This window comes from Meles meles, chromosome 3 (assembly GCF_922984935.1).
Source record: "Meles meles chromosome 3, mMelMel3.1 paternal haplotype, whole genome shotgun sequence".
NCBI classification, from domain to species: domain Eukaryota; kingdom Metazoa; phylum Chordata; class Mammalia; order Carnivora; family Mustelidae; genus Meles; species Meles meles.
Genome location: NC_060068.1, coordinates 100,150,519 through 100,265,678, shown reverse-complemented (window position 1 = coordinate 100,265,678; position 115,160 = coordinate 100,150,519). Strand labels below are relative to the sequence as shown.

The 115,160-nt window shown below is 37.8% G+C and overlaps 1 protein-coding gene across 5 annotated transcripts; it reads left to right on the top strand.

Moving 5' to 3' along the window:
* The first annotated feature begins 13,175 nt into the window (after window positions 1–13,175).
* Window positions 13,176–90,738, top strand: RBM27 (RNA binding motif protein 27). Of its 5 annotated transcripts, none has more exons than XM_046000306.1 (21): window positions 13,176–13,406; window positions 27,096–27,214; window positions 28,595–28,719; window positions 37,356–37,447; window positions 38,109–38,302; window positions 39,240–39,500; window positions 41,898–42,191; window positions 43,852–43,986; window positions 53,323–53,487; window positions 55,155–55,304; window positions 58,523–58,667; window positions 59,316–59,469; window positions 62,214–62,510; window positions 63,993–64,133; window positions 70,009–70,128; window positions 71,054–71,128; window positions 71,271–71,435; window positions 72,683–72,787; window positions 72,904–73,095; window positions 86,108–86,218; window positions 87,445–90,738. In XM_046000306.1, exons 1-21 carry the CDS (start codon window positions 13,348–13,350, stop codon window positions 87,526–87,528), a joined length of 3,183 nt encoding a protein of 1,060 aa, XP_045856262.1. In that variant the 5' UTR covers window positions 13,176–13,347; the 3' UTR covers window positions 87,529–90,738. The 5 variants fall into 5 exon arrangements, with proteins under 5 accessions (XP_045856262.1, XP_045856261.1, XP_045856265.1 ...); XM_046000305.1 differs by having other exon boundaries at window positions 39,237–39,500; XM_046000309.1 differs by lacking the exon at window positions 53,323–53,487.
* Window positions 90,739–115,160: the final 24,422 nt, after the last annotated feature.

Sequence of the window (115,160 nt, the reverse complement as noted above, 5' to 3'; positions counted from 1 at the left end):
GAAACGTCAAAGAAAATAAACAGGTATTACGTGATTAAAAACTATGAAAAATCTATCCCCTCTTTAAATGTCCCATCCCCATGGGGCACCTGGGTGGCTCAGTGGGTTAAGACTCTGCCTTCGGCTCAGGTTATGCTCTCAGGGTCCTGGGATCGAGTCTTGCATCGGGCTCTCTGCCCGGCAGGGAGCCTGCTTCCTCCTCTCTCTCTCTCTGCTTGCCTCTCTGCCTACTTGTGATCTCCCGCTGTCAAATAAATAAATAATTAATCTTTTGCCCCATCTCCTATCCCCTAATAATCCATTTCCTATGTAAATGAGTAATATATTTTTTTAAAGGGTCATTTGGATTCCATTCATTCAGCAAAAATGTGTGTAGCTTCTACTATGTACAAGGCACTATGCTAGGGGCTGGAGATGCACTACTTTTTTTAAAGTTTATTAAGTAATCTCGACACCCAGCATGGGGCTTGAACCCACTATCCTGAGATCAGGAGTCGCTTGCTCCTCCAACTGCACCAGCCAGACACCCCTGGGAAGACAACACTTGAACAAGACAGGTGCAGTCACCTTCTTCACAGCAATTGCAGTCTAGCGGAAGTGGCAAACATTGAAGCAAATAGAGAGATGCAGGCCCATGGCAGTGTTTTAAGCAAGGAAGGGACATGGTCCCGTGTATTATAGAGTTCATTCTGAAGAAGGATTGGAAGAAAGCAAAAGTGGAAGAAGGAGGCTTCTCCAATTGTCCAGCTAAAAGGTGAAGACATTTTAGATTATGGTGATGGCAGTCAAAGTAGAGAAAGGTAAACAGATTCAAGATATTTAGAGAATGAAATTTATTACACCTTAGTAATACAGCTTTTTAATTGAGAACTGTCAATTCTTTGCTGTGCCATATGGAATACCCTTTCTAGATAAATGAACTTAGAAAGGTAACATAGTGGATAAGAATTCAGGCTCTGAATCAGACCAGGTTCATCATTTTAGTAGCTGGGTGACCTCAGGTGATTCAATTAACCACTTTGTTAAACAAGGGTCATAAAAATAAGTACCTCATAGGATCGTTATGAGGATTAAAGAAATAATATGTATATAATATGTACACATATAATAATATGTATATAAACCATATATACATATATATGTATACACCTGGCATATAGTAAGAACTTTAAGATGTCAGCTATTTTATTATTATTTTAGGAAAATTGGTCTATACACATTAGTCTGATTAAAAACAGAAAAGCTTACTTGTTCTCTATATTTCTCTTCCCTAACCTGAACTACTTATCACCATAGAGTTGTATGATACACCTTCTCCAACTGTCAGACCAATCTGCTCATTCTTCAAAACTCCATAACAGAACTCGCTTCCTCTTGTTTTGTTTTTTAGATTTTTTTTTTCCAAACTCACCCCACCAGTCACTCTAGTAAATTCAACTGAATCACCACATCTCAATTTAGATCCATAAAACTATAATTACCTATAGCTTGTCTCTGAGTCTCTTTGTCATGCATATTTACCTGACTTCCCTATCTTGAGATTACAGAGTCAGAAGGAATTGTGGGCACTTTTTTTTTTTTTTTTTTTTTTGTGGGCACTTCTTTTAATACTTCTGTTCTACAGGTGTGCAGCATTCAATGAATACGGTTACTTCCCTATCCTATTAGACACTTTTTATTTTTAAAATGATTTTTCAAACCCTTTTTTTTTTTTTTTTGGTTTAAAAATGGTTTTCAAGGGGCACCTGGGTGGCTCAGTGGGTTAAGCCTCTGCCTTCGGCTCAGGTCATGATCTCAGGGTCCTGGGATGGAGCCCCGCATCAGGCTTTCTGCTCGGCAGGGAGCCTGCTTCCCCTCCCTCTCTACCTGCCTCTCTGCCTACTTGTGATCTCACTCTTTCTGTCGAATAAATAAACAAAATCTTTACCAAAAAAAATGGTTTTCAAAAAAAAATCTTTTTTTAACCTCTATACTAGTATTCTATCTTAATTTTTATACTTTCTGAATGGTGAATGGACTTTTTTTTTGTAATGATAAAAGCAGTGAGTATGAAGAGAAGAATGAAGAAACTTCTAGGACTTCTGGGATTAGCTGATCCTGGAGTTGCTCTGTGTGCAGCCTTTGACAGTGAATGGGCAGCAGAGGAAGAGTGTGTGGTGGTTGTGGTCAAAGGCTTTGGAGTAAGATGCCTGGGTCTAAACTAAGGCTCTGTCTCATGCTAGCTCTCTGCTCCTTCAACCCTGGGACTCTGGAACCTCATGTGTAAAATGTGGATAATGATAATACCTACCTCTTGAGCTTGCTGTGAGAATAAAGTGAGCTACACCAAGCAAGCTGATTAGTCCAGTGCCCAGGTCATAGCAAGTGAATGTTCAAGGATTTTAAGCTAAAGAGAAGGAAGGAAGGAAGGAAGGAAGGAAGGAAGGAAGGAAGGAAGGAAGAGAAGTGGAGAATACTGGAAGCCAGTTTGATCAGTGCTGGGTCTGAAAGTTTGTGTCAAACTTTTATGTTGAAATCCCCATGCCCAGTCTGAAGGTATTAAGAGGTAGAGCCTTTGGGAAGTGTTTAGTTTGGGAGGATGGAGCCCTTATGAATAGGATTAGTGCTCTTATAAAAGCGAATCCAGGAGCGCCTGGGTGGCTCTGTTGCTTGAGCATCCGACTCATGGTTTCAGCTCAGGTCATGGTCTCAGGGTCCTGGGATCAAGCCCCACATCAGGCTCCAAGCTCGTCAGGGGATCTGTTTGAGATTTCCTCTCCCTCTTTCTCTGCCCCTCTCTCCACTCTCTGTCTAAAAGAAATAAATAAAATATTAAAAAAAAAAAAAAAGAACCCGAACAAAATAAAACAAACAAAAAGAGAACACACAAGCTCAGCACTCTCTTCCACTTTGTGAGTAAACAAACAAAAATTTAGGACCCAGAAAAGGGCCTTCACCAGACATACTGGCACCCTGATCTCACACCTAGTTTCTGAAACTATGAGAAATAAACTTCTATTGTTTATAAGACACACAGCCTGTGGTATTTTGTTATAGCAGCTCAAAAGGAAATAATAAAGGGAAATTCTACATCTGACTGACATGAGCTAAGAACAAGTAGTCATGTTAATTAGGGAGACTTAGATATTAAGACAAATGTACCCGAATTAGAGAAGTTGCACTTCATAGGTACTAAAATTTTTAGAAACTTCTGTTGCCTAGATTTCTCCTGAAGTGGTGATACCTGTAATTCTCGGGAATTAGCAATCACTCACTCGTGCCATACCACTCCAGACTCAGAAACCACAAGCTTCAGCCTGCCATCTTGTCAACATTCCACAAAGCATTGCCAGCTGTGTCATGGGCTCGAATGGGAAACGTGACACCTGAGTCATCAAAACACTGCTTGTAGTTCCTAATAGCCTACCTATTCAAATTGTCACCGCCATTACCATCACCATTGTGGAGCAGTCCTAGGGGTCCTTAAGGAATGAAAGGAAGGAAGGAGGAAAGGAAGAAAGAAAAGGAGAAGAAAAAGCAAAGGAACAGCTAAATACAAACAATTATTAATTAATGAGACTCCAATTTTGAGGACCACATATATTTATAGATATATTTTTTTTTTTGAAGAGAGCAAGAGAGCACATGAGTGAGTTGGGGGGGGAGGGGCAGATGGAGACAGAAGGAGAGAATCTCAAGCAGACTCTATGCCCAGCAGTAGCCTGATGCAGGGCATCATCTCAGGAATAGGAGATCATGACCCAAGTGGAAATTAAGAGTTGGATGGTTAGCCGACTAAGCCACCCAGGTGCCCATGAAGGACTATATTTTGAAAATTTGTTTTGCACATTTATGACATTTAAGATCCCTCTTTTTACAGTATCAATGAAATGGGACTACTCTGAACTATGTAAATTGGAGGCACAACCATAGGCCTGTTTTTTTGTTTGTTTGTTTTGTTTTTGTTTGTTTTTTTTTGTCAAGCTCTCAACATCTTAGTGGCCAGAAGTCAGGATCTTTTTCTGGATGTTCTTCCACATATCATCTGAGAATGCAGGCTCTAGTGTTAGATTGCCTGGCTTTGAATCATGAACCCCTTCCATCACCTCTATTCCAAACTTGTTGTGTGACCCTGGGCCAATCAATTGACTCCTTTAGGATAGTAACATGGTGATAATAGTACTTATTTGGTAATATTGCTGTAATGTTGTATTAGTCATTTATTAGTATTTACTGAGGATTGTGACACCTGGGTGGCTCAGTTGGTTAAGCGTCTGCCTTCGGCTCAGGTCATGATCCCATGGTCCTAAGATCCAGTCCCACATTGGGTTCTTGCTCAGCAGGGAGCCTGCTTCTTCCTCTGCCTGCTGCTCCCCACACTTGTGCATGCTCTCTCTTTCCGACAAATACATCTTAAAATCTTTAAACAAGGGGCGCCTGGGTGGCTCAGTGGGTTAAAGCCTCTGCCTTCAGCTCAGGTCATGATCCCAGGGTCCTGGGATCCCCTGGGATCGAGCCCCATATTGGGCTCTCTGCTCAGTGGGGAGCCTGCTTCCCTTCCTGCCTCTCTGCCTACTTGTGGTCTCTGTCTGTCAAATAAATAAATAAAATCTTTAAAAATTTTTAAAAATATTTGCTGAGCATTTATTACCTATCAGGTTTGTTTTCAGTGCTAAGGAAAAAGGAGGACAAAATTCTTGACTTAATGAAAATTTATATTCTAGTTAGGATGAGGTAGAGAAAAAAAATAAATGAAAAATTTCAGACTATGAAAAATGCTCTGAGGAAGATAAAACAGAATTATGTGATAGAAAATAACCAGAGGAGGGAAGTGAGGTGTTACTTTAGATGGGATGGTCTGGTTAGGCCTTCCTAAGGTGGTGGATTTGAGCTGACAAGAAAAAGTTAACCATGCAAATACATATGGAAAAGAGTTCCAGGACCAGAAAGGCCCTGAGGTGGGAAGGACCTTGAAACAGTTGAGAAACTAAAGATGCTTTCTCCTCACTCCTCTCTCTCCAAACATCCAAGATCCCCTCTCCTCATATTCAACTGATGATTTCTTCTTAAATCACTGAAAACACAGAAGCTATCAGTAAAGAACGTCCATGAGTTACATTTCCTACCTCCATCAACTGGTGTTCTTTTCTTGACATATTGTGAACAATCAGAGAGCGAATTGAGACCTACCAAACACTTATATACTAAGTTCTGCTCTTTTTTCCTACTAAGAGATTTTATTGTTGCAGTTGCTCACCTCGCCTCTCACATTATCAGATTTTCTTTCTTCATTACATCATACTCATCTGAATCCATACATATCATCCTACCTAATGTAAGCAAGCAGACAAAGAAGTGAAAGAAAAACAGAACAAAATGCAAGCTAACCCTATTTTCTCTATCTCACAATGCCATCTAGTACCACCATTGTTCCACTCCCTTTTACAATAAAACCCTTCAGGAGAACTGTCTTACTATCTCTAATTCCTTTCCTGAACCTGTTCCAGTCAGGTGTTCATTTCCTCCACTCCATAGAACTATCCAGGTCATCAGTGATTTCCACGCTGCCAAATTCAGTGGTCAATTCCTCATCTTCATTTCCCTTGATCCAGGAACTATACATATGACACTGTTGAAAACTCCATCTTTTCTGAGAAAAGATTTCTTTTCTCTCTGTTCTGCTGTCTCATGGCCATGCCTTCTCAGTTGACTTTCTAAATAGGGGAATGCCCTAATGGCCTTTCTAGATATAGTCACTTCCTAGATGATCTTAACCAGGCTTATGGTGTGTTTTTTTTTTAAAGATTTAATTTATTTATTTATCTCTATGACAGATAGAGATCACAAGTAGGCAGAGAGGCAGGCAGAGAGAGAGGAGGAAACAGGCTTCCCGCTGAGCAGAGAGCCTGATGTGGGGCTCAATCCCAGGACCCTGGGATCATGACCTGAGCTGAAGGCAGAGGCTTTAACCCACTGAGCCACCCAGGTACCCCCAGGCTTATGGTTTTAAACAAAATATACATGCTGATGAATCCTCAATCTTTAACACCAGACCCTATCTTTCTTATGAACTCCAGACTCCAGTTGATTCCAACTCCAGACAGATCAAACTGTCTACTTGACATCCCCACTTGGATTTTTATATTTTTTATCAATTATGCCCAACAAGCTACCCCCAAACTTAGTGGCCTCAAACAATAGCCATTTATTATCCCTCACAGTTTCTGTGGGTTAGGTGTGTGGGAGCAACCTGACCAGGTGGGTCTAGCCAGTGGGGTCTTGAGATTACAGTCAAATGTTGGCCAAGGTTGCAGTCATCCAAAGGTTTGACTGGGGCTGGAAGATCTACTTTTTTTTTTTTTTAAGATTTTATTTATTCACTTTGACAGACAGAGAGAGATCACAAGTAGGCAGAGAGGCAGGTAGAGAGAGAGGGAAGAAGTTTCCCCGAGCAGAGATCACGGAGCTCGATCCCAGGATCCTGAAAGTATGACCTGAGCCAAAGGCAGACGCTCAACCCACTGAGCCATCCAGGCACCCCAAGGAAGATCTACTTTTAACATGGCTTACTCACAAGGCTAGAAAGTTAGTTGTGGCTATTGGTAAAGAGGTTTCAGCTCCTCAAATTGTGGGCTTGTTCACAAGGTTGATTGTCATGCAACATGGCAACTTACTTGCCCTAGAACAAGAGATCCACTGTAGAAGCTACAGTGCTTCTTATAAGCTAGACTTGGAAGTCAATGGCTGTTCCTTCTAAAGCATTCTGTTGCTTACAAAGATAAGCCCTGATCCAATATGGGAGAAAATACACATGGGTGTGAATATCAGAAGGTGAGCATCATTGGGGGCCATCTTGGAGGCTGGTTACCACAATGTATAATGTCTAAGAAAATATGTACTGTCTAATTTATGTCCAATACTGCATGTATGACCTACCAACCATTCTTTAAATCTGCTTCCCACTTGTTTTCCCCACCTCAGGCCAGTTACTCAAGTTAAACCCCTTGGTGTCATCCTTGATTCCTCTTTATGTTTTATACCAACAACTAGTCTCTCAGTAAGACTCATTGATTCTACCTTCAAAATATATCCAGAATCCAACTTCTTACCATCTCTTTCACTGCTATTCTAGGCCAAACCACCATCATCCTATGCTTGAATTATTACTTCCTAACTGGTTTCCCTACCTCCACTTTTATTCCTTCCAGCCTGATTACCATAAGGGAGCCATTTCAATCCTATTTTTAAAAATTAAAAACTAGATCGGATAATTTTATTCATCTGCTTAAAACCTTCAGTGTCTTCCAGTCTCACTCAGAGTAAGAACCTGAAGTCCTTACCATGACCAACAGAGTCCTCTGTGGCTTGGCCTCTAATGATTTCTGTAAACTCTTTTACCATTACTTTCCTCCTGGCTCACTCCACTCCAGCCCCAGTGCTCCCCACTTTCCTGAAATGTGCCGAACTAGTACCTGCCTCAAGTCTTTGCTCGTCCCTGGAAAGCTCTTCTCCCAGATATCCATGTGACTAACACCTTTACTGCTTCCTGACCACTGCTCAGAGAGTGCTTTAAAGTTCTGCATCATGCTCTATCTCCAAACTTAATTTTTTTCTTTATAGAATATATCCCAACGTGGAGATGCAACATGGGGGTTAGGGGGTAGGAGAAGAATAAATGAAACAAGATGGGATTGGGAGGGAGACAAACCATAAGCGACTCTTAATTCACAAAATAAACTGAGGGTTGCTGGGCGGAGGGGGGGTTGGGAGAGGGGGAGGGGGTTATGGACATTGGGGAGGGTATGTGCTATGGTGAGTGCTATGAAGTGTGTAAACCTGGCGATTCACAGACCTGTACCCCTGGGGATAAAAATACATTATATGTTTATTAAAAAATAAGAAATAAATAAAAAATTTTAAAAAAAGAATATATCCCACCTGACATATTATATAGCTGTTCATTTGGCATCATTCTCCTCCTGCTAAAATAGATCTCCAAGAGAATACCTATTTTCTTCACTGCTAGAATCCTAGGGACTATAACGGTGCTTTGCATATTATAGGTTTTCAATAAGTGTTTCTTTTTAAGTAGGCTTCAAGCCCAAAGGGGCTTGAACTCACCATCCTGAGATAAGAGTTGCATGATCTATCAACTGAGCTGCTAGGTGTCCCTGGTATTTCTTGAAAGAAAGGCTGGGATGCCTGGCTGTCTCAGCTGGGAAAAGCATATAGCTCTTGATCTTGACGTTGTGAGTTTGAGCCTCATGATTGGTGTAAAGATAACCAAAAAATAAATAAATATACTTAAAAAAAAAAAAAGAAAAGAAAGGCTAAGCGCAGGAACCGAGGGACACCTGGGTGAATCAGTCGGTTAAGTATCTGTCTTTGGCTCAGGTCATGGCCCCAAGATCCTGGGATCAAGCTCCACATTAGGCTCCCTGCTCAGCAGGGAATCTGCTTCTCCCTTTCCCTCTTGCTGCTCCCCCTGCATGTTCTCTCCCTCTCTCATAAATAAATAAAATCTTTAACATAAACAAACAAACAAATAAATAAATGGAGGAACTGAGGGCATATTGGTGGCTCAGTTGATTAAGCCTGGGACTCTTGATTTTGGCTCAGGTCATGACCTCAGGGTCATGAGATCAAGTCCCGTGTAAGGCTCTGCATTAGGCATGGAGCCTGCTTGAAATTTTTTTCTCTCCCTCTCACTCTTCCCTTCCCCACTCAGATAAATAAATAAATAAATAAATGCAGGAACTGGAAGAAACTAACCCATGAAAAGTTACTTGGTAGAGTGCCCAGCACAAAAGTATGAGGTATTATTATTTGATGTTTCCAAGGGGCTTATCTGATTTAAAAAAAAAAAAAAAAGTAAGATTTTATTTATTTATTTGACACAGAAAAAGAGACAGTGAGAGAGGGAACACAGCAGGGGGAGTGGGAAACGGAGAAGCAGACTTCCCACCCAGCGGGGAGCCCAATGTGGGGCTCAATCCCAGGACCTCAGGATCAACACCTGAGCCGAAGGCAGATGCTTAATGAAGAAGCAACCTAGGTGTCCCCCTAAGGGGCCATTTATATTAGCCATTCTTACAGTTACACAGTGGGACAGAACTTTAAAAAAAAACTCTTATAACAGGGGCACCTGGGTAGCTCAGTCGTTAAGTGTCAGCCTTAGGCTCAGGTCATGATCCCAGGGTGCTGGGATCAAGCCCTGCACTGAGCCCTGCATCCGGCTCCCTGCTCAGCAAGAAGCCTGCTACTCCCGGGGCGCCTGGGTGGCTCAGTGGGTTAAAGCCTCTGCCTTCGGCTCAGGTCATGATCCCAGAGTCCTGGGATCGAGCCCCGCATCGGGTTCTCTGCTCAGCAGGGAGCCTGCTTCCTCCTCTCTCTCTCTCTGCCTGCCTCTCTGCCTACTTGAAATCTCTGTCTGTCAAATAAATAAATAAATAATAAAATCTTAAAAAAAAAAAAATTAAAAAAAAAAAAAAAAAGAAGCCTGCTACTCCCTCTCCCACTCCCCCTGCTTCTGTTCCCTCTCTTTCTGTCTCTCTCTGTCAAATACATAAAATCTTAAAAACAAACAAACAAACAGGGACGACTGGGTGGCTCAGTTGGTTAAGTGTCTGCCTTCAGCTGGGACCATGATCCCAGGGTCCTGGAATCTAGTCCTTCATGGGGCTTCTTGCTCAGCAGGGAGCCTGCTTCTCTCTCTGCCTCTGCTGCTGCTCTGCCTGCTTGTGTTCTCTCTCTGATAAATAAATAAAACCTTTAAAAAAGAAAATCAAAAACAAACCAAAACCAAACAAACCCTTATATTTCTCCAAAGAAAACAAATCTATATTTCCATAACGAAGAGAAACGATTCCAATCGTCTCGCTATATATCTGCTAACTCACCTTGCCTTTGCATAGCTAAGATTCAAGTGACTTTTATTTATTTATTTATTTATATAATAAATAAAATAAATAATATAATAAATATAAAATAATAAATAAAATAAATAAAAGTAAGTTCTACACTCAATGTGGGACTTGAACTCATGACCCCAAAATCAGGAGTTTCATGCTCGCCTGACTGAGTCAGCCAGTGCCCCGAAGTGACTCTTCTCTGAGTCAGATGGGCTGCTACTGGTGACCCAGACGCAGCCGAGACTGATATTTTGATGGATGTGTGTTTAATTAGATGATCATCTATACACGCAGAGGCATGAGAGGGTCTGTTTGTAACTATGAAGTTCCTGGTTTGAAATTCTACCAAAGCTTTGTCTAACTGCATTTTGGGAAGACAGATTGGGATTATACATTACACAGAAATTTAAATCTGAAAAATTACTCTTAACCTCTCTTATACACCTGGGAGAGCTCTCAGCCACAGGTTAAAGAAAAGGACAAAAAAAAAAAATTGTGGGCAAATCCACTTTGATTATGGAAAACCTATCCACCTCCAGCAACACTTGTGTGAAATTGCATAGTTAACAGTTCTTCCTGGTTGAGGCCCAGTTACCCTAAAGCTGAGAAAGGGAACTTGGTTTGATAAGGATGGTAGAGATGTATATTCTTCCTATAGTCACTCTCTCTTTCCAATGCTTTATATCAATAACCTCTCTTAGATCAACTGACATCTCTTTCTCTTCTTGTGAAGATAAAACTGAGAGAAAAGCCAATCTTTGTAAAGTATCCATTTTTTTAAATTTTTTTATTTTTTTTTAAAGATTTTATTTATTTATTTGACAGAGAGAAATCACAAGTAGGCAGAGAGGCAGGCAGAGAGAGTGAGAAGGAAGCAGGCTCCCTGCCAAGCAGAGAGCCCGATGCGGGACTCGATCCCAGGATCCCGAGATCATGACCTGAGCCGAAGGCAGCAGCTTAAACCACTGAGCCACCCAGGCGCCCTAAAGTATCCATTTTTAACATCCACCTTAATTAAGGAAAGAATATTTATTTGATATTAGCCTTATTCTTTACTATCCCAAGATCAGTGTCTAATAGATGGTAATGGGCTTAATACATATTTGTTGGATGAATTTTGAATGAACCACATGGTTAATATTTCAGTGTTTGCTTGCAAGATATTTAAGTGAAGGTTATAGGTGTGGACTTTGTGGTCAAACACAAAGAGAGGCTGGGCCTTTCCATTCATTAGTTTCATGATCTCTCTGGAATGCAATTTTCTCATCTGTGAATATTGTTTACTATACAGGGGGCCTGTGGAGGGGACAAGCAACAATACATTGAAATATTTAGCACAGGGCCAGCACAGAGTATGTACTCAGAAACTGTGGCTAGGATTATTATTTACAATGCCTGACTGTTAGGCTCCAGGAATCTGAACTCCCAAAAGGCTGGATCGATATAAATGGATATAACTTTTCAAACTTTTGTGATAAAAGCAATTCCTATTCCATTTCTATCACACTACTATTAAGTTCTTTCCTAGCCTGAGGCCTAATCACATCACTCATATTTCTCTTTTTTTAATTTGTCGTTTTGGGGTAAGACTTCATCTCTGTAGTAGGAAGTAGTGAAGGAAACGTGGATAAGCATAAGGAAGGCGAGGAGGAAAGAGGGAAGCGGCAACCGTTAGATATAAGAAAGCTCTGGGCTTGCTAAGATCTAGATGCAAATTGCTCCACCTGCAAATATGTGTGATTTTGGGTAAACTACTCAGTCTCTGGCCTTTTCCCCTCATTTGCAATGTTAGGGAGAAGGCGTCATGAAGGAAGTTCATTAGATGATTTCTAAGTGCATTTTGCTACTACTCTATGTAAGGGGCCCACAAACTGCAGGCGGCAAGCCAACCCTGGTTGGCCCCTGCTTGTTTACTTGCAAGGTAACGATGGCTTTTGCACTTTTAAATGTTTTTTTTTTTTAATAAAAAAAAATGTTGTGACATTTGAAAATTATCTAGAATTGAAAATCTTATATAAGTTTTATGTGGGTACAGTCTTAATCATTTGCTTACATATTATTACCTACGGCCAGTTTCATGCCAAGCAGGCAGAGCTGGGTGGGTGTCAGAGACCTCCTGGCCCACAAAATCCAAGATATTTACTATTTAGCCCTTTTAAGAAAAATTTGCTTTTTCCTGCTCTATGTATAGATAGCATACCTTTTTATTTTAGGCTGACTCAACTCTCTTCTAGAAGGGGTGTGCTCATCAGGTATTTTTCAAAATGTTATTATTGTAATGCATAATCCCATAAACTGTTCAGCTTTCTAAGAGGAGAAACCATTTTGCTCACCTTTGGAACTCAAGTGCTAGTGCCTTACATTGTGCTGGCATATAGCAGGTGCTCAGTATCTGTTGTTGGATAAGCATTGTAAGACCAGTGCCAAGCTGGGAATTTCAAAACTTCAAAAGGAATTTCTCATTCAGTACAAACTAAGTTGCCTATTTTGGTAATTTCGACTGGAAAAAAATATTTCTAAAAACTTTTTTTCTGGCCAAAATTCTCCCTGCAAAAACAAAACCAAAACCCTACTGAATTTTAGATATCTAGTGAAAAGAGAATTTTAAAAAATATTAGAATCGTTCTTCTTCCTAAATAAACCAGATGTTAAAAAGATTGGTAAAATTGAAATGGCCTCAGCCTTCTGCAACTGTGCGCCACGTTTTACAAATGACGATTATTGGAGTCCAGGGCATGGTTGTCAGAAATATTCTGCGTAACTTAGGCATAGCGGCGAGAAATACAAGCATGTATGCTGAGCAAAATGATTGTGTAAGAAAAAAAAAAGTAAAATTTTGCATTCTGTGCAATGTGTCGAACGTGAACGTATTGCACGTTGTGTTGCAGATTTACTACAGCTGAGTCATTTCGGGACACAAGTGTGTTTCCAGGAAAAAACGAGAGGAAGGAATCAGGCTGAGGGGCTCGCCGGGTTCCCCCAGGCACTCCCAGTAGCAGACACCGGTATTCCGCGGCGGGCGGCGGCGTGGTCAAAAAAGGAGCCGCGGCCCCTTTAAGAGGCACAGCACCTTCTCCAAGATACCATCTTGCACCAGGAGTTCACGTAAGCTCTCCACCTACCTTGCTATATCCCCTCCTCCTTAACTGGGTACGGCCGGCCGGCGGGGCGAGCGAGCCTTTTCATTGGCTTTGCGCGCACGGCCTTCTTACTTCTATTGGTTCTTGCGCCCGCCACTCGGCGCTATCTCCCGCCCACCTGAGCCGTCGGGCTAGGTTGAGTGAGGGCTCTTGGGTTAGTTCCTGTTAGGCCCCGGCCGGGGGAGTAGGTTGAAGTCTCCTAAGATGCCCGGTGGGCTGGGGCACCGGGAGCTGTGAAGAGGACGAGAGGAGGCGGCGAGGGGAGACCCGCGGCAGGCCTGAACAAGAGCGGCGGCCGAGCCCGCCTTCCCTGCACCATGCTCATAGAGGATGTGGATGCCCTCAAGTCCTGGCTGGCCAAGTTACTGGAGCCGATGTGAGTGAGCCAGCCTGGGCCAGGGCCGGCGAACGTGGGCGTTGGGGGCCCGCGGGGGTGTGGGGGGAGGGGAGGCGGCGTGGGGGAGGGCGGAGCGGAGGGGCCGCGGTCGGGAGGTCCCGGCGACGTCTTGTATGTAGTACTATCACCATTGTGGGGGGGGGCGGTGGCGGGGTGGGGGGGAAGCGAGAGCCTGGGGCGTAGAGGCGGTGTGGCTGTGGGACGGGGTGGGGGGGGCGGCAAGGACAGCGAGGGCTTTTTAAATATAAATATTGAGGTGCTGGAAGGAGTAGCAGAAATAGTGAGGGAATTTAAAATTTTGTTGTTTGAGAACTGCGAGAGATCGCAAGGCTCTCGAGGGATTTTTAAACCTGAATATTGGGATCTTGAAGGGTGTAGCAGGATGTCGAGGGCTTTATTAACCGATATTATTATGGGACTAAAAGATCCAGAAGCGGAGTGTGGAGGGCCTTTTAAAAACGTGAGGGCAGAAAGGAGTAGTAGGGACATTGAGGGCTTTATAGCGATTATTGATGAGCTGTAAGGGTTCAAGAATTTTGAAGGATTTGAGAAACACGGGGTAGTTGAAAGGGATATGTGAGCATTGAAGTGTTTTGGGGAATTACTGGAAAGCTGTGAAATATGATAACAAGGATATGAAGGGATTTTAAAATATTATCCAAGAGTTGATAGTGCTAGGAGGACTAATAACTTATAAATACCATTAAGGGTTGGAAAAAATAAGGGTTTTAAATTTTAAGGGTTGAAAGGGCTACCCTGGTATTTAGTATTATTGGAAGAGTATTTGAAAGGGGGATACCTGAAGCATGCAAGCATTTTTAGTTATAGCTTTTGGAGGAATAAAAGGTATAACAGAAAGACTTAACAGTTTTGTAAATATTGTTGAAGGATTGTGAGGGCAACTGAGGATAGTGAGGTGTAGGATATTGTTGAGGTAAAAAGAATGAGAAGGGCTCGTTCTTTAAAAATATTTTGGGTAGTATTAGTTGTAGAAATATTGGGAGGCTTCAAAGGGATAGCAGAGGTACCAGCTTTGTTTGATTGTTTTGTAACCATTGTAAGAGGGTAGGATTGTGGTGTGTTTATTTGGGATACTGGGGTATAGGTAGTGTCTGAGACGTCTCATACAGGGAAGAGAGGGAATGCTGAAGGGAGGATTGGAGAGAGATGATACCTAACTCTCCTTGGAAAGAAGGCATGGAAAGGGAAGGGAAGGGATCATTTCCTGCCCTCTTCTCATTTCTACTACTTAGTTATTCTATCAGAGGTGAGGATTTCTAAAGGAAAACGAAAACTTCTTAAAGGACTGCTAATGGAAAAGGGGTACAAGGGAAGGGATGGGCAGGCATGCTTCATTAGATTAGATTGCTTTAGTGAAAAAAATACAGTTTTTCAGAAGTGGAAATAAGGGATAGTGTGGGAGGCATGGAGGTATGGTGACGTTCAGCTCTTCCATGATAGCTGCTTCCCTGATTATCTATTTCCTGGTGCTTTTGAGAAATCTTGTTAACTAACTTCGTTGTTTGGCTACTTTGATTTCTTGGACGTTAACGTCTAGGAAGAGATTCACCTGTAGTCCAATGTATCAGCCTTGTAAAGGTAGGCTGGTTAAAGGAGACAGCATTAGGGGAGGTTTTTTGTTTTTATTTATTTGTTTGTTTTTTTATTAGGGGAGTTATCTGAAGTGCTGTTTACATTCTGAGGATGAGGAATATGTGAGTAGAGTACAGGTGTTAGTGAAAGTACACTGGGGCTTTTGGGTTTTATATTAGCGATGGTCTACTTGAAAGTTTTGTAGAAGAATATGGGCCTCTTGAGTATTCATCATAATTTTTCTACAGTATACTTTTGGAGCACAGTGATGGAGATGGATTGTGACAAAGGTGGGAAATGAAGGAAATAGATTTAGGGAAATTGACCGTATGTGGAACAGACTTAAAAAAAAGAAAAAGGTCTGTGTTTTAAAAATTCTTAACCTTCATGAAGTTGGGGGAAATTGGAAGGGGAGGCGAACCATGAGAGACTATGGACTCTGAGAAACAACCTGGGGGTTTTGAAGGGGCGCGGGTGGGAGGTTGGGGGAACCAGGTGGTGGGTAATAGGGAGGGCACGTGTTCCATGGAGCACTGGGTGTTGTGCAAAAAACAATGAATACTGTTACGCTGAAAAAAATAAATAAACCATTTAAAAAAAATTCTTAACCTTCATGTTATTTAACATAAACCCGTGTGTGTGTGTGTGTGCGTGTGTGTGTGTGTGTGGGGTGTGGACAATTTTACATACAGGCTCTGGGTTTGTTAGTTGAATATGTGTGTCTTTGATAGAAGGTGACAAGTTTTAACGTTATAGTTAAGTGTCCTTTTTTTGTAAACTCCCTAAAATGTTTTATTCTGGGTAGTGTTTTTTTTTTTTTTTTTTTTTTTTTTTTTTTAAAGATTGTATTTATTTGAGAGAGAGAGCAAGAGTGAGGTGAGGGGCAGAGGGAGAAGCAGACTCTTCACTGAGCTAGGAGCCTGATGAGGGACTTGATCCCGGGACCTCCCAGGACCCTGGGGCCATAGGCAGCCACTAACTGACTGAGCCACCCAGGCACCTCTGGTTTTTTCTTAATATGAAAATTTAGTTTGGGTAGGAACTTATTAAACCTCCCAATAGTGTTTTCTCTTGGGTTTTTTTTTGGCTATTTATACTGATACGTTTATAGATATTCTGTATTTCATGGGTAAAAAGTATTTTTAAAGTGATTATTTGAGGGGCACCTGGGTGGCTCAGTGGGTTAAAGCCTCTGCCTTCAGCTTGGGTCATGATCCCAGGGTTCTGCGATTGAACCCCACATTGGACTCTCTGCTCAGTGGGAAGCCTGCCTCCCCTGCCCCCCCACCCCAGCCAGCCTCTCTGCCTACTTGTGATCTCTGTCTGTCAAATAAATAAGTAAAATCTTAAAAAAAAAAAAATTAAAAGTGATTATTTCAGTTTGGTTTCCCCATTTGTTTTGAGTTACATGTTCAACTGAAAGCACACATCATGCTTTTTTTTTTTTAAATCGTTACTTTTTTAGGGTTAAAAAGACCTAAAAATCACTGTTTAGATTTTAATAATATAGGTAGCTTTCCTAGAAGTACAAAATAAAAGTACTAATTGTTTTAAAAGATTTTATTTATTTATTTGACAGAGAGAGAGAGAGAGATCACAAGTAGGCAGAAAGGCAGGTAGAGAGAGGGAGAAACAGGCTCCCTGCTGAGCAGAGAGCCCGACATGACATGGGGGCTCAATCCCAGGACCCTGAGACCATGACCTGAGCTAAAGGCAAGGCTTAACCCTCTGAGTCATTCAGGTGCCCCAAAAGTACTAATTTTTAGTTCATATAAGTAATGGTTTTGGATGAAAGTGGTAATAGGAATTAGCAAATGCAAAAAAGAAAAGGGGAAAGAAATAGCAAATGCTGATATCATACATGTTTTCATTCTTAGTATGTTGTCATGGGAGATTATTTTTTCTTTAGATATCCCAAAATGTAATAAATGATATGCTAAAATGGGATGTATTTGTAAATTCACTTTTTGCATATTCCAGATTGAAGAAAATTTTCATGGCAGATTGGCATGTTGTTACAACATAGCATTTTGGAGCAGTTTTTAGGTTTTCAGATAATGGAGTTGCAGTGGATATGTTGAATTCATACTATCCCTGGGCATGATCCACTTTTGCTTGTTTTATTTAGCTTAGTTTACAGTTAACTACATTTATAAAAGATTTTTAAGCATGTGGTATCTAGTTACTGGTGAAACAAAGGCATACAGAGGTATTTCTGAACCAACCCATTTTCTATGTAATTATTCCCGATAGACAAATTAGATATATCATCTGCTAGTAGAACTTATCTGTTACTTGTTACTACTTTTGTAGAGGTGGTACCTGTCTATTACTTTTACTAGAGGAAAGGCAGAAGGAGGGTGGCTGGAAGAAATGACTGCTTTAACGAGCCAGAGAAAAACTCTAGTACCATTTTTGTTGGCAGTGCAGTTCAGGGAGAGAAACCATCTTAGTCAAGAAGTTTATATCTCTTTTCTTACTGTTACATGAATGGACGAACTCACAAGTCGTGTTTGATGTCTTTATCTTGCCTCACTTCCAAAATATCCTAGATATCTTAGTCATAGAGACTACGTAGGGATTATGCGCAATTGGGAGATGTCATGGTTTCTATCAGAAAAGACTTCTCATTTTTCAGTATGTGAATCCTTTAAGAGCAATGTCTAAGTAAATCTAGGGGATATATTAATCACTGAAGAAATTAAAAGTTTAGAAAAAATTCAGGCAAGCATTTTTCAATAACAAACATGCATTTCTACCCAAAAACGTTGTCTTTAGTGGGAAATGTTTTAAGTTATTTGTACCAGATATATTAAATATATATAAACATATATAATTCAAGGCTGCTTGTTTGGCTTATTATAAAAATTTGTCTTGGTGTAAGTTTTAAAAAGAGTGATGGTGTTTGTAATACTTTTTGGATACTTGCTCTATTATTAAACATCTTTATGTGAATCAGGGTATTTAGTTTCTAGTTTGTCTCTATGTCTGATTTACTGTGTGACTTTAGAGAAATTCTCCAAATTTTCTCTAAACAGTTAATCATATTAGCCTTCTACCTACCTCAGATATGATATGAATATTAAAGTGTAGGCTATAAAAAGGATCTGTGTACCTTAGAATCATTAAATATAAATGAAACTTTATGGCTTTTGAAATATGAAAATATATTAAACTGTTTTTTTGCAAAAATATTTTACTTATTAATGTTAAGCTCTACTGTCACTTTCATCATAATCTAAGGCACACTGGAGCTAGAGTCTCGTTGCAGGCCCTGTAGGTAGGACTGGGAATTGCTAGGAAAAGCATGGCTATGATGTGCGCTTTCTGTGAATTCAGTGAATTCAAGATCTTTTTTTTAAGTGCACTAGGAGATTGAATATGTTGTCATCTCTGAGTGTATGATGGATAAGGCAGCGATAAGCTTCATATACTGAGATCATTTTATTGGTTCAGTGGTGGTGGAGGGGTTATACTTAGGTTGAACTCTGGAGTTACATGGTGCCATAGATTTGCAATCCTTAGTCACATTAAATTCTGATTAGTAATGTCTAGGGCTACTCAGATGGGGGGGAAAATTGTCACCTAGCAGCTGTGAGACCTGACCTTTCAGATAAATAAACTACAAAGGTGAAATGAGTATTTTGGAGCTATGTTCTTGAGACTGAGTAGTTCTGATAATGTAGTTAGTGGCTTCAAAGAGTTAGTATACCTCTACAGTGCTGTGGGACTTGTTTAAGGAGACGGTTACCTATTTCACAGAAAAGGGCTTATTTTGACCAGAAGACTTCTTGGCAAGTTTTAGTATACTAAGTTAAGGACATATTTGTTCTTATGTCCTTTGGTCTGCCTCCTAAATATGTCTGACTTCATTCTTCCTGGCCCCACTGCTATAGGCTAGAAGCCAGAAGTTGCTTTTATAGCTCTATGTTTCCTATTACTGCCTTGTCTCATCCTCTTACAGGGCTGTTACTTACTTTGTTGTTAATTTTTTTAACCATTCGTTATTTTGCACTGTAATTATTTGTTTTCATGTTCATCTTTTGGCCACTAGACTGCTTGGCAAGGTCTGTCTTGCTCAGAGTAATTTCATTACCAAGCAAGATGCTTGGCCTTTAGTGAATGGTCAGTAAATGTTTAAATGAATCATTATACTTATATGTACATATAGGTTGGTTGACAATTTAAAACATAAGATTTAAAAAAAATGTTTTACTTAATTATTTGACAGAGAGAGAGAGAGAGATTGCACACGCAGAAGAAGGGGGGAGTGGCAGGCAGAGGGAGAGGGAGAAGCAGGCTCCCTGACATGGCCTCAATTCTGGGATTCTGGGATCATGACTTGGGCTGAAGGCAGATGCTTAACTGACTGAGCTACCCAGGTGCCCCTAGATTTTTCTTTTTTAATAGTCTGATTTTTAGGGTATACTTAGGTGGTGACTGCTGCTTTGTGACCCATAGTCCAAATATCAAAATGGTGTTTGCATATGACAGATGTATGTATATATATATTTTTTTACCCAAAATAAATTTAGGGGTAATTTCTTCAGTTCATGAAAGCCTCTAAGGGGAAGATGAAAGCTTTTATTTGAAAAGAAGTAGGAAAAAAAATAAAAAGAAAAGTAAAGTAGAAGTGCCATTATTTCTCTTTTTAATATCTGTTAACAGGTTCTTAGAACTTAATAGTTATTCACATTAACAATTTGAAAATGTCAACTCAGATATTACTTCTTTTTCTTTCTTTCTTTCTTTTTTTTTAAGATTGTGTTTTTAAGTAATGCCAACACCCAACATGGGGCTTGAACTTAAAACCCCAAGATTAAAAACTCAGGGGCGCCTGGGTGGCTCCGTGGGTTAAAGCCTCTGTCTTCGGCTCAGATCATGCTCTCAGGGTCCTGGGATCAAGCCCCGCGTCGGGCTCCCTGCTAGGTGGGGAGCCTGCTTTCGCCTGCCTCTCTGCCTGCTTGTGATCTCTCTCTGTCAAATAAATAAATAAAATCTTAAAAAAAGATAAATAAAAACTCTCAACCTCCACCAGCTGAGCCAGCTGGGTGCTCCCCCTGGATCTTTACTTGTTTTCCAGTGTTGTTTTATTGAAGGAATAATCAATCTGAACATAGATCAGAAGCAGACTTTTTGTTTTTTTATATACTTTTTTTCTTATAAACATGCAGGAAAAAATGATAAAATTACTTGTATTTATTTCTAATTTCTCTTGTGTATATGAACTTCTGTGTGATAGCATCCATATGACAGCTATAATCAGACACAAATGTAGAATTTTTTATCTGTATTTTTCCATTTGACCTTATATCAGAAACGTTTTTTATTCGTGTATTGTTTTTATAACCATCACTTTGGATGCCTAATATTTCATAAACAGTGAGAATGGTTGTGCTGACTTTACTTTTTCTGTTAAAAATAATACTGTTTTCAGGGGTGCCTGGGTGGCTAGTCAGTAAAATGTCATGATCGCAGAGGCCTGTGATTGAGTCCTATTGGGCTCCTTGCTCAGTGGGGAGTCAGCTTCTCCCTCTGCCCCCCCCACTCATGCGCATGCTCTCTCTCTCACTTTCTCTCTCTAAAATAAATAAAATCTTAAAAAATATATTAAGTTCTTTTTACACCACACATATCTACCTATCTATCTATCTATCTAGTGTTAATTAGGTATCAGTATTTTCTGTATTTGACTTTATTTCCTGAGACTAACTTCCCTGAAGCTAACTACACCTACTGGTCAGAGAACATGAACATGGAGGGGGAGGAATTCAAGAGACTCCCCACTGAGTGTGGAGCCCTACTCTGATTGATCCCAGGACCCTGAGATCACCACCTGAGCTGAGTTGGACAGTTAACCAGCTTAGCCATCCAGGCACCCCGAGAATATGAACCCCGCGAATATTTTTTTTTTAAAGATTTTATTTATTTATTTGACAGAGAGAGAGAGAGAGATCACAAGTAGGCAGAGAGAGAGGGGGAAGCAGGCTCCCTGCTAAGCAGAGACAACATCCCCCCCCCCCAATGCGGGACTCCATCCCAGGACCCTGAGATCATGACCTGAGCCGAAGGCAGAGGCTTAACCCATTGAGCCAGAGGCTTAACCCATTGAGCCACCCAGGAGCCCCTGGAGAATATTTTTAATATTCTCTGTTGATATACGTTAAGAGATCAGGTTTTGTTTTTTTCCTCCCAGTGGCTCAATAGCATATTCATTAATTATCTTACTTCTTTTTTAGTATATGTGCTGTGGAAGCCAGCATAATTGTCTCACTTCTAAAACAATTATTACACCAAGGTAGAACTTAAAATTGAGCCCATATTCAGAAACATGTAGATTTTTCTGAAAGTGGAAAAGATTTAAGTAGTGTTGGTTTTTCCTAAAACAAATAGACTTTGATAATTTTTAAGTAGTGTTTCTTGGGTTAGGGCCTAAGGTAAAGAAAGACCTTTGCTCTTTGGTTTTGGGATTGGGTATATGTATGAAATCTGTGAAGCTGATGTGCCAGCATAACAGATGTGTCATATACCTGCAGTGGAGATTTCATTAAGGAGGAAAAAGACAAATTTGAGGTTTTACACATAAAACTTCATTTTACTTTACATTTTTAGGGCAATATTTCTATTAACTTCCCCTGATGAAAATTCATTCTTGTTGATAGTTATTTTTTTTTTTATATTTTTATTTATTTGATAGAGAGAAACCACAACTAGGCAGAGAGGCAGGCAGAGAGAGAGGAGGAAGCAGGCTCCCTGCGGAGCAGAGAGCCCGATGCGGGGCTGGATCCCCGGACCCTGGGATCATGACCTGAGCCGAAGGCAGAGGCTTTAACCCACTGAGCCACCCAGGCACGCCGATAGTTATTTTTTAAATAAAAAATAGATAATTGAAGGATGTTCTTAGAACATTATTATGCAAGATGTGAATTTTAAGGAGTCCTCATATTTCTAATTTCCATTAAACTTACAGAGATTTCTTTTGTTTGTTCTTTTAATTAGAAGGTAACTAGCAGTTGAGCCATAGAATGCGGATTTACAGTAGGAAAGTATATGTGGTATAAAATAGATTTTTAACTCTGTGGAATTGTAGCTGAGTTTTCGTTCCATAGTTGTGCTTTCTGCCTGATCTTGAGTGGATCACTTAATTTGTCTTTACATACTTACAAATTTAGGTATCTATAAAATGAATAGTAACCCCTTGATTGTGCTGTTAAGGCCTTTTAGAGACTATACTAGAATAGTAATTTTACATGGGTATTACTGTGTTTTCTAATCTCTTTTTATAACAGAAGCCCCTTTCTATCTAGAAATGTGTGTATTTAATATAGCCATGGATCCAAAATCTTAAAATCATCTTCATTCCCAAATATTCCTGTCCCTGTGGTTACGTAAAGTAAATTTTCATAAGCTTTGGTTACAAATAAATAGCTAAAGGATTTTAAATATCTGAGGTAAGAGAAGTAAGAAGTAGTCCTGCATTTGTTGTGTAAATTATCAAGGATCTTACTCATGCTCGGATTTTTGCAATTCACTTCTGGAAGTTTGGTTGGGCTATGTTAACATTGGTGCCGTAGCTACTGCAGTATTGTAATTGTCAGTTTTTAAGGATTATATAGTAGGGGGTGATGAAAGAATAAATAAAAACAGTCATAAAGGTACAGAAAATTACTGCATGAAATTTCCCAGTGTATTTAAGTTTCACCATTTGGTGTGATTTATTATTTCAGACAACCAATTTCCTTCATAGTGCACTTTATGGATACAGATTAAGAACTGTTAAATTTAAATGGTCCCATTCCGTTGGCTGTCAACATGCTTTTTGTATTTGGTACAGAATTCTAACTATCAGTTACTAACAATCACTCATATTGCACAAATACTTAATATCTGTGATCACTCTCTTAAGAGTCTAGATTTTTTTTGCTCTTTTACCTTGTAACTATTCCTCTTGAGGCTTAACACATCACATCAAAATGTATTTCTTCAGGAGCAACCTTACTCTGCATTTGTTTTTCAGAGTGTGAAGACTAAATACATGTTTAAGATATCTGGGTTGTTTAACTCCCCTCATTTATCCATTAATCTCAATGTTGTGCCTGCTCGCTAGAAATCTCGTATTACCCAGCTTTCTACCTTTTGGGTCATGAGACTCCACAAAGGTTCTCCTAACAGCAGAAAAAAATAAGATTGTCTCTTTCAACCATTCTTACTTATTTTTATTTTTAAAAATGTTATTCATTTATTAGAGAGAGAGAAAGCTCGCGTGCCTGTGAGCACAAGTTGGGGGAAGGGCAGAGAGAGAGGAAAAAGCAGACTCCCTGCTGATCAGGGAGCCCAATGAGGTGTTCAGTCCCAGGACCCAGGGAGTAAGACCTGAGCCAAAGGCAGCCGCTTAACGGACTGAGCCAACCAGGCGCCCCTCCCATTCTTATTTTTAAAAATCCTTTTCTTTCTCTGTTTAAAATATCTTCCTTATCCAGGACCTGAACTTTCTAAGTAAAGGTAGAAATCTGATAGATTTTTTTTTTTAATCCTCTCCCATTCGAATGTTGATTAGAACTATACTGATCAAATACCTTACTGTTTTCAGGAGTGAGATTAAATCTCTCTACATTTTTCTGTTTTAAGGGGCTTATGGATTAGCCAAGGTGGGGATGGCCTCTGTAACATTTTTGAACATACTATTATTTGTTTTATTCTTTTTTATTTTTTTTAGATTGAGTAATTGACATACAATGTTATATTAGTTTCACGTATACAACATAGTGATTTGATTTATACATTGTGTAGTGGTCACCACAGTAAGTCAAATACAATCTGTCACCATACAAAGTTATTAGAATATTATTGACTATATTCCTCAGGCTATACATTACATCCCCATGTCTTATTATTTTGTAATTGGAAGATTGTGTCTCTTAATCCCCTTCACCTATTTCATCCATTTTCTCTCCCCACCCCCCCTGCACCAACTCCCCTTCCTCTTGCAGCCATCAGTTTGTTTTCTGTATCTGTGAGCATTTCTATTTATTTCTTTTTGTTTTTTAGATTCCACATGTAAGTGAAATTATACGGTATTTGTCTTTCTCTGACTTAGCACACTTAGCATATACCTTATAGGTCCATCCATGTTTTTGCAAATAGCAAGATTTCGTTCTTTTTTGAGGCTGAGTAATAATACATTATATCTATATATACCATGTCATTTTTATCTTCTTTATTCATTTATCTATCAGTGGATTTTTTGGTTGCTTCCTTATCTTGACTCTTATAAATTATGCTTTGATGAACATAAGGGTACATATGTCTTTCTGAATTAGTGTTTTCATTTTCTTCAGATAAATAGAAGTGGAATTACTGGATCATGTCATAGTTCTATTTTTCATTTTTTGAGGAACCTCCATACTGTTCTCCATAGTGCCTCCACCAGTTTACATTCCTATCAAGCAATGCGTGAGGGTTCCCTTTTCTTACATTCTCACCAAGTTGTTATTGCTTTTCTTTTTTTTTTGTTCTTGTTGTTTTGAGATTTTTTTTTCCAATAATCTCTACACCCAACAAGGAGCTTGAACTCAAAATCCCTAGATTAAGAGTCAGATGTTGTACCCACTGAGCCCACTAGGTGCCCCTCTTGTCTTTTTGATCGTAGCTGTTCTGACAAGTGTGAGGTGATATCTCATTGTGGTTTTGATTTGCATTTTCTGGTGGCTAGTGATGTTGATCATAATTTTAAATGCCTGTTGGCCATTTGCATGTCTTTTTTGGAAAAATATGTGTTCAGGTCCTCTGCCAGTTTTCTCTTTTTTTTTCTTCTTTAAAGATTTTTTTCTTTGACTTAAAGTATAGTTGACAGGTTTTGTTTGTTTGTTTGTTTTAGGCCTTCTGCTCATTTTTTGATCAGATTGTTTGTTGTTCTGATATTGATCTGTCTATCCATTTGAGAATTTATCACTTGGGATTACCAAGGTAATCTGTTTGAAAATGGAATTTACATTTTTTACTTAAGAAAAATTCTGGCTAAACTGCATTTTTTTTTTTTAAAGATTTTATTTATTTATTTGGCAGAGAGAGATCACAGGTAGGCAGAGAGGCAGGCAGAGGGAGAGGGGGAAGCAGGCTCCCCTCTGAGCAGAGAAGCTGATGTGAGGCTTGATCCCAGGACCCTGAGATCATGACCTGAGCCAAAGGCAGAGGCTTAACCCACTGAGCCACCCAGGCGCCCCTAAATTGCATGTTTTTTTTTTTAATTTTTATTTTATTTTATTTTTTGAAGATTTTATTTATTTATTTGACAGAGATCACAAGTAGGCAGAGAGGCAGGAAGAGAGAGAGGAAGGGAAGCAGGCTCCCCACTGAGGAGAGAGCCCGATGCGGGGCTTGATCCCGATGCGGGGCTTGATCCCGGGACCCTGAGATCATGACCTGAGCCGAAGGCAGAGGCTTAACCCATTGAGCCATCCAGGCGCCCCTAAATTGCATGTTTTTATTAATGTGTAGTTTCTCATCTTGCACACTTACACTCTCTCCTAGTGCACTTTGATCCTTACCCATAACATTAGCTCTGAGTTTTGTAAGATTGACAGTCACTGAAAGTTGCTCCCTTGGATTTGGTGCATAAATGTGCATTGATGTTCAAAGAATTAGCCTTTCCCACAGCAATATTGGCAATAAAAAAATTCTATTTTGGGGCACCTGGGTGGCTCAGTGGGTTAAGCCTCTGCCTTCAGCTCAGGTCATGATCCCAGAGTTCTGGGATTGAGCCCCACATCGGGCTCTCTGCTCAGCGGGGAGCCTGCTTCCCCCTCTCTCTCTGCCTGCCTCTCTGCCTACTTGTGATCTCTCTCTGTCAACTAAATAAATAAAATCTTAAAAAAAAAAATTCTATTTTATTGAAATATGAACTTTAAAAATATAGACAAAAAGGAAGTAAAGGTGCTGATGCTTGGTTTTCTTTTTATAAAATTTGCTTTATGTACTTAAAAATAAATTTTTCCTATATATATATATGCACACATATATATGTATATATAATATACATATGATATCTAATATATATAAATATATATATTTAGAGCACAAAATTTTCTCTTTCTTACAGGGTAGATAAAATATTAAGTCTGAAAATTGCTACATGTTAGGAATTGACAACTCAGGGAATGTGGGCTGCCCTGGCATAGATGGTTTTGAATGTTGAAAGACAGGTGACTGGGGCATCTGGGTGGTCTGCCTTCTGCTCAGGCATTGATCCCAGAGTCCTGGGATTGATCCCCACGTCGGGCACCTTGCTCAGCGAGGATCCTGCTTCTCCTTCTCCCTCTGCTTCTCCCCTTGCTTGTGCGCCCTCACTCTCATTCGCTCTCAAATAAATAAAATCTTAAAAACAAAACAAAACAAAGCCCAAAAGACAGGTTACTACTGCCTAGGAAAAAAGAAGAAGAGAGACAAGTAGATAGAGGTTGTACTTGCTGCCCTTCTACCACTTCTTTTCTTTCTCTTCTAGGTCCCAGATTTTTTTATTTCTTGCTTGTAGCTGCTAAAGTATTTGTCAGTAATATTTAAGGTGTTAACCTTCTTGTGTTCTTATTTTTTAAAGAGATCCTTAAGATACTGAGATTATCATCGGTGGACTTGATCACTACTTTTAGATGCTGGTGCCTGGGGTTAAAGGGAATGGGGGAAAGGTGTCCCACTTGCCCTGGTTCTTCATCATTGGTCACATGGAACAACAGATAGTTCATGAGGATATCAACAGTGCTTCTAGAGCAGTGTAACTCAGGGGTTGATTGCCACCCTTTCCCTGTTACCATTGAGAGAGCAAATAAATGCAGATTTGGTTCAAAATTCTGGGTATAATTAGAAAATTGAACATAGGAGATACAGTTTTATAAAAATAAGCAGAAAGGGACAGTGTTGCTTGCATTATGTATATGCTCTTTATTACACAAATCACCTTTGTTTGCAATCACTTTATTTTAAAGACCTTTATTTTTCTAAAACAGGGGTGACTTTATTAATGACATCGCTATTTGAAAAAAAAAAAGTTTGAAAATTTTTGTTTTCTCTTTGTCTAACTAGATGTGATGCTGACCCTTCAGCCTTAGCCAACTATGTTGTAGCGCTGGTCAAGAAGGACAAACCTGAGAAAGAATTGAAAGCCTTTTGTGCTGATCAACTTGATGTCTTTTTACAAAAAGGTAATTATTATGTGCCTCCAGCCACATATTTACGATTTTAAATTTAAAACTTTGTATAAAATACTGGAAATTAAAGTTTGGAAGGAAAGAAATCAGTCATCATCCTTTAACATTTGAATATATCTATTCCTATTAATTATTTATCATGTATTTTGGAAGACTTTTTTCCCCCCTTTCCTTTCCTTCTCTGCTTCTTTCCTGTGTTGAAGTAGTTGTAACTCCAATGCTTTTTAGGGGAATGGGTCCTCTGTAGCTTGTAGCAGAGTCTAGTTGATGGTTGACGGTATGACAACTTGTGGATAATGTAGCTTCTAATGCTTACTGCTTATTAGGACACTGAGCTACTTCTTTTTCCCCCCTCTTGGCTGGAGCCTCTTGCTGTCCAGGAAGAGATAGGCATGATCTTCTCTTTGTGCTTTTAACTTCCGATCTTCTTACCAAAGTCCTTTCTATATGTGCAGAACTTCCTGGAGTCCTCCCCTGCTAATTCTCTGACCTCATCTCCTACCACTCCCTTTCACTTGTTCTATCCTAGCCAACTTGTTCTCCTTGCCTTTTTTCTTTTAGCGTGGCAAACATGTTCCCAACTCAGGACTTTTGAACTCATTTTACTCTTGCTTGAAATGGTTTCTTCTCTAATGGTTTCTGGTGTCTTCTCAAATGTGCCTTCTCAGAGTAGTTTCCTTTGAGTGCCCTGTGTACAGTATATTATATCTCATGCCCCTATTTATCCTCTCCTCTTCCCAGTCTGGCTTCATTTTGTTTGTCATTGCACTTGTCACTTCCTGCCATGTTATATGTTTGCGTTTTTATCTGTGTCTCCCCCCCCCACACCCCTCCCCCCCTTTTGTCTTTCCTTTGTTGAGAATGGCTACTTGGAACCTACGGAGCTTGGTACATAGAATGTATTCAATAAATACTGTTGAATATATGAAAGGAATGTAGTTAATGCATACTTACTGGTTGATCTAACAGTTGGTATGAGAAGTTATCCTTTAATTCAAATATCTCCTTAGAAGAGAAAGATAGTTAAGTATGGCTTCTCATTTGAAAAGTTAGAATAACATAGTTTTGGGTGAATTTTAGGGCTTTTTTTTAACACATAAAAAATCCAATACTTTCTCATATATATATATGAATATATATTATAAATATAAGAATATTCATATATATGAATATTTTCTTTTGAAATTATTAATTTGTATTACTTAGTTTATAGTAGTTTCAAAATCCAGAAATGGTATTCTTCATCATAAGGGTTAGATTCATTTTTAGTTCCACCACCAGTATTTGAGATGTTCTGTTTTCCTCACCTTTGCCATAGAGTGTTTTCAAACATTTGGCTTTGTACAACACTTAAATAGTGTTTCTTCTCCTTAGAAACTTCAGGTTTTGTGGATAAACTGTTTGAAAGTCTCTATACTAAGAACTACCTTCCACCTCTGGAACCAGTTAAGCCTGAGCCAAAACCACCAGTCCAAGAAAAAGAAGAAATTAAAGAAGAGGTAATACTAAATATTCTTTGCTTTTGGGGGCTTTTAAGATCCTATTACTAGTATCATTCTTAGTTGGAAGTTGACCTCTTTAAAAGTAATCATCTGTTGATTGAAATTTCTGTGTTTGGCACATGATGCAGATTCTTTATCAGGGCTTCTAAGTTCTTTGGACTTGAAATGTTGGAAGAGTCTCAGATAGCGTGTTTAGTGTTCCAAGAAAAAGTTTAGTAATATGGAGGAATTCAGAGAAATCTTATTCAGGGACTTTAGAAACAGAAAACTTGGTTAAATGTAGAGGTTTGATTAAAGTAAAGTATTGATAAAACCTTAAGAGAAATTATTAAGTAACACATTTCCATATACTAGACAAACCATTTTCTCTTTTTTAACCAGAGAATTTTTTTTAATTAATGTAGTTATAAATATCATTGTTAATGAGTGAAAGAAAAAGAAAAAAATGTTTTTACAATGTTGAAGTACAAAAACATGATTATTTATGGTAATCTAGTTGTTTGAACCAAGGGGAAAATTTTATAGAGTTCATTTGTTATTCTTTTTATATATAGACAAAACAGTGTTGTATAAGAATATGGGCTCTAAAATCAGGTTGCATGAGTTAAAATTGTTGTTCTAAAATAAGGTACTTATTTGCTTCATTTTCAAATTAGGAAAATGATCATTACTATGATCTACTACTAAGTAGTGGTTAAGTACTACTAAGTAGTATTACTAAGTAATACTTACTTCATTGAGGTTTAAATGAGATTTTGTATACTTAACACATCCTAATCAACTCCCTGGTACATAAAAGTTGGTTATTATACAGAAATATTTATTAACTTTTATTTTTATTATGAGTATCTAATAAGCTTTTTATTTAGGAATGATTTTAAGCTTACATAAAAATGACAGGAATCCTGCCTAAAAGTTCAGTGCACTGTCTCTCTGTATTCACCTATTGAAAATTAACCCCATTTGCTCTCTTTATATGTTAACACCCAAAACCATCATGTTCTGAACCTAGCAGTATGTTAGATACATCACGATCTCCTAATATTCTGCATTTCATAAGAATAAGGATGTTCTGTTACTTTTTTTTTTAGTCCCAGTGTGGAGCCCAGCGTGGGGCTGAACTCAATAGTGTAGAAATCAAGATCTGAGCTGAGATCAAGAGTCAGATGCTTAACCAACTGAGCCATCCAGTCATCCTGAGGATGTTCCTTTTGATAGCTATAATATCTTTACTAGTTTCATTAATTTAATAAAGTATCTGCATTTCAGTTTTATCAATTGACGCATCAGTGTCCCCCTTGCCTTTTTTTTTCCTCCCCAAAAACGTTTCCCCTTTTTTATGGCTTTTTTTTTCTCCTCCAGTACAGGATTCAATCTAAGGATCGTGTATTGCATTTAGTTGTCATTTCTGCTCTGTCTTAAAATGCTAGGTTGATTGAATGGATCCATCATTAAAAGAAAACAAAAGAAGTCATTAAATGATTATATTTAAAATCAGTGGAAACCACGGTCACAGTTTTGGTTTTAGCTCATGCCTTGTAATTGTTTCATAAAATCTCATTAAAATAGGAAAGGCTCCTGGTATGTTATTTCAAGTAATGGAAATAAGAGGAAACTTTTCTACCATACTTGATAATGTATAATTTTGGGTCTGTGTGTATATGTTAAATCTTTAAGAAATAGTTAAAATCTTTGTGCCATCTGTCCTTTTCTATAGTTGTTGAAATTCAGTGGACCAGAAGTATCTGTTTGAAGATAGCTGGTTTGAATATAAGACAAAAATTGCATTATTTTGAGTTTTGAAAGGACAGTTTGAAAAAAACACCATTTTGTTATGCCATTTCATTTTGTATCTTTATAGTAAATCCTAATTTGGAAAGTTAGAAGTGGCTATCAGCTTCTGTGCGTAAATATCCCAAATGATACTGTCTGGCATTTCTCTTGTTTTCTAAGATTTTTATACACAACTTAATTGTCATCACTGACATAAATAATAGCTCATATGATAGTGTATAAAGTAGTTTATAGTAATTCTGTTAGATAGTATGGAATGAAAGGGGTTTGAAGTACCATACACCTTTGGCTAATGGGCTGTATTTCTGGTCTGTACTGAGTTGATGCTCAGAACAGCATACAGAGGAAGACCTAGCCATTTTAACTTTATTCCTGGGTCCCCAGTTAACATTGTACCATCAGTAGTTTAACAGATTACTGGTCACATGGGGAACCATGTAATAATTTGGATCATTGCTACAACTCAGTCAGGTGCAGGAAAAACCTTGGTATATATGTGCCATATTTATGAAGCACAGTGTATTTTACCTGTAGTTGGAAGATGACTTGTGAATTTGCTACTCATACAGTTGGCTGTGATTAAACCCTGACCCTAAGTTCATGAACAAGCAAAAGAATCATCCATTATGATAAAAGATCTTAAGTATTATAATTCCTGATTTGCACTATGCCTGATCATCTGAAATGTTAGAAGACAGTTTTTCTTAGATTTGGATTTTTGACTAGAAATATGAGAACCTGTAGCACAGTTTTTCCTTCCTTTGTTTGAAAATATATTTCACTTTAATTTTTAAAAATATTATATTGTAGAGAATTTTCAGCATACATTATAAGGGACAGTTGTATAATGAATTTTTACCCTTTCATCACTTAACTCCAACAACCCATCAGTCCATGGCCAGTCCTGCCCAACCAAATACCTGTTTGGTATACTTTTTTTTTTTTTTTTTTTTAAAGTAGGCTCTACACCCAGCATGGAGGTCAAGACCTGAGCTGAGATCAAGAGTCAGATGCTCAACTGACTGAACCATCCACGCATCCCTTATTTAGTATACTTATATATCAAAAATTGTTCAGTAGAATGGAGGCTCTTAGACTTGTGTAGCTGTGATAGATCAAGATAATGAAGAATTAAAACTTAAATGTGCAATGATTAGCATTCTAATAGAGGATGTGAAGTAGAAAGATTTAAGTCAGGTGGAGAACATAGGAGGAAAAACTTTAAAAATTACTGTGCCTGGTGATACCATGGTTCTATAAAGAAATCTACTTTTCATATTCTTAGAATAGTAAGATTGAAGTAGATGAGAGGTTTTGGTTTATGAAGTGTTAAGTTTATTTATTTTTTAATAATCTCTGTACCCATAATGGGGCTTGAACTAAATGACTCTCAGATCAAGAGTCGCGTATTCTTTCCCATGGAGCCAGCCAGGTGCCCTGAAATCTTCATACAGAGTTTAAGTTCAAGAATATATAGGCATTATAATGCCATATAGATATATGTATATATATACACACACTCACTTTTTAATTTATTTTTATTTTTTAAAGAATTTTATTTATTTATTTAACAGAGGAATATAGTGAGAGAGATCACAAGTAGGATGAGCAGCAGGCAGAGGGAGTGGGAGAAGCAGCCCTCCTTACTGAGCAAGCAGCCTGATGCGGGACTTGATTCCAGGACCCCGGGATCATGACCTGGGCTGAAGGCAGATGCTTAACTGACTGAGCCACCCAGGCAACCCCCAAATAACTTATTTTATTTTTTATTTTTATTTTTTATTTTTTTAAAGATTTTATTTATTTATTTGACAGAGAGATCACAAGTAGACAGAGAGGCAGGCAGAGAGAGAGAGGGAAGCAGGCTCGCTGCTGAGCGGAGAGCCCGATGCGGAACTCGATCCCAGGACCCTGAGATCGTGACCCGAGCCGAAGGCAGCGGCTTAACCCACTGAGCCACCCAGGCGCCCCCCAAATAACTTATTTTAAATTAAGTTAGAAATAATTGTGGAAAAACATATCCTTAGGCACCAGGAAGTTCTAGAAAATCTATAAAATAGAGAAGAATGCAGATTATTATTTTTTAACTTTTAAAATGTATTTGTAAGAAGCCAGAATAATGAAAGAAGTCTCCATGTACCCATCATTCACCTTCAATAATTATAGATCTACGAGCAGTGATCTTTTACTATACTTCAGCAACCTTTGATCCTCTTAAATTATTTTGAGATAAATCCCAAAGATCTAATTTTATCTATACTTAATATGCATATTTCTAAAAGATACTTAAAAAGTGATATTTTAAAAAATTTTATATAAAAGTAATTCTTTAAAATAGCAACAGATACCTAGTTAGTGTTTAAATTTCTGATTGTTCATAAATGTCCATTTTTCCCCATTCGTTTTAGTCAAGATTAAATAACCGGGTTGGTTGATATTTCTTTTTTTAAAAAGATTTTATTTATTTGAGAGGGAAGGTGTGCATGTGCACGTGCGCACACACACATGCATACAAGAGTGAGGAGGAACAGAGAGGCAAAAAGAGGGACAAAGCAGACTCTATGGGGAGTGCAGAGCTTGTGTCAGGCTCTATACCAGGACCTGGGAGCGTGTCCTGAGCCAAAACCAAGAGTTAGATGCTTAACTGCTTAATCGACTGAGCCACTGAGGAGGCCCTGAAATTTCTTTTTTTTTTTTTAAATGTCCTTTTCCTTATTCCCTCTCACTTCCCTCTCTCCAGGGTAACCACTATTCCTTCCTCTAGTACGTACTAGTTTATCCTGGTTTTTTCCATTTTGTGTAAAAGGAATCACACAGTTTTTGCTTTCTTTAGTTTTTTTAAAAGTTTTTGTTTTGGGGGCACCTGGATGGGTCAGTTGGTTAAATGGCTGCCTTTGGCTCAGGTCATGATCCTGGGGTCCTGGCATGGAGCCCCGTATCAGGCTCCTTGCTCAGCAGGGAGTCTGCTTCTCCCTGTCCCTCTGCCTGCCACTGCCTGCTTGTGCTCTCTCTCTGTCTGTCAAATAAAGAAATAAAATATTAAAAAAAAAAAAAGATTTCATTTTAAGATCTCTACACCCATCATGGGCTTGAACTTAAAACCTTGAGATGAGGAGTAGCATGTTTCACCAACTGAGTTGGTCACATACCCCCCATTAGCTTATTATTATGTGAGGTTCATCCATATTTTGCAGGGCCTTTGACTTAATAGCATTATTGAAATACAGCTTCCCTACCATACCATTCTGCTATTTATAGTGTACAAATGTGATGGTTTTTATTGTATTCGGAGTTGTACAGCCATCGATATGATCCATTATAATAATTTTCATCATCCAAACAAGAAATAGTGTACCCATTAATCTATCACCCTCCAACCCTTCTCCTCCAGGCCCCTCCCCCTCTCTTAGGCAACCACTAATCTTTATTTCTTTATGGATTTGCCTGATCTGGGTATTTCATATAAATAGAGTGATACCATTTATAGTCTTGTGACTGGCTTCTTTCTTTCACTTAGCATAATGCTTTCAGAGTTCATTTGGTTGTATCATGTATTCATTTTTTTAATGGCTGAATAATATTCCATTTAATGGGTATATCATATTTTCTTTTCTTTTTCCTTTTAATTTTTTTTATTATGTTAGTCACCATATAGTACATCATTAGTTTTTTTTTTTTTTTTTTTTTTTACATCATTAGTTTTTGATGTAGTGTTCCATGATTCTTTTTTTTTCCCATTTTATTTATTTTTTTCAGCATAACAGTATTCATTGTTTTTGCACAACACCCAGTGCTCCATGCAAAACGTGCCCTCCCTATTACCCACCACCTGTTCCCCCAACCTCCCACCCCTGACCCTTCAAAACCCTCAGGTTGTTTTTCAGAGTCCATAGTCTCTTATGGTTCGCCTCCCCTCCCCAATGTCCATAGCCCCCTCCCCCAATCCCACCTCCCCCCAGCAACCCCCAGTTTGTTTTGTGAGATTAAGAGTCATTTATGGTTTGTCTCCCTCCCAATCCCATCTTGTTTCATTTATTCTTCTCCTATCCCCCTAACCCCCCATGTTGTTTCTCCATGTCCTCATATCAGGGAGATCATATGATAGTTGTCTTTCTCCGATTGACTTATTTCACTAAGCATGATACGCTCTAGTTCCATCCACGTCGTCGCAAATGGCAAGATTTCATTTCTTTTGATGGCTGCATAGTATTCCATTGTGTATATATACCACATCTTCTTTCCCATTCATCTGTTGATGGACATCTAGGTTCTTTCCATAGTTTGGCTATTGTAGACATTGCTGCTATAAACATTCGGGTACACGTGCCCCTTCGGATCACTACGTCTGTATCTTTACGGTAAATACCCAGTAGTGCAATTGCTGGGTCATAGGGTAGTTCTATTTTCAACATTTTGAGGAACCTCCATGCTGTTTTCCAGAGTGGTTGCACCAGCTTGCATTCCTACCAACAGTGGAGGAGGGTTCCCCTTTCTCCGCATCCTCGCCAGCATCTGTCATTTCCTGACTTGTTAATTTTAGCCATTCTGACTGGTGTGAGGTGATATCTCATTGTGGTTTTGATTTGTATTTCCCTGATGCCGAGTGACGTGGAGCACTTTTTCATGTGTCTGTTGGCCATCTGGATGTCTTCTTTGCAGAAATGTCTGTTCATGTCCTCTGCCCATTTCTTGATTGGATTGTTTGTTCTTTGGGTGTTGAGTTTGCTAAGTTCCTTATAGATTTTGGATACTAGCCCTTTATCTGATATGTCGTTTGCAAATATCTTCTCCCATTCTGTCAGTTGTCTTTTGGTTTTGTTAACTGTTTCCTTTGCTGTGCAAAAGCTTTTGATCTTGATGAAATCCCAATAGTTCATTTTTGCCCTTGCTTCCCGTGTTCCATGATTCTTTGTTTGCGTATAACCCAGTGCTCCATGTAATATGTGCAATCCTTAATACCCATTACCTCACATACTCTTTGTTAGGTTGTCAGTTGATGCATATTTGGGCTGATAGGCAAGCGCTTAATACATTTTGCTCTTAGGAATAATGCTGGTGTGAACATTTATGCCCAAGTTTTTAGATGATGATATGTTTTTATTTCTCTTCAATCCTTTAACTTTTTTATTTATTTATTTATTTATTTATTTATTTTTAAAGATTTTTTATTTATTAATTTGACATAGAGAGAGATCACAAGTAGGCAGAGAGGCAGGCAGAGAGAGAGGAGGAAGCAGGATCCCTGCGGAGCAGAGAGCCCAATGCGGGGCTCGATCCCAGGACCCTGAGATCATGACCTGAGCCGAAGGCAGCAGCTTAATCCACTGAGCCACCCAGGCGCCCCTAACTTTTTTTTTTTTAAAGATTTTATTTATTTATTTCAAAGAGAGAAAGAGAGCATGAGTAGGAGGAGGAGCAGAGGGAAAGGGACAAGCAAGAGTCTGTGCTGAGCACAGAGCCCAAGCAGGGCTTGATCCCATGACGCTGAGATCATGACCTGAACTGAAGTCAAGAGTTGGACACTCAACCGACCATCACCCCAGCTTCCTGATCCTTTAACTTTTTAAGAATATTTTTTCTCCATTAGAAGTTAATACACATCCATCAAAAAAATCCTTGCAAAATACAGAAAAGGAAAAAGATTTCCAAGTTGATGTCTTTTAAGTTTCTCTTAATCTTTAAATCCCCCTTTAAACCTACATATGTCTTTCTCTCTGTCTTCTTTTCCTCACCCCCTTTTTCCCCTTAAATTTTATTTTGTTGAAGGAACTTAAGTCGTTTGTGCTGTAGAGTTTTTACTGTCTGTATGTGCAGATTGCATCCCAGAGGAGTAATATATACTCTTTATTTCCTGTAAATAGGTAGAGAGAATGATTTTTAAATATAATCTAAGCAAATGATTCGTGTTTTAGCCAGTGCCATATGGTTGCCATATTGTGGCTATCATTTTAGGTTGCCTGAGATTTACTAAATTGTTATCATCTGTTCCATTCACTGACTCCTATTTGTTAAGTGAGCTTCTCCATTAGGTGAACATTTGTTTAGCTCTTGCAAATGACTTTATTTCACCTTTCTCTAGTAGAGGCTGTTTATTTGTTTTGAGATTAACTTTTTTAAGACAAATAATAAAATCACAGATGATTCCTGGTCAATCTTAACTGTTAAGCTTTAAAAGAAGACAGTATTTCCAGGAATTCCAATACCATTTTTCTGTAAATCTTGTGAAATGTATAATTTTATGGCACTTATTAACTTTACCATTAATTCTTGAAACCTTTCCTGTGAAATAAATCTACAGTTCTGAAATTATGAATATATTTTATAATTAGGGAAACATCATTTTTCTGTATACTACTTAGAGACTTCCTCTTTCTGTGGTTTCATTATAAGGGATGAATTGCTGTTTTCCTTCTGCACTGCTATTCTTACCTTATATTAATATTTAGGGTGTGTGGGTGGCACAGTCAGTTGAGGGTCCAACTCTTGGTTTTGGCTCAGTTGTTATCTCAGGGTCGTGAGATAAAGCCCTGTTTTAGGCTCCATGCTGAGATCTGGAGTCTGCTTGAGATTTCTCTCCTTCCACACCTCCTGCTTGTGTGTTCTCTCTCTCTCAAATAAATAAATCTTAAAAAAAGAGAAATTAACATTTAAAAAATAAGTGTATTACTTTTAAAGTAATTTCAGCATCTTTTTTACTCCTCTCTGTTGCCTTTTTTGTATATAATTTGACTGCAGTATTTCATTGTATTTGTGCCCTATCTTGTACTAGAAAAATTATCAGATGTATTTTATAAATAATAGAAGGACTAATCTTTTTCCTATTGAATGCTTTCATATAGGTATTTCAGGAGCCAGCAGAGGAAGAACGAGATGGTAGAAAAAAGAAGTATCCTAGTCCCCAGAAGACTCGTTCAGAATCTAGTGAGCGAAGGTGTGTGTTTATATTTAATTAGGGAGACACTGATAACTTGCTTTTTAGTTATTACAAGGGCATTAATGGGATTTTTAACATATGTACAGATGCCTCTCTCTAAACTGATTTAAAAAAGGTGGTTATCTTCCCTCCATTCTGTGTTTTTTGTCTTTGTCATACTTTCTCTTCCTTTTATAAACAGTCATCATTATGTGCTTTCCCCAAGAGCACAGGGGTGGGAGTAGTCTCCTTAGAGGATATTAATGAAATGTTCCATTTGGTTAGGGGTGCTCACTATTAAAATCATCCATAGTATTTTATACTACAAATAGTTCAGTGTATATGTTGATTCATCAGCCTATGATTAAAAAATTAGTCTTTTGTTTAGGAAAACTTTGGTTCTGCCTTTCTTCTTTTCTAGTTTTAAATTTCTGCTTTTCCCCTACTCTTCCCCATACTTTGGTTTCACCTCTTTGTCATTTCTCCCCACCCAGTGTAATTGAGGGAATGTTTTTCTTTTTATATAATGGATCAGAGGAATTATGTTGTGGTTTTACAGCTTTCTGAAAAAGCTCAGACACTATGACTTTTAATGAATCGAGGGTATTTTGTACTCCTGATTTGTTGGTGTACTTGGTTTCTATAGTATACATATGGCGTTTATATCTGTGTATTATAGGACACGTGAGAAAAAAAGAGAAGATGGCAAGTGGAGAGACTATGACCGGTACTATGAGCGGAATGAACTGTACCGTGAGAAATACGACTGGAGAAGAGCCAGGAGTAAGAGTCGGAGTAAGAGCCGGGGCCTGAGTCGAAGTCGAAGCCGAAGTAGAGGGCGCAGCAAAGACCGAGATCCAAATAGGAATGTTGGTGAGTAGATGAGGCTTCCTCCTAAAATCTCTGTATTCCTTATCTTGCTCTGTCTTGAGGATACCAGATCGCCCCTTAAAAGCATACCTTTAACATGTTTGAGCAATGCAAAATCTAGAATTGTCTCAAAAAACCTAATGCTGGGACGCCTGGGCGGCTCAGTTGGTTGGGCGGCTGCCTTCGGCTCAGGTCATGATCCTAGCGTCCTGGGATCGAGTCCCAAATCGGGCTCCTTGCTTGGCAGGGAGCCTGCTTCGCCCTCTGCCTCTGCCTGCCACTCTGTCTGCCTGTGCTCTCTCTCTCTGTCTGACTAATAAATAAATAAATAAATCTTAAAAAAAAAACCTAATGCTAATTTTGTTATAAAGACAGGGATTTTGTCAGGATGGAGTCAAAGGAGTTGCACTAAAATGCTGTTTGTAAGGATTTCATAGTACATATCTGGACTTAAAGTCATTTTGTGTAATTGAAACTAATGTCTTTTAATCAACAAAGCTATCACTGGAGGAAAAGGACTACCCGTTCCTTCCCTCACCCCCTCACTAAAAATAATTGTTTTGCTTTAAGGTGGTCTGGAGTTTATAAAATTAAAAAGGAAACAGATAAGTAGATAACTGAGATCCCAACCACTGATCTCTTGGGATATCCATTTGGAAGTCAGTTCTTAAATACCTTCCTTATTAAATATCAGGCTTTTTTCATTATGTATTGATGTCGATGTTAATAAAAGATGATTTTATACAAGTTACTGGTCAAGATATGTCATGTTGTTGATGTTCCTTCTTTTAGGATATATTAATAATGAAAACACTTGAGTTATGGACAACTTAGTGAGTTTATTGCAATATTCTCTTCCCTGTTCTGTGAGAAAACAAACATCGTTAAGAACATAAGTGTCTAATCTTGTTTCTTTGTTTTTATTTTATCTCTGAAGCAGAGCACAGGGAAAGATCAAAGTTTAAGAGTGAAAGGAATGACTTGGAGAGTTCCTATGTGCCTGTGTCTGCACCACCTCCGAGCTCTTCTGAGCAGTATTCCTCTGGGGCACAGTCTATTCCCAGCACTGTTACTGTGATCGCACCTGCACACCACTCTGAAAACACAACGGAGAGTTGGTCTAATTACTATAACAATCATAGCTCTTCCAATTCTTTTGGTCGAAACCCACCACCAAAGAGGCGATGCAGAGATTATGATGGTAAAAATTCTCTTTTATATTGTACCCAGAAGTACTAGTAAAGCAAATGTTGCTAATATTGCTAGTGTATGCAGAACTTAATCATGGCAAAAAGTCTCTTTTCTCTTATACCCAAAAGTACTAGTAAAGCAAATGTTAGTATTGCATACCTTTTCATTATAGTCCAGATTTTGTTAAAAGGGATGAGTGAGAAAGAAAACCTCCTTTGGCTTATGCTTATTTACTTTCTTGATTTAATAGTTTGGCTGTGCTTAAGAGAATGTTCAAATTTGACCCATTCGTTTGTTTCTTGTTGTTCTTATTTAAACACTGTGAGTATACCACAAAATTTGGTAGACATTAGGAATTGTAATTATGTTTTTATAGTGCTTGGTGCTAGGAATTTGTTAAGCATTATATAACCTACTTAAAATTTTGATTTGCTGACTCTCCAGTTGAATGAATCTATGTGTTTATGTGTGTTTTAATTTTTTATTATGGAAATATTTAAATATTAGCAAAAGTTGACAAAGTAATGTAATTAACCCTAATGTATCCGTGATCTCACATCAATAGTTAGGAGATCATGGGCAATTTTGTTTTCATCTGTACTTCTCTCCTTGTTCTTCCAGATCCTTATCATATGAAGTAAATTGCAGACATTGTAACATTTTTTCTGTAAATATAGAATATATATTTTTACATTTTATTTAGTTTAAGTAGGAAATACAATCAGATCATAACTCAGGCATGATCTCATTCTCACCCTGGTCTCCTAGCTACTGAGTTCTCATTCCCAAGGCCAGTTTAATGTTACTAATTTCTTGTGTAGCTTTCCAAACATAGTCTTATATTTATGTACATAAACAGATACGTATAGTCTCCCCTGTTTTCTCTTCTACATAAACCGTAGTATACTCTTCACATTCTTCTGCATGTTTTTTTCACTTAGTGGTATTTTATGGCAGTTATCCTTTATTAATACATTAGGGCTTCCTTCATATCTTTTTTAGATTTCTTAATTTTGTGAATGTAGGAAAATATGTTTAACTTAATTCATTATTAGTGTGCTTTTGCGATGTTTCTAATATTTTGTTGTTATAAACAGTGCTGCCATGAATAGCCTAGTAAATAATTCCCACTTGAATGTTTTTTTTAAAAATTTTATCTTTAAGTAAACTCTGTACCCAATGTGGGGTTTAAACTTTAAACCTTGAGAGTTGGTGGTGCCTGTTGCACCAAGAGAGCAAGTCAGGTGCCCCTTCTTATGTGAATATTTTATTTATTTATTTTTTTTAAGGGGGAAGGGGCAGAAGGAGATGGTTGTGGAGCTAACCTGGGGCTCAGTCTCATAACCCTGAGATCATGACTGGAGCCGAAATCAAGGGTCGGATGCTTGGGGCGCCTGAGTGGTGCCATTGGTTAAGTGCCCAACCCTTGGTTTCGACTCGGGTCATGGTCTCAGGGTTGTGGGATCTAACCCTGCTCAGGCTTCATGTCAGTGTAGAGTCGGCTTGGGATTCTCTCTCCCTGTCCTCCCTCTTCCCCTTTCACCTGGTCGTGCTCTCTCTCAAATAAATAAATCCTAAAAAAAAAAAAAAAGGTCAGATGCTTAAACCATAGGGCCACCCAGCTGACCCCCAACTTAAATATTTTAAACTAACATTTCAAATTATAGATACAGCAGGAATGTAGAATTTAGAATAATACCATGAAAATAGATCGTTGAAATTAGATTGTCCAGTTAAATCCCTTACACAAATATCCTGCCTTTCCTAAAATGAATCTAAATTTTTTTTTTTTTAATTTCCTTTAAATAATCTCTACAAGGATTGCAGGGCTTGAACTCATGACCCCAAGATCAGGAGTCATATGTTCTACCAACTGAGCCAGCCAGGCACCTTCAATCTGAATTTTTATTTTTATTTATTTATTTATTTATTTAAGTTTTTGGTTTTTTAAAAAATTTGACAGAGTGATCACAAGTAGGCAGAGAGGCAGGCAGAGAGAGAGGCGGAAGCAGGCTCCCCGCCAAGCAGAGAGCCTGATATAGGGCTTGATCCCAGGACCCTGAGATCATGACCTGAGTGGAAGGCAGAGGCTTAATCTACTGAACCACCCAGGCTCCCCAGAATCTGAATTTTTATTATGAAAACATAATGGCAAATAGGTTTATAGTGGCTAGTAACCTGTTTTAGACCCTGTTACTTGCTACCTCAACAAAGCATGGTCTCATAGAAAGTAGAGAGTATATCCATCTGGCCTTACCTCAGGGATATGTGATGATTAACAATAACACTAAGAAGGCTTCTAAATTCCTTGGAGAAAAATTACCTTGTAAATCAGATTGGTAGGCTTTTCAGGGCCTTGTTTTCTGAGTTCTAAGATCATAATAAGATTCTTCTTATATTCTTTCAGAAAGAGGATTTTGTGTACTTGGTGACCTTTGTCAGTTTGATCATGGAAATGATCCCCTCGTTGTTGATGAAGTTGCTCTGCCAAGCATGATTCCTTTCCCTCCACCTCCTCCTGGGCTTCCTCCTCCACCACCTCCTGGAATGTTAATGCCTCCCATGCCAGGCCCAGGCCCAGGTCCAGGCCCAGGCCCTGGCCCAGGCCCAGGTCCAGGTCCAGGTCCTGGCCACAGTATGAGACTTCCTGTCCCCCAGGGACATGGCCAGCCTCCACCTTCTGTTGTGCTTCCCATACCAAGTAAGTACATGTTCATTAAATATTTTGTCCTTAGCAAAGAATTGTATTTAGAAGAACCTACCTCTTCACTAACTTGACACTAGATTTAAAGTTTTTGAAAGATTAATAATAGAATTTCGAATATATTTCCTGTAATTAAAATGTTATTCTTTATTCTATCCATTGTTTTATTACATGGTTTATAGTACCTTGAAAAAATCTTGGTTGACAGAATCTTGTTGGTTGATAACATCCTAAGAAATCCAGTTGTTTTGAAGATGTCAGAAAGAAGAACAGGAAATTTCCCAGTCTTTAAAGAATATCTCTTTCTGGGTGTCTGGGTGGTTCACTTCGGTTAAGCCTCTGACTCTTGATTTTGGCTCAGATCATGATCTCAGGGTCATGAAATAGAGCCCTGCAGTGGGCTCCACACTCAGCAGGGAATCTGCTTGAAATTCTCTTTGCCCATCCCCCAACTCATGCTCCTCCTCACCCTCTCTCTCGCGTGTTCAAATAAATAGATCTTATGACGGTATATGTGGTATACATACTATTATTCTATATCTGTGTATATTTGAAAATTTCTAAGATAAAAGACTATCAAAGTTACTTTAATTTCTAAATTTTTTTTTAAGATTTTATTTATTTATTTGTCAGAGAGAGAGAGGGAGAGAGAGCAAGCACAGGCAGACAGAATGGCAGGCAGAGGCAGAGGGAGAAGCAGGCTCCCTGCCCAACAAGGAGCCCGAAGTGGGACTTGATCCCAGGACGCTGGGATCATGACCTGAGCCGAAGGCAGCCGCCCAACCAACTGAGCCACCCAGGCGTCCCATAATTTCTAGAAGAACTTATAAAAAGATGTGAAGTGTGGGAATATTTCTGTTTAAAAATGAAATCCAAGAGTGTCGTTTTCCCCCAACATTTTGCTATGAAAAATTTCAAGCTAACTGAAAAGTTGAAATGACGGTACATTGAACACCCATATACTCACCATCTAGGTTCTATGATTAATATTTTACTATATTTCTCTTATCACATTATCTTTTTATCTCTCCCATTATTATTTTTTATTCATTTCTTAGTATGTTGCAGACATCAGTACATTTAAACATGTTCCTAATGTAGAACTTAAGAGTTCTGTAGAACTCTGCTCTTATTCTAGGAGTGTCTGGGTGGCACAGTCTTAAGTGTCTGACTCTTGGTTTTGGGTCAGGTCATGATCTCAGGGTGCTGGGATGGAGCTCTGCATTAGGCTCCTTGCTCAGCGGGAAGTCTGAGGATTCTCCCTTCCCCGCTGAAGTTTTCTTTCTCTTTCAAATAAATCAACAAATCATTTTTTTTTAAAAAAGGAGCTTACCATTATCCCAGAAAGATTGTTCAAGTTCCTTGTCAGTCATTTTTCATCCATTCTCCCCAGAGGTAACCATCCTGCTTTTTTTTCCACCCTAGAATTGTTGTATCTGTTCTAGAACTAAAATGTCCTCTTAATTATGCAACTTACTGTGCTGAAGCCTGCCTATATCAAATTCCTTAATTCTGTTCTGTGCCAAAGTAGGTACTTCAATTATGACTATTCCAAATTAGTTTTAGTATTGTGAGTATTTTTTTATTAGTTAGGAAATATTCATGCTCTACCTTTTTCTTCTTCTTCTTCTTCTTCTTTTTTTTTTTAAATTCTTAGGACCACCCATAACACAGTCAAGCTTGATAAACAACCGTGACCAGCCTGGGACAAGTGCAGTGCCCAATCTTGCACCAGTGGGAGCAAGACTACCTCCTCCTTTACCCCAGAACCTCCTTTATACAGTATCAGAACGTAAGTAAACATTGCTTGTCTTAAAATTGTTGGGGTATAGAAAAGCTAAGTTTCAATGTCATACTTTTAAAAAATACAGTTTTTCTTCTTATGGACTATGGACTATGCCATATAAAAATTACATTTATATTCAAATTTATATTCACAAGGCAGTTTACTTTGTGATTATGCTATATGGCTGTATTTTAATTCGTGTACCAGCGGAAGGAAAGAGTAAGGCCTTCTGCTGTAGAGGAAGCAGCAACATTTAGTATCTTCTGAAGGACATGTATTTTGAAGCTTTAATCTCTTCTAAATGAAATTTATTTTGGAGCTTGTGTTAAAAAATTGAACTCTGAATTTCCAAAACATAAGGCTTATCTTCTAAGAGTATACAAAAGGTTGGATAAAATATGCTGAATAATTATTTAACTTGTATGCTGGAGTGACAATTGAGAGCATCACTTAAACTGTAATATTTAGTGGCTATGCTATTTATAACATTTATTTTTAACTATAATAATTTGTTCTTAAATCTTGGTTCTCTGATTTCTTAGGTATCTTTGTCATTATTTTTAGTTTATTTAAAGCTTTTTAAAATATTCCTTTCTCTAAAAACATAAAAACAAGATGATTGGTTGTTAAAAGTGTTAGTTTGTGAGTTTTTTTTTTTTAAGATTTTATTCCATTTATTTGAGAAAAGAGTGAGAGAGAGAACATGAGAAGAAGGAGGGTCTGAGGGAGAAGTAGACTCCGTGTTGAGCGGGGAGCCTGATGTGGGGCTTGATCCCGGGACTCTGGGATCATGACCTGAGTTGAAGGCAGACATTTAACCGACTGAGTCACTCGGGTGCTGCAAGATTTTTTTTTTTTTTTTTTTTTTTAAACAGAGCTATGTAGTTTTATGAATAAATTCATCTTTTGTGCAGTGTATTATCATAAACATTTCTTCATCTTTATAATGTCATGGTAAGGCAATTCAGCACTATAATGAAGCCCAGGGTTAAATCCTGTTCCATTACTTACTTTCATTGTCATCTTAGACAAGTTACTTAACTTCATAGAGTATCAGTTTTCTCTTCTGTAAAATAGGAATAATAATAACATTACTCACCTAAGAAGCGTGTTTGAGGAATAAATGCTTTAATACATCTATCTAGAATAGAACCTGGCATCTAGTAAGCTAAAGATAAAGGTTAGTTTTTATAATACTATGGTTACTGTTGTCTCCTTAAATTGCAACTTTGCTGAAATCAAACATAATTATCTTCTCTTTGTCTACCTCCATTATTCCTGTGTGTCTTTATAAGTTGAAATAACACCCATTAATCACTTAGAATTGAAACCTTGACATGATTGACTAATTGCTTTGCTTTATTTATATCTGGTTAATCAAGAAATCCTTTCTCTTTTTCTTTGAAATATCCCTTTCTATTTTTATTATGGCTTCTGCCCTCATCCAGACTTGAATCACCTAACATTTGGGTTATTGCTATAATCTTGTTGACTCCATTATGTTTCATTCCCCATCAGTCACATCATATAATGCTGGGATGCTAATTTTTCTGAGAAAACAAATCAGAACAGTACCTCATGAGAACTCTGCAGTGGCCACAATTTCCCCCTGAATTGCATATATATGTTTTTTATAAGTAGGCTCCACGCTGAGATCAAGAGTCTGAGGCTCAGCCACTGAGCTACCCAGGTACCCCTCCCAGACGATTGTTGAACTCCTCCCTGTAGTTTCTCTTTCTATGGTCTACCCTGCCCTTCTTGGTAATCTCTTTTTTTCACTCTATTCCCACATGTATCTTCTCTGGTTAGGCCAGTTATACCTTGTCTTTGCCCCCCTGTTGTGACTCAACTTTCTTTTTCTGTCTTCATTCTAATAATTTGCTATCTCTCTTCTTTCAAGGCCTAAATCTTCTAAGTACATGGGGAACATTATTGCTCTGTTATAAACTTCTACAGGACTAAAAAGCATTTATTACATATGTGACATATAATTGTACACAGGCCTCCTGTTAGATTTCTTTTCATGTATGTTAATTTTATGTTCAGCTGACCTTTAGAACAGGAATCACATCTTAGCATCTCAGTCTTCTAACTACTGTAGTGTCTTTTTGTAGCATGTGTTTGTTTCACTGCTCTCATTTTTTTCAAAAGGTTTTATTTGTTTATTTGAAAGAGACAAAATTAGAGAGAGAGAGCATGAGATGGGGGAGGGTCCAAGGGAGAAGCAGACTCCCCGCTAAACAGGGAGCCTGATATGGGACTCGATCCTGCAACTCGAGGACCGTGACCTGAACTGAATGAAGGCAGTCGCCCAACCGAGCACCCCTTTTCTCATTTTTTAATTAGAGAAATTTTAAGCAAAAAAATAAAAAAGGATAGTATAATGCATTCCCATATACCTGTTACTCAACTTCAACATTCATTCATCCTATATCATTTATTCTCCCCAATTCATCTCTTAGCATTATTTCTTAATGCCTTTACACTTGTAAGTACAAAAAATGGATTATTTTTCTGAGAGTTTGTTGCAGATGGCACATTTTCTTACTGTTAAATTTAGCATTGTGATTCACAATAAAAATTCTATTTTGTTTTTAAATTTTTTAAAAGTCTGACAATTACCTTTTTTTAATATCGTTAAATTTAACATCGTGACTCTAAAAATTCCGTTTTGATTTTAATTTATAAAAACCTGGCAGTTGCCATCATCTGAGTGACTTAGCTTCATTATTATTAATGGAGCAAATATTTATTGAATGCTTTCTATGTGCCAGGCACTGTGCTACATGCTTGAGATCCAAGATGGAAAAAGGTAAACTCCTTGTTACTTGAACAACATTTTTCTCTTTAAAAAGCAAAAATATTTTGTGATACAGTAGGAAAGTCCTTTTAAACATACTTCTGTTTTAGATGCTCGTAACGTTTTTAAGAAAATTTGCGGGAGCAGTACAGTTAGCAACTTTTATTTGCCACGTTAGGGAATTGTATATGAAAATATCTAAGGTCATTTCAATTTAAAAAATAAATTTTTACATTAAAAGATAAAGGACTGTCCTTTTATATTTGGTTTTATGAAGTATTAATTACATTTTTCCCTCTTTTTGTCTCAGACCAGTAAAAGGTGGTAACATCCTTTCAGCATTCGTGAATTACTGCTTTAGAGGATAGTCTTTTACATTGAATCACTGGTTTAAAGAGACTTATTTGGTTGGCAATTGAATGTTTTGAAAGTTACAGAATTATTTGTATCAGACAATTTAAAACTTCCTACTATGCAAACTACTCTCTTCCTTATTTATTTTAAAGATTTATATATTTTAGAGCAAGAGAGTGCACACATATGAGTGGGAGGAGGGGCAAAGTGGGAGGTAAAGAATCTCAAGCAGACTCCCCACTGAATGTGGAACCTGATATGGGACTTGATCTCAAGATGCATGAAATCAGTAGCTGCGCTGAAATGGAGTCAGATGCTTGACTGACTGCGCCACCCAGGAGCCCCTCTCTTCCTTTTTTAAAACTTAAACTTTTATTCTAAAATTTATAGAGGAATTTGAAAATGTAGGGGATAGTTTCTGATCTCAGTGTAAACAGAACTTTTTTTTTTGGTACAATGTAGTTATTCATAAATTTTTTTGTATCTTTCTGTTCACTTGATTTTAAAAAGTTGTTTTTTTTTTAAGTTCGTTCTTTGCAGATAAATTGAATCTTTCAAGTTGTTCAAGTATACTTTCCTCAATATTATAATCCGTAATTTCTAAAACAATTTAGAACTTGACTTCAAATGAAGTAAAAAACTATGTGTACAATGTATTAGCTCTCAAAGTTTAATAAATTGGGAAAGTTTAAATTGTGGTTATGTTATTATCAAAATTATCTTTAAAATTCATAACAAAATATTTATAAGTGGAATAGAGTGTATCAGATGGTATTTATTTGGAAAAATATGTCAGTATAGACCCGAATATACAGAGAAAAATGAAATCTGGAGTTTTAGAGATAAAAATAATCTGCTCAATGCTAGGTACTGAGAATATACAGATGAATAAGAAATGACTCTTCCAAGAAGCTAAAAATCTAATAGTGGAAAAGAAATGTGTTTTATTAAAAAAATAAAAACACCAAGTACAGTATATTTTGCTGTTATGACTACATGAACAGAGTGGCTCAGAAATACAGGTGACAAAGGAACTAATTCTGTCAAAAATAAAACCACAATTTTGGCTGCAGTTATTACTTGTTTTGGAATGGGACCATTGATTATTAACTGAAGATAAGAAATTATTTCCATCATATAAGTGGGTAGGATAGCAGTGGCTCCTGGTAATGCTATTTAAAAGGTGATGTCAAATGGATATAGTTTAGAAAAAACTCTGAAATTTTGTTGTTTCTTGAATTAAAAATGTCACAGATATTCTGAAAGGATTTAAATAATAGATGTAATTGAAATTGTATGGAAAGAGAGCAGTATCATAACACCTATTAAAATCACCTACTTTGGGGCGCCTGGGTGGCTCAGTGGGTTAAAGCCTCTGCCTTTGGCTCGGGTCATGGTCCCGGGGTCCTGGGATCAAGTCCCACATCTGGCTTTCTGCTCAGTGGGGAGCCTGCTTCCCCCTCTCTCTCTGCCTGCCTCTCTGCCTACTTGTGATCTCTGTCTGTCAAATAAATAAAACAAAAATGTTTAAAAAAAAAATCAGCTATTTCCTCTGAAGTACTTAAAATATTTTACCTAAATTTGAATTAACCAACTTACTGTGTACATTTTTTGTTTTCACAGTACCATTTTCAAGTATATTCCTTTTTTCCCTTAAATTCAACCTGTTTAAGTTTCTTTGAAGAAGACATAGTAGAAATATTTTATGATTGCCAACTAAGCTCACTCTAAGGAGTGTGTGAAAAAGTAATAGTAGAGTATAATATCCTGTATTCTACTTTAGGTTAAAGGTAGTTATTAGTCTTCAAATACATTTCTATAAATTATGTTTCTGACAATGTATTTTCCTGTTACCAACTATGTAAAATTACTGAAACACTATATTCCTACTAAGCTTGGGATTCCTCATTTAATTCTGTGGAACATTTCTCAGTGCAGAATCATGGATTTTGATGTCTAGAAAAGTATATCGATATCTGGTAGAGTCACTGAGTATTGTCTGGGGTTTCTCTCCCCATATGTTTTACTTCGGTTTGTCTTATATTCAGTATCTTACTGCCATATTTCAACATACAGACTTTCATCCAAAATAGTTGTCATTGGGATGCTTTTAATAAATAAGCTTTCATCCTTTCTTTAAGTGACTCTTTACTGACTTCCTACTATGCACCAGGCACCATTTAGGCCCTGGTGCCTAAGGCCTAGGCACCATTTGGGCCCTGGAGCTGTAGATGGTGTGCCAGGTACCTTGGATTCTAATACAGAAGATTACATGATAAATATGGCCAATAATTGGAAGGTGTAGCTTTTTTGTTTTCTAAGTGGGGTTTTAGTTTAAAACTTAAGATTTTTCTCCTGGAAATACTCTTAATGACAAAATCAGGAAATTACAGAGTAGCTAAAATTTCAGTGCGCAAAAGACTGTCATCACCTGACTAGAGTTAACATTAAGAATGTGAAAATTTTGCTCTCAAGCATGTAAGATGTACGAAAAACTTAAGATAGGAGCATGAACTTGGGATGTTTGCAGTTTGAAATTATCTAGTCACTCTCTTTCCCGATCAGAACTAAATTGAATGAATATAAATTGTGACCAGCTCATCTTCACCGATATTGTAACCTAGTTGATTTAAGAAAAACTTATTTTGGGGCGCCTGGGTGGCTCAGTGGTTTAAGCCGCTGCCTTCAGCTCGGGTCATGATCTCAGGGTCCTGGGATCGAGTCCTGCATCGGGCTCTCTGCTTGGCAGGGAGCCTGCTTCCCTCTCACTCTCTCTGCCTGCCTCTCTGCCTACTTGTGATCTCTCTCTGTCAAATAAATAAATAAAATCTTTAAAAAAAAGAAAAGAAAAGAAAAACTTATTTTGGAAAATTTCTAATATACACCAAAGGAAAACAAATACTGCAGGAATCTTCAGGTATTCAGAGGCTTCAACACTCTTTGACATATTATGGTTAATCATGCTTCATCTATAACTCACCCCTGACTTGTTTAGAACCACCCCCAAATATAACATTTCATCAGTAAAACCTTCAGTATGTATCTCTCAAAGATAAGGATTAATCATACACCATCACAGTACTTTATCTCATAGTCCCAAATATTTATATTTACTGTTGTGAAATATCCAATCAGCGTTCATATTTTCAGTTTGTACCATAGGTGTCCTTTCACAGCTGGTTCATTTGAAATTGCATCCAAACAAGTTTATATATTACATTTAGAAGAAACCTTTCTTAAGACTTTAAATCTATAACAATTTCCTTTACCTCTTTTTTGGTTTTTCCTTGACATTTATTTAAGAAACAGATCATTGTCCTGAATAATTTTTTCACATTCTGGGCTTGGCATATTGCATCCCTTCGTGTCATTTAACACATTTCTTCAGTCCTCTATATTTCCTGGAAATGGGGGGCTAAATTTGGAGACTTCAGATTTACGTTAGTTCTTTTTTTTTTTAGTCATGAATATTTTATTGATATACTTCCTACTGCAATATTTTATGATGTACATAATGTGGAGTTTTTTCCTTTGCTGTAAATATTGATCAGTGTGTACAGGTGTTTTCATTCTGATTCATCCACTTTAAAAGTTGCTCATGGTTTCAGCAGCCATTTATGACCACTGCTTAGATATGTTGTTTCATTAGGGGTTAAAAAGTGTGATTCTAATTCTGTAATTTCTTGTACGTTTATTGACTGGCATTCTACAAAGTGAAACTCAGTAGTGTTAACCAATTGGTAACTTGAAATGCAGTTTTTATAGGAAAGACGGGATAAATACTTGTTTCATTTGTCAGTTTTCAGAATAATGACCTGCTTTCCTAGTATCTTCCAAAAGGAATCATTATGAACTCATGGATTTTTTAAATTTAAATTTTAATTTTTTAAAAAGATTTTATTTCTGTGAAAGAGAAAGAGAGAGAGAGAGCATTGACGGGGGCTGGGGTAGTCAGAGGGAGAAGCAGGCTCCCCTCTAAGCAGGGAAATGATGTGGGACTCCATCCTGGGACTCAAGGATCATGACCTGAGCCAAAGGCAGTCGCTTAACCAACTGAGCTACCCAGGAGCCCAAACTAATGGATTTTTTTTTTTTCAAACTCATGGATTTTTAATATATTTAATATGTTTCACCCCATTGCATCCTTTTTGGTGTTCACATTGTTTCATCTTTGACCATGGGAGCCTCTTCATGTTGGCTCCTACAGATTTTTTTTTTTTTAAGATTTTATTTATTTATTTGACAGAGAGAGATCACAAGTAGGCAGAGAGGCAGGCAGAGAGAGAGGGAGAAGCAGTCTCCCTGCTGAGCAGAGAGCCCGATGCGGGGCTTGATCCCAGGACCCTGAGATCATGACCGGAGCTGAAGGCAGTGGCTTAACCAACTGTGCCACCCAGGCGCCCCCAGATTTTTGGTTTTTGACACATCTAGTGTTTGATAGTTGTCTTCCTTCTGGAAGCACAAGGTATATATATATATGATGGTATACCAGGTTCATCTTAATTTTCTGGCCAGACTTAGAATCAGCCTCTTATCTAAGGAAGCTTTTTGTTTTTTTTTGTTTTTTTTTTTTTAAGATTTTTTATTTATTTATTTGACAGAGAGAGAGATCACAATTAGGCAGAGAGGCAGGCAGAGAGAGAGGAGGATGCAGGCTCCCCGCGGAGCAGAGAGCCCGATGCGGGGCTCGATCCCAGGACCCTGAGATCATGACCTGAGCTGAAGGCAGCGGCCCAATCCACTGAGCCACCCAGGCGCCCCAAGCTTTTTGTTTTTAAAATAGTATTTATAGTGTTGTTGAAGAATGTCAGGCTTCATTTGAATAAACAGCCTTCTTCCTGAAATGAAATTCATGTTGTCATACATGTTAAAAGGACATTGTGCATATTAGCCTTTAACTTTTCAGTTCTCATATGGACTGAGAATGCACTTCCCCATTTTTCTCTCTAGTATACTCCTTAATTCTATAAGAAATTCTGCTAATAGGTCATTCTTACAATTGTTTTTAGATTGTTGATCTGTTAGATTGTTTTTGTAACGAAATGATTGAAAGAGACTTTTTAAATGTAAATATTGAAAGAATTGGTGCTAAGTGCAGTTTTGTGATCTGCTATACAGTATGATTTGTTACTTGCCCCTTTGCTTCGTGTGTAGAAGGATGGTAAAATTTAGTACCTCTGTTTCCCTTCTACATTTCCTATGAAGTCAGGGTTGCTTTGTGGCTTGTTCTGTTAAAGTTTATTAAAAATCTTTTGGAAATTTTTAACTTTTAAGGACATTGATTGGGGGTAAAAAAAACTTCTAAATTTGTTTTATTTTATCTTTTGCCACATTGTGAGTGTATGACTCTAAGTATAAAGTACTGAGTAAATATTGTAAATAGGTCTCTTGAGAAGAAAACTGCTCCTTGATACTTCTTTTTAAATCCTGTTGTATCAAATTTGACTTCATTGTGTCAGACATTCTTCCATTAATAAATGTGAGCACTAAATGTCCTTTCTTTCAAAAAGTGATTCCTAATATCTGAGGTAATTTCATATATACACTGCTTGGTCTGTGTATCTGGGGTTTTGACCTTTTTTTCTTTGTACTTGTTACCCATCTGCTAAGGGGTAACAAGTTTTCACTATATTGTTTAGTTTTTTTCTTTTGAATGTTTCTTATTCTCTGTGAGGGTATGTTGTGTGTGTGTGTGTGTGTTTAATTTCTTTATTGATCTTTTTTCTGCTGTCAGATGTGGGAGTATGTTTTGTGTGAACCTGAAATTATGTGAGTTTGAGGAGAAGAGTTTTTGTTTTTATGGGTATGACAGTCTTCCCAACTACATGTTTTGTTGGATATAAGTCTCTACCGTCTCAGGGTTTCAGGGCACCTTTGTTTGATAGTGTGTTTTGGTTGACTGTTTAGTTTTGGGTATGGTTAGCACATAGTTACTCACTTTAGATTACAAAAGATGGAGATTATGCAGTCATACTATCTAATTCTTGCTCTTTCTTTATACCTCAGTGCATCCCAGCCAATTGTATGTCTTTTTCTTGAGTTAGGAAGAATCTCAGTAATACCTTTCTCGACTGCCGTTCCCATGGATGTACTTTCTCTGTTCTTGGCTGAGGTCTCAGGAAGTACAGCATTACCTGAGAAGCTTGTGACTCTCATTCCCAGCTGCCCTCCTATTCTTTCCTCTGTAGGACAGCCCATGTACTCTCGTGAACATGGTGCTGCTGCATCTGAGCGACTTCAGTTGGGGACACCGCCTCCTCTGTTGGCAGCTCGTTTGGTGCCACCTCGAAACCTCATGGGATCCTCCATTGGGTACCATACCTCAGTCTCCAGCCCCACCCCTCTGGTCCCAGGTAAGCTTTGCTACAAATGGCCATCCACCTCTCTGATCTTTTGTACCACAGCTTGCCAGCCTTAGTGGTGACTGGCCTACTGATCTGCTGTCACCAATTCCCATTAAACCTCTTAGGTAGTTTTCTTTCCTGTTCCTTTGCTTCTTTGATTTGTCCCTAGTGGTTGCTAGATGATGAGGCCTCCTATGTGTCTGTTACCTCTGGTGTCCTCTATATTGAGTTTTAGTGCCTCAGGAACAAAAGTCATGCTAGTTCTTTGAACTAATTTCTAATCCAGTAAATAGGAAGAGGCTATCTAGTTTAATATTTTCTAATCAGTTTTACATTTCAAGAAAAACTCAGTTAATTTTTTAAAAAACAAAACAAAAACAAACATCTGATTTCTTGTTGATCAAGGGTGAACATCTTTTTTTCCCCCTCTGCTCCATGTATGGACTGGATGTGTATGTGTATAATGTAGTGATTTCTTGAAAACTCTTTGCTCTACCTACATGTACATGTTGAAGACCTACGTGGAGTGCTTCATGGGTATCTCATGAGGTTTTTAACATATCTCCTTTTGCCTTTTGATCTCCGTTCATAATTGACTTAAGGAGTTTGAACTTTCTAGGAGTTCTATATATTATCGGGAATTAGAGAACAAGGTCATTTGATTATGTAACTTCTTTAAAACTATCTGCATCTGTAGGAAATTTAACTTAGGAGATCTTCTGTCAAGACTACCAAATGGTAACTGAAAACTTTTTTTAATAATAATTTGCCGATCTTCTGCTTTGAATCATAGAAATGATTGGCCATTAATAAGGATCTGAATGTCTCTTACCGTGTAGCTGAAACTTCCTATGAATGCCATAGAGAATTTTTCAACTAAGAAAATTTAAAAAAAGGTGCAGGAACTTCTAAAGAACAGTAGGGAAATCCAGTGTCTTCACTTAATCTTACCTGTTCTTTGATTTTATGTAGGATGAAGAGGATATATACTATTTAGAGATTAACACTGAGAATTTCTTTAACACTAACAAAATATTATTTAGCATTAGAATTGTAAAAATTAAGTATTTAGTTTTAGAGAAAACAAAGGGAACATGATAAAGGTGGCATTGATGTGGTGGTAGGGAGTAGGATCGTGATTACTTTTAGACATACAAAATTCATCTTACTTATTTAGCTGTTTGAAAGAAAGCATTTGAAATGTTCTGTGTATGAAACCAGCTATTGTATTTGCATTTTAAAGTGTAGATAACCAAATTAGCAGATTGTGTTTTTTACCCCTAATTAAAAGAGTACCTAGAAATTGGTGAGACATGATAACTGAGGAAACCCAACCAGTCCTTTATATATGGTGTTTTTATATGTGCATGCTTCTCTTAGAGATGTTCATTGATGTTAGGATTAGGTGATTAATATAAGGATAAAAATGAATAGGTAAATAAATGGAACTCTCTCCATAGTCAAGAATGGATCTCTGTATCTGTGTTTTGGGACAGGAGCATTTTCAATTCTTTCACTTCTAACAGGTATATCTATATACTGTAATTCAGATATGTATGTATAGGTTGATATATTTGCTGAAGAAAAATACCATTTTTTGCAGTTGTTAATTTTATTAATGAGAAATTAACTTCTCTCTGATTTGTTATGTGTTTTGTTGTTTTGTTTTCCCACAGATACGTATGAACCAGATGGTTATAATCCAGAAGCTCCTAGTATTACCAGTTCTGGTAGATCTCAGTACAGACAGTTCTTTTCGAGAACACAGACACAGCGCCCAAACCTGATTGGCCTAACATCTGGAGATATGGATGCAAATCCAAGAGGTGAGACTGCCTCATATTTACTTTGATGCTGTTGTTACACAGGAGTTCAGTATAGCATTCAGACCTTACTAAAGTCCGGAGTTACGTATACATTGTCTTTTTGAAGAGTGGTATATAATCATATCAGATAAATGTGTTTGAATAACTGTATCTCCAAATTTTATTCTTTTTTTTTTTTTTTTTTTTTTTTAGATTTTATTTATTTATTTGACAGATAGAGATCACAAGTAGGGAGAGAGGCAGGCAGAGAGAGAGAGAAAGGAGGAAGCAGGGTCCCTGCCAAGCAGAGAGCCCGATGCGGGACTCGATCCCAGGACCCCGAGATCATGACCTGAGCTGAAGGCAGCAGCTTAAACCACTGAGCCACCCTGGCGCCCCTCCAAATTTTATTCTAAAGCTATAATTAGAATATATTTATTTTAAAATAAAAGTAATACTCACATTTTTTAATTGCTATTTTTGTAGACCTTTAGGCTGTTGTAGCTGTTTACTGGACACCGTGTTAAATATTAGGTAAAGAAAGATGAAATGACATGGTCCCTTGTCCTACTTTGTATCCTGTGAGCTGTGCTTCACACTAATAACTGAGAATCTGAAACACTGCAGTAAAATCATGATTTGGGGCGCCTGGGTGGCTCAGTGGGTTAAGCCGCTGCCTTCGGCTTAGGTCATGATCTCAAGGTCCTGGGATTGAGTCCCACATCGGGCTCTCTGCTCAGCAGGGAGCCTGCTTCCCTCTCTCTCTCTCTGTGCCTGCCACTCTGCCTACTTGTGATCTCTCTCTGTCAAATAAATAAATAAAATCTTAAAAAAAAAAAAAGTTAAAAAAAATTATGATTTGATGTTTTTTAGTATTTATGATTACAACCCTATGTCTGACCTTTGCAAAGAATAGTCGCAAACCTTTAAAGACTAAATGCAAAAAAAATAAAGATAAATGCAAGTATTTACCTTAAATATGGGTTGATGTCCTTTCTCCTTCCCTCAAAAAGGGTAGGCTAGAAAGTTTAATGACATTCCAGTTCTTCTTACTTGTATAGTTTGATTTGTAATATTTAATTTGAATTTGAATGACTGGCCATGGGTCATCCTAACAGTATTTTTTTGATTTAATTATATGGTTATCCATTTTCCTGTTCTTACCTTCTTTCCTATTTTGCTTTTATTGACTTTTCTTTAGTGCATTAATATCAGTGTTACCACTGCAGACTAACGGTTTTGTGTTAGGATGAAGCAAAATGCTTTTATATGTATTAATATCTTTTATTCCTTTCCTATAACTCCTTGAAAAATGGTACTATATTTATTCTCTTTTTATAGATAAAGACACTGAGGGTTAGAGAGGTTAAAGATCTTGCCTGAGGTTACACAGCTATTAATGACTGAACTGGAACTTGAACCCAGGCGTATCTAATGAATAATGTGCTTTTTACCTTCTTGCTATAATGCATAAATTATTACCAGATTACTTGAAATTAGTGGGAAGATCATATCCTCAGAAATTCATGTTTTCCTTTTGCCAGTAGTCTGGTCTTTGTGCGCATTCATGTATAGTAATTCATGGATAATCTCACTCAGATAGAAGTCTTGTGGTTTTTGTCCTGGGTCCTGGGATCAAGCCCTGCATCCAGCTCCCTGGTTGGCAGGAAGCCTGCTTCTTTATCTCCCACTCCCCTTGCTTGTGTTCTCTCTCTCGCTGTGTTTCTCTGTCAAATAAATTAAAAAAAAAAAAATCCAGATATTTTAGTTGTAAATATCGTGAATGAAATATACCAGTTTATACTATTGGCTTTGGATTTTCCTCCCAACTTTTGAGTTTGAGAACTTTTAAACCTATAAAAAATAAAGAAATACAATAAACATCCGAATACCTTCGCTTAGGTTCACCATTTGTTATGTATAGTCACCTTTGGGTGTGAGTGCTTGTTTGTATACATGCACATTCTTCTCTTTCTTCTTCCCTTCTCCCTTCACTTTTTTCCCTTCAACTACTTGAAAGTGTATTGTAGAGATCGAGCACTTTGGAGCCTTTATTTTACATCCAAGAGTAAGGTGTAGTCCTATATAAGCATAGTATCTTTGCTATACTTAAGAAAATCATAATTCCATAGTAATATCCTTTCTGAGTGATTCAACATTTTGTTAAATCGCATAAGAACACAAATAATTTCACTATATTTATGGTGCTAAATCCTTTGATTGCTTGCCTGAGATGATAAATATTAGATCCGTCCTTTATAGTGTAATCATTTGTGGAGTGGGACTTTGGTACCACATATATATCTTGCTTTCAGGGTATCTGAGTGGCTCAGTCAGTTCTGCTGGAATTCAAATTCAGGTCTTTGACTCCAAAGCTTGTATTCTTTCTTCTAAATGATGTGCTTCTAGGTGGCTCAGTCATTAAGTGTCTGCCTTCAGCTCAGGTCATGATCCCAGGGTTCTGGGATCCAGGCCCATATCCAGCTCCCTGCTCACCCAGGTGGCTGGGAGTCTGCTTCTCCCTCTCCTCTGCCCCTCCCCCTTGCTTGTGCTCCATGTGTGCGTGCATGTGCGCATGCACATGCTCTCTCTTTCTCTCAAATAAATTCTTAAAAAATTTTTTCTAAAAAAGAAATCTTGTTCTCTAACAGTCTTTCAGTGGATTTTTTTTTTTTTTGCATTCGTTGAGGATCCTTGCCTGAATCTTTTTATTTTTATTTTTACTTATTTATTTATTTATGTAAAAGATTTTATTTATTTATTTGACAGAGATCACAAGTAGGCAGAGAGACAGGGAGAGGGAGGAGGAAGCAGGCTCCCCCGCTGAGCAGAGAGCCTGATGTGGGGCTCTATCCCAGGACTCTGGGATCATGATGTGAGCCAAAGGCAGAGAGGCTTTAACCCACTGAGCCACCCAGGCGCCCCCCCCCCCCTTTTTAAAAAGATTTTATTTATTTGACAGAGATCACAAGTAGACAGACAGGCGGAAAGAGGAGGACTGAATCAGTTTTTACACTGGAGTTACCAATGACTTTTTAAACTTGGATATTGTATTTTTAACAGAGGAGAAAAAAGGAGGCCATTGATATTTTTTCTTGCTGTTAAGCATTTCTGAAAAGGAAACAGTAGTTGGGTACTATTCACTGTGCTTTTTAAACTTTTAAGCTAAATATTTTAATCATTTGAAATTCCCCCAAATACTGTGCATTGTTAATAATGTTAATTTTTGTTTCCAACAGCTGCTAACATTGTCATCCAGACTGAACCACCAGTTCCTGTTTCAATTAATAGCAACATAACCAGAGTAGTTCTTGAACCAGATAGCCGAAAAAGAGCTATAAGTGGTTTGGAAGGGCCGCTCACAAAGAAACCTTGGCTGGGAAAGTAAGATAATTTGCTACTTAGTAACATCTACTTGGTGTTTTTGTTATTTTTGTGTGCATTAGTACATTTGTAAAACTAAGAGTTGTCATTAATCAATGAGACTATGTGTCTCAAAAGTTAGGGTTCCCAGAGATATCATTAGAACATCTTAAAAATGGAAGAGCTAACAGAATATTAATAATAGATACTAGTAATTTGTATTGGCTACATATAGGTCTTGCCCAGTATTAAGAATTATCGAGACATTGAAGTGAATAGAAAAGACGAAAAACTTAGGTATTTTTGTGGAAGCTGTAAAACACTTCATAAAAGAATGATATTCTTTCCTTGCTTAAACGTTAGACTCCTTGGTAATTGTGATGGATCTTTTTAGCATATAATTTTAAATCTCATTTGGGCCTCTTTTATTTTGTGATCTTTTGCCATTCAGTCTTCTTTCTTTCTCTCTACCTGTTCCGTTCCTGTGTAACAAGGAAGATACGAAAATCATTTAGTAATTTCTGAAGAACATTAAGTAATTTCCCAAGAATATAAGAATGTCTTCCAGATGATGCTTTAATACATATAAACTTGAATTATTTGTTGACCGTTTTCGTGGCTAGGCATAAGGTGGGGGAATTAATCAAGATCTGTTAATACTCTTTTCAGGCAAGGGAATAACAGTCAGAGTAAACCAGGATTCTTGAGAAAGAATCAGTATACAAACACCAAATTAGAAGTCAAGAAAATCCCTCAGGAATTGAACAACATTACCAAGCTCAATGAACACTTCAGCAAATTTGGAACTATTGTAAACATCCAGGTAAATGTGGCTAGGTTGGTGACAGAATTTATGTGGTTTTATGCATTTTTGAAATATTCTTGTCAGTTCACTTTGCTTAAATGAGCCAGTAATTAGTGTGATTATCTCTGCTGAGTGTTTTAAGCTCCACTGTATAGCACTTAACCCGACTTCACAATGAAATTGTTAAGCTGAATTTGTGTTTTTTTAATGCATTTGTTTCTTATCCACAACTTCTTCCTGAAAGACACAGAGGCTAGTTGGTGTATTTTTGTTCATAGTGCTATTCCTAGACAAATGACTTTTTATTTTTTTATTTTTTTAAAAAGATTTTTATTTATTTATTTGATAGAGAGAGATCACAAGTAGTCAGAGAGGCAGGCAGAGAGTGGGGGGTGGGGAAGCAGGCTCCCTGCTGAGCAGAGAGCCCGATTCGGGACTCGATCCCAGGACCCTGGGATCATGACCTGAGCCGAAGGCAGAGGCTTAACACACTGAGCCACCCAGGTGCCTGACAAATGACTTTTTAATCTGCTTTATTAGTATTCTAATTAGGTAGGTGAGATTTTTGTTAATTTCTAAGATTGTAATTTTGTCTATTGAATGACTCTTACGTTGTAGTGAAATACTAATTTGTTAAGGATGGTTCTACTGTTTTAAGAATTTTTGGCAGTGTAACATGTTGTCTAATATCTCTTAAATAGTAGCTTTTGTATTCTGTCTCCAATTTATGAATTTGTGGTTGAGTGTTATGCTGTAATTGAGAGTACTTGAAGGCCTCATTAATTTTGCGTTTCAGTCACCCCTGTTGATTAAATGTTGTCATCAAACCAAAATGTGATTTGTATAATGGAGTTTAAAAAATAGTATTAGGAAATTTGATATTTCAAAGAACTCAAATCTTTTTGAAAGAATTTTTTTTTTTTTTTGGAGATTTTTTAAGCAGTTTTTTGGTCCCTGAATGTAGTACATGTTTAGTTCTGTAGATGATTTGGAAATACGTTAAACAAAAGTGAAAAAAAATCACCTCAATCTTATAACAATTACTAATATTTTAATGAAAAGACATAGTGTTTGTTTATATGGAAGAACACACACATGCACATATACACATGTTGTCTTTTTAAAAATACACACTTTAAGAATACATACCAAATGTCTCTGACTACCTTTTATCTCTTACATGTTTCCTAGATCATGATTGTTCATAGCATTTAGAAAAATAAGATGTAGTTTGGTAAATGAGTCTTGTCTGGTTTCCATTAACACATACCACAGACTATGTGGCTTAAACAATAAAAACTTACTTGGGGGGAAGTCCATAATCAAGATGCTGGCCAATTTGGTTCCTGATGAGATTCTCTTTCTGCTTTGCAGATGGCCACTTTCTTGCTGTGTCCTTGAATTGTGGAAGGGGAGAGAGATCTCTTTCTCTTTCTATAAGGCTTCTAGTACCATCTGATTAGGGCCCCACTATTACGATTTTTAACTTTAATTCCTTCCTCAAAGCCCTATCTCCAAATGTAGTCGTACTGTGGGGGCTTAGGATTTCAACATAAGAATTTAGGAGGTGGATCATAAATCAGTCCCTAGCAATAGTCTGTAATTTATTTACTATTTTTCGTTTTTGGGAATTTCTGTTTTTGTTGCTTTATATAAAAACAGTGCTGTGGTGAGCCTCCTTGTCGCTGAATCTTCATTATTTTTTTATGATGCATTGCTGAATTAAAGGGAATTTTAAGACTTTTTATTTGCGCTGCCAAATTATTCTCCAAAAGGGTTGTGCCAATTGATACTCCTAAATGGACTGTATGAGGCCTCATCAGTACTGTAATATGGATCCATTAAAATTTTTTTAGCCAGTTTTGTAAGTGAAAAATTATACTTGTTTTAATTTGCTTTTCTTAAATAGGTTTCTAATTTGTATAGATCTTTTGCAGTTTGTTGTTGGTTTTTTTTTTTTTTTTTTTTTGGATATGCCTATTGTCTTTGCCCATTTTTTATGAAGGCATTTATAGTACTGCTTTTCTAAGCCACAGCTTGTCATATATATTAAAAATACTTTTTCTGTTCATCATTTAGTTTAGGGCATATTTGGATTTTAAAATTCTATGTGGTAGACTCTACTATTCTTTGTCTTCATGGATTCTACTTTTATAGAAATGCATAGATTTTCCAAACATTCAGATTATACCTATACCCACCTTTTTTTCTTTTGTTTTTATCAGGTTTTTTGTTTATTATTGTAAAATAGTTTCTTTTTCTGGAGTTTATTTGAATGTAAGATATCCAGAAGGGATCTAACAATTTTTCCCCAAGTGGTTAGGTAACATTATTAGGATTATTTGGTGAATAATATTCTTTTATGTATAATCTTGGAAAATGTGCATGTTATCTTTTAGAGGGATGGAGAACTTTATTTAGAAAGCATTCAGAGTGGATTTCAGCAGGGTGTTCTCTACTTTTTTTTTTTTAATATTTTAAAAATTTTTTTGAGACAGAGAGAGAACACAAGCAGGAGGAGAAGCAGAAAGAGAGAGAGAGAGAGAGAGAAGTAGTTTCTCCGCTGAGCAGGAAGCCTGATGTAGGACTTGATCCCTGGACTCTGGGATCATGACCTGAGCTAAAGGCAGATGCTTAACCACCTGAGCCACCCAGGCACCCCTCTTCTCTACTTTTGAATTATTTATCAGTAATTTACTTGAATTTAACTGTTTGTTAATTTCTGTGGGGGTTTTTTATTGATGCTTTTTTTTTTCTTACAGGTTGCTTTTAAGGGAGATCCAGAAGCAGCCCTCATCCAGTATCTTACCAATGAGGAGGCCAGGAAAGCCATTTCCAGCACTGAAGCAGTTCTAAACAACCGATTCATTCGAGTTCTGTGGCATAGAGAAAATAACGAGCAGCCAGCACTACAGTCTCCAACACAGCTACTCCTGCAGCAACAGCAAACACTTAGTCACCTGTCACAGCAGCACCATCATCTGCCACAGCACCTTCATCAGCAGCAGGTGCTGGTGGCCCAGTCTCCTCCCTCAACAGTACATGGGGGTATCCAGAAGGTAATTCTTTGATTCACAGAGAATGACAGTCCCATCCTGATCTAGATCATTGTTTCTCAGTTTGGGTCCTTAGGTCATCTACATTAAAGCCACTCAGTTTTATCTGCAGACAGCAGCATCTCATCTCCTCAGAACTTATTAGACATGCATTTTCTTGGACCTCACCCTGCCTTATTCAGTCAGAATCACTATGGTTGGTGCCTAAGCAAGCTCCAGATGATTTTTAGGAACCGTGAAGTTTGATAAGTGTTCTTCTACTAGTGTTAATTACCTGGGTACAAATTCCTGGGCCTGATCTCCCCAGACTTACAGAGTCAGTCTCCAGGTATGAGGCCCATAAATCTACATGTTTAAAGAAATATGCTTAGTGATTCTTCTCAACACTAAAATGTAGTAACTGTCCACTACCAAACAACTTTGGATCTAGAACTTTTGCTTTGTTTTGTGTTACAATCAGTCATCCTTGTACCCACTCTTCTGTCTTAATTTTTCCATTTAGAAAACTCTTTTATTTTTATTTTTTTGAAAGATTTTATTTATTTATTTGACAGACAGATCACAAGTAGGCAGAGAGGCAGGCAGAGAGAGAGAGAGGAGGAAGCAGGCTCCCTGCTGAGCAGAGAGCCCGATGTGGGACTCGATCCCAGGACCCTGAGATCATGACCTGAGCCGAAGGCAGAGGCTTTAACCCACTGAGCCACCCAGGCGCCCCTAGAAAACTCTTTTAAAAAGCCCTTAAAACTTTCTAGAACTGAAACGTAAGCTCCAAGAAAATGGGGATTTTTGTCTGTTTTACTCCTTCTGTCTTCCATGCCTGAAACAAGGCCTGGCACATATTGTTTGATAGACTTGAATGACTAGATGAAGGAAGGAAAGAACAAACTACTCTGCAGTAGAGCCATTCCAATATTGATGATAATGATAAACCTTTTCCTAGTGTTCTCTTGTTTCAGTTAAATGCATTCAGATTTTTGAAAAGGAATTCTTATCATACATAGTCTTCATTCATCATCCTTTTTATTTGCTCCTAAACCTGGATTTCTTTTGTCTCTCTCCCACTTCATGTTAGAGCTCAAAGGCAAGTGCTTCCCCTGGATGTTGGCCACATGGTGTATTAAAGTGATACTGTCACCTTTGTGATCTATTAGACCCAGTTCTGTTATTGTTAAAAGCTACCATTAGTTAAAACTCCCAAATCCCTGAAAGGGAACATTGAAAAAATCATCAGAAATTTTTATCTGTATGAGCATATATACATATATGCATGCATTTTGGTATGACATTTTTCAGACATCCATAGAAGTATGGATAATGGCAATCATTTCTATATTTACCACTTAAAAAATAAAACCTGTGGGTAATTGAAGCACCCTCCCTTCTCATTTCCTTATTTTCTTCCCCATGGTAATCACTATCCTGAATTTGTATTATTCCTGGGCATTTTAAAAACTTTGACCACATATGTAATTATTTTGTGTGCAGATGATGAGTAAACCACAGACATCGGGCGCCTATGTTCTTAACAAAGTTCCTGTTAAGCATCGTCTTGGACATGCAAGTGGTAACCAGACTGATGCATCACACTTACTGAGTCAGTCAGGTGGTGCTGGAGAGGATTGCCAGGTCTGTATTTCTGTGCTTCTCAGATTATTTAAAGCTGTTTAGTGACAGAGAGAAATTAAGACATTGACTTTCATCCAGATTTGTAATGTCTTGTTTCTTCAGTCAAGGTAAATGTGAGAGCTAACCTGAGTATGGCAGGTAGACTTCTCTAATTTCCGTGATTATGCTAGAAATGGGTAGTTAAATTTTTTTTCCTACTCAAAGTGCAGTAGGAATTTGAGAATTTTAACCACTTATTAATAGGGAGATGTCTTTCTTAGCTCGTTTCTTTTCCTCTTTAAATAAGAACATAATGAAGAAGATTCTGTTGTAATCGGAAGTCAAACTTTGGAATATATTTTAAGAAGTTTCTTTGCTTTAGGAATATATCTGTATGGTGACTTTCCACAATGGTGATTATTTCGAAGAGGGCCTGAAAAATTCTGAAAAAGAACAAAGGCGTACTAGCACTAGCCCTAATAGATGTTAAAAAATATTATGAAGTCTGTATAACCAAGTCAGTAGATACTGGCACATGGATAGACTAAGAGAACAGAATAAAAGACAAAAACAGTATCTTAGGCCAGTGGGGAAAATACGGACTTTTTGATTGATGGTATTTGGGTAACTGGATAGCCATATAGAAAAGATAAAATTAGATCGATTTTTAAGTTACATAATAAGCTAGGATAATTTCCAAGAAGATCTGATATTTAGATGCCGATGGAAATGCCATGAAAGCAAATTTGGTAGTGTCTGGCAAAATTATGTATACATTTATTCTAAATCAGTAATCTTCTTCCTCAGAATGTATGCTTGTTTTGTTCCATTTTACTCTTCTTTTTACCTAGTACATGCTGATGATCACCTCATGGTTCATATGAAGATACTCCTCCTTCCATTGGAAATTTGTTTTGGAACCATGTAAATGGTGAATGCAGTTTTAAAATAAAATGAAAAAATTCATCTCTAAAATTAAAAAGAAAAGACAAATTGACTAATGTTTACATAAAAGGCTTTAAAACACAGTTACTTGACTATATATTCATGTGAGATAAACCCTGAGGACAAAAAGCAATTAAAAAAAATTTATTTATTTGAGAGAGAGAGCGCTTATGCACGAGTGTATATGAGCACATTGGGGGCATGGACAGAGAAAAGGAGAGGGAAACCCAAGCAGACTGTGCACTGAGCTTAGAGCCTGTCCATGACCCTAAGATTACAACTTGAGCTGAAACCAAGAGTTGGAAACTTAACCAACTGTACCACCCAGACCCCCCACAAAAAGCAATTTTAAAAAGTATATTTTTAAAAAGATTTTATTTATTTATTTGACAGACAGATCACAAGTAGGCAGAGAGGCAGGTAAAAAGAGGGGGGAAGCAGGCTCCCCGCTGAGCAGAGAGCCCGATGCGGGGCCTGATCCCAGGACCCTGAGATCATGACCTGAGCTGAAGGCAGAGGCTTTAACCCACTGAGCCACCCAGGTGCCCCTGCAGAGTATTTTTTAACAATCATGTTGTTGGCCATGTTGATATTCTGAAGCTGGTTTGTGAGCATTGTAGGGTAAATCAAATGAATTACATTGTTGTCACTGACAACTGAGATTTTTAATGTGGTTGAAAAGAAGTATATGGTAGATGAGGTTAAGTAAAAACCTGTAGTCCTGCTTTGAACTGAAACTATGGTTGATCCTTGAACAACTTGGATTTGAATTGTGTGTGCCAGGTCCGCCTGAACATGGAACTTTATTATTTACTTACCTATATACTTGTCTATCTGTTTATGGTTTTATTTAAATTATGTTAGTTAACATGTAGTTTATTATTAATTTGGGGGTAGAATTTAGTGATTCATTAGTTGCGTAGAAGATCCAGGGCTCATTACATCAAGTGCCCTTCTTAATGCCCATCACCCTGTTACCCCACCCCTCACCTCCCTCCCCTCCAGCCACCCTCAGTTGTTCTCTGTAGTTAAGAGTCTCTCCCTTGTTTTTTTATTTTATCTTATTTATTTATTTGACAGAGAGAGATCACATGTAGGCAGAGAGGCAGGCAGAGAGAAGGGGAAGCAGACTTCTCGCTGAGCAGAGATCCCTGACATGGGGCTCAATCCCAGGCTCAGTCTGGGATCATGACCTGAGCCAAAGGCAGAGGCTAAACCCACTGAGGCACCCAGATGATTTACCTCCTTCTTCGTTTTTATAATATTTTATTTTCCCTTCACTTCCATTATGTTCACATATGAGTAAAATCATATGGTATTTATCTTTCTCTGACTTATATTTTGCTTAGCATAATACATTCTAGTTCTATCTCATTGTTTCAAATGACAAAATTTCATTCTTTTTTTTTAAGAATTCTTTTCTGCCACACAATTATGTTTTTAAATTTATTCAGATAAGTTTATTTTATTTTATTTGAAGATTTTATTATTTGAGAGAGAGGGAGAACACGAGAAGGGAGGAGAGGAAGATGTAGGCTCCCTGCCGGTTAAGGAGCCCAATGGGTGGCTCAATCCCAGGATCCTGAGATCATGGCCTAAGCCTTTAAATGCTTAGCCAACTGAACCAACCAGGTGTCCCATAAGATTTCATTCTTTTTGATGGCTGTGTATACACACACACAGACACACATGCCCCCCACATCTTTATCTGTTCATCTATTGATGGACGTCTGGGCTCTTTTAAACATAAATTTTTGAAATAATTACAGAAAAGACTGTAAATGTATTTTCTCTTACAATTTTCTAAATGTTTTCTGTAATTTATTATCATAAGAATACAGTATGTAACATACAAAGTGTGTGTTAATTGACTGTTCATGTTATCAAGCCTTCTGGTCAACAGTAGGCTATTAAGTTTTTGGGGGAGTCAGAAGTTAAATATGTGGGTTTTTGGCTGTGGGGTGGGGCGTCAGCACCCCTTAACTCCTGAGTTATTCAAAGATCAACTGTATTGATACAAATTCAGATACTGTTTTATCTTAAAAAACAAGCAATAAAAAACTCTAGAACATTGCTTAATTCCGCTCACTGAAAAGATCTGGAAATAATAATCATTCCAAGGTAATAACCCCCTGCCCCCTCCCAAGCACTCAGAGCCAGGGGTTTTTTAAGAAACGGCTATCCCCAGATCTGGGGCTGACAGTATTCTAGAAGATCCTAGAATATTTTATCCATCCAGAAAATGAAGTTTTGAGAGATTTCTAGAATCCTGTCAAAGAATGAGAAATTGTCACAAAGGCTATAGATCTGCTCACTGATTTAAAGGACATTCATAGGATAGCAGAACGTCTTACCAGAGTATTATAGTAATTCCGTGATGAATACTGATGAGTGGCATGCTTTCTTTAACAATCTGCAAGAAAAAGAGACAGGAAATGAAACAGTTTTAAAGGAGACTTAAAAGAGATATAACCAGTGTCAGTCGATGGACCTTAATGGGAAAAAATGTTTAGAAAATTATAATACAGTCTTAGGATTTGAATATTTAATCATATTAAGGAGTTACTGTCTTTTAAGAGTGATGTTGGTATTGTGGTTATGTTTAAAAAAGAGGTCCTTATTTTTTAATGATACAACTGAAATATTTACAGATAAAACAGTGTGGTGTTTCGGTATGAATGTGGAGTTGGGGATTTAAGTAAAACAGGATTATAATAGTCTCCCCTTACCTGCAGGGGATACTTTCCAAGACCCCAGTGGATGCCTGACACTAGAAAGTACCAAACCCTAATGTTTTTTCTGTATATCTCTACCCATAATAAAGTTTAATATATAAATTAGGCACAGTGAAATGAATAACAATGATAATAAGGTGGAACAATTATCACAGTATACTTTAATAAAAGAGAGGTTGCTCTCAAAATATTGTACTATACTAGTACTTGTTCGTGTGATGGTGTGAGGTGATAAAATGCCTATATGTTGAGGTAAAGTGGGGTGAATGATACAGGCATTGTGATGTAGTGTTAGGCTATTGGTGACCTTCTGATGAGTCAGAGGGTTTCCAGACTACAGTTGACCTCATGTAACTGAAAGCATGGAAAGCCTAACTGTGAATAAGGGGAAACTACTGTATTTTATGTCCTGGTAATTGGTGGTGCTTAGTGAAGGATACATCAAATTGGTAACACAACTCTTTTTGTTTCAAAAATTCCATTATAAAAAGATACCAAAACAAAGACAGTTACAGATTTGGAAGTCAGACAGCCCTGATTGACTTGACCTGCCTCTTACTGGTGTATTAGATAACTCCGGAACATTGGTTTCCTTTTCAATAAATTGAGTTGCTGTGGGGATTGAAAATTTTCATGTTAAAACCTGGTCATGTTTTCAATAAACTGAGTTGCTATGGGAATTGAAAAGTTTCGTGTTAGTAAAGCATGGAAGGGAAGTGTTTAATACATATTACAGTGCTTAATTGGAGGTGTTGCCATTTTTTTTTTTTTTTAAGATTTTATTTATTCACTTGACAGAGAGAGACCACAAGTAGGCAGAGAGGCTGGCAGAGAGAGAGAGGGGGAAGCAGGCTCCCTGCCAAGCAGAGAGCCCGATGCGGGGCTCGATTCCAGGACCCTGAGATCACGGCTTAACCCACTGAGCCACCCAGGCGCCCCGGAGGTGTTGCCATTTTTATTTTAATAAATAATAACATGAATTTCAGCTACGTAGGGTTCCTGCAGTACTTCAGAGACTCTTGTATAGTTAAAGTAGCTCAATTTTGAGGATAGTTGACTATTGTATGATTGAGAGAAGTTTTGTATATGGTTATAAATAGTTAATGATATTATTTACACAGTCTAAGTTTCTGTGAATTTCTCAATATTATATTCTTTGTCCCTTATATCATATATTCAATTAATAATAAATAATACTTAATAACAACAGTTAACTCTTGAGAGAAGTATGAGGGAGAGAAGTTTTGTATATGGTTATGAATATTTAATGATATTTACACAATTGAAGTTTCTGTGAATTTCTTGATATTCTTTGTCCCTTGTATATTTAATTAATAATTAATAATAAGAGGAGCGTATGTTATGAAAGACTTGAACCAGAAAGATTGTACTATACCATGTAGTTCTGTGCCTTAAGGGAAGACTAACTGGACAGTGGTCTGTTCAGAAGGGGAAAGGAATCTAAATACCAAAACTGGCACAGTAGAGATGACCACTACTTTGCTCAGATCTGTGAACTACTTGTCTTATATTTGATTATAAATTCATGTAGCATTTTATTAAATATATTATGTTTACAAAGTACTTTAATCCTGTGTTAGGTGATTTGGAGGAGGGTTTAAGGAAACAGGAGTGATTCTGTGATTAGATGTCTTAATTAGTCTTAACCTAGATGGAGGGAAAACTAGAATGAGGCTAAAGCTATAATTGGTAAAGAAGCTGCAGTCATTCCTATTAGGTTAGAGAGATCTTTATTTGTTTTTATTTAGTTAGTATTCCTCTTTTTTGTGTCGGTTCAGTCATGATTGTGGAGTGGTCTTCTTTTTGTCTTGACCCATCCTGGTCCCAAGAATGGCCTTGTTGGAGGTTGATACTCTGTGAAATTATTTTTGTTTAACAGGACATTAAGGCCTCACTCAGAGTAGTTGGCCAGCTCCTAGATAATAAGGGACTGCAGTTCTTTTTCTCTCAATTAAAAAAATATAAGGAGAAGAGGAATAATGTGATTGCATCCCAAAGCACGTTATTGCTAAAATTAATTTTTGTTTTTATATTTGAGTGACAGTTGAATTTATGTATACATAAAAAACTCATAAGTGAAGTTTTTAAATGTAAAAAAGTTTTAACTCCTAAAAAAAACAAATACATGCAGTCTTTCTAAAAAATTACTTGAAAGCATTTCTAAAATTTAATTTAATTATATTTGTGTTTCATAGATATTTTCAGCTCCAGGCCATCCAAAAATGATTTACAGCTCCTCAAACTTAAAGACACCTTCAAAACTTTGTTCAGGGTCTAAATCTCATGATGTTCAAGAAGTTCTTAAAAAGAAGCAGGTAACAGCCTTGATTCTAATTTCCTTAAAGAGGAAATGACCCGTTGAATTCCTAAGTGATTATGTTAACACATTTGAATAGTTTATGTTGTTATGGAACTACATTAAAATGTTTATTTAGCTGCTTCTGGATGTAGTATACATTTGAAAAAAAGAGACAAAAAAATATTTTGCTGTTGCCTTTCACTGGCTACATGAATCACAAGGAAAGAATTCTTTCCATATAGAAATAAAGAACACTGAGTTGTCCTGTTTTGTTTTTTTCCTCCAAGGTAAAGAAGCAGTTTTATTTCATTATTTCCTGTTTTAATTCCTCTCTTGCTTTGTAAGTTAGAAAATATTTCACATAATGTAAAACATTTATGTAGTTGTTACTCATATGACTCAGTTCTGAGTTGCATTATCTTTTTAGATGTTAAACTTGTATGAGTTTTTCAAATAAAATAGATATTAATATGTATTGTCCCAGTGTAATTGGAGATTTGATTAACAGAGAGGGGTGAGAGGCAATTTTTTCCTGGCAAAGATCCATAGAATTTGCTATGATTTCTGTCCTCTAGCTTCATCTCACATTTTTTAAACTTTAAACTTGGAAAATAAAGATTGGCTTTTTACATTGGCAGATGAAAACAGATTTTGTTTTTCTTCATAAATACATTCACATTTTTCAAGTGAATGTAAATGTCATAGATACAGTCTTCGGCATTTTAAATATTTTTTCAAGTACAGTTTAAATATAAACTCTCATACAGAAAATGTATTTAAAGGTTTCATTTCTGGTTTTAGCTGTTTTTTGATTAGGAGCAAAATTTTTCTTGAACAGCATAGGGATGACCCAGAAGAATTGAGTTGGTCTTTTATCAGATGTATGCAAGTGTTGGCAAATTTTGTTACCCATTACTGATTTTTTTAATCTTTTCGTATAGGAAGCATTGAAGCTACAACAAGACATGAGGAAAAAGAGGCAAGAAGTGCTAGAAAAACAAATAGAATGCCAGAAGGTGAGACGAGCTCATTATTTGCCTGCTGGAATTGATGGATACAATGGATTTTACAGAGATATCCCTCATAGTAAAATTTATAAACATTACTTATATTAAAATTTACTAAGCATAGTTTTACCTTTTTCTGTTTATTTTACAGATGCTAATATCTAAGCTAGAAAAGAACAAAAACATGAAACCAGAAGAGAGAGCAAATATAATGAAGACTTTGAAAGAGCTTGGTGAAAAGATCTCACAGTTGAAAGATGAATTAAAAACATCTTCTGCAGTCTCCACACCATCTAAAGTAAAGACAAAAACAGAGGTATCTATTTGTATTTTCCATTCAGCATAGTACTGTTGAATATCTGTTACATGCTTGGCTCTTTGAAAATACACTGGAAGCCTTAGGTAGCTCATAGTCTAATGGGGAGACAATTAGAGTGACAGTTGTTTTTTTTTTAATGTTTCTGTATATCTGTGTACTCTCTTTAAAAGAGGTGCTAATACCCTCTTTAAACAAAGATGTGTTTTTTAACTGGATTTTTGGCTCCCTTTCCTGAAGATGAAATTGCTAGAGTGATGGCAAGAAAAAAGTGTGTTTTCCTGTTACATGTATTGTTTTTCTAATATTATAGTACAGTGGAACTATCTTTTTTAATATTCAAAAGGTATCATCGGCTTTATATGGGTAAAAATGTGGTATTCTGTTGAAAAGATTAATCAGAAGTTCTAGATCCATGTAAGTCTTATTTTGTTAATTGCCATTTGTTTCCTTACCCTAGGAGAATACTTGCTGTACACAGTGGTTCCATTATACCACGTCCCTGAGTGGAATTTTAGATTTATTTCTGGCCCTTTAGGAACTCGGAATAAAAAATTTATTAGATATATAGAATGCAAATTTTTATGTACAATATTATAATGGATTTGAAGTTGTGGCTCTTTATTACTGGAAGGATATAAAGTATTTCATCAACATTGTTTTGAAAAAAATACAATAAAATATTTTTATTGAAATGTCCCCCAATTATAGAAGGAACAAATACACATTTAAAAAATTAGAGAGTATATGTAGGGGGGGAAGAAATTCTCTCACAGTCACTCCATCTAAAGACAGATAGTTTGTCCCTCCTACCAAAAAGAGAATGGCAATAGTTGTAGGGTTCAAATCTGAAAGCATTATGTAGCTATTATTTATGTTTGTATCATTAATGAGTATTTCCTGTGTAATCTATTTTGCCTGACTGTGGCTCATTTATGACTCTTTACTATTAGAAAATTATTCTCAGCTCCCTCTTCTCAGCTGACTGTTTCCAAGGTCTGAATTTTAGGCCATCTTAAGCAGTAATACTGCTTATTATTTTTTACTGGTATCAGTATACTCTCTGTGTGTGTTTTTGTACAGTTAACCTTCCCTAAAACACTCAGGTTTATTCCATCCTCTTATTCTCATTTTGCCAAAAGAGATGTGTCATCCTGTAAGTATAATATTCTGAATAAGATCTTAGACGTTATCTAACAAATACATTTTTTTCAACAAATACATTTTTACTCTCAATTTTTCCAAAGGCTCAGAAAGAACTATTAGATACTGAACTGGACCTTCACAAGAGGCTATCCTCAGGAGAAGACACAACAGAGTTACGGAAAAAACTCAGTCAGTTACAGGTTGAGGTGAGATTTAAGAGGAGTTACCCACTACGTTTAACACCTCAGATAATACTTTTTTCTTCCTCTGTTTTCCAAGGTTCAGTCTGACAATGTGTATTCTACCTTTTGTTGTTATTCAGGCTGCACGATTAGGTATTTTACCTGTGGGTCGAGGAAAGACCATGTCCTCTCAAGGTCGAGGAAGAGGCAGAGGCCGTGGAGGAAGAGGAAGGGGCTCACTGAATCACATGGTGGTGGACCACCGCCCTAAAGCACTGTCAGTTGGGGGATTCATTGAGGAGGAAAAAGATGAATTACTTCAGCATTTCTCAGTAAGTTTTAAAGTAGACAGATGCTAACTCTCCAAGCACTGTATTCAGCATTTTCTTGCTGCCTTCTGTATAAATGTCAGGTGTTTAATAGATTAGAAAAGCAAGTTGTAAAAAAAAATGGGTATTAGCAAATTCTTATTAATATATTTAAAGGTCAAGAAGCAGCTCATGCTTTGTAATTCCATAATGCTCCACATAAATGTGTTTGTACTGACAGGTTTGTTCCCAAGCAAATATTTGATTTTTTTTTTATGGTTATTACATGGTTTAGCAGGTGTTTATAATCAATAAGTGAAAATAGCCTGGGATGAAGGCAGAATTCAAGGGAGGAATTTATTAGAATAAGAGACATGTATCGCTATATTTTGTATATAGTGGCAAACACTTTTAGATAAACATGTATACAGAGATTTGTTACAGGTGACTGTCTTTACTTTGCTCCTTTAACTGAGTATATTCTCTTTCCACTCATTCATTTAATATACTGACTGCTACTTGTACTAGAACATTTTCATATATGATCTCATTTAATCTTCAATAACTGTATAAAGTGCATGTGAAATTCTATGTGTACAGATGAGAAAATGAAAGTTTAAAACTTAAGAGTAGGGACAGCTGGGTGGCTCAGTTGTTAAGCGTGTGCCTTCAGTTCAGGTCATGATCCTAGGGTTCTAGGATCCAGCCTGGCGTCAGGCTCCCTGCTGAGTGGGAAGCCTGCTTCTCCCACCTCACTCCTCCTGCTTGTGTTCTCTCTGTGTGTGTCTCTCTGTCAAAAAAATAAATAAAATCTTTTTTTAAAAAAATCTGTCTTTAAAAATAAATAAATAAATAAAACTTAAGAGTAAACCAGCCAAGATCATACAGTTAGTAAGTGGTTTTTGCCTGGTAGAACCAAGATAAAAATACACACAGTTGACTTAACATCTGGAATCCCTGTTCCTCAAACAACTTTTTTGAGAGAAAACATTTTCAGTCCTGTTTATTTTTATTTTATTTTTATTTTTTTAAAGAGTGAGCGACTGAGCCTGAGTTGTGGGGAGGGACAGAGGGGAAGAGAGAATCTCAAGCAGACTCTGCACCCAGTTCCCTGCCCCATGAAGGGCTTGATCCCAGGACCCTGAGATCATGACCTGAGCTGAAATCTGTAGAGTTCGACTCTAAGCCGACTGAGGGCTGCCCCCATTTTCAGCCCTATTATGTGTTCAAGATAGTGAAGGAAGTCTTAAACAGCAAGACCTCACACTCTGTTTCTTATTAGTATGATGCCCCTTAATCTCTTCTCACCCTGATGTTTAGAGAATAGTGGGTTGTTAAAGTGTCCAGATTTGAGAGCTATGTTGGCAGCATTCTGTTCATTCCTTTTTTTTTTAATAAGATTTTTATTTATTTATTTGACTGAGAGAGATATCACAAGTAGGCAGAGAGGCAGCTGGTGGTGGTGGGGAAGAGGCTCCCTTGCAGGGAGCCTAATGCGGGGCTCAATCCCAGGACCCTGATATCATGACCTGAGCCTAAGGCAGAGGCTTTAACCCACTAAGCCACCCAGGCTCCCCCATTCTGTTCATTCTTGAGCCAGTTTCTTTCACCAGCCTGACATATATATATATATATATTTTTTTTTTTTTAATTTTTTTTTTTTGGGTAAACTGAGAGACTAGCTTTAAAGTGACTTCTTGAGGAGTAAAATATGGAGAGGAGAGCTACCCATGTGCAGGGTATTCTTGGGGAGCTGGGAGAATGTGATTTTTTCTTTTGATGTTGAGTGTATAAAATTATCTTCTTGCCAAATACATTGGGCACTTAAACCCATTATGAGCTCTGGTGTGGCAGTACTGAAGCAAAGCAGAATTGTTTTAAATTCGAATTTGCAGAGTTCCAGTTACAAAAACATGTTATCTTTGTTAGGTAGGAGGCTGTGTGTTGTATCTTGAGGGTCTCTGGAGACTATGTAGATGTTTAAGGTTTAGCCCAGAACTCATGTTCACATGTATCTCTTTTTTTCTCATAAGTAGGATCATTCTAGAGCATCTGATAACCAATTTTCATGTATACATATATTTGATAAGTCTGAAATGAAGGCATTTGATTTGTGGAAAGGGGCATGTCCCAGCATTTGGGGAAGGAGCAAACAAAGCAGTGCAGATGAGGTAACTTTGAGGAGATATTGCTATCAAATTTATTGGGGTTTTTGCTTTTTTGTTGTTGTTGTTTTTGTTTTGTTTTTTAAAGATTTATTTATTTATTTATTTGGCAGAGAGAGACAGAGAGAGAACACAAGCATGGGGAGAGGGAGAAGCAGGCTTCCTGCTGAGCAAGGAGCCTGATGTGGGCCTCCATCCTAGGACCCTGGGATCATGACCTGAGCCGAAGGCAGCCGTTAACGACTGTGCCACCCTTGCCATCAGTTTTGATGGTGTTTTGTTGTTTGTTTGTTTTAATAGGGCGCTATTAGACAGTCTTGAGTGCTAGAAACATACCCTAGTAATGGATAATTGGGCAGTGTACTATGTTTTCTTTGAAGGAACTACAGAAATTTGTATGCCTAGACAGTATTATAAATAGATTAAGCAAACATATATATGCCTAGATGGTATTGTAAATAGATTTAGTAAACTTCTTTGAGGTATTTTATATCCCACAAAGGCAAAGGTAAAATGGATATTTTCAGTATTCTTTTATTGTCCTTAATGATTGTGAAAGGATCATGGATGAACCATACCTGTATGAAAAGATGGTGGATGGGTTCAGTGAAGCTCTTTTGCAGTATGAGGACCTAATTCTCTAATCCTTCAGTTTATTCTTTTATCCAGTAATCTGCTTCTAAGAATTTATCATAAGGGAATTATGGTTGTATACAAATAAGAGCAATAAGGGTGCTTAGTATAGTACTAAGTGAAAAGGGAACGATCTAAATTCTCAGTGGCATTTTGCTGCTATTGAAAACTTGTTTTTAAAGAATAATGCTACGAGAAAATTCTCAGGATTGACTTTTAGGTTAAAAAAAAGTGGGATGTGGGACGCCTGAGTGGCTCAGTGGGTTAAGCCTCTGCTTTCGGCTCAGGTCTTGATCTCAGGGTCCTGGGATCGAGCTCCGCATCGGGCTCTCTGCTCAGCAGGGAGCCTGCTTCCTCCTCTCTCTGCTTGCCTCTCTGCCTACTTGTGATCTCTGTCAAATAAATAAAATTAAAAAAAAAAAAATGGAATACAAGATTATCCATAAACTTGGAATGAAAGTCCATTAAATTTATATTTCTAGGTTGGCAGAATTCAAGTTGGTTTTTCATTGTTTTCTTTCTGAGGACCTATTTTATTTGCTTTCCAAATGAACATATATTACTTTTTAAATCAGACTTCTTAATATCACATTCATGTTTAGGGTGAAATATTAGTGTTGTTTTCTTAAAAGATTTTATTTATTTATTTGAAGCAGAGAGAGCAAGCACACACAAGTAGGGGCAGAGGGTGAGAAAGAAACAGACTCCCCGCTGAGCAGGGAGCTGTCACAGGGCTTGATCCCAGGACCCTGGGATCATGACCTGAGATGAAGGCAGAGGCTTAACTGACTGAGCCACCCAGTCACCCCAATATTAGTATTTTTTAAAAGATTTTAATTCATTTATTTGAGAGAGAGAGAGAGCGAGCAAACAAGATAGCGACTGAGCGTGAGTCGAGGGGAGTAGCAGAGGGAGAGGGAGAAGCAGACTCCCCACTGAGCAGGGAGCCTGATGCAGGGCTTGATCCTAGGACCCTGGGATCATAAGGCAGGTGCTTAACCGACTGAGCCACCCAGACACCCCATGTTTGTGTTTTTATACGGTTTATTTTAAAACCAAATTAGAGGAGATGTGTTAATGTTGGGCTCTTAGATCCCAGGTGCTTATATTTTTAAAAAAATGTGTAAATTAAAGTATATACATATTTAAAATACATAATCTATTTAATATACAATGAGAACTATATATAACATTAAGCATGTTATATATAAATATTTTAAAGAATTTATGAGAGCGAATGCAGGTGTGCATGTGCATGGAGAAGGACAGAAAGGGAGAGAAGGAGAATCTGAAGCAGATTCCTCACTAGTACGGAGCCCAGCTTGGGGCTTGATCCCATGATGATCCCATGACCAGGAGACTGTGACCTAAGCTGAAACCAGGAGTCAGATGGTTAACCAACTGAGCCACCCAGGTGCCCCACATATAAATATTTTAATAGCATATATCAGAGGTCAGCCGACTTTCTCTGTAAAGGACCAGTTAGTAAATATTTTAGTTTTTTGTGGGCTATATACAGTCTCTCTCAGGTTTTCTTTTGCCTCTTCCTTCATCTGCTCCTTCTCTCTTTTTCTTTTCTTTTTTTAATCAAAATTTTTTTTTTATTTAAGTAATCTCTGCACCCAATATGGGGCTCAAACTCAGGACTCTGAGATCAAGAGTCACATGCTCTTCCACCTGAACCAGCCAGGTGGTGTTCCTTTTCTTTTTAAGATTTTTGTTTTTTTGTTTTTTAAGATTTCATTTATTTATTTGACAGAGAGAGTGAGAGAGCACAAGCAGGGGGAACAGCAGAGGGAGAGGGAGAAGCAGGCTCCCTGTCAAGCAGGGAGCCCAATGCACAGCTGGATCCCAATACCCCGGGATCACAACCTGAGCTGAAGGCAGACGCTTAACCATCTGAGCCACCCAGGCACCCCAGTTTTTTGTTTGTTTTGTTTTGTGTTTTAAGATTTTTATTTATTTATTTGAGAGAGCACACGTAGGGTAGAGGAAGAGGGAGAGAGAGAAGCCGACTCCCCGCTGAGCAGGGTGCCTGATGCTGGGCTCAGTTCCAGGACCCTGAGATCATGACCTGAGCAGAAAGCAGCCACTTAACTTACTGAGCCACCCAGGAACCTCTCTTCTTTTTCACTCTTAATAACTTTTAAAAACATAAAAACCATTCTTAGCTCACAGGCCATCAAACACAAGTTACTGGACCACATTTGGCCTGATGACTATGGTTTACTGAGAGATGGTATATGTTATCATATTTTTATTTATTTATTTAAGATTTTATTTATTTGATAGAGAGAGAGCACAAGTAGGCAGAGCAGCAGGCAGAGAGAGTCGGGTAAGCAGCCTCCCCGCTGAGCAGAGAGCCTGATGCGGGACTCAATCCCAGAACCCCAAGATCATGACCTGAGCCAAAGGCAGAGACTTAACCCACTAAGCCACCCAGGCACCCCCATATTACTTTTTATATTAAGTATTTAAGTTTAAAAATATAAAATAGTATTATGTAGCATATAAAGAGAATTTTATGTATTTTTAAGGTAAATTCAGTGAGTCTGGAAAGAACTTTTAAAAAAAAGTCCTTATTTATGTATCTTTCGTTTGACAGAGATCTGAGGATATTAAAGACCTTTATGAAGAATTCCCTCTAAGTATTTTAGTATTAAACTTTAGATCAGAAGATGAAAATTTTGAATCATAGAGCCTTGCTTGAGGGCACAGACAGGACAAGAGCTAAGGTACATTCCTTTGCCCCTGATTAAAGAGAAGTTTGGCAAGTTTCAACAGAAGAGTTACTTAAACTAAATGTTTGGAATACTTGAACTGCACTTAGGCATTTTCAAGTAGTGTGCATCAGTTAGTTACAAGATTTTTGAACTGTTGTAGTATGTTTTAGCTTGTGTCACTCAGTGATACAGGGTGAAACTTGATTTTTTTTTTCTTTCTGATTGCGAAATAATACATGCATGTCCGGTTGTGTTTGGCTGCAAGTAAAACATGAATAACTTGGGAAATATGAACATTTACATTCTTTCTTTTCAAGAAATCTAGCAGTATGGATACCCTATTTTTTTTTTTTACTATTATTTTTTTTTACTATTATTTCCCCATTGCTACAGCTCATAGCAGAGAAATTACTGCCTCGGTTCTCTTCTAGGATTTTTATCGTTTCATCTAAATCTCAAATTTAGATTTTTAATCCATTTGACTTTATTTTTATGTTTGGTGAAAGAGAATGGTTGAGTTTCATTCTTCTCTAAGACAATGTCTTCTGTGATGTTCATTGAAGAAAACTTGGAAACCATTCAGTTACAGAAAGAAGAAAACACCTAAGTATCTTAGATTCTTTTGATAGGAATGTTTTAGTTTTCTTAAAAGTTACATGTTCATCATTTGAAGAGTTAGGTGAACTGAATAGCTACAGAGTTGTTAAACATTCTCCAATTGTATTCTCGTTTTCTGTTCTTTAAGGATGTCTACTTTTAAATCTTTCAGCTGATTTTCTGGGTATTTTTTCATTTTTAAATAATTGATTTTACTGTTACTTCTTGCTTTTTAAATTGTAAGCATTATATATTGACCTTACTCCTTTGCTTTTCAACTCCCCAGTTTTTTGGCTGTGTTGTATTCTGTCCTATTTTCTCTTTTCTTAGGGATTTATGCCTTTAAAAAAAAAAAAAAAACACTTGAGTATCATTGCATACTATGAATGCAATGCAGTCTTCTGTTTTGTAGCCAGAGAGCATTTTGAGTCTTAAGAAAGTAAGAGGTTTAGAAGTCTGAGTTTCTGTATCCCTCCAAATATTTATGTAATTCATTCAATTTTTTGTATTCTTACTAGCAAGAACTTCTAATTTGCCTGCTCTCCTTCATTCCTGGAACTTCATATAAGACAATGGAATACTTCTGTTGTAGTTATTGTAGACATCTCACATACAGTTAGCTTTTCCCTATAGCCTCTCTAGATAGGGTTTTTACTTTCCTTCTTCCAAGAAGAAGGAAATATTTGAGGGTGTTAATGTATATGAAACTGATACCTTATCATTTGACAAGTAATCCGCTTTTGCGTTTACCAGAATAAAAGTTACCCTTTCTCTGCATTTAACATTCAGAGAAACTTTTCTGAATAGCACTTCAGTTATTGCCCTTCCTCAGACCGTGTAAAAAAACTTTTAGTAATTTTGATCTTTTGTGAACCTACTGATAACTTACTGCCATTTGATAGCTAGTGTGTTTTCTGGTTTTTTTTTTTCACTGTTACAAACGATGTTAATATACATCTTACTGGATTTGGTGATTTTGAGTAGAATAATTTGTTATGCAGGACAGTCCTACACATGTCAACACCTTTAGCACTGTTGTTAAATGGCAGGAAGTGCTCTTCAGTCTGTATGACACCCAAAATGCCCCCACAGTAATGTCACTGTCTCAGGTGAAAACGCTTTTTTGACATTAGTTTGTAGGAGTGATGACTAGATCAAAGGCATGCATATTTAAAATTTTGGGACAGCTTGCCAAATAACCCTGCAGGAATGCTGTACTAATTCATACTTGTGGTGACATTGGATAAGAGTACCTATTTGCTTATATCCTCAATAGCACTTGAGTTTTGTGTTGTCATATTTGCTAGTCAGGTGATTGATGAATAATGACTGACAGAACTGGCATCAGTTTCTGATCTGGGAAAATGGTGGGCTAGATAAATTTCTCTCTGAGTATCTTCTGCCGCTAAGGTTCCAAGTACCCCTGAGTTACCACATACATCTTTTCATTGATGGCATAGAATCGGTTTTCTCATGTTCATGTATATATTGGTGTATATATATATTTTTGAATTACCTTATTTTATTTTGAGGGGCAGCACACATGTACAAAGTGTAAAAGAAATAAAAAGTATGCAGTGAAAAATAAGGTTTCCTTCTATACCCATTCAATTTCACTCCCCATAGGCATTTATTGTTTTCTGTTTCTTACATATCTTCTCAAAATATTCTTTATGTGTGTATGTATTATTTTGTCTCTCTTTAACCCAAATGGTGGTAATGTTACACAGTACTCTGTTGCATGTGCATTTCTCGTTTATTATGTGTTAGCTTGTTAATAGAGATGATGCTATACTAGTGCACGTGGTGTTGCTCTATTCTTTTTAGTGGCTTCTTGGTATTTCATTGCTTCGATGTACCACACTGGATTTCAACAGTCCCGTACTGATGGACAGCTAACTTTTGCCTACTATTTCATTATTTCAAGCCATATTACAAATATGTGTGTGAGATATATGTGGGTATGGAAAAATTATGTATTTTTAATAGATGTGTGACTTTTAGAGGCTGTTTTTAAAGCTGTTAAAGTACTTTTCAACAAAGAAAACGAGTACATGCAAATAGTTAAAAATATGGCTAATCAGAAGTAAAAATCTCCCCTTTTCTTGATCTCTGCCTACTCTTAAAAGGTAGTCCGTACTCTTAGACATCTTTACAGAAAAACGTTATTAATATAAGAATATATACACAAAGTCTCTCGCTTAAAAAAATTTATCAGAGTGGGCTTATATTATAAATATAGAGCTGCACTTCAGGCCTTGCTTTTTCAACATAAATATCTTAGCTGTTTGGTGCTTTCTTAAAATTATAAGGATAATACTCAATTTAAAATACTTACTGAAACAAACTATACCAAGTAGAAATGTATATAGTTCAGTGATTTTTTATCAGAAGGTAAACTTGTGTATACCGACCCCTCAGGTCAAGAAAAAGAATATTCCCAGCCGCTTCCAGTCATTGTTTTCTCTCCTCAATAAAGTGACCATTATCCTCACTTTATGATAATCACCTCCTTGCTTTTGTTACACAGTTGATCCTCATTATTCATGGATTTCATATTTGCACATTAACCTACCTAGCAATGTTATTTGTAAGATCAAAAATTAATATTAAAGGTGCTTTTGTGGTCAGTTCAGACTTTGACGGAGCTGTGAAAAATTTGAGTTACCCAATGCCCATGTTCCCAACTCAGGTCAGTTAAGGTGATATTCTGCCCTTCTTGTTTCAGCTTTCATATTATAAACAGCTGTTCTTTTTGCAGTCTTTTTAGTACCACATTTTCCTCATTTTTGTGCTTTTTACTGGTAGTTTCATTATTTGAAATGCCCCCCACCCCCAAATACAGGTCTCAAGTGCTTTGTTGAAAGTTCAAGAAGGCTGTGATGTGCCTTATGGTGAAGACCCGTGTATTATGTAAGCTTTGTTCAGGCATGAGTGCTTTTAGCCATGAGTTCAGTGGCAGTGAATCAACAGTATATTTTAAATACGGTGTCTTTAAATATAAAACAATTGATTAGTTGAAGAAAATGTTTTGACCAGAGGCTCATAGGAACCTAACCCTCTCTTGGCCCTAGGAGCAGTGATTGAGTATTTGCTAATTCTGTGCTTGCAATGAACTTCATATGACTTAGTGTGAATAATGAGAACCAGCTGTAGTTTTATCACCTAAATGTGCATTCCTAAAGATTATAATATTAGTCTATTTTTAAATTTGTATGAATGGAACCACACAGTCTATATTCTTTCGTGTCTGCTCTTTCCCCTTAAAACATTATGTTTGTAAGATTCATTAATGTTGTCACATGTAACAGTAGTTTCTATTTTTATTGCTGTATAATTTTCAGTTATATAACTATAAAATAGTTTATTCTTCAGTTCTCCTGTGGATAGGTATGTGGGTTATTTTCACTTTATTTTTATGAACACTGTTGATAGGATTCTTCTAGATCATTTGGTGTATATGTGTACAAATTTATGTTGGATATACATGGTAATGTTGAATGAACTACATCAGTTTCATTATGTAGATCCCTGCCAGTAGTGTGTGAAAATTCTTGACTTGGTATTATTAAAATACATCTTTATTCTAATCACTAATCTTGTTTATTGTTGTAAGTTAGATTGTGGGAGTTATATATTCTTAATTACTGACTGCCTGCAAATTAAATTTCTAATTCTTCCTTCAGTAGTTTATACTCAGTACACTTAATGCCCTAAAATTCCTTTTGAAGGACAGAACTGTTACCCTCTTTAGAAGGCAACCCAGTAAATACAGATTAAAAAAGTCTCACTTTCTGTGGTTATAGAAGTAATACATCTTTTTAAAAATTTTTAAATAACAAAGTTTAAGGATCTAATATATAACATGGTGACTGTGGTTGATCACACTGTATTGTATAATTGAAATTTGCTGAGAGAGTAGAACCTAAATATTCTCATCAGGAAAAGGTAAATATGTAAGGTGATGAACGTGTTGTTAATGAACTGCATAGGGAGACTCTTCACTCTTTTTATATGTATATCAGATCATCGTGTTTTACACTTATAAATATCCTTTGGTTCTGTTTTACCTCAGTAATCCTGGAAAGAATTCAGATAATACTGAAGTGAACAAAATAGTGAAAAAATCTCTAATTGGGCTGTGTATGTTAAACGATAAGGGCAAAAGATGTCTATTACACGCATTACCAGATTTTTTTCTCCAAGTTTATTGAGATATAATTGATGTACAACACTGTATTAAAGATATACAACATAATGGTTTGATATATGTACATATAGTGAAATGATTACTGTAAAATAAGTGTAGTTCACATCCATCACGTCACATAGTAAGAATTCTTTTTCCTTGTGATGAGATCTCTCAGCATCCATCTGATTTTTTTAATAAGATGGTATTTTAGTATGTCCCATGAGTTAAAATGTTTGGTACCAAGTTATTAACATGTAGCCCCTACAGGGATAATAGAGTTTTCCCTTAGATCACAGGCTGATTTCTGTGCAGACAGTAATGGGTTATGGATCTGGCTTAATATACATAATATATAACTGGTGTTTTTTTTTTTAATTTTTTAGAAGTTTTTTAAGATTTTATTTTTTTATTTGACAGAATGAGCATAAGCAGGGGGAACAGCAGAGGGAGTGAGAAAAGCAGACTCCCTGCTGAGCAGGGAGCCCACCATGGGGCTTGATCCCAGGACCCCAGAGTCATGACCTGAGCTGAAGGCAGATGCTTAACTGACCTAGCCACCCATGCGCCACCCGCCCCCACCTTTTTAAGATTTTACTTACTTATTTGACAGAGAGAGAGAGACAGAGAACATAACACTTTTAACATGCAGTGATCTGAGTGTTCTGTGAAAACATTTGGCAAATGGTTAATGACATTTATCAACATTTTTTTCTAGGAAAAACTAGAGTGAACCCCTATTTTTAAAAGAACCATTTCTATTACATTTTTCAGGATTAAACCCAGAATTGGGGATGTTCTGCATTGTGGCATCATTGATAGAAAAGCTATAAGAATGACTGAGCTTTCAGTTTAATGATACTTTGGGTCCCTATTCTTTTTATCTCTGTTGCTTTTTCTTTAAAATTTTTGCTTTCTCTTTATGAAGTTTCTTGAGGAGGAAGAAATTGTTTGGGTGGTAGTCCTAAGAAATACATTTGAAACTGAGCAATTTTACCTTGAGTTAGGAAAAGTAGGTGTTTAATTAACGTTTGTTAAATGTATAGAATGGCTGGTACTTGCCATTGTTGTATGACGTTTCAGAGGAGGAAGTGGGAATAGCTTTATCAACTACAGGTGGAGTAGTTGACATCAGTAGGCATTTAAAAAATTATACTTTAAAATGTTCAGTCTAACTATGTAGATTATCAAAGCTAAAGACTATCAATTGTTTTAAGATAGTATTTGTTGAAACAAAATCATGGGAAAGGGAAAAATAAGACAAAATCAGAGGGAGACAAACTATAGGAGACTCTTGCTCATAGGAAACAGGGTTGCTGGAGGGGAGGGGGTTGGGGTAACTGGGTGATGGACATTAAGGAGGGTATATGGTATAATGAACACTGGGTATTACGTAAGGCTGATGAATCACTGACCTCTGCCTCTGAAACCAATAATAAATTATGTGAATTAATTGAATTTAAATTTTAAAAAACATGAGATTAACCAAGTATGTCATTTGCATAGCTGTATACTTTGCTACACACTTGAATAATTTGTATTTTAGGGTGTATATTTTGTTTTTGGGTTTAATGCCTTTTAATATTTATAATTGTGCTAACAATGATTTTTGTGCATTTGGATAGAACACTCACATTTTTTTTATGGACTCCTTAGAGCAATCCTGAAACAGGAAAAAAAATGAAAAAAAAAACCTGAGATACTTTGATATTAAGCAACTTATGGAGGCTCATTTATGTTCAGTTACTTGCCAATTAATGATAGAGCTGGATCGAGACTTTAATCCCAGCATCTTGCTCAATAATCTTTTTTAAAAAAGATTTTATTTATTTATTTTTGAGAGAGAGCACGAGTAGGGGAGAGGGACAGAGGGAGAAGCAGACTCCCCGCTGAGCAGGGAGCCCAGTGCAGGACTCGATCCAAGAACCCTGGGAACATGACCTAAGCTGAAGGCAGACACTTAACCGACTGAGTCACCCAGGTGCCCTTGTTCATTACTGATGTCAGTTAAATCATGAGCAGAAGAAAAAAAGTATTTGTTGTTTTCATCATGACTTTTGTAAGTGGAGTGACAGTATCATCTAAACCAAGACAAATTCTAAAGTTAACATGACATAAATACAAGTCATAGACTATCTGGGCAAAATAGTACATGTGGTTCTTTAATTAAAAGGGACTTCAGGGGGCGCCTGGGTGGCTCAGTGGGTTAAGCCGCTGCCTTCCGCTTGGGTCGTGATCTCAGGGTCCTGGGATCGAGTCCCGCATCAGGCTCTCTGCTCAGCAGGGAGCCTGCTTTCCTCTCTCTCTCTCTCTCTCTCTCTCTCTCTCTGCCTGCCTCTCCATCTACTTGTGGTCTCTCTCTGTCAAATAAATAAAAATAAAATCGTTAAAAAAAAAAAGGGACTTCAGGGTTACTGGAGGGGAGGTGGGTGAAGGGATTGAGTAACTAGATATTGGGCATTATGGAGGGCACGTGATGTAATGAATAATGAACATTGGGTGTTACATGCAACAGATGAATAACAACTCTGCCTCTGAAACTAAAGATAGACTATGTTCACTAATTGAATTTAAATAAAATAAATTTTTAAAAAGGAGAAGGATTTTACTTTTTCTAGCTCTTACTAGATATTGTATAGATCCACTTTAATTTTCCTCCCAATCATTACATTTTTTAAATAGCATACAATTTGAATGCAAACTTACCGTTTTTCTAAAATCTATTTTAGCCTGCAAACCAAGGGTCAAAATTCAAAGACCGTCGGCTACAAATATCATGGCACAAGGCCAAGGTGCCTTCTGTATCCACTGAGACTGAGGAAGAAGAAGTCAAGGAGGAGGTAAATTTAACTACTGAAAATAAACATTCAATTAGATTATTTCTCAATTAGCATTTTTCTTGACATTAAAGTAAATAAAATAAATCTTAAAATAAATATTGTTCTTTTATGCACACTGTAACTTAAGACTAGTCTACAAGTTTACTAAAGAACCAGAACAGTTGCAGGCATAAAAAGTTCTTTGCAGGGGATATTTTCTGGCATAGGAGGGACTTTTTTTGGTTTTTTGGTTTTTTTCCTTTTTTCTTTGAGTTTATTTGGCTTCGTGCTCTAGAAATTTTTATTCTGTTAAGTGAGGACATGGATTACATGAACAAATTTAATTTTAGCTGGTTGTTTTAGCTTTTTGCTTATTCATGTTCCATAAGTAATAGATTTGAGTTTCTTACTTTCCTTTTATGTGCAATTGATTAAACTGAGAGTAAGGAAGTGGAAATAAAAGGGAAGAAATATAAAAACCAGGGACTTAACATAGTAGAACTGTTAAATATAATGAAACTCTTAAAATACATGAAAAATAATTTTGCTTTTTACTCCGTTTTTAATTTCTTTGTTAAAATGGACACTTAGCCAACGTTTCAAGTTACTTGATTTGTTTTAATTTTGGTTTTAAAAGATGCTAGCATTCATGATTGATCAAGAGTCCTCTGGCTGGGTAATTTTAAAAAACAAAGCAGAAACATTTCCCATCTTTAATAAAAAGAAAAGGAAAGAAAAATCTTGGTGTTTTGGGAATGTTTGTAGATATTTCTACCACATGTAAGATTCCAGATTTTTATGTAAGGTTGAGAGTGTTGGTGTCATGGGGAAGTTCATGTGTTCTCCATCACAGATAATTGGATATTAAAGGAAAGGTTTAGGGGCTTGGTCATTTATTTTCCTTCTTTTTAAGTTAATGGAATAAAATTAATTTAAATTTATTTAATTTCATTAAATTAATTTTATTAAAACCATTTCATAGGTATTTCTCTTTTATTTTTCCTACTAAACATTCATGTATTATTTCCCTGATGATATTAGAATGGAAATCTCTTAAAACTAGCAAAATTAACAAGGGAGCGAATATGTATATGTTAAAAAACTGTTTGGGGTGTCTTTGCCCTGAAGGATACTCTCTGACTGCATCACTTGTAACTCTAGCCTGGGTTTTATATACTAGTCTTTTTGTTCTTTGGCCTAATAACTTGCTTGTACTACTAAGCAGATTTTACCCTCTCTTTCTTCAGGAAACAGAGACCTCAGATTTGTTTTTGCATGATGATGATGATGAAGATGAAGATGAATATGAGTCTCGTTCATGGCGAAGATGAAATCTGATGCGAGCTGTATAATTTTTAGGAATATTGTTTAGAAGAACAACTTTTTAAAATTATTTAAAGAAGTCAATGAGCCAAAAATTTTTTTTATTTTTCTTTTCCACACAGTAGGTTTAAGGACAGCAAGTTTGCTATTTAAACACATCTCATAACTGTTCATGATATTAAAGCACCAAAGGCCTAGTGACTTTTACACAGTTGTGAAGATCCACAGGAATGATATGGATAATCTCTAGAGCCTTATTTTCCACACCACCTGTTTTGTTGCTATTGGTGTTGGATTATGATGTAAATGACAGGGTGTTCAGAAATTTTATTTTGGATTATAATCTGCTGATAAAATTTCATTAAATGTCAAAATCGCCTGGAATCTCTTAACTCTCAACTATTATGGATGGGTCGTCAGACAGGAGATATTTGTAATTAAAATACCCTTTTGCTTTCAAGAGTTGTCTTGGAAGAAGAAAAGTAAATTTATTTTAATTTTTTTACTATGGAGGGAGCCCAGTTTGTATTCAATCTAAATTTTCGAGGGGGGTTGTTTATGTGCAGTACAAGTACTATTTTAGTGTAAATCATAACAGACTCTGTATTAAATGCTGTAAGGCAGTGGTAGCTAGCTCCATGGTATTTCCATTCTGTCATCATATTAACTGTCCTGGATTTATGCTACTGATCCTTAGTTTGCTTTGAAATTAGTGAATATTGGTTCAGTTGTTTAAAAATATTCTCAGAATGTAAAAGGCTTTCACCTCTTGCCCCTTTCTTGTCCCCGTTTTCTTTCTCCTGCCTTTATATTAATAGCCCTGACTTACCCACTATTGAGATAAGTGATTCTTCTGGGCCACCCAAAGTCAGTCCCCAATAAAAAGTTTAAACCAGCACCTTGATAAGTAAGTGATGTTTTGATGAGAATAATGGAAGGTTTGCGGGGGTGGGGGTAGAGAGTCACCAGCTTTTCTTTTTTCTTTTTCGAAGCTTCAGTTTAGTTAATAGTTATATGGAAGGGTTAAAAAGTGTCTGAAATTCTTCACCTAAACTTAAACCATGATGATGAGGTGACTGGGGATAGGGTGGGGGTGGGGTGGGATAGGGGGATGGGGATGCTAGTAATAAATGGGAGTCATAACTTGACTTTGATCAGATGACTTTATATTTTCATAATTTTGTAGCTTGTTGCTATCCATGAACATATGCATCCTTCATTAGACAGTTTCCTTCACTGTGTGCATTTTTACTGTACACTGTATAGAGTAGAGTATCTGTTAAGTAAAATATATATGTAAATTTATGTCCTTGTGTTCTGAATGTTAGATGGAAAAGCAGAGGAGCAACACTACACTGTATTGACCCCTGAGAAAATAAAATAATGTACATAGGATGTCACTTTTTCAAGGATATACACATCTATGTTTTTATATATGTGTGGTGTGAAAATTTGAAACTTCCTGTTGGCTTCAGAAAGTTCTTGGTGATTGATTACTATATCAAGGATTTTGTTTCCTGAGGTAAAGGCTTGTTTCTCAAAATAGAAACTGTTCGCTAAGAAACCTAAAACCATCAGGACTCTAGATTTACTTAGCTATAAGAAGTTAAATCCCATGTTGTGATTATCTTTTCTTCTCCACGTATTTTCCTGGAATGATGTCTCAAACCAGGATCATTTTTAAGTTCATGTAATTTTCCCTTCACAATAATAAAGACTTCCCTTTTCTAGGTTATTATATTTCTGATAACACTGAAGCTAAAATAAGCTCATAAAAGCAGGAAAACCTTACAACGGGATACCTAGAATAAGCAATCTTGCTCCTTCCTCCTCCATCATCTCTAATGAAATTTTGATGTCTGTGGCTCAGTTGGTATATATTTTGAAAGATTCATTGTGGTGAATATTTTGAGTCCTGACAGTTTAAACGTGATAGAGGGAACAAAGGATTTATATATTTTTTGTACAAAGTTTTTTCTTAAGCTGTATAATTTTGTAAATAATTTGTTTGGTTTTTTTGTGTACTAAAACTACCAGCGTATAGATTTCAATAAGAATTGTTGTATTTTTGTATTTGGAAACTGAAAATTACAGTAAATTAATGGAGCTGTAAAAGAAAATTTTCAGTAGACTGACAGTTCAGCAGAATGAGATTCCTTTTCATATGATTTTTTTGAACTTCAGAATTGACATCATATGATAATACTCTCAGTATAGAGAGAGTAGAAGATTTGTTTGATTTTTTTTAGTTACTGGGGGACAGGGGATGAAAGAAAAGGGTGTTCAAGTAAAAAATAGACGGACACTGTTTTCAGGAAGATTTGAAGCCCTTTCTATAAAATAGTGTAATTTTCAGTGCACCTTAAAGTAGGACTAAAATAATTTATAAATGTCCTAAGAACTCTAAGACGTGTTTGACTTTCTAAAATGAATTCAAAATATGGGTTGAATATATTATTAGAAAATTTAGTTAAGGTTAACATAAAATAGTTGAATGTATGTATTTTTTTCCTTTAGAATTTTTTTTAACCCCCACCCGCAAATCCTCAAGCCCTAGAATTTCTCTTTAAGTAACTATCACGGCTTGTTTTCCTGGCCTCTTCCCTTAACAAAAATAACATACTCCATCTGAGGCAAATTTTATTCTTTTAAATGAGTATGACATCTAAAAAGCTAATGAGTAGTCAAAGCCACCGGTCTGACTAGGTTAGCCTGGTTTACTAATGGATTGTTGCCCAGGCTTAACAAAGTAACCCTAGGGCATACGGGATTTCCCTCACTTTCTTCGTGTTGTAATATCAGGAAAACATTGTCACGAGCTCAGATGATAAATTGGGAAACAGTCTAGTTAGATAGGTCCGTGGTTATGGATCATTATTTCAAAAAGAAGAAAAAAATCATGTGAAAAGGAATAGTGGTTCCTCTTGATGTATAGTATGCCTGTATTATAGTTTTTACAAAATTGTGAACTTGTGTAATAGTATAATAGGAGATATTGTTGAATTTCTAACTGTTTATACATTTAAATTCATATATGTAATGTTTGTTTTATCGATTACAATCTGAATTTCTAAGAAGCATGTTGACTTTTGCAATAAAGATGCAATATGGAATGGTTCACAATTGGAAAAAAAAAAAGAAAAAAAGAAAAGTATTACAAATTTAAAATAATTCGGAAATTTTATGAACCATTCCAAAAATTCTAACAATCACCAAAAGAGCTGTAATTCTGGCTTGTTCTGGAAAGAAAGAAAATGTGTGTGTATGCTTGTTTGTGTGTGAGAATGAGTGAGCAGTGGATATGTCTGTGTGTTTCATTTTGGGTTCCTGTACATGAGAGAATGCACTCAATATGAATTTGGGTATGGAAGTCCCTGACTGTCAAATATTCCATGAATTCAAGAAGATGTAATGAACAGGGTATTCTTTAAAATGAGTGAGAAGGGTATTGCAGAGGAAGTTGTGAGTAACCTCGGATAGCCATATTTTTTTGGTTGTGGATGGATCCCGGTATCCCAGATACAAAAGCACAAACAGTTTTATGAAAAAAATTATTTGAATGTTATCTTGAGATTTTTCAGTATGCCTCCCAGTCAATCAGAAGGACATTTTCCGTAAGTGGAATAGAGAGAAGGGAGAGAACACAGTGAAGAGATGACTTACACATAGGTCAGCTCTGTGATGAGTATTTGTAAAGAATAACAGGAGAAGGAAGTGATATTACACACTAAGGACTGGATGGTGATAAGAAGAGGAGACATATCACTTGGGCTTATTTTCTCACTTTAAAATTGCTTTTCTCATTATTATAAAATTCCCCTTCAGAAGATTAGGCATTGTCTACGAAGAATTCTTTAGATCTCAACTTTACAGGAAAATACTAAGGAATGGGAACAAATTTCATTTTCATTCATTTCAAATAAATTTTATCTATTTTATAAATTAAGTAAATGGCAAGGTCTGTGTGACCATTTGTTTTGAATAGATGATAATGTAACCAGCATTATGTTTGTAATAAGCATGAGTTTTTGGGTGGTTTGGAAGGGACCAAGCACACTATTAAAACACAGTTGTATCTGTTTAATGGTAGCAAGGCAAATGTTTTGCTACAGTGGAGCTCTCATTGATAGAAATTACTGGTTTTGTGTGACGTTTTTACTGATTCAGATGTTAATTCTTAACAAAGCCAAGGATAAATTTCTAATCCCAATCCCCAGTGTACTACTATCTAGTCTGGATCTAATTAATGTTACTGTTAACACAGGGTGAATGAATATATGTCAGTCAATGTGTGGGATCATTTCAGATGAGAGGATAGCTTTAAACACGTGAACCAACAAAAGTGCCATTGGTAGGGCACTTTTTTTCCAATTTTAGTCTCAAATACCTATGTGAGGAGCTAATAATGTGTCAAAAAAAAAAACAAAACTGCTATTGCTTGTGTTTCCAATCACCATTACGGTACATTACTGCCAAGTGATCTCCTTTCTACAGGAGGATCATCTACCATTTGGCCTCTTAACCTGATTCTGCATTCGACCTTAGGTTAACTAAACCACCCCAGCGTTCTGATAGAGGTGACTTGATACAGTTGAAATTAAGGTCAGACTAGTGTTTGATGATTATTGGCAAGCTTTTTGTATTTGAAAGCTACTCTTTTCTTGGGCTTCTGCAGTTTTGTTTTTTAAAGATTTTGTTTATTTATTTGACAGAGATCACAAGTAGGCAGAGAGGCAGGCAGAGAGGAGGAAGCAGGCTCCCTGCTGACCAGAGCCCGATGCGGGTCTTGATTCCAGGACCCTGGGATCATGACCTGAGCTGAAGGCAGAGACTTTAACCCACTGAGCCATTCAGGCACCCCTTGTTTTGTTTTTGATGGTAGTGGTGATTAAGCATTATAAACATTGCTGTTAATTTTAATTTGTATTTGTTACCTTTTATGAAAGAGGAGCAAGGCCATTAGTATTAGATTAAATACTCTATTATTTTCCATGAACATCAGTCTATGTTTTCTACTTCACTGCATAGAGTTCTACTACTTTGGTATAATAACCATTAGTTCTTAAAATAATAGTCTATTAAGTATAGACTCGATATTTCAAAATTGTTCTTTACTCAATCCTTTGTTGGGGTGTAAAGGTATGAAAAGACTTTCAGTGGCCCTTGCCATGTTTCTGTTGGTTTTGTGAAAACTTCGTAAAAGTGGATGTCTGGTTAACAGTTTTCTAAGGTCCTTGTGATTCCTCCTCTTAGTTTTTGCTCAGCTAATACTGTGAAATATGGATATATATTCTCCCAGTTTTTTTTTTTTTTTGAAGATTTTATTTGACAGGCAGAGATCACAAGTAGGCAGAGAAGCAGGCAGAGAGAGGGGAAGCAGGCTCCCTGCTGAGCAGAGAGCCCGATGTGGGGCTCGATCCCAGGACCCTGAGATCGTGACCTGAGCCAAAGGCAGAGGCTTAACCCACTGAGCCACCCAGGTGCCCCTATTCTCCCAGTTTTAAATGAAATTAGATCCTAAGGGCTAATACAGACCTTGCTCAATTCATTCAGTTTCTTGAGGATGACTTGGCTTCAAGTATGAGTTTTCCCACATGTTTGGTTTATGTTTTGGGATCAAACACTGCCTATATATCTACGGAAGCATCTGTTCTCTATAAACTACTGAGTTCTAGTTTCTGAACAAAAGGGTTATTTATTTACTCTAGGATTGAAGTTTTTAACATTGAGAGCCTGTAGGGGGCGCCAGCAGGCAAACTTTAGTTAGTCTTAGCGCAGTAACTAAATCTTTGACAGCAACTCAGAGTGAAAAACATATTTTGCATTGTGACCTAGCATACACCCACACGAGAAAAAAAGTTTGCCAGTGTACATCCTTACTACGGAGTATGCACCTGGTAATTTTTTATTCTATTAAAAATTCTTGTCAGGATCCACTATTTGGCTTTTAGAACTGCAGTTTGGCGAAGATAGCCTTTTGAATTGCAGGGTGAATTGGAATTTTAAACCACTCTCTCCCTTGCTGTCACATCATCACTACTATTTTGAATATAAAATGATAAAATTTTATGTTCTGTGTTTTGCTTGCAAAAGTAGTCTGGAGCATACTGTTGACCATTGTCTTAAAGGTGGAAGTAATACATATATTGACATCTTTATTGATTAGTGGATGCTCTCGAACATGAAGGTGTTGTATAGTTTTTTTAAAGATTTTTTTAAAAAGATTTTTTAAAAGATTTTATTTATTTTGGGGGCGCCTGGGTGGCTCAGTGGGTTAAGCCTCTGCTTTCAACTCAGGTCATGGTCTCAGGGTCCTGGGATCGAGCCCCACATCTGGCTCTCTGCTCAGCAGGGGAGCCTGCTTTCCCCTTTCTCTCTCTGCCTGCCTCTCTGCCTCCTTTTGATCTCTGTCTGTCAAATAAATAAATACAATCTTTAAAAAAAAAAGATTTTATTTATTTTAGCGCGTGTGCATGTGCGCATGAACAGGACGAGGACGAGTATCTCAAGCAGATTCCTTGCTGATGTGGGGCTCTATCTTACTACCCTGAAATCATGACCTAAGCTGAAACCAAGAGTTGGATGCTTAACCAACTGAGCCACTAAGGCACCCAGGTGCCCCTGTAATTTTCAATTTTTTAAATAGACAAGTGTGAGAGGGTTTAAACCTGTTTGCAGTTTTTAATTTTTGTCATTTGTCTAGGGAATGGAGTGGAATACTGTTACATTGGTGCTACTTTTTACAAAATTCAAGTCACTTTGCAGACATTATTAATAATAAAAAAAGGATCTCCCTGTGAAGTCCATACAACTTGCAACTACTTAGTGACTGTGAATCAATAAAAGCTTTAAATTTTACTTTGCATATGGAGTTTACCTTAGCTATCAACCATTCAAAACAAATTAAGTACATGTCTCTGTGAGAACATTGTACATATTTCCAACATGGTGCCATTGAATTTTATCCTTTCAGATGCATTGCCCTGTAGGTTTCTGTTTGGTATTGATAAACCCCTGCATGAAAAATAACTACCCATTCCATGCTACTTTTCTTAATTTTGGGCAAGTGTGTCATTTGTAGCTTTGTGGGCCTGAGCTTTTTCAGTTTCTAAAATGGAAAGAGAAAGATTGGGAACATGTTGATGAGAATGTTGCCATATCTTCAGAAACCACAGAGAAAAGCCATTAAGCCTGCAAAGTAATGAAATCAGTACTAATCATGCAATATTGTACATTTCAGTATTTCTATTCTCTTGTTTCTCTGTACATCCCTTGTGGGATTCCTTAAGCAAGAAAGCCTGAATTTCCTATAATACCAATGGTACCAAGTAAATGTTTTCAATGAAACTGATTGGTATTTTTAAACTGTTTGCTTCAAAAAAAATAATAACTGGTATGTATTGATTACTTTTTTTTTTATATCTTATTTATGTGACAGAGAGAAATCTCAACTAGGCAGAGAGGCAGGCAGAGAGAGGGGGAAGCAGGCTCCCTGCTGAGCAGAGAGCCCGATGTGGGGCTCGATCCCAGGACCCTGAGATTGTGACCTGAGCCGAAGGCAGAGGCTTTAACCCACTGAGCCACCCAGGTGCCCCTAACTGGTATGTATTGAATGTAGGCTTTGTACCCAATAATGGTTCAGAAGTTGCCTGCATTCTCGCTTGCAGCTATAAGCTTTGAAGAAAGTACTCTAACCTCCTTTCGTTCAGCTTTGAACGCTGAGTTTGGAGAGGTTAAGTGGCTTCCAGCCTATAGTGGTGGGACCAGAATTTCAACACTGGTCTGACTCCAGAGCTCATACTATTAACCTCTTTGCTGCTTCTAATAAAATGGAATATTGCAACTCTGTAGAATGTCACTGGACTTTTTTATCAGTGTCTGTCAAACACTGCCATTCTGGCTCCATCTATCTCATCTGCCTTGGATTGGAACCAAGCTCCCTTGGGGAGCAACAACTGTGTTTTTAGGTAGCATATTGGAAACCATAGAGAATAGTTTATATATGCTAATTTGTGGGGAAACATTTTAAAGCAATTTTCTGTGACCTCCATAACGTGCAGCCAGCCAATTTGATACATTTCACACTAATTTGGCTATATCATAACCTATGTTTATTTTATTTTCAATTTTATCTTAAATATTTTCCCCATGGCAAACTGGATTATGATAATCTTACAGTATTTCCACCTTGCTTCTTTGTATTTTTCAATATTTCTGGTGCCTTCTTCCTTTTAACCTTGGCATTAAAAAAATCATGTTGTACATAAATAAGTTTATATGCTTTAATGTAATGATGTTTTCATATAGTATACTGAATTTTCTAGGCAGAAAGTGCTGAGAATAGCAGTGTTCGCTTATAGTTATGTTTATGCCATAGATTTTTTAAAAAAAATATATTCTCAGTGAATAAAACTGATGTTCATGTCATTGTTCTATTGTTTATAGAGTTCTTTGATTTTTTACATGTTTGGATTTCTTATTTTAGTAAAGTTATTCTAGATCCTTGGGGAATTTATAATTTTAGCTGTTTTGGCAACTATGAAATGTTTATTGACTGCTAATGGTATGGTGGTAATTATCACCTGCAAAAAGAAAAAAAGCAGATGTAAGCACCCTTGGGAGAAAGGGGACTTTCTTTTTTCTCCTTGACAGCCCATGAAATCTAGGCATGTTCTACTAGATTCAACAGAAAAAAAGATTTTTATTCTTGACAAATTTAGTAGCCTTTGGAAATATTTCCACTATAACAACTGTCTCAGGGAAATGGCTGAGACAAAAGACAGTGATAACTACATATTTTTAGGTATTTGTGCCTAAAAATTGGATTCTGCCATTAACAAATATTTCACTGTCATTAAATGCTGAAAAAGCAGGTGTGCTGTTTTTAAAACATTATCAACATGCTTGGTTTTGATTAAAGATGGGCAAGAATTTTATTCACAGAACTTAATTCCTTAGAATTACATTAAAAAAAATTTTTTTTTGGAAAATCCACCAGTGACTTTAAAGCACTTCTCTCCCTGTGATTTATTTAAATCCTAATAAATTATACATTTCTGCACTTTAGCCGCTCATGTGAACATTATTTGGAGTTATCTCAATAGAATGTTGCTATGCAGTCTTCTGAGACCCCAAGTATGTCAAAGAAGTTTCACCTGTTCTTAGTTTTATATTTTTGGTGACTATTCTTGTAAGTCGGATAAAGCTAAAGAGAAGACTTTAAAGATTGAGTGGATTAAAATCTGTCAGAAGTGAGGACTTACTTATGTAGGAACTCTTTTTTATGGCAAGCTTCTGTGCTGAGACCTTCATATTTTGGGGAGTCTATCTGTGACTTGTAGCACCTATCAATTTCTCAGAAATGACCATATCTCGGGAAAAAAAAGAAAAACCCTAACTGGTACATTCTTACATGTTCGGAAGACTTTGAACATTGTGAAAACAGCACATAGCCGATTTTTCGTCTCAGGTGTTGCAGCCCAGGAGGATTGTGTTTTCATGCACTTTGCTGTTTCAGTGGTCATCGCTGGCAGCACTTTTATGCTTCCTAAACTTTGGATGGCAGAACTGGTGTCAGTAGACGGTTTCACTTGTTTTCCTTTCTTTGTGGCCCGAGTGGGTTAGACTCCAAAGAGAATTTGCACACTAAAAATAGGAGAAAAGTACAAGTTTTGATTCTGTTCAACATTTTAATAGGGACTCCTTGAGGACGCTTGACCAGAAACATGACCCATTAGTGTGTGTGGTGTGTGGTGTGTGTTTGTGTGGTGTGTGTGTGTGTGTGCATGTCTCTGTGTGCCATAAATAAGAAATTAAGAAAACATGTTCGGTCAGAGACGGTGAAATATTCTGCACACAGAAGCCCTGTAATAACTGCGTAAGTGACTGGAAGAACCAGGGCGGATAACAATCTATCTCTGCTGTTTATGTGATTCATTTTCATTTAATTTCACCACAGTCCATTTTAATGGCACTAAGAAATTATGGTCAACATGGAAAAAGAACTGTGAAGACTTAACTACTTCCTGAGTGTGTTTTCTATGAATTTATTTTTTTAATTTAGTGTTCGTTTCTTTAAAGCATGGTACCCTTTTGTGTAGTACTTCTTTAAAAAGATTTTCTTTTTAAGTAATCATTACACCCAATATGGCCTCAAATTTAAAAGCTTGAGATCAAGGGGCACATGCTCTCCCGAACTGAGCCAGCCAGGCACGCTGTGTGTAGTGGTTTTTCTGTCAATATTGCCTTTGCAAAGAGAGATGGCAAGCAGGTCAGGACCTGACGACCCACGTGTCTGAGGCTCATCTCCCACAGCTGGGGTGTTCCTCACCCTATAGAGGCCAAGAGAGCTCCAGCCTTTATGAGGGTCACAGTAATCCTGGCTACCATTTCAGTGTTCTTTATGTGACTTACTGGTTTTCAAACGTTCTCATTTAGTCCTTTCAACAAGGCTGGGAGGTGTATTCTGGTTTTTCTCTTTTTTGTTTTTTGGTTTTTTTTTTTTTTTGAAGGTTTTATTTATTTATTTGACAGATGGAGATCACAAGTAGGCAGAAAGGCAAACAGAAAGAGAGGGGGAAGCAGGCTCCTTGCCGAGCAGAGATCCCGATGTGGGGCTCGATCCCAGAACCCTGAGACCATGACCTGAGCCACAGGCACAGGCTTTAACCCACTGAGCCACCCAGGTGCCCCTGGTTTTTCCCTTTTTGTACAAGAGAAAACAGAGTTACAGACGGGCTCCATCACCCATATCTCAAAGCAAAGCCAAGACTGAAAGTCACGTTATATTTGATTTCACAGTAAGGCTTTTAACCATTGCTTGATACTGTGTTCACATCCCAGTTCCTGCTACCTGTGCCAGCTTGGATTAATTAGTCTTAACCGCTCAACTTGCATAAAATGGGCATTTTAATATTAGTACCCATTTAATGTTCACAAGATTGCAATAAGCATTAAATGAGGTAAAACCTCTGAAAGGACTTTGTGAAATGTAAACCACTATTAGCACATCTTCTAAGCTTCATCAAATGGTCTGAATGGAGTCAGATTCAACTCCCATTGAATTTCCTACTTGGGCTATTAAATCTTAGGGAATTACTTACATGTGTTTAACGATGTTGGAGACGGAATATTTCACACCTGAGTCTGCACTTTTATATTTCCATAATATGCCACATTAATCAACTAGATAGAGACAACTGGATTCTAGGTAATGACATTTTCTCATAACTTAGCGGTTGGAAATACACATGACCCATAGCCCTGAGCTGAGTCAAATACTGTATGTTTTGACAGTTGTCCAAGTGACCTCCTGCAGAAGAAAGAAGGGGCTCGCTTTCCTGACCAGGATCCCCCTACCAGTCTCCCCTGAAGAAAATAAGTATTTTTTTTTGTGTACTGACAGTGTATCACAGAGAAGCATAAGTATCACCCCAAAGTCTCAAGCCCTGTAACTTGGGAATTTAGAAGGCATACTTCAGAATCAGTCTCACGGGCTGTTGTGTTATTTGCTACACAGTTTGCTCCAGCCCCAAAAAATCCTTTAGTGTTAATTTCTTAGTTGCATAAAATGAGATTTTTTCCTTGCTGTCACATTTCTGTACAGTGTGTATACCTGTGTGTAAAAAGGTGGTCAATGAGTTACGCTCTACAGGGAGACCAAAGGAAAACAGTTAAAATAGAAAAGTCAGTGAAACTATTTTACATAATGAGAATATTTGGGGGACACAAGAATTAACTATTGTATAGATACATCGTTAGTACACAGTATGTGAAATTATTGCACAAATTTTTCATGGATTTTGTGTTTCTGGGTAAAAGGCAGATAAATATTTAAAAGCAAGCTATCGTTTTACTCATCTCTCCATAAAATTATCTTTCAGATGATACACTCTGAAAAGAGTCATGTTATTATTAAACATTTCTCTTTTTTTTAACTGGTTCTCTTGTTACCATTTAAGCAAATGTATTGATTTATTGAACATTCTGGAAGATAAAAATGTTTTAGACACTCAACTTGAAAATACACTGACACATTTTGTCTGGAAAGGATGGAGTCTTCCCCTTGCTTGCTTCCCCTCCTCACTTCTAACCTACCACACCATTAACCAGGGGGACTTTTTTCTTCTCTGAGGGTTTGTTTATATCTCTATTTTACAATTCCTCAGGACTTCATCTCTCTGTTCATAAAAGGGCAAGATTTTTTCTACTTTTAAACCCATTTCCTAGAGCAAAGTATTTCGTACTAAGGAGAAAGGAGGTTGTGGATCACCAGTGGTCGTGTGTGTAATTCGCTGGGAATCCCTCTCCTTTGTTTTCTGCCTTATTCTTTCTTATTGTTGGAATGATTAACTCAATGTGACTACCCAGATGCCAGAGGGGAAGTTGTGCTTCAAATTTAAAATCAAAACTGCAGGGGCGCCTGGATGGCTCAGTGGTTTAAGCCTCTGCCTTCGGCTCAGGTCATGATCTCAGGGTCCTGGGATCGAGCCCCGCATCGGGCTCTCTGCTCAGTGGGGAGCCTGTTTCTCCCTCTCTCTCTGCCTGCCTCTCTGCCTACTTGTGACCTCTCTCTGTCAAATAAATAAATAAAATATTAAAAAAAAAAATCAAAACTGCAGCAATGGCTACGGTCGCCAAACTGTGGAAAGAACCAAGATGCCCTTCAACGGATGAATGGATAAGGAAGATGTGGTACATATATACAATGGAGTATTATGCCTCCATCAGAAAGGATGAATACCCAACTTTTGTAGCCACATGGACGGGACTGGAAGAGATTATGCTGAGCGAAATAAGTCAAGCAGAGAGAGTCAAGTATCATATGGTTTCACTTATTTGTGGAGCATAACAAATAACATGGAGGACATGGGGAGATGGAGAGGAGAGGGAGTTGAGGGAAACTGGAAGGGGAGATGAACCATGAGAGACTCTGAACAACAACCAGAGGGTTTTGAAGGGGCGGGGGGGGGGGGTGGGAGGTTGAGGAACCAGGTGGTGGGTAATAGGGAGGGCACATACTGCATGGAGCACTGGGTGTGATGCCAAAACAATGAACACTGTTATGCTGTAAATAAACAAATTTTAAAAAAATTGTTGCAAAAACAAACAAACAAACAAAAAAACAGGAGAGCAGGTGTAAAATTTTCGATAATGGCTTTATCCGGACTCGATCTGGAACATTAGGCCAAGGGGCCTTTTCCACTTGGGTCATGAATATTACCTGTGGATTCCGTTCCTACACTACGCTGTAAGCCAAAAGAGTAAACCCTTGCAGGGAAAGAAATGAGCCTGTCTTATAAGAAACAAGGTGCTTTTTTCAAAGGCAGCAAACCTAAGGATTATGTAATCATTCAAACCTTTACAGTGTTACAGTACTTTACACCCCGGGATCCCAGATGACATGAACATTTTGAGTCACTCTCCGCATTGGTAGTGACCCTGAAAATCAATGTGGGCAAATTCTGAAGAACTACTGATCATGTAACATTGGGAACAAATGAGTGTCATCTGCGCATTTGTTTCAGGAGTCTGTTAAATTATATGATAAACACAGAGGAAACAACCTTGCCCTTTCCCTCCATACAACTTGATTTTTGTTTGACCTTACTAGCTAAGATTTTTCTAAGGACTTTCTCCTCCGCCTGAGCATTCAGAAGCTGGCAGCACTGGGAGGAAGAGAAATTCTGGAGTAATGATTTCATTTTCTTCCTTTCTCCCACTAGTCGGTTTAATTGTTATTACAGTGCACTCTGCAGGTATTTTAGTAGTGGGTACTATTCTGGGTGTTGCTTTTTAAAGGTACTAGTATCTATCCTAAAGTAAAAATATCTGAGCCGAAGTTTGTGCCGATCAGCTCAATGGAAGAGTGGTCTGGAAATCGTACTTTTCCAAGCCTTCATAGGCAAATTAAAATTTTTTTTTTTGTTGCAATGTGGCACAAAACATGTAAGAATTATTTGAATTCATCTCTTTCTCCCACCCCCACCTTTTTTCATTTTGTGGTTTGTAAGTGTCTGTGACGCTGCTTCAGATTAATTGCATTCAGCTGTGGGAGCGTTTATGTATTTTTACAGATCACAGAGCGAGTAAGCATGTCCTTCGGCTACAGGAACATGTGGGAAGGGAATCAGAAATGTGACCAGTATGGATCGAAAGACCCAAGTACATTGTCGCCATACACCTGAGGGGCTCTCTGAATTCAGCTGGTCTGTGCGGGAAGGAGCACGGGCTACCTGGCCTGACAGGTCGTGTTGTTTAATCAAACACAGAAGTGGCACAGAAAGCTTTGGCTGCCTGTTGGGTTTGATTTTGTTAGAACAGCCAACGGCGTGCGCACTTTGCCCAGCCCCCGTCCGTTTCCCCCGCACTTGAACAAATGAGCTCATGTGCTCCTTCCAGAGAGCTTGGTTTTAGGTAATAGGCTCTCCTCTCTTTGTGGTATTTCTATTTCAATTTCACCGCCTAATGACTGGTGCAGGGATCATTGATGCTAAGGGAGTATGCCCAGGGGTGGTGGAAAGCAGGGGCGGTGGGACGGATACTAAAGGAATCTATGGTTTTTGTCGTGTTTCATGACTCCTTTCGAATCTCTTGTGGGTCCTTGACTGCAGCCATCCCAGTTGACCGAGCAAAGAGCGGAGAACATTTACAGGCATTAAAAGAGGTTGCCGGTGGAAAGAGGATGGACCCGCACCAGGGACAGGTTCTGGTTGGAGAGGTAAGCCAGGCATTCTGGCTTAGGCAGGAGAACATGCTGTTGTTAGTCTGGTGTAGACCTCCTCGGTCAGTAGTGCACTCTCAGGAGTGAACTGCACTAGCTACTGAAAATAGTCCTCCCCTCCGCCCTCCCTTTCTTTCTGGTAAGTAAAGCATTATTTCGACTGCATGGACTAACGGCCCATCAGTGGCCCTTGCGCATGGCAGACTCCTGCAGAGATGAGACAGGATGCTGGTTTCTGCACTAGCAACATAACTCCCTCTTTCCGCTGTGCAAGAAAAGTGTTAGAGCAGGGGAGTGACGGAGAGAGAGTGTCCGTGTTGTGGAGATAAGCTCACATCCACCCTAATTCCTGACAGGGGGTCTTTCATAAATATTGATACTCTTTAATCACAGCAAACGATGAGAGAAAAACGTGCTGTGACACGCGATGTAGAGAACCCCTGCCTTTGAACAGTAGCTCCCGAATCTGACCGTACAACTAGAACTTTCCTAGCAAGCTTTAAAAAATGCCGGTTACTAGGCCCCAGCAAGGACGATTCTAATTCAGGAGTGCTAGAGAGGGGCTTGTGTAGACACATACCCACACATGTGCACACATCACACACACACCACATGCTCCCTTGTACTTGCACACTCAATATAAATAAATATATATGTAAATATGCATAGATTTTTTTTTTTTAAACTTCCCCAGGCGATTCTGCATGCAGCATGAGAAGTGCTTCCTAGGATCCCCCCACATGTTGATGACACGTGATTTAACAGGCAGGACAGAGATGACCTTCCCAAAAAAGGGTCGTTCCCTGTGACCCTTTGGATACAAGGTCTGAGGGCTACAAGTGCCTTTGAAAAGAACTAATCCTAGGTTTCCAGCATAGATGGGAAGAGGAGCCCTTGAAAAGGCACGGGGTTAGCACGCCAGTCTCCTGTGGCTGCCATTTTGGTCCCCAAGTTGATATCAAGCATCTTGCTCCTCCTCTTAGGATCACGAAGGGAATTCTGTTCTCAAAGGATCGTGCAAAATCATCATGATGGACAGTGTGAATTAGAAGGCAAGGTGGGAAACTGTTGCTATCATTCCATCATGAAAGCTGTGGCCGTACAGAATGTGAATTCTGGGTTAAATACCCACTACTACCATACTCATAAATTGACTGCAGTAAAGCTGTCCTGAAAATAAAAACTATATGGAATAACAATATATAATAATAATACCTCACAAAAACTGAGCATGTATTTTGGGTTGTCTTAAGAGCTCATTTTACAACCTAGTGGTGTGTCCTCTTGCCATCCCACGTTGCGAGTCAGGAAACCGTGGTACTCAGAGGTCACTCCCGCCAGTACAAAGCTAGTGAGTGGAAGAGCCAGATTTTCAATCTGGATGGGCCAGCTCTCAGAAATGGCCCTACTTAGGCATGCCTGGGTGGCTCACTCTGTTGAGCGTCTGTCTTAGGCTCAGGTCATGATCTCAGGGTCCTGGGATCAAGCCCTGTGTTGGGCTCCCTGCTCAGTGGGGAGTCTGCTGCTCCCACTGCTGCCCCTGCTTCTTGTGCTTTCTCTCTGTCTCTCAAATAAATAAATAAAACCTTAAAAAGGAAAAATGTGGTCCCACACAAACTGCCTCTCCGTATCTGACAAGACTTTTGCAACTCAGAAAAGGAACCGACACATTTTATTCTGTCCAAATCAGTGTGAAAGCAAAAACGAAGGTTTGAATCATCCAGATTTGTACACGATGGTGTCGACATTGCCAGTCTTGCCCCTCGTTCAGCGGCCACGGAAGAAGCTGCCTTTGGAACAGTTCCAGAAAGGGGGCAGCTTTCGAAGCTGTTTCAGAGTAGCAGTCTCATTCTTTTCGTCCTCCACACCTACATCCAACTCCTATCTTGACTGCTTGATAGAATACTTAAACACTGGGAAACAGGAACAGAACCTGCTCTGACGATTTTCCAGTGCCTTGCAGTTTCAACAAATACTGTCTTGGGCAGGGCCCGTGTTTCCACAATATTGCTTCCTGCCATCCCTGTACATGGGCGGATTTCTCCTATTTGTACCTCTTTATACTCATTCCATCCTTCAAGGTTGTCTTTATGAAGATACATCTGTTTAGCTTTGGTGATTAGCAGAAACATTAGCAGACCTACTGTTTCAGAGCATAAATAATTAATGGATGTTCCTCATTAATTTCTTCTGAAACTGACTCTTGTTAGACGACCGTTAGATATTTCTTGAATTAAGAGCAGATACAAGGAGCGGGGACTCTCTGCCTATTTTGAAAATAGGCCATGTACTTTGGAGGGGAATTATGATATCTGAGTCCCTCCACGGCAGTGAAAGGAAATTCCTCTTTTAATGAGATGCGACACATGTCTTTCATTTGCTAAACGCCTGCCCTGCCATCACTGGGTGCCTGTTCTGAGATCTGATTCTCTAATTTTCACATAAATCTGCCTTTCCCAGCCCCCCACCCCAGGGCAGTGTGAGTAGTAAGTATGGTCCTGATGTATTTGCAAACTATGACAGCAAACCTGTCTTTTCATCAAACAAATCTGGAACAGAAGGGTCCTTTCTGCCCTCTGCACTTGCCTGCCTTCCTCCTTTTGCTTTGTGCAAAGAGTGCATTTCACTTCTTGCTGGGCGTTCCCCTAAATTCATACACAGACGGTGAAAGGCTCGCCCCAGATTAGCTTCAGTCCTTCACCTTGCTATTTATTAATGCACACCCCCTTTGAATAATCTGTTTAAATTAATGGGCAGAAAATAAATATATAGGTTCTAAGGCAAACAGTCTGTGTTTCTCAGAGCACTAGCCTAATTAATAGATTTCTTTCCATGAAAAAATCCAATGCACATCAGCGTTGCCTGCTTCTGAACCGCAGAGTAGGCAAAGTTTATCTCCCAAAATCAACAAAATACTGTCCGAGACTTCCCAAGGATCTCCAGTGACTTTCCAGCCTCTCTCTAAGCTGGCCTATCCTTCAATCAGCCAAAGGGAAACTGTGGTTGATTTTTAAAACAAAACAACAGAACTAGTAAATTTGTCATAGGGAGGCAAGTAGTAATAATGCAGTAATATATGCAGCACATTAGTATGTAATAATAACATAGTTACAAAGTATCGTTTCTTCTATATGCTCTGCTGAAATTCTAAGTCATGGCAGCCAGTGCAGCAAAGAGAAGCCATATTTCTTAGATGTTTTCTTAGTCATGGGGGCTCCTGAAGGTTTATCCCAAGGTAATAACACTGGGTATTCTTGAAATGGCGGTGTTAACCTCAAAGATCAGCATTAATGGGGCGCCTGGGTGGCTCAGTGGGTTAAGCCTCTGCCTTCGGCTCAGGTCATGATCCCAGAGTCCTAGATCGAGGCCTGCATCGGGATCTCTGCTCAGCGGGGAGCCTGCTTCCCCCACTCTCTCTGCCTACCTCTCTGCCTACTTGTGATCTCTCTCTGTCAAATAAATAAATAAAATCTTCTTTAAAAAAAAATCAGCATTAATCATTGACTATATTATAGTTTGGCAATGCAGCCGATTAGACTCCATCCATTAGAACCAATACTGTCTTAATAAAAATAGATAACTTTTTGAACATGATAGGTACAGTGCTAAGCACTAAATAGTAGCTTTAAAGGATGTGTTAAAAAATGTCTCATCTATGATTATAATACTCCTTAAGGTGCATATGATGATGTCCATTTTACAGATGAGAAAGCACAGAGAGGTTAAATAACTTGCCCATGGTCACACAGTGAAGATATGGCAGAACTGGGCTATGAATCCAGGTAAAATGAAGTTGAAAAATTGTCCAAATGGATTATTAATGGAAAAAAGGACATTATGAACCTGATTATCCAGTATGCTTCCATTTTAACTTTTAAGAAGATAATTTTTATTTTCTTCTTTTATTAGTAATCACGTATCATTTTTGTATTTTTTAATTGGAAAAATTACTTTTATATTTAGAATAAAATGTGTTTTACTTGATGTAAAACACAGTGGCTATTTATAGGCGTATACTACAGTGTCCATTTGGTGTTAACTTAATAACCTTAAGATGACATTCCTTTTCTTGAACTTGCTGTCTAAATTCAGAAAAGAGCAGGCAACTTGTGAAAAAACAAAACAAAACACAACAACTCTGGAAAAAAGCACAAGGCTCTAGGTTGCTATTAAACCCTTTTGCACTATAATTTAGAATTGGTGCATAAAGCAAAAACCAGGCAATGGGCCTTCCGTGTCTAACCAACTGCAGAGTTGCTGGGGCAGAGAGCCTGCGAGACGAGAGCGAGGTGAAGGTATACAATAGGAAAAGCACATACCATTGCACCAACAACTCAAACTCAATATTGGTTTCCTTAATAAATGATGCCATAAAGTTGTATTGAAGTGAATATACATTGTTAGTATCGCTTACCAAGTTTATGATCCACTCCACATCAAAGTGACATAAAAAGCGGAGTTAGTAGCAATTAATATCCAATTGCTCATCAAACTTTAATTTGTATTTGCTTCCCCCTGATTGATACATCTTTTATAACCGAAAGGCTCCATCTCTTTATAACATGTGCTATCATTCAAGGCCACTTGTTTTAATCACTCCGCAAACCATCATGAAATTGTCTAATAATTCACCCAGGTTTTGTTGCAAGTGCCTGAAGTTACGACATCCTTTTCCAAGGAGCAGCGGTTCCCCTCAGAACATTTGGAATTATTAAAACAGCGGAGTAGCTTCCTGGCTAGGATTGATGAATGCATTGCTGGTTCTTTCGGAGGCGTGGAGTTGATTTCTCTCTTTTTTTTTCTTCACCTGCTGGTTTAGGTTTTGGTAGCACAGCCCCAGAAGAGAACTCCCCCGGCTGTGGGGCTCTTGGAATAGGTTTTGGGGGAAGGTTGCAACTGAGAGGTGCCACCTGTCAGCTTGGTCCTGTAACACTCATCTTAAATAGTTATTCATCCACACCCAGTGCAAATTTGGATTGGAAATCTGATAAAAACAAGCAGACAGACAAATCCTGATATCTTTCAAGTTACCTTCCTTTTTTTTTTTTTTTAAGATTTTATGTATTTATTTGTCAGAGAGAAAGAGAGAGCACAAGCAGGGGGAGCAGCTGAGGGAGAGAGAGAAGCAGTCTCCCAGCTGAGAGAGGAGCCCGATGCAGGGGTAGATCCCAGGACTCCATCCCAGGGACCCTGGGATCATGACCTGAACTGGAGGCAGACGCTTAACCCCCTGAGTCACCCAGGTGCCCCTCAAGTTGCCTTCCATTAGAGAGAGTACAGACCCATACAAGAGGTTTTATTTTGTCTGGCTGTCACAACTCAGAGAGTTCTCCAGGGTATCAGAGGGAATTCTGAGCACACAGTGGGGTGACCTACAAGATCCTGACCCTTCCCCTCCTACAGAGCCCAAGTGAGATTTCTCAGTGGCCCAGCCACTGCCATGCTTTAAAGGCTCCTGATGCATTTTAAAAAATGAGAGTATGAAGTTGGCATACTTAAAATCCTTGCATTAACAAATGTAAATGCTTTTCATATTTAAGGAAGAGGAGGAAGAAAGGAGAAAAAAACAGAAAAGAAAAATGACAATGACTTTATAATCTTGTTAGGAGAAAAATCTCACAGGTCAGAAAGCCCTTCCCAAAAGAGTCTCTTGGCCAACCCCTGCAGTAGGTCCCAGCCGTGGTGTAGGAAGATAGATACTGGGCAAATGCCAGTGTGCAGTGGGGAGGAAGTGGATATGGGATAGGCTCTGATCCTTTGAACCATCTCAGCATGCACATCAAACTGCCCTAAAGTATATTTTCTTCACTCTTACTATAGTGAAGAAGGGGTTGGGTGGAAGTCACAATCCAAATGCTACTTTTGTCCTTCTATCCTACCATGGTTGTCTGGGTGAGCATGTTCTTTCTTTTTTTTAAATTAACATATAATGTATTATTTGTTTCAGGTGTACAGTTCTGTGAATCATCAGTCTTACACAATTCACAGCACTCACCATACTACACCCTCCCCAATGTCCATAACCCAGCCACCCTATCCCTCTCCCCACCACATCACCCAGCAACCTTCAGTTTGTTTCCCGAGATTAAGAGTCTCTTACGTTTGTCTCCTTCCCCAGTCCTGTCTTGTTTCATTTTTTCCCTCCCTACCTCTCACAATCCCCCATCCTGCCTCTCAAATTCCTCATATCAGAGAGATCACATGATAATTGTCTTTCTCTGATTGACTTATTTCACTCAGCATAATATCTTCTAGTTCCATCCATGTTGTTGCAAATGGCAAGATTTTGGGGTTTTTGATGGCTGCATAGTATTCCATTGTATACTATACATATATATATACATATACCGTTAAAGCCTTTATTTCCTTGTTGAGCTTTTGCTTGGCTTATCTGTCCATTTCAGTGAGGGGGGTGTTAAAATCCCCTACTATTATTGTATTATTGTTGATGTGTTTCTTTGATTTTGTTATTAATTGGTTTATATAATTGGCTGCTCCCATGTTAGGGGCATAGATACTTAAAATTGTTAGATCTTTTTGTCGGACAGACCCTTTAAGTATGATATAGTGTCCTTCCTCATCTCTTATTATAGTCTTTGGCTTAAAATCTAATTTGTCTGATATAAGGATTGCCACCTCAGCTTTCTTCTGATGTCCATTAGGATGGTAAATGGTTTTCCACCCCCTCACTTTAAATCTGGAGGTGTCTTTGGATCTAAAATGAGTTACTTGTAGGCAACATATAGATGGGTCTTCTTGTTTTTTTTTAATCCATTCTGATATCTTTTGTCTTTTGATTGGGGCATTTAGCCCATTTTCGTTCAGGGTAACTATTGAAAAATATGAATTTAGTGCCATTGTATTGCCTGTAAGGTGACTGTTACTGTATATTGTCTCTGTTCCTTTCTTGTCTGTTACTTTTAGTCTTTCTCTTTGCTTAGAGGACCCCTTTCAATATTTCCTGTAGGGCTGGTTTAGTGTTTGCAAATTCTTTTAGTTTTTGTTTGTCCTGGAAGCTTTTTATCTCTCCTTCTATTTTCAATGACAGCCTAGCTGGATATAGTCTTCTTGGTCGCATATTTTTCTCTTTCAGTGGTCTGAATATATCATGCCAGTCCTTTCTGGCCTGCCAGGTCTCTGTGGATTGCTGCCAATCCAATATTTCTACCATTCTCTGTTACAAATCTCTTGTCCCGAGCTTCTTTCAGGATTTTCTCTTTGTCACTGATACTTGTAAGTTTTACTATTAGATGATGGGGTACAGACCTATTTTTACTGATTTTTAGGGGGCTTCTCAGTGCCTCCTGGATTTTGATGCTTGCTCCCTTTCCCAAATTAGGGAAATTCTCTATTATAATTCTCCAATATACCTTCTACCCCTCTCTTTCTCTTTCTTCTTCTCCTCCTGGGATCCCAGTTATTCTAATATTGTTTTCTCTTGTGGTATCACTTATCTCATGAATTCTCCCCTCATGGTCCAGAAGTTGTTTATCTCTCTTTTTCTGAGCTTCTTTATTCTCCATCATTTGGTCTTCTGTATCACTAATTCTCTCTTCTGGCTCATTTGTCCTAGCAGTATGAGCCTTCATTTTTTTTTTTTTAAGATTTTATTTATTTATTTGACAGAGATCACAAGTAGGCAGAGAGGCAGGCAGAGAGAGGGGGTGGGGGAAGCAGGCTCCCTGCTGAGCAGAGAGCCCAATTTGGGGCTCGATTCCAGGACCCTGAGATCATGACCTGAGCCGAAGGCAGAGGCTTTAACCCACTGAGCCACCCAGCTGCCCTGAGAGCCTCCATTTTTTATTGCACCTCATTAATAGCTTTTTTAATTTCAATTTGATTAGATTTTGGTTCTTTTATTTTTCCAGAGAGGGATTTTATTTCTCCAGAAAGGGATTCTCTAGTATCTTCCATGCTTTTTTTGAGCCCAGCTAGCACTTTGATAATCGTCATTCTGAACTCTAGTTCTCACATGTTACTAATGTCCATATTGATTGGGTCCCTAGCTGTTGGTACTGCCTCTTGTTCTGTTTTTTTTTTTTTTTTTTTGAGGTGCGTTTTTGGCCATGTCATTTTACCCAGATAAGAATAGAAAAATGAGAGAACAAAGTACTAAAAGTGTAGCAATGACCCCAACCAAATCAGAAGAGACCCAAAACTGGAGGAAGAAGAAAGGGGGAAAAATATTCATATATATATATATATATGAATATTTATGATTAAACTGGTGAATAGAATAGGACCACACATTTGATTTTGGATATATTTTGGTCTGTTAGAAGAAACTACCTCCCAAAATTATAAAGAAAGAAAAACCTATACACACACACACACACACACACACACACACAACAAGGGTAAACATGATGGAGGGTTGGAATATGATCATAAAGATGAAAATTTTAAAAGATTCTATAAAAGGAATTGATAAGATAAGAAGTTGGTTAAAAAAGAAAAAAAAAAGGAAAGAATGTGATCAGGCTGGAGACTAGAACAAAGTCGTGAGCTAGATTTAGGGTATATTTTGATCTATTAGAAGAAACTGTATCCCAGAATTTTAAAGAAAGGAAAACCTATATTTATACAAAAAACAAGGTTTAATAAAATGAAGGGATAGAATGACTATAATAATGAAAATTTTTAAAGATTTTTAAAAAGGTATTGATAAGATAAAATAGTGAAAAAACGTTGAAATTGGAAAGAGGAAAAATTTTAAAAATAGAAAAAGAAAAAAATAAAGTTAAAAAAATTTAACTTTGTAAGACTAAAGAATCATGGGGAAAAAGCCATGAATCTACGTGCTGTATTCTCCTAGCACTGGAGTTTTGCAGTTCTCTTTGAACGGTAAACTTGGTCTTGGCTGGATGTTCTTGCTGATCTTCTGGGGGAGGGGCCTGTTGCAGTGATTCTCAAACGTCTTTGCCTGAGGCGGAAGTGCACCGCCCTTGCCAGGGGCTGGGCTAAGTAATCTGCTCAGGTTTGCTTTGGGAGCTTTTGTTCCCTGAATGCTTTCTGTAGAGTTCCGGAGGATGGGAATGAAAATGGCGGCCTCCCAGTCTCTGGCCCGGAGGAGCCGAGAGCTCGGGCCCCACTCCTCAGTGCACCTTCAGAGAAAAGCAGTCAATCATGCTCATCTACCTGGTCTCTGGCCACTCTCTGAGCTCACCCAGCCTGTAACCAAGCATTTCTATCTCTGGCGCATGGCCCCGTTTGGAGTCTCCAAACCCAGGAAATCCCTGTTGTATGCTCCTGGACCTCCCAGAGGAGGAAGGAGAGGGTCTCTCCAGATCTGCCACTTGTGGGGTCCCTGCCCGAACAGCAGTGGCCCAACTGTGTTGTGGATCATGGCTTAAGGTAACCCCGAGCTGAGACCCCCATCTCGACCGTCTCTGTAGTCGGCTTCCCTGCTCTAATACCTGCAAGCTCTGCTACACTCAGACACACCCGATCCTTCTGTGACCCTGCAGTACCTGAGAACACCCCTGTCCCTGTGAGGGCTCCATCCCCACTTAGCTTCTGGAACGACGTCCCTCAGTGGAGCAGACTTCTAAAAGTTTCGATTTTGTGCTGTGCTGCTCCACTGCTTGTCAGGAGCTGCTACCCGCCCCCCCCCGCTGGGTCTATCTTCCCATGTGTCGCCTCAGATTCACTTCTCCCCATGTTCTACCTTCCAGAAAGTGGTCAATTCTCTGTTCATAGAATTGCTGCTCTTCTTCTCCTCGATCTCCTGTTGAGTTTGTAGGTGTTTGGAATGGTTTGATTAACGAGCTGAATTCCTGGGACCTGATGATATTAGATGCTAGGACCAGATGCTACTTCTCTGCCATCTTGCTGGGTGAGGACCAAGTGTTCTGAGGAGGGACCAGGCCAACCGATACAGTCTAGACCAAGCCAAAGGCACCCCTCCCTCCCCCAAATGTGGAAAAACATGAGGTGGTGAGTCATGAGAACATGGATCTTTCGGTCAGAGAGGTCTGCTTGCGAATGTTGGCTCTGCACCTTCCTCGCCATCTGATGCTGGCCAAGTCACCAAACTGCTGAACCTCATCTCTCTCAGCTATAAATGCAGTCTAATAATGACACCCCCTCCCTGTAGTGTCGTTATGAGGACTAAGTGAGATCACCCTCTCAAAGCACTTGGCATGGTGCCTGGCACAGCATCAGGATTCAGTAAACACAACTAGTCTTATTACAAAACTATGAGTTGGGGAGCTCAAGCCTCAGGAACGTGAATGAGTGGGGAACGGCCCTCTGCAAACCACCAGGACAGCCAAGCGTGGCTGCAAGAAGCATTGTAGGCCCCAGAGAACCTGCAAGACAGCACTCACTTTATTTTTTAAATCATGAACTATCTCTGACTTCTGGTACAGTTTAGAAACGAACAGAACCAACATCAAAGGTACCCACCGCTCAGCTTAAGAAATAAAACATTAGGAACAACAAAATACTCTCCAGCTACGAAAATGAATGAGCTAGAGCAAGGCGGATACATCTCAGGAACGCTGTTCTGATCAACAAGAGTGAGTGACAATAAGATGTATATGGTCTGATGCCGTTTATTCAAGTTTATCAACTTGTGCAGCGACGTTGGGTGTGAATTGTCTAGTGGTGCGGATGTGGGTAGTAGAATTGTCAAGACAGAGAGGGGGATGATAGGTCTTGGGAAAGCTTTGAAGGACGGGAGCTCTTTAATTCTCAGGTGTCCTGGCTTTGTTCTCAGCAGGGCCTAGGCCAGGAGCTCCCCTCCCTGCTGTTTTACACAGATGTTAGCCCCTGTGGAGACAGAACTCTAGGCAAACAGTGTTAAATACACTGAAAGCAAAATTCTTCCTTTGAATGTACTCGGCTCCCATTAATGTCCAGGGGCGCTCTCTCTGCAGGCCTCCTGCGCATCATGGCATGACATATTCAACCCGAATTCTGAAGGTTGGATGTAACATAAAAGCAGCCAACCAACAGCATAAATGTATATGAAATGAAATCAATAAAAAGTGTATTTTTTTCCTCTATTGAAGAGAGTCCTGGGAGGGTACATCACAGGAGCTAGGACAGTGCTAAGGAGATGCTCACAGGAAGGATGAAGCGAGGAGAAGGTGGGGGCAGTGGGGAGGGGAGGAAGGAGGGTGGGAGGTTATGTTAATTTCACTGTGTAAACCAGGTTTACTGAGAAATGTCTTTTCCCTCATCACTTAAAAAAAATCAATGATCAATGCTTATGTGATGAAATAATAATTTGTGTTTTGTTCATCTGACTTTATCCTAAGAGGTCATCGTGATAAAGAATTTTTTTTCTGGGATTGGGTTGGTATCACAAAAGGTCAGTATCAGATTATAAATTTATTGTAGATGAAAAACTGATATCAGGCTTAGTGAGAGAAAGGCTTTTCTTCATCCACCCTTTCCTGCTATAACAGCAGTGGTATTTTTACATCTCATAAAAGTAAAATGCCAAGAATTGCAATGAGTACTTTGCATTGGCTATTTCATGTATCTTTCATAAAAACATACGAGGTGACTCAGAGACTGTGAGTAGATGGGGAGGGACCCTGGGGAGCCAAGGATGAACCCAGGGAGTCCAACTCCAAAACCTACACTCTATCACCACACAGTATACCCCCCCCCCACTGAAACAAACACTTCAAAGAAATGGTTTATGTTTACTAACAAAATAATCCTCATGCTGTACTGACACTTTACCATAGTGCTCTAGTGCTTGTTGGGCTTTGGAAATTATCTAACATGAGCCTCTCACTTAGAAAACTTGTATTTGAAGTGATAATGTGCTCTGGTAGCTAAAATGTTGGTCTGGGAATGAGGGACCTGTTTTCGATACCCCTCTTGTTCTAAAGTTATCCTGCTGCAGCAGACAAGCCTTTCTCAGCTCTTGTCCCTGACTTTCAAAACTGTCCTCTCCTCCCCCAAATCTGGGCTTCTACATCTTTTTTTATACGACATGAACTTGACTTTCTGTGACCTCAGGTGACTGAACTCTAGATGGACATGTGACCTAGGGGAGAGCAGTCCTTGGTGGGTAGAATCAGCCAACTGTCCCCTGGGTATTTGGACAAAGAAAGAGAAGGTTGCAGAATAATGCTCTCTCCTTCCTAGATCTGAGTGATGTCCAGAAATGCCTGGAGTCATCAGCTTCAGAATTACACTAAAGACCACCCCCTTTATTCCCAGCCTAGACCCATTCATGTGTTATGTTGTCCCATCTTTGCTTCTTTTATCCTGCTCTCCCTTCTCCGAACTCTTGACCTGGGGATCACTGAAACTTTTGCTGCTACATTGTCATGACTTGGATTATGTTTTCCAGAATTTTAGTTTATTTTGCATTAGTTATAATTCAGAATGTTTTTCTCTTCTTATAGTGGATTGTGGTGTTGGGGACTCATTTAATCTTAAAAGAGTGTTTTCAGAGCACTTTATAACTAAATAAATATATTTATATACATTTGTAGTATTCGTTATACATTTACATATCATATATATACTCTGTGTATGCACACATGCGCGCGCGTGTGTGTGTGTGTGTGTGTATTCATTTCATTTCCAGGAATAGTAGATATTTTGTAGCCTCTTGTCACCTGATTCCAGGCATACAGGTGTAATCATCCAGTATCATCTTGTGATGTTGCAGAGATTTGGAGGCTGGATCTTTGTATCTTTTCGAGTTCTTTGGTTATGAGTCATAGAAAATAAATCTAGCTAATTAAAAAAAAGGAATTTACTGAAGCTATAGAATAGCATACAGAATTGAGGAAAAGGCTGAAAATGACAGGAGCCAGGCAGTTCTGATGCAGCAAAAATAACGGGACCATACTATAATGTGTCACGACTGTTGTGAATGAGCTCCTTCAGCCCTTTTCAGTCCACCCAGGATTCAGTGTCCATGTTGAGAACACTTGCCTGGCCAGC

Bases quoted from the DNA above. Each gene is read 5' to 3' on its own strand.
- RBM27 (XM_046000305.1), top strand. From the start codon at position 13,348: ATGCTCATAGAGGATGTGGATGCCCTCAAGTCCTGGCTGGCCAAGTTA. The intron at 38,303-39,236 runs GTGAGTAGATGA...TTATCTCTGAAG, and splicing joins AGATCCAAATAGGAATGTTG to CAGAGCACAGGGAAAGATCA. The intron at 72,788-72,903 runs GTGAGATTTAAG...GTTGTTATTCAG, and splicing joins TCAGTCAGTTACAGGTTGAG to GCTGCACGATTAGGTATTTT.